This window comes from Notamacropus eugenii, chromosome 2 (assembly GCF_028372415.1).
Source record: "Notamacropus eugenii isolate mMacEug1 chromosome 2, mMacEug1.pri_v2, whole genome shotgun sequence".
NCBI lineage: Eukaryota > Metazoa > Chordata > Mammalia > Diprotodontia > Macropodidae > Notamacropus > Notamacropus eugenii.
Window position 1 is genome coordinate 70,615,053 of NC_092873.1, and position 140,720 is coordinate 70,755,772.

The following is a 140,720-nucleotide window of genomic DNA, read 5'->3' on the forward strand; positions in this document are numbered from 1 at the left end:
GGAGTTCTCTCTCTCCAGAACTCAAGCCTTTCTAGTTGAATTTCCCCATGCCCGACTCAAAGAATCTATATGGGGATCCCTAAAATCCTGGCACAATTTCAAGCCATTAAAACTTTTTAAGTCATATTTTAAGTTAGTAGGTTTAAGCTCTAAAAGCTCAAAACTTCAGAGATTTGGGGACCCCATGCATATAGGCACAGCCAAAGATGGGGAGATGGGGAGTCTCACTGAGTCAGCAGGAATCCTGAAGGAATCCTGAGGAATCCTGAGTCTGGGGTTCTCTTTGGGCCTGGAACCTCCCCTGGAGCCTAAGACACTTACTTGGGGCTCTTTGCCCCCAAGCTGTGGGCCTCAGCTGCCTGTCTGTGTTTAGATTGGGCCCGATGACTTTGGCCTCCCAAGCTGGTGCGGGAGATGCCTCGACTCTGCCTGCCCATGTGGAAGAAGGGGTGCACCCCAGAGATAGGGAAAGATTACTAAGGAGGGGTTTCCTGAAGAGAAGTAATAGGGGTGCTTACTACTGTAACCGATGGTTTTCCCCCAAAGGCATTAGTAGCAGCTGGTGTAGTCATAGGTGGTGGTTTTCCCCCAGGACAGAAATAGCAGCTGATGGTGTAGGCATAGCTGGTGTCTTTTTCTCCAAGGCATTAGTAGCAGCTGGTGATATAGACATAACTGGTGGTTTTCTCCCAAGGCAGCTGGTGGTATAGTCATAACTGGTGGTTTTCCCTCAAGGCATTAATAGCAGCTGGTGGTGTAGGCATAGCTGATGATTTTTCTCCAAGGCATTAGTAGCAGCAAGGGCAGAATGACTTGGGAGGGACAGGGCTGGACTTGGGAAGAACTTGTGCCCAGATGGGAGGCAGAGAGCAGCAGAATGGTTAGGCTTGGGACACAGATGGCCTAAAGCTTTTCTCTGAACAGCCCCCCACCTTGGGAACACTGGCCTTCTCTGGAGCATGGGGCTGAGGGGCCTTGCCTGATGGACACTCAAAGCTGGAGTGACCCAGAGGATCCTTCAGGCTGCCCATGCAGAGGATGTGTGCAGGCTGCAGCGTGTTAGTAGGAAGGCCTGTCAGAACATCACCAGATGTCACTTGGGTGAAAGGGAGAAAACTGGAAAGGTCAGAGTGAGCCCAAGGGACAACAGAGGGCTCCCTCGAGGGAGCTTCATGGCAGGGTTGTGGAGGATGCTCCAGTGTGCTGGATGGACGTGGATGATCACCCTAGGACTGGGCAGATGGGCTGCAATCTGCATGACTGGAGAGAAGATCCACACTGAGAGGACATTGGTACTCCCTGGAGGAGGATTGGGGAATCATTTCCCTGACTTGTTGGCTGTGTAAGGCTTTGGGGTTTCAATGATCCTGACAGCTCATTCCTGCTCTTTCAGGGAGGGGGAAGGCATGGAATTTCCCCTGGGATGAAGGGGACTTAGGGAAATTCCCAAGCCAGAGAGAGGGAATGAAGCCTGTCTTCTGGCCCTGGATCTCTCATTGCATATGCTAAGTATCTTTGCTGCATGCCAGATGGAACGTCTATAGTTTGAGGGGAAATATGGTGGGTGCGGGCTCTGATGGAAGTCTGCTCACACCTCCTAGAGCCCTCATCTTCTGCAGAATAAAGGGTGGATGCCATTGGCCCTGGAGACACAGCTCTGAGACTGTCACTGACACGGTTCCCCTTCCCCAAAGGGGGCCAAGCCAAATCCTCACAGGACTGCCCCAAGACCACCCCTGACAGGAACCACAGCAGAGCCATGGGGCAGGGCTTGTAAAACCACCAAGCACCACCAGGGGGTATCTGGATCCTTGGGCTTCCCTTCTCCACTCTATAAGAGCAAACTCTGTAAGCATAGTAGCCCGTGGTAGTGGAACTGGATGGCTAAAGCCTCTTTCTTTGGGGGAAAAGGCTGTGTCCTGTTTAACCATGGATCAACTCAAGCTCTTGAGTCTCTGAGTTTTGGGATGAAAGCAGTCCAGCCATTGAACTTTTCTTCATCTCAGTTTGCCCAATTTTAAAATGGGGAGAAATCTTTCCTATTAAAAATTACTACACACAGGGCATCTCTGTCATAAACCAAATTTCACATTTCATATTTCTGGGAAAGACTGTCCTTAGCATCAGCGTTCCAGTCAGAGCCTGCACCTCCCTCAGCTCAGTTCTTGTGAATCACTGGAGCGCTCTGTTTGTGGGCGATATTGCAAAGGAAGGCCTGGGGATGTCCAGGAAACACACCTTGCCAAAGGGTGGCCAGTGGCTCAACCAGTCAGTCAATGAACAAACATTGGGAGCTCAGAGAACAACGAGTCTTGAAACTGAGCCTCAAGAAAGCCCTGTCCCGTTTTTGATCCACTCAGGGAGCAGAGGCTCGATTGTTTATCCACCGGTGACCACAGTGGAAGGCAGCGCCCTTTTGTGGATAATAGGCCCGGCAGCTCTCACCCAGAGGCAGGGAGGGAGCACCTTCAGTAGCTAGGGGAAGGAAATGGGTTTTTTTCCCTAACTGAAGTTTCTTCTTTGTAGAATCCAAATTTGGAGCTGGGTGGGACCCTAGAGAGCACCTGGTCCAGTCTTTTCCCTTTACAGAGGAGGAGATTGCGGTCCAGTGGGTCTAAGTGACCTATCTAACTTCCTCCCTCCCCCCCTTCCTTCCCCCCCCCACCCCGTGGCCCCTCTGACTCTGTACCCAGAATTCTTTGGAATCCTGTTCATTTCTTGGCTCCTGATGTCTCCTCTGGAGTTTGCTCTGTTGAATTAGGATGAATGTATTTAGCTCAGGACAAGGAGTCCCTCCAGCCCCCAGCGGCGAAGGGTGGGTTTCAGAGGTGACTTGGGACTCGGCCAAGGTCCCTTGCTGAGAGTGCTCCATCCTGGGGCTGACAGTGAGGAGCAGGGGGAGGCGCGAGCCTGTCCTACGCACTGGTGGGAGCCTCGGGAAGGCACAGGTGTGGGCTCCAAGGGCGCTGCGGGCATAAGCGTCATCCCGATGTGGACGGCACAGCCCAAGGCTGGCGAGCCTCTGCCCCCTTTCCGGGCAGCTATGGAGAGGCGAACTCCCTGTGCTCGGAGCATTCTCGAGGACAGGTGAGGAGGGCCAGTCTCACCTTAGGTGGCCACGCCCACTTCCTGCTACCTGGCTGTTCTTCCCTGGGGTCCCAAGAGCGCCATCTGGGGGCCACAGGAGGCGTCTGCACCCCTCATTATTGGGTCCCCCACTTACTCCATTTTCTGGTTTCACCTAGACCTTCGGGGCTGCAGACTGGGAAGTGTTCCGTATCGGTGAGCGGCTCTTCCTTGCGGTGGCCAACAGTCACAGCTATGACAGCGAAGCCCGGGTGCAGAACAGCTCCTACGCTATCAACTCGGTCATCTATGAACTGAACGTCACTGCCCAGATGTTCGTCAAGTTCCAAGACATTCTCACCTACAGGCAGGTACCCATTAGGCATGTCTGTATGGTGGATACAGGGTCAAGGTCCTAAGCTGTGACCTGGGGGCTGGAAGGAGCAGTTCCAACAGTTACGGGGTATTCGAGGGACAGTCACACTGGGGGAGGGAACCCAGCCCTGCCTCACCAGGATAACCTGGCTGGGAAAAGCCCATGAGATGGCGGGTAGCCATGGGGTAACTTGGGCTAGACCCGTCTCTCCTTGGTCTTTTTTGTTCCATGGCCCTGGAAAGTGGACAAACTGACATTGCCTTTCTGTGACAGAGGACCCCAAACCTGGTGGTGCCGTGCTCCAGAGATCCAGCCAATGAGGCCTTGGTCGTGTTAGGAATGAATCATGTCCGTGACAGTGATGTGGCCACAGGGTGAAAGGCATTGTGGCCTATCTGTCCACTCTTGTGAAATCATTCTGGGGTACTTGGTGGCTCCTGGCTACTAACCTCACCCCAATAGGACACACCATTGGAAACTTCTGTTGGGAGGGATGGATGAGTTAGACAGATATGAATCCCTGGATACCCTCTGTGGGGCTTCAGTTAAGCCAGATCAGGAGTCAAGGTGCAAGAGCCTCTATTCCAGCTGCCCGGGCGCAGTCTGGGGTTTTCTGATCGCGAATGATGCATGCCTTTGGAGATCATGGGGTATTTTTTCATTTGTCAACTGGTAGAACCCACAGAGCCACCCACTCAGTGATTTACATCAGCCACATCCAGGCTCATCCCATACCATTTCATTAATCTGCTTCTGTGGTTGTCCTGGGTATGCATCCCTCGGTGGATGTGTGTCCCGTAGTGGGTCTGCATCCACATCAGCAGTACCTCTGTTTACACACACACACACACACACACACACACACACACACACACACACACACACACACACACACACACACCCCAGCTCTAGGCTATTCGGGACAGATACATAGATGCTCATGTCCCAGCCCAGGTGAGGCTGTCCAAGGCCTCAGTGAACACCTGCCTCAGGTGTTCCTCAGACAGCCTGGCTGACAGCCTGCTGTGGCTAGCCCTTTCCAGAAACTCCCGTTCCCATCACAGGGAACAGGAAATCCAGATGTGCTGGGCCCCAGCCCCAGGTGTGCATCCCTAGCTGACCTGGGGCATGAGCCAGTGGAAATGCCTTGTACTTTGGCACAGGACTCAGCAGTTCCAACAATAGGATTAGAAATTTCCTTAGGAATTAGTTGGCTGTAGATGATGCCCCTGGGGGAAGGGTTGCTCCCAGGGAGAGCCTTCTACACTAACTCTCTCTTATATTCTCTTGGCAGCGCTCTGGACTGGGAGTTTTTCTCTGTGGGAGAAGATCACTTCCTGGTGGTAGCAAATTCCTTCGATGGGGAGTCCTTCTCAGTGAACAGTGTCATATACAGGTATCCCACCCTCCACCCCTTCCCCCTCACACACTGTGGCCCACTGGCCTCACAGTGTCCATCTTGTGACCTATTCCACTACCAGTAGCTCCCAGGCTCTCCCTGACGAGTTCAGAGCACTTGGCAGTCCCAGGGGAGCAGTCAAAGGAGGGGGAGGCCCCTGCCTGGTGCCTTACTCTGAGTTATGAGAGGGATCTCGGGGCCTTTGGGACCCTGCCTCTGCCCAGCACTGACCCAAAGATCCAGACAGTCCTGTGGTTATTGCCATGGTAAGGGTGACAGGAGGGCGGACCCTGATGACCAGCTCTCCAGGGCCACCACCTTCCTCTGCACTTGGGATCAGGGAGGAGACATCCATGGGCAGGGGTCAGGTTCTAGAGGGGAGGTTCGGCTTCTCAGGGCTGACCTGGGGGGTAAAAGCTGGGCTCGGTGGCCAGCAGGAGACAGGGTGGAGGGTCCTCCACACACCTGCCTTCCTTCTCCCCCAGATCTCCCCCAGGGATCTTTGGTCCCTCTGTGGCCACTCACCTTCCCAGAGTACATGAATGGTGCTGTGTACTCAGCTGCTCTATGAGGCAGCTTATGTGGCCAGGTGAGGACAAAGAATCCAAGAAGGGAAATGATTTCAGGCATGATGGAGGGGGCCTGGGCTTGGGGGGGGCCCCGAGCTGGAAGTCAGCACCTTAGACTTCCCCAGCAGGACACCTAACATCCCATGGCTAAGCTCTGGCTCTTCTGAGGGTTGGCACCTCAGTGGCTGACTTGGCAGCTGAGGCTGGAAGGGAACAAACAAGGGAATTATGCATATTGATTGTTATAAATGTTATGGAGTATATTAATATTGGTTATAATAAATGAATAACTCTCTGCTATCATGTGTCAGGCACTGCGAAGCACTTTACAAATATCATTTCCTGTGATCCTCACACAGTCCGGTCAGGCAGGTGCCAGGTGGGAACAGAGATAGAGCTTTTCAATCCAGCTCCATTTCCCTGAGATTTATTAAGGGCCTATCATGGCCAAAGTCCGCTAGATACAGAGACCCAAGGATCTGACCTCTGGGAGCTGACTCTCCCAAGTGGATACATCAGGTGACAGAGAAGGGAAAAGAAATATGTACAAAGTGAATGAGAATTAATTTGGGGGCTGAGACCCCAGTGTCTGGGGGCGGGAAGGAAAGGTCTTGTGAGGGGATGTTGTCTAAGCTGAGCTCACTGCGAGCCAAGGACCCAAGAGGCAAAGGGGAGGTCATTAGGGAAGGCTTGGTGAGTGTTTAGGCAAATGGATCCCAATCTAAGACTCCAGTTTTTAAGGTCAGCATAGGATGGGTGGGAGCTGGAGAAGGATCCTTTGGGCAAGCTTCTTCATGAGGCTGGAGAAAAGGTCGTCAGGTTTGGCAACTGAGAGGTCATTGGTCACTTCAGAGATGTGGCATGTCTGTAAACCAGATTATAAGAAGTTAAGAAATGATTGGGAGATCAGGAGAGAAAATCCTCAGAGGAATGCTGTTTCTCTCACCCCAGGCTATCTGTGCAGAGAAGAAGCCTTCTTGTCCAGCAGCCTGCACTGACCGGGCCCACTGCCCACACGTCCACTGATTTCAGCAGGGTCCTCACTGCTGCCTGGCAATGTTTCCTGGCTTCCCTGGCTGCCTCACTGCTTACCTTTCTCTTCTCCCCTCAAGCCTCTGTGAGCCTTCTCACCAGAAGCTCTCATGGTGGCTGTCACCAAGAAGACAGAGGCCACTTGTCCCAAGCTAATCCTCCTCTCTGAGCCTCTCCCCAAACAGCATTCCCTGTTCCCTGGTGTTTGATCTTTGCTGGGTGCAGCATTGTCCGACTCTTCTCTGTGTGCCCTCCAAGAGCTCAGTCCTTCCATCCTGCTTTTTTCCTTTTCATCTTCAGTCTCACTTATCTGCGGGTTCCTTTCCTGCTGCCAGCAAACGTGCTCAGATCTGTCCCCTCTGTGAAAAACCTCTGCTGGCCCAAGCCATCCCCTTGAGTCCTTGTCCCACATCCTTCCTTCCTTCTGTTGCCAAACTCTGAGGCACAGCCGCACACACAGCCTGCACTTTTTCACCTCCTGATCATATCTTAACTCCTCACAATCTGGCTTCCAGATCTGCCACATCTGCAAGGTGACCGATGACTGCTCAGCTGCCAAGTCTAAAGAATTTTTTTCCATCCTCACCCTTCTTGAGGTCTTTAGCCTTTGACATTGTTAACCACACTCTCCTCTTGGACCCTCTCTCCTCTCTGGGTTTTCATGGCTCTGTCCTCTCTCCTGGTTCCCCTCCTGCCTGTCTGGCCACTCCTTCTCAGTCTCCTTGGATGAATCTTGGATCTCTTTTATGTGTGAGTGTACCACAAGTCTCCATTCTAGAGACCTCTCCAACTTTCCCTCTCTCTGTGTCTCTATCCCGTCACTATCAGGTCTCTGTCTCTCTGTCTCGTGCCTCTCTCTCTTAACACTATCAGGTCTCTGTCTCTCTGTCTCGTGTCTCTCTCTCAACACTATCAGGTCTCTGTCTCATGTCTGTCTCTCTCAACACTATCAGGTCTCTGTCTCTCTGTCTTGTGTCTCTCTCTCTCAACACTATCAGATCTCTGTCTCTTTCTGTCTGTGCTTTTTTCAGTACTATCTGGTTTCTGTCTCTAACTCTGTCTCTTTCTCCCTGACTCTATTTTTCTGTTTCTTTCTGTGTCTCTGTCTCTCTTCCCCTCAAGTCACACTCAGTAATCCTCAGCTCTTCTCCCTCCTTTTCTCTACACTTCCCAGGCACTCAGCCTCTCTCCTCTTCTCCCCATCTCTTCATTTACATGGCCACCATCCTAGTTCAATCCCTCCACCCACCTCAGTCTCTGCAATGGCCCTTCCTGGGGCTGTTGGGTTTCACCCCTCCTCCACCTCTCATCCACCCTCCCCGCAGCTGCCAGACTGACTGCCCAAAGCAAAGGTCTGACCATGCCTGGTCCCTGCCCGAGAAGTTCCCACAGCTCCCTGTTGTTATAGGATACAACTTCCCATCCTTCCCAATGTGGCTCCAATTGATCCTCCCAGATCTTTCCAAACTCACATTCCTCCTCACCCCATGCTCTGTGTTCCAGTCAACCCAGATTCCTTGGAGCTCCTTCTACAGAACATTCCATATCTAGTCTCCATGTCTTTGCCCAGGCTGTGCCCTGTGCCTTGAATGTTTTTGCCTTTTCCTCTCAGAGTTCCTCCTTCCCTGGAAGACTGCTCAGGTTCTCTCTCTTGTAAGGGGCTAGCTTGCCTCCCCTGAAGTCACTCTGTGTCTGTGTGGTGTTGACTAATTCCTGACATAACCTTGAGATCAGGGTCTATTTGTCATCATATCCCCAGGAAGCCTAGAAGGCATTCAAACAGTTGAAATGGAATGGAATGGAATGGAATCCTCCTTTAGGGTGACCTTTGGGCCAGTGGGATCCTCCCTACACTAACAAGCCCCCTGCAAACATAAGCAGCAGTCAAACCCATAAGCATTGATTAAGCACCTACTGCATACCAGGAACTGGGTTAAATACTGGGGGCAGCCCTTGAAGATCTCACAATCAAGTAGGGGAGACAGCCCGGGGTGGGGAACCTGTGGCCTCGAGGTCGCAAGTGGCCCTCTAGGCCCTCGAGTGTGGCCCTCTGACTGAATCCAAACTGCCCTGAACAAATCCCCTTCATAGAAGGATTTGTCCTATAAAACCTAGACTTAATTGAGAGGCTGCACCCAAGGAGCCAGAAGGCCACTCTTGGTGTAGACAAAATATAGACAGGGTAAGTTGGGAATTGCATAGCATTAAGCAGATTCTAAATCTAACTGGTCATCACACCTTGACATGTGTTTGGTATTGATTAAACGCATGTAATGGGCCCACCCCAGCTAGGTATCATAGAGCTTGTTCACTGGGGACTCATGCTCTGTCCTCAAACCCTCAGCAATGTAGACCTGTGGCCTCTGCACCACCCTCAGAAGCAGGAAGCCCACCTTGGTGACTCTGTGGCACTACGAGCTTGGGCAAGTCCCTGGGATGGCAATATGGCCATCCCTGGGTCCCTTCTGCCTCTGATATTTGTGATTCAATCACAGAAGGACTAGACATAGCATGGGGATGAAGAGAGACTAGAAAAAGTGGACAGCATTTGGAGGTCATTTCGTCCAATCCCCTTCTTGACAGAGGAAGAAACTGAGGCCTGGAAAGGGGAAGTGATCCAGGGAGGAAGTGACTGAGCCCAAGCTTGAAGCCAGGTCCTTGACTCGATGAGCCGAGTCCAAGAAAACCTCGCCCTTGACCCCTGGTTCAGCGGCGAGGGCCCACGTGGCAGAGCCTGACTCCCCCTCTCCTCCTGCAGGTGGCAAGGCTATGAAGGCTTCGTGGCAGTTCACCATCTCCCGACCTTTGGCTGCAGGGATTGGGAGGCCTTCAACACAACCACAGGCTCCTACCTCATGTATTCCAGTGCAAAGGAGCCGCTCTCCAGAGTGCTGAAGCTGAAGACAACCTGAGCCCCAGCATACATCCTTGCCTTGGCTGCTGCCACCTCCCCAGAGGCCCTGGAAATAGCAGGGACCTGTGGGGTTCAGCCGAGGATATCCTCACTAGGCTTGCTGCAAGGTGCGTCTGGGACGGCTGCAAGGTGAAGGATCACCTGGGCACAATCTGACCTCTAAAAGACGTCTCTGGGAAGATAATGGGCACATGGGCGGAGCACACCACTCTGGAATTCCCCTCACTAAAGAAGACAGCAGATTCTTTCCAGAGAGCCTCTTCCCTGGTGTGTGGCAGAAAGAAATGGAGCTGGACCACTTCTGTCTAAATCTGTTCATCTCCCCAGTCATGGTCCTTCATTCATTCCTCCATGGGTCTCACCCTCCAAGAGCATCACTCAGAGCTTGGTACATAAGAAGAGGAAGGTTTGCTTCATACTGGAGGTTTGGAGTCAGGTTTCTGGTCATCATGTGTGTGGTAAATGAAGGCACTCATATTAAGGACTTGAGAACCTTCTGAACCCAGATCTCAGTGAAGCCAGAATGCCTCCTTGGTGATTTATGTTAAGTGCCCTTCAGGCAGAAAGTTTTCTTGTTATTCCCAAAGGTGGGGACCATGAAACTGTTCACCTCCTAGAAAACCTGGAGCCCCCAGTGATCTACAGCCTACCTCCCCCTCAGTTGTTTAAGGTAAGGATTCAGCAGGAAGAACTGCCCACCTACAATGGTCAAAGCTCCGTGGGCAATAGAAGGGGCCAACGCCATGTGACTAAGCCACAGAAGGGAGATGGGCAGAGGAGGCATCTGGAGTATGAGCAGCCAGAGGGGGAGGGCAGCCATGAACTCCCCACAACTGCAGTCTTTCCACATCTGACCCCCAGACAATTCAATCCACAGCAGATACAAGAGGAGAGGCAACATGAACGCTGGGGAGAGGACTGGCTTGGAAGCTCCAAGGTTGCAGGCATATAATTGCTGTGTCATGAGCAAGTCACTTAAAACTTTCTGAGATCCCCAAAATTCTCCAACCACAGGAAGTGCAATTTTCACCAGGGAGGGAGTTTCCAAAGCAGGAGTTCCCTTTGCCAGTGAAAGGATCAGTCCAAATGGACACAGGAATAAATCAGGGCCTGCTATCATGTGGGTGCAGAGTGGAATATTGCCTAGACACAGGTAATGAAATGTGACTCCAGGAGAGAGTTCCAGCAGCTGGGAGAATCAGAAAAAACTTGGCATCTACATATGCAGGACTTGCTGGGGATGCTAAGAAGCAGGGATGAAGAGAGGGTGTTCCAGGCCTAGGGAACAAGTTGTGCAAAGGCTTGGAGATGGGAGATGGAATCAAGGTTAGGAAATAACTTGTAATTAAGAGTACTGAAGAAGTCTGAGAAAGAAAGCAAGATCTAGAACTGTCTGCACTTTAGCCTGGATGCAATAGGGAGCCACAAAGCAGAGGAGCAACATGGTCAGATAGAGTCTCAGGAAGGTTCATTGGGTAGGGATGAGGGATGTAGCAGGCTTGCCATCAGCAGCAGCCACAGACAACAGACAAGGGATAGGCTAGCATGCGCACTAACCATGTACAAATGACCTTGGGGAAGGGTGGGAAGTCTGTCTTCTCTTCCCTCTCACCTGGAGATCACAGCCCACATTTGCATCAGGTGTGCCGAGCACTTCTCTCCCAAGAGCCCTGGGAGGCAAGGAGTGAAAGAGGAAGGAGCAGAAGCAGCGATCCACAGAGAAACTAGAGAACAAGAGGCAGTGCGATGCAATGGCCAGGACTATATTGGAAGTCGAAGGACCAGGGTTCAAACACTGCCTCTGCTCCTTCCTGCCCACGTGACCTTGGAAGGGGTGACTCCATCTCTCTGGGCTTCTGTCTTCTCCTCATAAAGTGAGAGTGTTGGCGCAGGAGGTCTCTGGGTTCTCATCTAGGGTGAGTGCCCTGCCACCCTTCCTGGGAAGCCCTCTGTATCTGGGGCCACCCTCAAGTGCTCCCTAGCCATAGAATCCGATCCCTTTATACCTCCTGCCCAGGCTACTACCCATAGGCCTTATCTCTGTTCTGTTACTTCAGAGGCATTTCTTGGAACCTTCTCTGCTTCCCCTACACTTGTGCCTGCTTTCCTCCTCTTCTCTCAGTCTTCTGTCTTCCAGATATTTCTTCATATCATCCTCATTCTTATTAAACCCTTCTGAGCCACCCATGAGTGATGCTCAGTCAATTGATTCAGGGAGGAGCCCTATTGTGTCAGAGGAAAGGTGCTAGGGGTCATGCATCCACAATAAACCCCTCTGGTGCTCTAGTGATAGCTCCCATTGACCCACTACTCTCTGTCCCTCTTCACCACCACCCCTGTCTTCTGCTTTGGCTGTAAGGAAAGTGTTCATGTTGTATAATTCTGCAGTCCTGTCTTACTGCCATGTGTTTTCTATGTAGAAGGACTTATTTATTTCATTGTTCTGTTCTCAGACATATTTATGACCTTTCCAATAGTAAAGCTGTGCTCCAGAAGAGTTTCTCATTGGGTAGACAGTTTCCTCTCCACATATACTGTAAAGTGAACATAGGATCACTCAGCATGGCATGCCCTCATTAGAGAGGCATTGTGTTCTATGACAATGTAAAATTGAAGTAGCTCAAAAGCAATGTGAGATGCACAGATTTAGAGATCCACCCCAATGTTCACATGGACTATTTGTGCTCGACCTGTGATAGAGCATCCTGAGCTCGGATTGAACTGATCAGCCACAATCGAGCACAGTGGCATAGGGATGACCCAGCATCGGGATGTCATTTTGGTCCCCTTTGAGGACAAAGGACAACAACCAACTAAAGTGGGAAGAGAAATCCTTTAATCCACTGAAACCCAGCAGATGTCACTGCAGAGGGCAGTTTGGATGAGAAGCATTTCCACTCGTCTCTTTTCAGCATTCTCCCTGACTCCCCAGGAGCCAGCTCAAGGTGTGACCTTCACTTGAGTTCTTTGCCTCTGCCCTCCCTTTCCTCTCTTCTGTATGGGTTGGAGAAACACTGAGAGTCCCTTGTTCAAAGATACCCATCAGCTGAGAGAGAAAGACAATAGCTCATGAGGGTTTTTAGTCTAGACCAAGGTTCCTGGGTCCATAAGGCATCTTTTCTCTGAAAAGTTAGAAAACTTAAAAATAAAGATTATTAATAAAATGCCTAGAGCTCTGAGCCCCAGACAATCCTTTGATTGTCACGCGAAAAATGAGGTATCCCAGCCCCCTAAATTGTGCAGTCAACTATCTCCAGGCTGCACCAACCCTTAGTACACTCCTCTAAAGGAAAAACAACTCAGGACACAATGAGAATAATCTTTATCTGGAAAATCATCATTAAAAATATAAATAACTTTACACAAAATTTAAAATATCATAGAAATATTTGGTAATAAAACATTCTATCCATTGCATATAGCAATAAAATAGATGGAGAAAATGGAATAAGTAAGTTTACCCTTTTTTTGGAGCAGTTTCTCCAAGCAGGCCTAGTTCAGTCAATCAGTCCATAGGCATTTATTAAGCATTTAATGTGTACCTGGACACTGTGATAAGCACTGGGAATACAAAGAGAGGCAAAGACAGTCCCTGCCTCAAGGAGCTTATAGTCTAATGGGGGAGACAATAAAATAAGCAAGCCACTATGTACAACATTGAAAGAAGGGAAGCATGGAAATTCGGAGGACTTAGAAAAGGTGGGATTTTAGTTGGGACTTGAAAGAATCCTGAGGTAGAAATGAAGAAGGGTAACATTCCAGGTATTCCAGGGGACAGCCAGAGAAAATGCCAGAAGCTGAGGTGGAAGGTCTTATTTATGATCCAGACAGGAGGCCAGAGTCATTGGATTAGTATGTGATGGGGAGTGAGATCTAAGAAGCCTGGAAAGGGAGGGGGAGGGTGATTGAGCTGAGAATGCCAAATGGAGCACTGAGCTCCTGGAGGTAATAGGAGCAACTGAAGTTTATTGAGTAGTGTGATCAGACCTGTGTTTTAGGAAAAAATCACTTTAGTAGATGAGTGGAAGATGGGCTACTGAAAACATATTTGAGGCAGGCAGATCTCCCATTCCGGAAGCTATGACAATGGTCCAGGTACAAGGTTATGAGGTTGTGTCCCAAGGTAGAGACAGGATCAGAGGAGAGAAGGGGGCATGTTGGAGAGAGGTTGCAGAGGTGACATTGACAAGAGATACTACAGAGGTGAAATCAACAAGAGACATTGCACAGGTGAAACTTACCAGAAATGTTGCAGAGATGCAATTGACAGGCTGGTGAGAGATAGTGGTGAGTCTAGGATGACTCCTAGGTTTGGAGTGGGGAGATTTTTGGGGAAAGATAATGAGTTCAGTCACTAGGCATCTAGGTGGTACGTTAGCTAGTGCACTGGACATGGGCTCAGGAGAACTAAGTTCAAATCTAGTCTCAGATACTAACTGTGTGACCCTGGGCAAGTCACTAGATCTCTGAGGAAGCTAGACAGTACAGTGGATAGAACACTAGGTCTGTGCTCAGGAAGACCTGAGTTCCAATTCTCCTTGAGACGGTAGCTATGCAACCACGTACCAGTCACCTAACCTATTTGTTTCATCAGCGTAGAATGGAAGCAATGATAGCATCTACCTCCCAGAATTGTGAGCATCCAATGAAATAATATTTGTAAAGCACTCAGCACAATTCCTGGCACATAGTAGGTGCACGTAAATGCTACTATTGTCACTGTTATCTCTGCTGGATTCTCAACATGAGTTGAGAACCAGGGAAAGAAAGTGGCTCTTGACTACTCCAAGACTCAGAGTCAGACTCCTGGAAAGTGCCCTCCATCTGCTGCTGTAATCACCCCTTGGTCTCTCTAATTCACTCCCTCAAGTCTCTCCAGAGAGGTTTTAAAACTGCCTTGACCATGGGAAAACTCTGTCCTCTAGGACTGATACTCTTCCCAAAGTGGGGGGAAAAACTACCACTCCTAGGGTCTTTAACAACTTAGCAGCCCTCTCAAGGCAGTCAGTTTAAGTCTCGTCCCAATGACTGTTATACAATTAACGAGTCCCTGGCTGTGATCAATAATATCTCCAAAGGTAGTTATTGTCTCCAAAAAGGAGACACCTCTCACACCTGGGAAGGGAAGGAAGCTTTCTCTCCCTCTTCACATAAATGGAGATGTGGGCCAAGGGAAAGGGCTTGATTCGGGATCTTGGGATTTGGGGCAGAATCCTGGCTCTGCCACTTGCAACCTGAGTGACATTGGGCAAGTCAGGCCTCCTTTGTGAGCTTCATTTTCCTCTTTTACAAAATGAGCCAGTTGATTTCACCTCTACATCTCTGGTCCATTTCACCTCTATAACATCTATAACACCTCTGTACCATATCTGGTTGATTTCACCTCTACAACATCTCTGGTCAATTTCATGTCTCTTTAAAAGGCAGTGCACTTACTTCAGCCCAAATCCCCAGTCCTCCTACCCTCTTAGCACAGATTTTGTCTGGTACAGCTAGGGCTAAAGGGACCCTCCAGTCAGTCATAGGGGCCCTGTGTTGACTCCACATCCCGAAGTGCTCTGGTTCTGAGGTGTTTGGCCTCTCCCCTAGAAGACACTACTCTCATGCTGTCCCTCATGAGGTACTTGTTGCTGAGCTCTCTGGTCTTTGCAAGGTCTCAACCAGCCAGCATCCCAGAGATCCCAACACCACAGATTTAGGACCTTGGATACCATCTATTCCACACCATTCACAAGAGATGCTACAGACATGAAATTGACCAGAGATAATCAACCAGATATGGCCCTTTTCTCAGAATCATAGGCATCAAATAAAACACACAGAATTGCAAAGAAAGCCAAATGTGTGAGATACAGTTGTTCAACTAGTTTTAAAAGTGAAGTTCACACACCCTGCCTTGAGGGTTCCATGGGGCCATAAAGGCGAGGGAAGCCAAGGACAAGGACATCTGACCCCTGGACAGAGACTAGCACAGGAGCCTTGGGCCTGGGCCGAATCTGTCCTGCCCAGAAGCAGGGTCTCATCCTTCTCCATAAGGAGGGCATGGGTGCAGCCTTCTCAAGACTACATCATAAAGGAATTCAGGAATTTCCCTACCCTGATGTTCAAGCTGATCTCAGGGATCTTACCACACTGTAAGGCCTTAGAGAGGTGACCAGCTGACTGAGGGACATGCTCTAGTCTGTTGCTGTGATGAAGCTTAGGATCTGAGCAGCTGAGGCTGACCATTTACCAAGGCACAGAGTGTTGGTTATACAATTCTCCCCAATGGGGGATCCTGGGGCCTTCTGCTTTCAGCATGGGTGAATGGAAAAAAGAATTCCCTTGTCAACCCAGGCTGGGACTGCTGCCCCTACATCTTCATTCAGCTTTCCTGCTTTCAGCCCTTCCACCCACCCTCCCACTCACCCCCTTCTGTTGATCCCAGTGACTTAAGGGATACTCAGTCTGGTTCCAAGGCCCAACTTCACACTCCAGTCTGGTTAGCAGACCAGCCCTCAGGTGAACTCTCCTCTAATACTTGGTTCAAGAATTCACTTCTTCCAAGGAGCCTTCCAGAATTAACCCCAGAGGTGTTCAGCAGGCACAGCCACCTCTATCCTAACATCTAAGGGCTCTAGTCTCCTTGCCAGGGCTAGCACACCTGCAAAAGCAGATTGCAAGCTCCCAGTGAACTAGACAGCTGTCTTTACTTCTGCAGTTCCTACCTCACCCAGTTACTAAGCCAGAGAAGGGTCTGACCACACAATGGGAAGCCCCAGCCCTACTCTGAAATTCCTCCCACCTGAGTGTGGGAGGGTGTGGGTCACTACCCAGGGGAGAGTCTCAGCAAAATCAGGAGGGAGGTGAGACTTGGTTGGCCCAAGCCTCCTCTCAGACCCTTCCCCCTTCTGGTCTGTTTTCCCTCACTCACTCTTTGGTGTCCCTGGGTTCCCCAGAGAGGCAGCTGGCCTGATGAAGACCTGATGCTTTAGGATGAATCAGCTGAGTGATTCCTCCCCCAGAATGTGTCTGTGTTTGGAACAAGAATTTCCAGGAGAAGGACCCCAGGGTTGTAGGACCCTCCCTAGGCTGCCTTAGTCTCCTCTGTGAAATTCAAAGATGAGACCAGATGCCTCCCAGGCTCCTTCCAGCTCTGAGACTGCTTCCCGTTAAGAAAGGGCAGAGGGGAGAGAGGGCAGAGAGAGCCACCCTGGGGTTACCTAAGACTGGCCCCTTGGAAACTTGTGCCCTTCTCTGCTGATGACCCTGGCCAACTCCAAATGACAGACTCGCCCTGGCAAGCCCCTTCCCCTCCCTTGGTCTCAGTTTTCCCCTCTGTCAAATGAGTGGGCTTTGATGGGCTCTGAGACAGTCCAAGAGTCTGTGACATCTGAGATCCTCAGCTTCCCCCTTCCTAGAAGAAGGCCCCTGCTAGCTCTAACCTTTTTCCAAGCGCAAGACAATCCCTGCTTCCATCAGCAGGTGGCGCTGAAGAAGCAAGTTTCCTGGGTTCCTTTCGAAGATCCTTGGGGAATGTGGTGAGACTGGTTTAAGCAGCTTCTGGCGCCCAAAGCCTAGGGATTTTACAAAGACATGTCCTCTAGGGTCTTTTTTAAGGACCGTCTCCAAAGAGGCATAGAGGAGGAGTGGCTGGAGACTTGGGGATCGAGTTCTACAGATCTGCTGAATGCAATTCTGCCTGTGAAATTTTCCTAGCTGTGTGAATCCTTATGACATAGTCTCTCTAAGCCTCAGTTTGCTTACCTGAAAAATGGGTGTCATCACAATACCCTTGGGAGGCCCAGTTATGGACCCCTCTTAGAGGGCTCCAGGTGTGTGGTCTTCCCCTCACCATGATAGATAGCTGTCTCTTCATGTCTCAGTCTGAAGCCCCCCTCCCTGGGGCCAGTCTTGTGGCCATGCTTCTTCTCCACAGATGGGCCAAACTCTAGCAAGCCTTTCCCCACCCCCAGTCATGAGAAGTACTGAGGAGGCTGGGTATAGGGGGAAGAAGCTGAGATGGTGAGGATCATGTAATAACAGAGACTTGGCTCCCTTGCAGGGCAGTGTGGTGCAATGGGCAGAGAGATGACCTCAGAGTCTGTCCTGGGTGCAACATTTACCTGACAGATCCTGACTCTGTTACCCTGGGCAAGTCATTTAACCTCTCACCAGGGCTCCAAGGTACAGAGGAAGTGCTCCACTGGCTGGGAGTTTCCTGTATCAATAACATCAGAAGTCTAGCCAAGGCTCAAATCTTTCCATTTCCTTCTTCATGGGCTACCATGCCAAAGAAAGCCTGTCCTTCTCTCCTCCCACCTTCCTGCCAGCCCAGTCCTCCGTGGACCCCAGGGTTCATCCTTCCCACCAAGATTCCATGCTGGGTCCCATCCCAGGGGCCTGCCAATCTCCCTGCAGCAGCCCTTTCTTAGACTTCCAGGGCCCCACCTTCTGAAATGGAACATCTGAAGGAAGCTCAGCTAACCATTTATTAAGCCCCTACTGTATGCCAGGCCCTGGAATACAACAAAAGCCAAATGAAACAGGCCATCCCCTTTACGATCCTGCCTCTTCTCAGTGAAGATGACAGGAAACTAGATTAACCCAACAGATACAGAATAAACCCAAAGGGGTTTGGTGATGGGAGGCCCTTACAGTTGGGGGCATCAGGAAAGACTGTATAGAAATTGGTGCCTGTCCTGAGTGGCTCTGTGAGGCAAAGGTGAGGAGGAAGTGAGCTGGGAGGGAGAGAGAGAGAGGCCAGTTTGGCTGGACCAAAGACTTAGGGGAGGAGAGGGGGAGGGGAGCCTGGAAAGACAGCTAGGGGGCAAATGACAAGGACCTTATTTAAAAGTCAAACAGTTTTTGTTGCTCAGTCATCTTTCAATTGTGCCCACTCTTCCAGACCCCAGTTTGGGGTTTTCTTGACAGACAGTAGAGGGGTCTGCCATTTCCTAAAGGCCCAAGGGAGCAGCTGGAGTTTATTGAGTTGGGGGGTTGAAATTGTCAGACCTGCCTTTTGGGAAACTCTTGGACAGCAGGTGGAGGATGGACAGCGAAGAGGCAGCTGGGAGGGTGTTGGCGTCTCGTGGGTGAGCAAGCAGAAGGGTCTGCACTAGGTTGGTGACTAGCATAGAGATAGTCACAAGATCTAGCCAGTGGCTTGCTGTGTGGCATGAGGGAGATAAAGAAAATGATTGTGCCCTAAAAGGAATAGAGAAGGAAATCAGACAAGGTTCAGAGAAGGTACAGCTATAGGTGTTTAGGGGAGATGGTGTGACCTCTCCTATTGTTCACAGGCTTTCAAGTCCTGGTGACATGAAGGGGTTGTCAAAGGAAGAGCAACAGAGAAAGACTCCAAGGTTTAGGCTCTGTAGATGGCAAGAATGGTATTGCCATTATACAAACATATATACATACATACATACATGCATGCATGCATATATACACTCACACATATGTCCATAGATTTAGGGCTAGACAGGACCTTAGAGACCATTGGGTCCAGCCTCTTCACTTATCAGATGAAAAGACTGAGACCCAAGAAGGGCAAGTGACTTGGTCAAGGTCACATAGTGACCTTGGGTGGGATTTGAACCCACTTCCTCAGGCTCTAGATCCAGCAGTCTTTGAAGTCTTCCATTTCACCCATACTTTCCAGTCAAGGCTCTGTTTTGTTTTGTTTTGTTTTGCTCTACACTGTCCTCCATCCACTCTTGGAAATGAGAAGGTTGGGAAGTGAGTCAGACTTTGGGGAAGAGAGTAGGAAAATAATAAATTGTGACACGTTTAAGGCTCTTGCTGAATAGTGAGGTGAAGCTGTCCAATGAGTTACTGGAAATAAGGCCACAGAACACTAAAGGATGACTAAGAGGGAAACAGATTTGGAAGACTATCAAGTAGGTCCTGCCTAAGGGCAGGACCTGTTCCCAGGACCTAGAACAGTGCTTGGCACACAAAATGTACTCTGTAAAGACTCAAATGAATGAATGAAATGAAATGAATGAATGAAAGAATGAAGTTGTCTGAAGCCATGATTAAAGGCTGAGATTTTCAGGTGTGAGATTTAAGTGCTCTGGAAGGATTCTTTGGTGAGAGGAAGGAGCTTCCATTGACCATCTTAATTTCTCAGACATAGAATCCTGGATTCCTTGGTGTTGTAAGCAGAGTTTTTTCTAGACTCTGTTCTTTTTCCATCAAGCTATCTGGATCCTAGCCATATCCTGTCCTCTTGCCTGGGGCCCCCTCCTTGCCTGAGATTTCAGGGTCAGGGAACCAATGATACCCTTCCCAATGCAGCACCTGGAGCAGCCCTCCTAGCTAGCCTGCCTTGATTTTGCAGTGAAGACGGAGCCAGATGTGCAAAGCCACCTTGACTTTGCCTCTCCTGTAATGGCATGAAGATCACTGTGCTTATGCTCCTTGACACCCTTTCTGGTACCAGAGGCATCTAGGGGGCATAGTGGACAGAAGTCTGGTCCTGAAGTTAAGAAGACCTGAGTTCAAATTCAGCCTTAGACACTATACTAGCAGTATGACCCTGGATAAATCACCTAACCTCTATCTGCCTCCATTTCCTCAACAGTAAAATGAGCCCATATGCCTGGATTCACAGGAATCATTCCAAAGGCTAACCTCACAAAGTCTTCACAATGGGAAATAGGAGGAAGAAGGAAATATCCCTTGGTCAAATGTATTATCTACTAAGTTTGAACTTCTCCCCTGGAACCTTGTGCATTCTAGAGGAGAGCATGTCCTCCGTTTGGGGAATTGTTTTCTAACCACTGTTCTTGTCAGGCCTTCTCAGTAAATGTGCTTTTGTAAACACTAATTTCTATCATCTGGTTAGTTGATATCAGGGTCCTGGGAGTGGCAGTAATGGAAGCCCCAATCCCTGGGGGTCACCCCCAGAACCTTGAGGGACCAGCAGTCATTTCCTTCTTGGAAGCCTAATCTGCACCTGCAGTGTGAGGTGGGGGAATCAACCTAAAGGGACTATTATTCTTTGGGGGGGGCCTTCCCAATGCCTCAAGCTCAGCCATCAGCTGTCACCAGCAGCCTTGATATTGAATGGCCTCCATCTGCTGGCCCTGCTGTTTCAGGCTCTTGTCTGAGGTTGGTGGGCTGCTGATGTGACGGATCTTGACAATGTGGAGAATCACCAGGCCTGATTCTGGGGTGCCAGAGTCTGCCCAGAGGTGGGCAGAGCAGCCCAAATTGCATTTGGAGGTTGGCCAGGCCAGGACTTCCCAAGCCCAGCTTCCTCAAGAGCTCATTCAGCAGAGACTGGCTCTGTCTCCAGCTAGAGCAGCAGCAGGGAGAGACCATCACAGGCCTCTGAGGCCAACAGTGACAGAAGCTGAGACCTGCCCTTCTCTGCAGAGCTGCAGAGACTGGCAGGCCCCAAGTGGCTGGCTTATGGCTGTGATGACTCTGAAGCCTCAGAAAAGCCTCCTGATCCTTTGTCCTGAGGGGCTTCCTCTGTGGCTGAAAGCCCCTTCCTCTGGTCACCAGTGCAGGTGAAGGGAGGGTCCCAGACCCTTGAGAATATGAAAAGGGGTCTCAAACTTGCCTAGTCCAACCCCGTTCTCTAGGGAAGAGGGCACCATCCACCAAACCGCAGCAAGACAATGGAGTATGGGCTCTGGCCTGGCGTGAGGGCGTCATGGGTCATCTGGTCCTAACCCCTCAGGTAGCAGATGAGGAAACTGAGGCTCCAAGAGAAAGTGGCTCAGTCAAGGTCTGACCCCACTCCCCTGGTCCCAGAGCCCATGACTGAGGCCCAGGCTCTTGTGGACTCAGAACCTTGTCAAAGTAAAGGCTCACAAGGGTCATGAACTCAGGAGGAGGGGCAGGGAAGAATCATAGAGGTCATAGGGTCTGATCCAATCCTTTTACAGATGAGGAAACTGTGGCCCAAGGTTATGCAGGCAGTAAACAGCTGAGCCAAGCTCTGACTGAGGACCTCAGATTTCACCCCTGCCTCCCCCAGCCCAGCCTGGGTTTTAGAGACAAATCCACAGATGAGAGTTTTCTCCCACAAGCGTTTGAGAAATGGATTAATCAGATACAACCCTTGGAGTTCCCTGAGGAAAGAATGAACACCTTTTCTCTCTCGTTCTCCAGTCTGGCTCATCATACAGGCCTTGTTTCAGTGGAAGGAAAGGGCCAAGAGAAGGTCCAGGGCCCCAGGGTGGGGTGGACATCTGGGCTAGGCCAAAGATGAGGAAGATCCAGTGAGCACCCCTCAGACACACACACCACACACACACCACACACATATATACATACACATTCAGACCACACACACACACAGACACACACAAATACATATACATACAGACCGTACACATGTATACATACACGTACAGACCACATGCACATGCCTCACACCCCACACATCACACACGCACATATATACATACACATATAGACCACACATATATACACACACATACCACACACACATCACACACCACACACATACACATATAGACTACATACACATACCACCCACCATACCACACACCACAATACATACATACACCACACATACCACACATATACATACCACATTCATGCACATATGCACACACATATACACATACCACATATACACACATGTGTGCACACACACACACACACACACACACACACACACACACCACATGTTTCCCTTCAGCCTGAACAGTGACAGCCTGGAGGAATTGTTGTGATTGCCTGAAGCAGACAATATCCTTCCAAAGGAGATCAGGTCTGAGGAGGTCTGAGGGGCCTCACAGGTGTCTGACCTCCATCTGGGCAGCTGGACTTGACTACCCACAGGGTCAGGCCCCAAGCTCAGAAAAGCCATTGACTTGAATTTGCTTTTTATAGCAAATGGAAGCAGAAAGCCTTTTAGCGGCCACTGGACAGACAAGGAGGAGAGCCCAGGCTACCCTAATCGGTAAAGGCAGGGACAATGAGGATTCTTGTCCTGAAGCCTTCCCATCTAGGCAGGCCTCTGGACAGCCATGTCCCTGTGCAAACACCCCACTGACTCCAAGCTCAATCTCTGCAGAATCTTAGGCTTTGGGAGGCAGGGAGGTGAGACTGAAGTCTCAAGGTTCAGATTCCAGGGCTGCCCCTTCCCACCTGTGTCACCATGGACTGGTTCCTTACTTCTCTGGACATCAGTTTTCTTATTTAATTCAGATCCTGAGTGGAAAGGCAGCCCAGAGGTCATCTGATCCACCCCCTCATTGTAGATATAAGGAAACTGAGCCCCAGAGAGGATAGAATTCATCAAGCACTTATTAAGTCCGAGGCTCCGAGTATAATCACAACACCACGTGATGCTATCCTGGGGGATACAACCTTCCACTGACACCCCACTGGACCTTGGGCAGGCCATCTCCGTCTCTAGGTCTCAGTTTCCTCACCTGTAGAATGAGAGGGTTATATCCACTCACTTCTAAAGTTCTTCCCTCTTTAGCTCTCCAAACCCAGTTTAACCAGGTATGTGCATGTAAAATACTATGAGAGAAAACGAACTAAGTCCTTGGGGGAATCAGCACAGGCTTTCCTCAAGGGGGGGCACTGGAGGAGGAGGGACTGAGTTCTGGCCCTCTGGGGCTCTCTGGGTACGAAGGTGCTGTCCGTGGTGGCAGAGAGCTCGCTGTAGCTGAGGAGTGGCTAGTATATTAGACTGCCTGGAGGGGGAACACGGGAAAGGGGGAGGTCTGAAATGAGTCTGGGAAGGAAGGATGAGGTCAGAGTGGGAAGGGCTTGAAATGTCAAGCTAGGGAGCTTGCATTCGGTCCTCGAGGGAATAGGGTAGCTTCGGGAGGGGAAGATGGTGGCATGACCAAGTCCAATGCCCTTTAGGCAAAGCACTTTGACAGCCTAGGAAAGACTGAGGCAAGGGGATTAACTAGAGGGTTATTGTAATCAATCAGGTAAAAGGTAAAGAGGGTCAGAGCAAAGGGGATGCCGGTGGGACCAGAGGGAGGGTGCTGAATAGGGGATGGGGAGAAAGAACTTAGAAGAGCTTGAAAGAGCTGGGATATGGGCAGCCAGGGGGAGCAGGAGGGAGAAAGACAGAGACAGACAGAGACAGAGAGACAGAGACAGAGACAGAGAGACAGAGAGGACAGAGATAGTGACAGAGGGACAAAGATAAGAGAGAGGCAGAGGGACAGGGATACAGAGGTTGGAGACAGAGATAGAGGAACAGAGACAGAGGGACAGAGACAGAGAGGGACAGAGACAGAGGCAGAGGGATACAGAGAGAGAGGACAGAGGACAGAGATAGAGGGACAGAGGCAGAAGGACAGAAAGAGACAGAGGGATAAAAATAGAGACAGACAGACAGAGGGACAGAGAGGGCTATCCTGTGGAAGGGTAATTAATCTGACCCAGCCTGGTTGCTACTGCTCATGCCTGGCTGCCATTTGCATAGTCCTTAATTAAAGAGAAGGAAAAATAGCTCTTTAGAAAGAGCTTTTATTCTTTTAGAAAAGAAGCTCATGTTGCCCTTCACAGACAAGATCTCTGATCTCACAGACAACATCATCTGGTGGGCCTTCCAATTGGTGTGGGAGATGGGGCATGAGTTATCCCCACCTCTCAGATGAGAACACTGAGGCACAAGGGATAGGTGGTCATGCAGAGTGTTGGCCTGTCCAAGATAGCCACATTGGAGCTACTTCTGCTGACACCCTCATTTCACAGCCAAGGAATCTGAGGGTAGAGGATAGAGCAGAGTCTCCTGACTGCCTGCTGAGTCTTCATTTAGCCTCTCGAGTCAGTATTTGTTCTGCTGCCCCTGTGAGGAGGGTAGCCCCAGCCTCTGCTCACTTCACCCTCCAATTGAACCCCCTTGGCCTTAGTAAGAAAACTGGGCCCTGATCAGAGCCATGCCTTGCTGTGCAATGGGTGGTTCCCCCCATCCCAAGGACCTCTCACTAAAACCTCCACCCTGTTAGCTGAAATAACAAGGGCTCCACTGGTGACTTGTCTGGCCAAATGTTTTCTGCCCTGCCAGGCGGGCCCTCCTCTGCCAGGCTGGGAGCCACTGTTGCCTAGCTACAGATGCCTACAAGCAGCTCAGCATTTCTGCTAGGGCAGGAGATGAGCTGAAGACTGCAGCCCTGATCCCCAGAGGCACTGAGCCCAGCTGTGATTGTCAATGTACCTCCTCTTCCTTGCTTCAACTCCAAACAAGTCCTCCTTTGGCCAGGCTGCAGCAACAAATTGGGTGAGCTCCCTACCCCCAGACTGAAATGACTATCTCCTCAAGGCTGAGCCCACCAGAGCCCTGGGAAGTGGGGCTGTAGGATAGGGTTCCAGAATCTCTTGAAAGGCCTCTTTGGCCCAATATGAACCCCCTGTGCAACATCCCAGTTAGAGGGGCCTCCAGTCTCTGTTTGGAGAACTCCAGTGAACGAAAGCTCATCACCTCCCAGATAGGTCATTCCATTTGGAATTTATTTACTTTATTGCATAAAGTTCTGATTGACATAAGCCTAATTCTGCTCCCTTGCTTCTGGTCTTGCCTACTGGGACCAAAAAGAACAAAGCTAATCTTTTCCTCCAGCAGGACAATTAAAACTATAGAAACTATTTGGGGAAAGAGGCAAAGAAAGAGTCCTACCAAATTCCTTTTATGACACAAATATAGTGCTAATACCTAAACCAGGAAGATCCAAAGCAGAGAATGAAAACTATAGACCAATTTCCCTAATGAATATTGATGCGAATTTTAAAAGTAAAACATTAGCAAGAAGGTTATAGTAATGTATCACAAGGATCATACACTATGACCAGATAGGATTTATACCAGGAATGCAGGGATGGTTCAATATTAGGAAAACTATCAACATAATTGATCATATCAATAACAAAACTAGCAGAAATCATATGATTATCTGAACAGATGCAGAAAAAGCTGTTGACAAAATATAATGCCTATTCCTATGAAAAATACTAGAGAGTATAGGAATAAATGGAGCTTACTTTAAAATCATAAGTAACATTTTTCTAAAACGATCAGCAAGCATTATCTGTAAGGGGCATAAACTAGAAGCCTTCCCAATAATATTAGGGGTGAAGCAAAATGCTCATCATCACCACTATTATTCGATGCTGTGCCAAAAAATGTTACCTTTAGCAATAAGAAAAGAAAAAGAAACTGAAGGAATTAAAATAGACAATGAGGAAACAAACAAAACTATCCCTCTTTGCAGATGATATGATGGTGTACTTAGAGAATCCTTAAGAATCAACTAAAAAACTGGTTGAAATAATTAACAACTTCAACAAGTTTGCAGGATATAAAAGAAACCCACACAAATCATCAGCATTTCTAAAAATTATCAACAAAGCCCAGCAGCAAGAAATAGAGAAATTCTGCTTAAAGTAACTGTAGACAATATAAAATACTTAGGCATCTATGTGCCAAGACAAATCAAGAAATTACATGAACACAACTACAAAACACTTTTCACACAAATAAAGTCAGATCTAAACAACTGGAAAAAATATCAATTGCTCATGGGCAGGTACAGTCAATATAATAAAAATAGCAATTTTACCTAAATTACTCACTCAGTGCCAAACCAATCAAACTACTAAAAATCATTTTATAGAACTAGAAAAAATAATTTAAAAATTCATCTGAAAGAAGAAAAGGTGAAGAATATCAAGGGAATTAATGAAAACAAATGTGAAGAAGGTTGGCCTAGGCATACTAGACCTCAAACTTTATCATAAAGCTGAAATTATCAAGACAATTTGGTACTGGCTAAGAAATAGAGTGATGGATCAGTGAAATAAATTAAGTACACAAGACATTGTTGTAAGTGACCATAGTAATCCAGTGTTTGATAAACCCAAAGTTCCCAGAATTTGGGACAAGAACTTAACTATTTGACAAAAACTGCTGGGAAAACTGGAAAACAGTATGGCAGAAATTATACATAGACCAACTTCTCTCACCCTATACTAAGATAACATCAAAATGAATACACAATTTTAACATAAAGGATGACATCATAAGCAAATTAGGAGAGTAAGGAATAATTTATTTGTCAGTTCTATGGAGGAGGGAAGAATTTACGATCAAACAAGAGACAAAGCATTACAAAATACAAAATGGAAAATTTTGATTATATTAAATTAAAAAGAGTTTGCAAAAACAAAACCAGTACAACCAAGATTAGAAGGAAAGCAGAAAACTGGGAAACAATATTTACAGTATCTCTGATAAAGACTTCATTTCTCAAATATATAGAGAACTGAGTCAAATGTATAAGAATACAAGCCATTCCCCAATTGCTAAATGATCAATGGATAGGAATAAGCAGTTTTCAGATGAAGAAATCAAAGTTATCTATAGTCACATGAAAAAATGCTTTAAATCACTATTTACTAGAGAAATGCAAATTAAAACAACGCTGAGGTACGATCTCATACTTATCATATTGGCTAATATGAAAGAAAAGGAAAGTAATAAATGTCAGAGGGAATGTGGGAAAACAGGGACACGGAATGCACTGTTGGTGGAGTTGTGAATTGATATGACCATTCTGGAAAGCAATATGGAACTATGCCCAAAGGCTATAAAACTGTGCATACCCTTTGATCCCATAATACCATTACTAGGTCTGTATCTCAAAGAAATTTTGAAAAAAATTGTGAAAGAACCTTTTTGTACAAAAATACTTATAGCAGCTCTTTTTGTAATGGCAAAGAATTAGAAAGCAAGGCCATACCCATCAACTGGGGAATGGCTGAACAAGTTGTGGTATAGGATTATAATGAAATATTACTGTGCTATAAGAAATCATGAGCAGGTAGATTTCAGAAAAACCTGGAAAGACTTAAATGAACTGATGCAAAGGGAAATGAGCAGAACCACACAATAACAGCAATACTATATGATGAACAGCTGTGAATAACTTAGCCCTTCTCAGCAATACAGTGATCTAAGGCAATTCCAAAGAATCAAGATGAAAAATGCTGTCCACCTCCAGAGAAAGAATTGATGGAGTCTGAATGCAGATCAGAACAGACTGTTTTCCACTTTCTGTATTTTTGTGTGTTTTTTTCTTTTGGTCTTTGTCTTATTTCACAACACAATCAATATGGTAATATGTTTTGCACGATTGAACTTGTATAACCTATATCAAATTGCTATCTCAGGGAGTGGGGAGGTGAAGGAAGGAGAGAGAAAATTTGGAACTCCAAATATTTTTAAAAAGTGAATGTTAAAAATTGTCTTTACATGTAACTGGGGGAAAATAAAATATTTTTTTAAGTTGCGAATGGACTGACCCGGCTTGCCCATGGGGGTACTCGACCCTGTCTGAATGTCTTCCCCTCTGACTTAGCTGCCAAATGACATCTTCTACATACGTGAACCAAAATAAGTGAAATGAGTATTCCCAGGTAGGCCAGCTACACAACAACCGCAGCTGTGTACATGGACAGAGCAATGACCAAAAAAAACTGGGTGCTGTAAAACTATACTCAGTTAACAATCATTATTCCACGCCCACAGCCTCCACAGCACCACCAGGAGGAGGTACATTCCTATATCTCCTCTCCCAGGTGAGACACTGTGGTTACAAAGACTAAAAGAAATGGTTCCTGCCTTCAGAGAGCTTTCAGTCTCTCAGAGAGGACAGTATGTCCACAGTAAATAAAACACAGTATACCCACTAATGTAATATGTGACCCATCTTCAACCATGCCCAGGAGCAGAGGAAGTATGGCATAGGGACTGACCTGTTGGATCAGTGACCCCACCTTCCACCCTAGACTCTTCCAAGTGTGGTCAAAGATGGTACAAATCTACAAGGACGAAATAAGGGGAGGAGGGAAGGACTCTGGGGCACAGAGTGCTGTGTACACTATCACTTATTGGGTGGGTCAGCTAATTTTTCTGAGGTCCCTTTTTTCCTCTTTTCTTTTTATTTTAAAGGCAGCTCTATAGGTGGGGGAAGGGAGGTTATGTGGGAGGAATGAAAGTGATGTTAAAACCAAAGTGTCCAGTAAAAAACCAAAGTGTCCAGTAAAATGTTTTGGAAACCAGGAGACCGTGTTTCCTGCCCATCTGGACCAGCAGGCAATAGCAGGGGGGAGCTGGAGGAGGTTTCCTGGCCCCTAGGTTTTCTTGAATCATAAGCTGGGACCTCCTCCAGAGGAACAGAGCAGCCTCATGGGTACCCTGCCTCTCCTTCCCAGTCTGCCAACATACTCCTCAAGTTTTTCCTGGCATCCTGTGCTGCCCAAAGATCATCTCCTAGTTACAAAAACTACCAGCCCGATGCTACGAAGAGAAAGGTATGGGACAGGAGGAAGGCAGAGGGTGGGGGAGGAAAGCCCCCCAGTGACCAAAGGGAGAACTAGAGGGATGACCTAAAAGCCAGGGTTGCTCACACCTAGACCCTCCCTCCATGAACCGTAGCTCCTTAGCCCTAGGCGCGAGCCACCAGCCTTCTTATACACTTGACTAGACAAGGATGAGCATGGGAGGAGCCTAGGCCACAGAGAGGTTAATCTAACCCTTCAATGCCCCTAGCTGGGCCCAGGTGGGAAAGGTTCCTAAAGGCTCCTCACCCACTGCCCCAGCCTGACCCAGCTCCCTCTGGACCCTGCTGAGCCCTCCAAAGCATCATCATTACTGGCTCTCACAGCCTCCAGGAAGACTGGGGACTGAGGGGTCTCACAGAGAGAGTTCAGGCTGGGGCAGGCCACAGGGCTGTTCCTCCCTTCTGGTCAGTTTTAGTAAAGTTTCATTTTCCTTACTTAATTAGACAAAATAATGAAAACACAAAAGCCAATGTCTTCTGGACATGCTCCCCTAGCTCTCTGTGGGTATCCCCACACGTGCTAACCTGCTGCTGACTCCCCTTTGTTCCTGTGATGGGAAACTCCACAAACATGGACATATATGTGTACGTAAATGCACTCCAGGGACAAGTTGCAGAACTCTCATCCACCATGAGTAGGTAAATGACTTGCTCAGGGTCACACCATCAGGTAGGACTTAAACCCAGCTATTCCTGACTCCAAAGTCAGTCTGTTGTCTACTCCCCTATGCTGTCTGAGATTCACCATCTCAGAGCCAGACATCTTTGGGATGGTGCTAACATTTCTTGAAAAGGGGTGGTGGTCCCCAAGTTCAAAGAAAGTGTGTTTTCATACACACTGGCCTATGTGCCTGCCTGCCCTCCTGCCTGCCCTCCTGTCTGTCCATCCTCCTACCTACCCATCCTTCTATCTGCCTGCTCTCTACTTGCTGGGCTTGGATTTTATTCTTTGGTTCACACTTTGAAAGGTATAGGTGGTTGGTTATTGGTTTGATTTATTATAACAGAATGGTTGTGTTTCTTTATTCATCCTGAGCATTTTGTACCCACTGAGTCAGCAGATCTTACCCAGATTCATTCATTGGTCTTAGTGTCATCCTAAGTCCATGCAAGGACTTCCATTTCACCCGCCCAACTGGGGAGTTTGAAAGACTGTCATATGGCTGATGGGCATTGTCTCAGGGTCACTCTGGTCCACTCTCCATTCCCTAGTCTGCGTATGGTGAATGGCTGACTCTGGGGGTTTGCTCCCTCCCTCTAGCCCCATAATCCCATCCCCCCATCCCATCAGCTAAGAATGCTCAGGGATAAAGGCTGCTTTTAATAATGGTGCCCTGGAGTCCCATGAAGGAGCCAGGATGGTGGCAGGACAGACAGATACATTAGGCTTTCACATGGTGCACAGCCCCCAGGCCCCCAACACCTTGCCAATCCCTACTCCTCTGATCTCTGTCAGGCAGCAGAGCAGATTCCCAAGGCTGTAGCTCCATCTCAGGTGAGCAGACTGACTTGCAGTGTCCAGGCATGACAGCTTTGCCTTCTTGGCTTTTGGTGAATAAAAACAAGGCACACTCATTGCTGGAGATGCGAATCAGGACCCAGGAGGCACAGAAGAGAGGGACTGCGGGAACAAAAAGATCCTATTTTCCAGGTCGGTAAAATGGGTGGGTTGGACCCGATGGTCTCCCCAGTTGCTTCTGGATCTTTGAGAAGCAGTCACAAAAGGCCCATGTCAGTTTCCTTCCTTCTTAAACTCAATAAGAGCCCTGAGCTGCTGCCCAGGAACAATGAAGCCTGGGAGTCCTCCAAGCCCGCTTCCTCCCTGAGCTCCCTGACCAGTGCTAGTTCCTCCAGGGGCCTCAGGAGCCTTCTTTTTCTTCAGGGATCCTACTCAGACATGGATGGTTAAGGGCTTGTGTGTTTTTGACAAATGCACCCTTAGAGGAAAACCTGTGAAATTAAGAACAGCATGCTGTCGATGTGGCTGTTGTCCCCTCAGCCCACACTCCTGGGAGAGCTCTGCACAGTCAGCAGGGCTGGAACCCTGGGCGCTACAGCTCTAGGGCCGTGCTGGTAGCGCTGCCAACGGCCAGGGTGCCAGGTGACATGTTCTTCAGGTACTCCAGGTGCTTCCTGGCATCTTCCTGGTCTGCCTCACATAGTGTATTATGTAGGTGATGACCATGGCGAACCATCCAAACATGGTAATGAACATGGCGATGTCTGTGGTCTTGTGCCGGGAGCTGCAGAAATTGGCCCCTGAGTCAAGCACTTGCACCAGGGGTTTCCCTACGGCCTCTTCCCGCACAGAGGTCTGGCAGGCCATCTCGTTAACTGACGCAGGTCCAACTTCAGCTCCCACAGGACCTCCTGCAAAGTGCATTCACAATGCCAAGGGTTATGTGACAGGCGGATCTTGGCCTTCAGCCTGCCCAGTGCCTCCTTGGAAGGCTCCGGAGATGATTGTGGGAAAGGTCCAGCAGCCTGAGACCACTTGACAGGCCCTGAAAGGCCGCAGTGTCCAGCTTCTCGATTGTGTTCTGGGATAGGTCTAGTTCCTGCAGGAGGGTCAAGCCTGAGAATGCATGGCTTGGGATCTGGGTGAGCTGGTTGGCATTGAGCTTCAAGAATACGGTGTCCCTGGGTATGTCCCTAGGGATTTCCTTAAGGTTCTTTGAACTGCAGTGGACAGTCATCAGACCACTGCCATCTGAGCACTGACAGTTGGGGGGGACAGGAGGTGCCCAGGGGGAGGTAGAGCAGGAGGAGAAAGAGGCAGAGAGCCCCCCTGGAAGGCACCAGTGCCAAAACCTGAAGCATTCTGATCACTGTGCACAAGGGTTCTTTAGGGTCAGCATGATAACCGTCTCTTCCCAGAGTCAAGCAATCTCTTCTTAGCTTAGCTTCCACCAATCCCAGGCCAGCCAGCCACAGAGATTCTGTAGAAAAAGAAGCCTTACCACCTTCTCTGACGTCCCCAAATGTACCACACCAATTCTAGAGAGACAGAAAAACAGACAGAGAGAGAGAGAGAGAGAGAGAGAGAGAGAGAGAGAGAGAGAGAGAGAGAGAGAGCAGTACCAAGGGGACTTTAGTGACTGTGTATGATAGAACCAGAATCTAATTAGGGGAGTGGAGAGGTGGGGTTTCATGTGCCACTTCATGAACTGGGCTAAATGCCTAAATGCCTCCATCTAAACCTGCCACCCTCTGTTAAAATCTACTTGTTTGGTCACTGCTTAATGTCAAGCCAAGTCAACAAGTATGTAGTAAGTGCCTACTGTATGCCAGCCTTGTGCTAAGCCTTGGGGAGATCTGGAAATTAAACCCAACCCTTAGCTTTCTCTGAGGCAGTGCAGTGGGAAATAGCAATGACCTTGGAGTTGGGGCCTATATTAGAGCCCCAGCTCAGCCTTGTATTATCGTGTGACTTTGCCCAAGTCTCTGGCCCTTTCTTCTTTTGTAAAATGAAGGGGCTGCATTACATGACCTCTTAAAGGCCCTTCTGATTCTAGGTGCAGGGCCCCAGGAATCAGGCTGAATAAAAGTGGGGAACATGATCTTAACTGAATGAAAATCGTTGACTGCCCCCTCCCCACACGGGTCATGACATTAGATCAGAGCTTCCCTATCAGTCAGGAGGCCTCTGCTTCTGAAATCCTGGTCACGTGGGCTAGAGATGGCTTTCACTTTGGGGCCAGTGAGCAATCAGAAGTATCCTCCTCAAGTCTGTGGCTAAGAGGTGGCCTTGAAGCACCCAAGTCACCCAGGGTCACCCCTGCTGGGGACAAGAAGTCACAAGTGCTCCTTTCCCTCAGGAACAGGCAACCTGATTCCCTACATCTAAGAATAAAAAGGGAAGGAACCCTTGTCCTACCCTCCCTGTCAGCTCTGTCCCTGAGTCAGGCATCTGTCAAGGCTGGTGGCAGCATGGCAGGAAAGCATGGACAGAGCCCTCAGGGCTGGACAGACTGAGAGGGCCCAGGGAAGGGCCAGAAGATTCATCATAGGTGTGTGTGTATGTGTGTGTGTGTGTGTATGTGAGTGTGTGTGTATGTGTGTGCATAAGTGTGTGTGTGTGTATGAGTGTGTGTGTATATGAGTGTGTGTGTATATGAGTGTGTGAGAGAGTGTGTGTGTGTATGAGAGAGTGTGTATGTATGTGTATGAGTATGAATTTGTGTTTGTATGTATGTGTGTGCACATCCCTCCCACGAATGTCCCAGAACCATTGCCTGCCTGGGACTCTCACTCACCTATCAAACCAAAGCTTAAGGAAAGCAGTCGAGGGATGACTGACCTGAGGTGGAGGGCTCACTGCCTGCCTTCGGGAGGGCAGCGGCTGCTGGGACAGGCTTTAGGTGGGTCTGGACTTCCCACGACGGAGCAGTCCAGGGAGGAGGCTAGAGCTCAGTCACTGTGGTGGCTGCTCCTTGGGGTGCTCCTGAATGCAGTGGTGGGAGCCTGAGGGAGCTCTGCGCTCTCTCTCTCTCTCTCTCTCTCTCTCTCTCTCTCTCTCTCTCTCTCTCTCTCTCTCTCTCTCTCTCTCTCTCTCTCTCTCTCTCTCTCTCTCCCCGCTCCTCTCTCTCTTTCTCTCTCTCTCTTCCTCCCTCCCCTGCCCCGCCCCTGACTGGGCTCAGCGGTTCCCATCTCCTCCACTCCAGCCTCCCTCTCCCTCCTGACCAGGACCCGCCCTGGTTGTCATTGGATTGATTCCTCCATCCTTCATCCTTCCTTTCTCTAACTCCCTCCCTCATTCCCACCCCCATCCTTCCTGGGGCGGGTTCCCATCTCACCTACCCAGTGCCTAGCCGCCTGGGGGACAAGGACTCAGATGGACCCCAGCTCTGGGGCTCATTCCACCCATCGTGGGTCTCTCCCTTTCCCTGATCGAGGCAAAGGTGCTCTGTCTCTCTGTCTCTCTGTCCTCTCTGTCTCTCTGTCTCTCTGTCTCTCTCTCTCTCTCTCTCTCTCTTTCTCCCTTTCTGTTTCTCTCCCTCTTCCCCTCCCTCAATTTCGATTTCCCTTCTCTCACACCAAGAGTACTTCTGGAGCCCCTCCTCACATCCACAATGGGAAATCATCAATATCATGGTAGGGGAGCACTGGGGCCCCCTCAGAATTTTGGGCTATCTGTCTGACTGTCTCCTGCCCTGATTTAGTGCTCCAGGATGGGGAGTGACCCAAAGGGTGCTAGACACTAGCCACAGCACGTCTGAGGCAGTTACATATATGTCCTCCTCACAGCCATAGCTCGCTCTACTAACATGCTAACACAGAGACTCCTGGAAAGGTTGAGGGGCTTCCAGCCCTCACCCCATCCCCACCCTGCTGAGGTGCTCTGGCATCTTTTGAGGGGTGGGGAAGGAGGCTCTGCTCCCACTGCTGCGGCTCCACCTTCCTTAGCCCCCATCACAGTAGGTCAGGGTGATTGTCCCTAGCTTCCTTTGAAAATCCAGGATACTGTCACCTTCATTTTCATTTCCTTTTGATTTTGTATCCAAGGCCCAGGGTTCAGTGGGTGCTTGCTTCATGAATATTCATTTAGGAGTGGATGGAAGGGGGAGGGGAGGCAGGAATAGGGAGGAAATTATCCCAGCATTAACCTTGGAAAGACCTCCACCCTTCTTTTCATTCATCCATGAGCCCCCTCCCATCTCATAGAGCTTGGAAGCACCTAAAAGCACAGGTCAGACTCTCAGGACTCCCCAGACATGTGCTGCATTTCCCCAAGCAAAGCATTCATGGGATGAGCGGGTCTGCCCTCAATCATGATCTTCTCAAGGTTCACTCTGGTGCATCTGCCCTTCATCTAGTCAGAATCTCAGATTTCCTTCCCATAGGAGGCTGATTAGATTCTCTGCCTCCCTCCCTTCCTCCCCAGCCCCAAGCCTGATGAGCTCAGCCACAGTCATCCCCACCTGGCCCTGCCTGGGACCCAGAAAAGAGTACTGTGTCTTGTCAGACCACATGAGCCTTTTCCATCAAGATCCAGTGCAGTGAATTGTCACCCAGCATTAGCAATAAGTTTTTTCGACACGCCCAGCTCCCTGGCTTCCTCGAGGAGTCTCTGAGGGCTCTGATGGGGCAGGGCCTGGAAGCTGCTGGTTTATTCTGTGTTCATCGTTGGACTCCAGGATAGATCATGTACAAGGGGCTCTGCCCAAGATCCAGCATTGGGAGCTCCCAAACTCTGCTCCTCTGGGGCTGATGCCCTGGGGTAGCCCTCACCTCCAAAAGGCTTTCTCCTCCTTCGGTGCACACCCTAAATGTCTCCCTCCTGGCCATTTACAGGATTGTGTCCAGAGTAGGACTGGGACTTTCCAGCTCACTCTCCATTTTCCATCTGCAAACCTTCCCACCTCCCTCAGCCTCCTCTCCCTTCTGAAGGAGGGAAGAGGGCAGGATGGCAGGATCTCCACTTTCCACCTACACAGAACAAGATACCTCTGGACCAGGCATGCCCTGGTACCCCCCTCCCAGGCTCTTCTTGGGTGTTGTCTCCCCCTAGTCTATAGACTCCTTGAGAGCAGGACTGTTTTCCTTCTTATTTATATCCCCAAGGTTTAGCACAGTAGGTGCTTGGCACCTAGTAGGTGTTTAATAAATGTTTATGGAATTGAAATTGAGTTCAACTTAGGTGCTCCCAGAACACAAAGGAAAAGAGAATAAAGTGGGGGAATGGAGGCATTTAAAAATACCTGCCTATCTTTTACCAATTCCAAGTCACTGGCCTAGGGGCCACCCAAGTCACCCTATTGCTTGACTGGACAATATTTTTCTATTTGTATAACATTGTATGACAAGTCCTGTCAGTCACCCAGTCAGTCGATAAACATTTAATAAACACCTAGTAGGTGCCAGGCACTGGAATCAGGACCATGGGAATCAGGACCATGGGCCAGGTGACTGTAAATTACCCAGAAACCCATCTCTCACTGTCATTTCTCTGACTTGTTGTCTAGGAGGACATATCAACCTTGATAAGTCATTTATGGGTTCAGCCCCCACTGGCCATGTTCATTCCTTTCAGATTCTGTCTTGTTTCAGTCACTCAACTTAGTGGCCATGACTTTACAACAGTTTAATTAGATCATCCCATTTTGATACCTCAGCTCAACAGAAAAAGACAGGAAGCAAGTGAATGTAAAGCTCCTTGTGGGCAGGAAGTGTGTCTTAAATGTGTTTCATAGCCCAAGTGTAGAGCCCACAGAGACCAAGATGTAAGAGGAAGAGGTGACAGTGACTAGACTTCAAGGCTCCCAAAGCCCTTTCCAAACTCTTGTTCTCCCTATGCTCAGGGAGGGAAGTGGCTGGTCCAAGGTCATGCAGGCATGATTCCACTTCCTGACTGAGCTCTAGTCACTATTTCATTTTAATCTCTTTTTATTGTGATTAACAATCACTAATGAACACAAGCATTTCAAGATATAAAGATCAAAAAGAAGACTGTGTAAAACCCATCAACTTCAGATCTGCTGTTGGGTTTCTTTCCAGTACTTATAAAATCTAACAAAGCAGTAATGAAATCACCCTTTGGGTTGATGCTCCTTGGTTAGTCTCCCCTTTTGAGCTTCCTTTTGTGTAGTTTCAAAACATCTTATTCTTTCCTCTGGCTGCTTCTCATTACCAGCCCTTGCCGCTAACCCTCTCCCTGTCCTCCTCCATCACAGGGAAGTAGAGTGAAACAAATTCATACATGAGACAGCATCTCATCCTGTGTCTTGAGTCTGCAGCTGCTCACTAGGGAGGAGGGAGACACAGTGACTTCATATGAGGTTCCTGAAGCCAGGAGTGGCCAGGGCAGAAAGCAGATTCTAGGAAGCCTTTCAATCTTCTTTTCCTTTTCAGTGTTATGAATGGTTGACTGCCTGGCACCCAGGATGCGCCCAATGAGTAATGCCTGATTGATTGACTGATTGGTTCTAATATTCTTCTTAACATCAGTTTATACAAGCCTGCCCACCTGCCCTTTTCCCATGGTTGCCTCTATCCTCTACCATTGTCAGTCTGGTTAGGGTGCCCTGCTCCGGGTGTCCCTCTCTAGTCACTTAATGGGATGTGTGAGGCATGATAACTCACTCTCTCAGTCTCTGTCTCTTTCTCCCTCCTCACTTCCCTCACTCCCCCCTTCCCTCTTCCTTCTCTTTATCTTTCTCTCCCTCCTTTTATCTTTCTCTCTCTCCCCCCCCGCTCTCTCTCACACACACACACACACATACACACACATGCTTAGATCCACCTAAAACAATAGGACTCAGGAGAGGATGTAGTGATGAGTCACTGACTGAAGGAGCAGCTTTTCTGTAGCTAATTTGATCTAACCTCTTTAATGCAGAAGAGAGAGGAGGGGAGGGAGGGAGAGAGAGCAAGAGCTCTGACTGCTGTCTCCTAGTGCCAGCCTGGTTAGTGTGCCCCTGCTCTAGTCACCTAACTGGGTGTGGGAGGCATGGAGACTCACTGTCTATCTTTGTCTCTGTCTCTCTGATCTCTCTCTCTCTTTCTGTCTGCCTCTCTGTCTCCCTCCTCTCTGTCTCTCTTTGTTCCTCTCTGTGTCTCTGTTTCTATCTCTGTTGGTCTCTGTCTCTATCTATCTCTCTGTCTCTCTCTGTCTCTCTTTCTCTCTGTCTCTCTCTCTCTCTCTCTCTCTCTCTCTCTTCTCTCTCTCTCTGTCTCTAATAGGTCTCAGGAGAGGATGTAGTGATGAGTCACTAATTGAAGGAGAAGTTTGTAGCTAATTGGATCTAACCGCTTTAATATAGAACACACACACACACACACACACACACACACACACACACCTCTGACCACTATCTCTTACTGACATCTTGGCTAGGGCACCTGTCCCTAGTGAGTCAGTAAATCCACAAGCATTTGTCAATTGCCTACTCTGAGTCAGGTCCTGTTTGAGGCACTGGGGATTCAAAGAGTAAATAAAATATATTCTCTCCTTAAAGGAAGTTCACACTCAAATGGGGGAAGAGGGGGAGATGTCATTTGGCCCAGCCTGGAGCAGAGTGAATCGCTGGACTATGGCCGGATCTCTCTGTTCAGCCCCTCATGTTTCAGGTGAGAAATCAAAGGCCCAGGGAGGCTGCGTGACTTGCCTGGAGTCACACAGCTCTGGGTATGGCACCCTTGCTACTATTGCTTCCCATGGCTTCACCATTGACAGGCTGTCACTTTTCCAACTCCAGCCATAGCCATGAAAGGAAAGCACAGGATGAGGCTTGGGGAGAAGCTTATGGGGCAATGGCCACCAGGTGATAGCAGGAGGGAAAGAAAATGAGGGGAAGTCAGCCGGGGAGAAAAGCAAGGGTCAGGGGGCAGAGGCAAGACAGGTTCCGAGAGTCTCGCAGAATCTACCCTGGGAATGACCTGTTGAGAACTTAGCCCTGGGAGGTCCCATGTCCTGTTCAGGCGCAACTCAATCTGTTATTTTGTTGCCCAAGTGGAGATGACTTGACAGCCAAGTCAGGGTCCTCAAATCTCATCCCTTCCAGCTCCAAGGACTCCTGGGTGCCAGTGTCTATGCCTGGCTTCCATCAAGAAATCATAACCTCCTCAAGACCAGCAGCCACACTGTCCCCTTCTGTATTCCCCACCTCATCCCCAGAACCCAGTCCTGCATTGGGCATCCAATGGCTGCTCAGTCAACAAGCACTTGTTAAACTCTTAGTGCATATGTTCTGGCCAATAGACCAAAACACGGACTGACAATCCAACACACAAATTGAGCAACCGGTTGATTGACCCACATACTGACCAATGGACAGATCAGGTAACCAACAGACTGAATGACCAGCCGACCAGGGAACTGACTGAGACAAAGAGCTGTTAGGGTTCAAGCCTCCTTCCTTTCCAGGATCTACAACCCAACCAGTAAGGTTTTATGCCATGCCCTGGGCTGGGCACTAGGGATGCCAACACAGTAACAAAGCAGTCTCTGCTCCCAAGGAGCTTACAGTCCAACTGCTAAAGATGGTGTACATACAAAATATAGCCCAGCTGGGTGGAGGGTGACTTCGGGGGAGTGACCAGAGTGTGCCCCTGCTGGAAGTGGGAAGTTGGCCATTAACCTTAGCTAAGACACTCTGCTGGTGCTGGCCATGGTTCTGAAGTGGTCAGCACATCTCTGCTTGGCCTGAAAATACAGGCAGGGGCCATGTTAGGCCAAGCCCTCCAGCCTTGCTGATAAATCTGTTTATTTGGAGCCCACAGGGAGGCAATGAAGATGATAGAAGAGCAAGCCACACAAATCCAAGCCATGTCTGAGCTGCAAATCTACAGCTGAGCACATGAAAGACTCTTGGCGATGAAAGTGAGTGAAGGGAGCTGGCCTTGGCCTAGACTGAGGAGGCCAAAGGTCTGGCAGCCACCGAGGCATGGATCTTTCACTTTCCTGGGAGGATGGGTCCCCTGGGCATGGGAACCCATCCCATGTGACCTCCTGAACACTGTTTATTCCCCAGACAGAGGGGTCTAACTCTCCCCAGGGGAAAGAAGGGCCCATGGTCCCCTAGACCCTCCAGGAACCCTTCATTGCCCAGAGCCCCTCACTGGGGCACCATGCCCGGCTGCCTTTGTGCTACCCAGCTCCATCCACCTGTCCTCAGTCTTCCTCCAAGAGGAGCTGCCTCAGGATTCTTCAAAAATCTGTCTGTTGCTACAGTGTGGGTGGCCAGGCACATGTAGCTTATTTGACCTGTCCTTCCTGCCAGACACACTTGAAGTGCAATCAGTTCAGTCATTTTCAGTCATGTCCAACTCTGTGACTTCATTTGGGGCTTTATTGACAAAGATAATGGAGGAGTTTTCCATTTCCTTCTATAGCTCATTTTACAGATAAGGAAACTGAGACAAACACGGTGAAGTGACTTGCCCAGGGTCATATAGCTCCTAAGTGTCTGAGGCCAGATTTAAACTCAGGAAGATGAGCCTTCCTGACTCCAAGTCTGGTTCTCTATTCTCTGTATCACCTTGCCACCCCTTTAAAGTGCAATACAGGGCTTTAATACTTTAACTGAAATAATGAATCTCTAATAGTAAAAATTTGAGGCACTGAAATTTTACAAGCACCTAATTTGTTGAATTAAGATTAGAAGTTTGGTCCTGAGAAAGAAGTGTGGATTCTGAATGCAGATCAAAGCATACTATTTGCTCTTTTGTTTGGTTTTGTTTGGTTTTTTCTTTCTTATGGTTCCTCTCATTCATTCAAATTCTTCTATATAATATGACTAATGTGAAAATATGTTTAATAAGAATGTATATGTAGAGCCTATATCAGATTGCATGCCATTTTGGGGTTGGGAGGTGGAGAAAATATAAAACTTATGGAAGTGAATGCAGAAAATGAAAAATAAATTAATTAAAAATTAAATTAAAAAAAGGAGATTTGGAGGAAGGGGCAGAGAAGCTTGGGATCACAAAGGGAGCCCTAGGATGGTTAGGGAAATCAAGACAGGAAATATAGATTCAAATCTGGAAAGGGTGTGACTGGAGCCTTGGAGTGGAGCCCCTCCACCAACCCCGGCACTAACAAAGGTGCCCATGATGCCCCAGGATTCTGTGAAAGGGGGAGGGGGAGGACAGGCCAGAGGTCCTGATCTGTGGCTTGAACTGGGGTCACTATTTCTATCAATTTATACATTCATTCATTCTACATCTTTATGACCGTGTGTTAATACACCTGGTTTCCTTAATGAGCCCTTTCTGTGTATTTTATTTTGTGCACTCAAAAACATGATTCTTAGAAAGGTTCCATAGGCATCATCAGAGGAACAAAAAGGGTTAAAAACCCCTGATCTGGATTGACCAGAGGATGCCTGGTGTAGAGGGCAGGCCTTGGACTTGGTGTCAGGAAGACCAAAGTTCAAATCTCTCCTCATACGCACGCTATGTGACCCACAGCAGGTCACCTCATCTCTCTGGGCCTCAGTTTTCTCCTATGTAAAAGGATGGCCTCCAAGGTCCCTTCCAGCTACAGATCTATGACCCTATGTTCACAGATGTCTTCAAGGTCCCTTCCAACCCTGGCTTTCTAATAATGGTAGACAATTAGCAATAACAACAAGGATCTAAGTCATGGCACTTCAGGACACTAATGATGGGGGCCAGATCAGAAAGCAGGCCTGAAGCAAAGGGATGAACTCAGTAAACTGATACAGTTCCCAGAGACAAGTCAATGGCAATTTTGGTGACTGGTCAGAAGGACCCGTGTCCCTCATGGTGGGGAGAGTTTCCATGACCCTTTGCCCTGCTCCTTTGGACCCCCAAATCTGCTGAAATTCAGCATGTTCATCTTCTAGGATTGTTTCACAACTTAGGGCCATCTGACTCTAGTTGGAGAGGGCTCTGAGACGTCCTTAGACAGAGTCTTTGGTGATCTGGGCTGGGGAAGGCAGAGTACTGTCCCTTGTGGAAGACAAACTGAGATGGAGCCCCTGTGGATTTGTGCTCACAGTCAGAGCCAATGAAATGTAAAGCTATTTACAAAACATTATGCCATCTTTCTCCATGTTTTCCTTTACAGAAGCCAATTCATTCTCTATCTCCAAATATTCATGAATATCAAACTTGCATTCTAAAAAGCAGTCTTCACTTTCCATGCTCACAGGACCCAGCTCAGACTTGGGCGAGATATCCGCATTACTAACAAAGGGCTGTCTCTCATTGGTTGGAAGCCTTCCAGGAATGGGGAGCCCCTCACTTCCCAGGGCAACCCACTCCCCTTTTGGCCAGCTCTCATGTTTGCTCATTTCCCTACATCCTCCACCACAGAGCCGTCCCATGACTAACCCAGCAAAGTTCGGCGGGTGCTTCTTGAAAGGAGACTGGCCACCAGTTGGGAACTGTTTTAACTGCATCAACATGTGGCAACTGTATTCAGACACCAAGGGACTGAAATCTGAATTTGTGTGTGAAATCCCTGCTCTTTCAAAACATGAAAGTCAGGATTCTCTTGTCATGTAGGAGTCTCATCACATCTCTCAAGCTGTGAACACCTCCAAATTCTATCATGTGCTTCTAGTTTCCTCCCCTTACCCCCAGCCTGGTGGGATCCTTAGCTTGGGTTCCAAGTTCAGTCAATAGTAACCAACCAATTGATTGGTCAAGGTGTCCATGGATACTCTTCCAACTGATGCTCTTGCAACAGGGACTCAAAGCTCTTCACCATTCTCATCTCCTCTGGTCATCCCATAGATGGTCAATTTCCTTCCTGAAGTGGGGAACCCAGCACCGAACACAACACTGTCAGTGTTGTCAATCTGCTGCAGCAGGATGGATTAGGTCAGGGCTGCCCCCTCCCTAGTCCTGGACACTCTTCTCCTAAAGAAGTTCAAGCACCATATCATACAATCAGCTTGTAGCACTGAGTTGGGGGTCCCCAGATTTAGATGAGCTGTTCTATAGCCATACTGCCCCCATCTTATCTGGTAAAGTGAATTTTTGACTCTTTTTAAAACTTTGTGTTTATTCCTCTTAGAATCACCTTATTATATTTGGCCCAATGCTCTAGACCACACAGCCTTCTTGGACCCTGACTGTTATTCAATTTATTAGCTGCTTTTTTTCCTGGCTTTGCATCCTCTACTGAGCCAATCACATGCCTTCCCTACCTCCTAAGTCACTGATAAAGATGCTATGAGCTCATTTTCCTCAACAATCAAAGGGACACATCCCCCCACCTAGTGCCCCTTCCTACATGCATGGGCATGTTCTGGGTCGCTTAGCAGTTGTTTCATCCTGTGATAACAAAATCCCTCCTCTGAGGTCTCTTTCCAGTGGGAAGGCTATCCCTGGAAGGTGCTGGAGGACCCTTTGGGCATGCATTTGTCACCAGACTGGAATACTACATGTCTGCCAGCTAAAGATAGTCCCAGATAACCAGAGGGCTCTTCATCAGACTGATCTGGCCCCAGTGCCCCATTGGATCTCATCTATGCCAAGTCAGAACAAGGTAGCAGAGATGAGACCTGTACTGAACTCAAGTGCTGGCCTCAAAGTACTCCAGAACCAGGTAAGAGTCCAGGACATCTCGGTTCTTCTCTTAGCACCAAAAATCCTTCCAGCCTCTATTTATGCAGCCCTGACTGTCCCTGATCCCCCAATACCAGTGGAATGCCCATACTGATGCTCTGGTTATGGTCTTCCCACTCAATACCTATAGCCTGACTATGAGACTCTGCCTGTTGGGGTCCACCAAGGAAGAGAGGGACCATGCCAGGTCAGAGGGGGCTATGACAGGCCAGGAAGAATGTGGGTCACAGGATGCACAATGGGGAATGTCCCATGAATGATGCTGGATCATGGGGATGGTGGCAGGAATGAGCTGAGAGTCAGGAATTCCCTGATTTAAACCTAGTCAGGTTCTGGAAGTGGTGGGGAGAAAGAATGTAAGACCAGACATGGGGTCTTGGGGAGAAAGAGGCTCCAGAGAAAAGCTTCAGGAAGTGTTGCACATGGCCCCAGGGATCAGAATACCACAAGGTTGGCCCTTCTGAGTTTCATCAGGCAGGTATGTAGGTTGGTGCTGTGGGATAAAACTTGGGGATTGGGAGGAAGGGTCTTGGGAGTGGCTCAACCTGAGGGACAATGAGCTGCAGCCCTGTGGCCCCTGGCTCTCCTACCTTCTGCCACCTCTGGGAAACCAAGGCTAGAGAAGTTCAAGGACATCCTTGCCCTCAACTCAAGCCCATGTTTATCCTGATCAGCATCTCCATGTCAACCCACACAGAACAGGGCAGCAGAGTGTGAGGAGGAGCCAGTGAGCAGCTTTAATGTCACGTCTGTTACCAGGTCCCCCATCCTCAGAGTCACTTGGCCATGGCAGGTCTCATGAGAAGACACAAAGAAATGCTGAGGAGGCTTCGTTAGAGCCCTCAGGATCTGGCCTCTCTCATGGGGATCAGAGCCCCTGCTGGTCCCATGAAGCCCTGGGACACTCTTACTTATGACAGTTTGGCACCTGCTACGGATAGGGAATGTCCCCAGACCACAGTCCTGAGACTTCCCTGCGAGGGGGTGCCTGGGGGTGTTAGATCTATGCTAAGTCCCAGTTACAGACAGAGGCTCTGGGGGCAATCTCATGAGAACATGGAGCCTAGCAGTAGTTGGAGGGCCCTGGGCAAAGGCAGGGAAGATGCTATGGAAAATAACAGAAGGGTGGCATGGGCTGGAAACCAGTGGGTCTCTCAGGTTAGCCTCTTCTGGGGACTGGAGATGGTGAAGAAAGGGAATGGGCCTCTCCTGAGGACACCAGCTTATCCTCTGCAGAGAAGACAAGTCCCTGGCCCTCCCTGTCCTTCACCCCAGATCTGTATCTTAGGACTGCTCCCCTTCCCCAAACCCCAGCACTACCATCAATGCCTTCTGGACAATCCAATTGCCAGTCTGGATTGCAAGGAGACAGGGTGTGACATGGAGGAGATCAAGGTGAGCACTCTAAGGTGGATTCTGACACTTCTGCTGGCATCTGGCCCAGGTTGGCAGCCTGCACCCACCAGCAGTCTCAGTCCCACCTCTAGGAGAATAACGGTGAATCCATGGGGGCTGAGAAACAGAGTAAACATCTTTCTCATTGTAGTAGATGTGGAGATCATTGAACCAGATGACTCATTTCTGGTCAACAAAGACCAGTCCTTTGCTGCTCTCTAGTGCCAGGACACATGGAGTGTTTCACTGGCCTTAGTAATAGGCACCAAATAGGGCAGAAGCTTTCTGAAGGATCTCCTTGTGATTTGCATAGAGGGGGATCCGCTTGTCGACCACCTGCCATCTGATGGAGACCTCTGGGTCACAGACTTGGAGATGCTGGAAAGAAAATGAGGCAGCTACTCATCACCTGAATCTTTTGCCTCAGCGTCCCAGCCCACCCCAGTCAACTTTCGCTGTACAGTTTTGTCCATGGGATGTTACCTGCCTTTTCCTGACCCACTTGAAGCTAGCTGCTCCACCTGCCATGGTGCTAGACATTACACTTCCCTGTCCTGCATCAGAAATTCCCAGAGAGAGCAAGCTCCTTCACTCAGCAGGCCTTCCTTGGTGTACTCACTTAGGATGCTCTGTCTCCTCTCAATGTCTTTGCAGTGCACACTCCCCATGCCTGGAAGGCCTGTGCCTTCTCTCATCATATCTGACTTGCTTCAGGACCCAGCTCAGTACAGCCTCTACCTGCACCCTTTCCTAGCTGCCTGCTCCCCTCCTCCTATCACCTTGTATATACTTTGGTATATAACTGCATGGTACACGTCTCCTCTCCTCAATCCCTGCGGGTGGGCACTGTTCCTTTTTATCTTTGGCATTCCTAGTGCCCAACAAGAGCCTGTCACATAGTAGGCACTTCAATGGTTGCTGATTGGTTGAGTAGTTTGTCAAAACAAGATTTGTTAAAGAAAGAAGTCCCCTTTGCCATTCCCTGACCTTTTAGAGGATGAATCATCACTGGCAGCTCAAAGAAATGCTAGCAGCACAAGCCAAGAATTGATCCATTGGTCCACCCAGATATCCTCCTCCTCATCAAGCCTCTGCCTGTGATCTTTGTCTGCAGCTCATCATCTATCCCCTTTCTTGGCCAAGCCGTCCATTGGACACATCTGCCACCCACTGCTTCAATATCCTCCTCCTGCCAGTCGTATTTTGTAGGGCCATCACATGAGGCCCATGTATTCACAAGAGGGTGTCCACCACCCTTCCATCACATGCCAGTCATGGATCTCATTCCATCAAGTCTCAATGAGACCTGTGAGGTCAAACTGATGACTGTCAAGACAGCAATGTATTTGCTTTTCTTGGTGCCCATGCTGGGAGTAGTGGTGTGTGGGCACCCAAACCCTCCCTCTTCTTAAGCGTCACCTGCCATAAATTATCAATCATTTCCATCTCTTAATTCTGCCATTTATTCTTTAGGGGACCTTGGGCAAGTCATCTCACTGCCCTGAGCCTCAGTTTTCTCATCTGTAGAATGAAAATAATAATCCTAGAACTACCTGAAGGGAGTGAGGAAAGAGACTGTTCCACCATTAGGCTGGACTCAGATCATGCTGCTCTTGCTGGGAGAAGCAAAGACTCCAAGTACTTCAACAATGAGACTAGCAATTTCATCGGTCAGATCACACCCTTGTGACATTTTCACAAACCTTTGGGGGAGTGAGGAAGGCATCAAAAGGCACTTACAGAATTCAGTCGCTTCAATTCCAAGTCATTCTGGTCCTTGAAGTGAACACTGATGGCAATGGTTTCTATCCAGGCATTATCTGTGTTCCTTGGGTCATCAACATAACCTTTATAGACCTGGAGAGGCAGAGCAGGGGAAGGAAACCAACTCAGTCTTGGAGAAGCATCCACTGGGTGTTAGGTAGTATGAGAGAAATGGGGCTTCTTCCTACCTCTGCTTGCACCTGGTGGCCCAGGGCCACCACATGCCTTGTTATCTCCTCATTGGTTTCCCTACCTGTACTTCCCTCTTCTCTAATCCATGTTCCATAGATGGATAAAATTAACCCTCCTCTTGCCCCACTAAAAGCCTGGGGCTCCCATATGTCGATGGCTCCCCACTGTCTTCTGAATAAAGCCCCAGTTCCTTATCCTGCTCATCATGCCTCTCCCCAACCTGCCACTTTCCCTCTACTCTGAGTCCAGCCAGGCTGGCCTTCCTGCTTCCTACCAGGCTTTTCCTCATCTCTCAGGATGGCATTTCTCCAGTAGCCTCTACTCCCTCCCAGCCAGCCCTGTCTGTCCTCCAAAGGAACCTTCCCAGAACACCACCTCCCACCCACTGAGGCAGTGGTGCACAAGGCCACCCTACCTCAGCACCTTGCTTCAGCAGTGTCTCAAAGTACTGCCAGAATTCCTGACTCAGGATCCTCTTCAGTTTTCGGGGCAGCATCTCACCAGGTTCCAGGGATCCCTGAAGAGAATCAGAAAATTACATGCAGCTGGCCAGTCTCAGTCTATGAGTAAGAGGGTTTTCAGATGAGAAAATGCCCTTCTCCCAGCACCCCCTTCTTACAGATGAACAACCCAGAGTCAGAGAAGCAAGGGACTTTGCCTGTGGTCACATAGTTGGTAAATGTCAGAGCTAAGCCTGGAGCCCAGGATTCTGCTGGACCTTTTCTTCTTGAATCCAGGACTATAGAACTAGAGTTGGCAGGATCCTTGGAGACTATTGTGTCAAATTCTTTCCTAAGACTTGATTCCCTTTGGCAACATTCTTAGAATGTGGTCACCCTCACTACAGGGAGATGGTCCAAGGCAGCCTAGTCCCCTCTACAGCAGCTCCAACAGGCCAAGTCACAAATTTAGAGTCAGACTTAAAATTTAGAACCTCATATCAAAGGCACCTCAGAAGTTTCTACCTGTCCAAGAATTCCCACAACAACATATTTGCAAGGAGTATGGGGTTCAAGACCTGGAGAGGGAGAGCAGCAGCTTGACAAATGACCGCCCAGATCCCAGCAACCAAGAGCCTATCACCTCCCAGGGCAGCCACTTAATTCAGTCAAAGAAGCTTTGTCTTTTGAAGCAGCCCTGCAGCAGGAGCAGAGACCTTGGAGTGGTCATTAGCCAGAAATGAGGCTTTACAAGTAAGAAATAGCAGAAGGGCTCAGAACAAGATCTATGGAAAAGTTGTGAGTAAAATATTGTGTCGCACAGTGGAAAGAGCATGAGATTTGGAGATGAGCGGACCTGCAACTTACTACCAGTATGACCTTGGGCAAGTCTATTCACCTTTGTGGCCTCAGTAAAATAAAGGGGTTGGGCTAGATGACCTCCAAGGTCCTTCCAACTCTTGAGCTGTACTACCATAATGCCAAGGCAAGGAACAGAGACTAATGAAATCCTAGAGAGGAAAATGGGCTGGGATAATCAGGTCCTGGGAGTCCTGAGGTGCCAGGAAGGATAAAAAGTAGGAGGTGGGGGGCATGAGCCTATAGAAGAGGGCAGAAGATCGGGGGCTATAGTCAGAGAGAAAGACTAAAGTTCTCACTCTTCAAAGCAGTCTGTTTCTTAGAGGTGGGTGGTCCAAAGGGTAGCCATGTCATTGTGGGACTGAAGGAGAATACAGGAAGCCATTTGAATTTGGGGATTAGGAGGTCAGGTTATTATAAGGGACCATCAAAATAAATTTTGTTATCTCCAAGTCCAATGGCAAGAAGAGGGGTAAAGGCGCCTGTGAGCTAGGTCCTGTGTCCATCAAAAATGCCAGAAAAATGGCCCAGAAGCTGACAGGTGGCAGCCATGAAGATGAGGAGGGAATAAGATAAGACCCACCTGCTCTGAACGATGGGTACATGCCCTGCATCCACTCTCCCCTCCTGTAAAGTTCCAGAGCAAAGGGAAGTGCTTTATTCCCCACCCCCCATCAAAGTTCTATTTTGGCTCCTCACCATGACTTGGGAAGACCCAGGATTTTCAATGACAGCCCAGTGGAGGCTATAATGATGGAAGGGCTTTGAGATTGGTTCCAGTGTTTGTTGGTTGAGGACCAGGAAGGATCATGCCCTGGTTGGCCACAGGGATGCGGACATTCAAGCCACAGCTGCTCACAAAGGTGGCCTACCTGAGGTGTGCAAGCATTGTCCTCTGCCCTTGTGGAGACACCATGCTCTGCACCAGTGAAGTCAATGATCCTTGAAGAAATCATTCTGCCACTACCACTAATGAACTATTTATCCCTCGCCTTTTAGCACAGATCCTTGTGCAGAGTGAGTGCTTAACAATATGCGTTGAATGAATAAATGAATGAAAAATTGAAGGCAGGAAGGGGCATTCATTGACACCAACCAACTGGCCAATGGCCACATACCCCGGGCAAAGCCCAGTGTTCTGACAAGGCATGCTTGACGACCAAGATTTCCAGCATCTTCTTTATGCTTTTTCTACAAATGGCACCATCTTGATTCCGCCGCCAGCTGTAAGAGAGGAGAGACACCTGCCCTGGATCATCCCAATATCTTCATTTACCCCCCAGTCACCAAACCTGGAAAGAATTCAGGAAGTTTACCAAAGGGGCCCCTCCATTTTCTTCAGACTTCCTTTAAGGTACAAAATGAAAGAAGCTAGTAATGGGGTTCCCAGTACCATAGAAAGGATGCTGGCCACCATAAAGCTACTCACCGTGTGATAACAGGATGTAGGGCGTGGTTTGGTCCAAAGCAGCAGAGGCTCCCCCTGCCTCGTAATCCTGTGCGCCCCATGGGGTTCCTGGCACAGGGAGGAAGTGTGGTAAGCATAGGACTTTTCCAGAACAGTCCCCAAGGTAGACCCACAGCTAATGGAATGCTACCTTCTTGTGAAGGGGTTTTGGCTTGAAACAATGGAAGCTGCCACTACCAACCTTCTGCTCTGTGAACACCTCTTTTGGAGAAACCCTGGACCAGTTCAGTGGGGGGAAGACACATCACACGTGGTCTGTGGCTCTTAGATGTGGCAACACAGCCAGAGGCTGGAGGACCAGGTTCAAGTCACCTTAGGAAAATCCCTAACCCCTCACTGCTCTAGGCAGCTTTTCAAGACTATTGGCTGCAGAAAACATGCCAATCTGCTTTGCTGGAGGGAGTACCCTCACATGAAAGTTGCCTGCTCAAATGAAACCAGAGCTGTTATCTTTCCATAAGGTAGCATCACCCACTGGATAGTGAGGACCTCAGGGAGACTGGGGAGTGGAGTCAGGGCTGTGGTTCTGCCCTGACCCAGAGAGGAGCAGGGTGTTAGAGTGCAAGAAATCCAAGCTGACTCACAGGGAGAGCCCATCCTGCACCATGTAAGGGCCATGGAAACTCTGCCTGTTGATCAGCCCATCCATGGTGTTGTAATTGATCCTAGACAGAGATTCCAGAGAACTGAAAGAGAGAAGAGGCAGGCCCAGGGCTCTTGAGGTGGGGTTCCCTGCAGAGATGACCAGGAGGGAAAGCCCCTCTTCACAAGGTGGCTTTAGTTCCCATAACGTGGGAGGACTCCAAGCTGGCATGACAGAGCCAGAAGGGACCACCCCTCACTTCAGACACCCTGAACAAGTCAGGGCAGTAGACCCAGAATCCCAGGGCTGGCCCAACCCTCTGGATGACCTACCTCCTCCCTGACAGCCCCCCCCCCCACCTCTCTATGTCCATCTCTGTGCTCCCTCCCCACCCAGAGGTCTGGCACCCTGCAGAGGACAGGAGGTTCTTCGCCAGCTGACTCACTTTCCCACAGGGTCTGATGTGGCTTTCTCCTTCCTCTCTGCTGTGTAAAAGGGAGGATCATAGATATGGAATTCCTGCTGTGAAGAAACCATCTTTCAACCAATGCTCTCACCAGGCCTAAAGGCTGGCATCTTGTCTGGGGAGCAGGTGATGACTCAGGTCATTTACCCGCATCTCCCTTGGATGGCTGGCACTGAGGGGCCTCTCCCCTCCCTGCTCCGAGACCTTACCTCCCAGGGGACCTTCTCATTGGGCACCGGGAAGCGCATGACGGTGGAGTTGGGGTACAGGAGATGGCGGGCATTCACGTGGTATAAGTCCTCTGTGTCTTCCTGCTTGTCCCCTGGGTCATATTCCTTCCCTTCCGGCACCTTCCTGGACACTGGTGGGGTGGCACCCAGGCAGACATCTCAGGAGCCCCCCCAGGATTCTAGAGGCTCCATCCCCTCAGGTTAGGTCCTCCCACCATTCCTGACGCCCCCTACATGCACATGCACATGCGTGTATACACACACAGACACACACATACATGCATGCACACGGACTCTCAGAACACGTCTTCACCCACACTCCTGGAGCTTTCCTTCCTTCTAAGGGGACACACTCTTCCTCCCATCACCTCACCCTAACTCTGAGCCCCCAGGACTCACAAACTGTCCCCCATCTTCCAGAACCTCCATCCCATCCCTGCCTTTCCTGGCATTTAGCCAGCATTTAAGGTCTATAAAATGCTGTACAAATATTATGTCATTTGACTCTTACGACAACCCTGGGAGGCAGGTGCTATTATTATGCCCATTTTACAAATCAGGAAACTGAGGTCAGGTTTCATTTTCATTATCTTTTACCTAGTAAGTGTGAAACTGGGCTGGCTCCCAGGAGGCTGGACCAGAGCTCCTCCCTATCTCCTCCCTCCGCCCACACCTGAGTGTGGAAGACTTTCTGGACTGTGTTCTCATTAGATTGTCAGTGAAGACTCAAGTATGAACCACTGGTGAGTCCTCTCCTGGAGCCCGAGCTGGGCATGACCAACCAGTCCCTAGGAATCTGACTGGGGGAGGGTGCTAGTTTGACCCGCTAGGTGGGTTTTCCTTTCTTGATGCCCACATTATATTTAAACAGCAGGAAAAATAACCAGCAGCAGCCATCCCTGCCAAAACTCTGGGAGCCAGGGCTGGGGAGGCAGTATAATACAGGGTGAGAGAACTGACTCTGAGTCAGGGATCAGAGTTCAAATTCTGTCCCCAGTGACCACTACCAATGTGCCCTTGGGCACGTTGCTCACAAGACTTACCCAAGACAGGCATGTCCTCCTCGGAGCCAAAACCATTTTCCCTCAGTGCCCGGATGATCCAGGTCAGGGCCTTGGTTGACTGGAACATCTGACCAAGACATGCTAATCAGCCTGGGTGAGGGCCCTTCTCTGCACCTCCTCCCAGGCACCAGCAAGTCCCATTAGGATGGTCTGAGCCTTGGGGAAAGCACTGAGCACTTGATTAAGGCAACATTAGCTCAACTATCCCTGAGACCTGCAGCCCAGGCATGAGGGCCTGGGGCCACCTCTCAGGTGAGCTCCAAATGAAGGTTCCACAGATCCATAGAATGGGCACCTCACCAGACCTTTGGAGCTCCTCAAGAAACATGACTTGGGAGACAGCTTCCTGGGCCTGGAAGCAGCCAGGACATAGCCCTCAGCACCACTTCTGCCCCCAAACCCAGAGAAGAACACAAGGCCAACAGGCCTCCAGGACATTTGGGGGCCCTGAGGAACAAGTCAGGAGGGCCACCTCCAAATCCAACCAAGGGCACCAATTGTGTCACTGAGAAATCATACTCGGGGTATGGCCCACGGTCTCTCCAGTAGTGCTTATGTGTGCCTTAAAGTGGAGGAATGGGTGGGACCAGAGAGGGCATGACAGTTGTACCCATCATGCCAGCCTCAAAAATGAAGGAGGCCTTTCCCAAGCTGACTCTGCACCTGATTCATTCATTCTATGCTCCAGCCACTGGACCTTGATCTTATCTGTACACAGTCTCCCACCCAACCTCCTCTATGCCATCTCCTCTGCCTCTGGAGACCCCTCCCACCTGGCACCTTCCAAATTCTCTCACTGATCCTGCCTCCCTCCAGCCCCATCATCGCAGCTCAGGGGTCTGACTTATTTCTGGTGTGCTTCCTTCTCTAAGTAGAGACCCCTGAGGGCAAGGCCTTGTTTCTGTTTTCACAGTTGGCCCCAACTCCTATCCAGCCTAAGCCTCAGAGAACCAGGAGCCCACATGGTTTAGTGCAGCACCTGGCACACAGCAGGTGCTTAATGCACTCTTATTGAGTCAAACATTCCAGGTCTGAGCTATGGATGAAGCTGCCTGTTCTCCTCCTCCTCCACTGCAGAACCTGTTCCCTTTTGGATCTCTGTCTCTCTAACTCTAGTGGTTGGCATACAAAAGTTATTTACTGAGCACTTGTTTAATTGAACAAGTTCAAATCAGGTGCATGCACACACCACACACACACACACACACGCATGCACACACTTTGTCTCTCTCTGTCTCTTTTTCTCTCGTGCTCTGTGCTTCCCCTTCTGATTGAGGGTAGAGGGCAGGTCTCTTGATTTTCCTCCACCTAGGAAGGCCATAACACCTGCAGAAGGAGGAGCTCAGGTTCCCTTCTCAGTGATCACAGGTGGGTACTAGCCCCTTCTCAAGAAAACAGAATGTGCCAGTGAAGATCCTGAGGAAGGCCAGGGTGGCTGTTGCTCAGAGGGACTCTCCAGCCCTAGGGGGAGCATCCACTTCCCTAACCCTGACAGCACAATACTTCACTGCCAGGGAGTGGGCAGGGTGCAGCTCCAGAGGAGATGGGGGAGGGGACAAGTCCCTTCCTTGGGTCCTGTTGCTCAGGGACCTTCCAAGCCCACCTCTGATCCCCGCCTCCACTCCAAACCAGAATGCCTCGTTTTTGTGCCCACAGGATCTCACAGCTGAACCAGTGTTGCAGAAAAGGTTGAGGTGGGCGCCCCTGCCTCGGAGGGTCCTGGCTCACCTGCTCCTCTAGGTACCCCAGCCGCTGCTCCACAGAGCCCAGCCTTTTCAGGTGATCCAGGTCCAGCAGGTCCATCATGATGTCAATCCTGGCACAGAGCACACACCCCCTCACTCAGAGATGTAGCATAGGTGGCACTGGAGTCTTCAGATGGTCAGACAGGACCTTCCCACATCCATGGGACCCACTTCCCCCCCAGGGCCCTCCATGACCTCCCCTCCCTCCCCAGAGCCCCCACAGTGGCCTTGCCTCCCTTGCCCTCCTGGTCCTTGCTCCCCCGTCTCATTTCTTGAGTCTTTCAGTCTCCAGTAACCCCAGAACCTCCCAAGCTGCTCTGTCCTCCCCTCCCCTAAAACATATTCCTGGGAATGGCTAAACCAATGAGGACGAAGAAGGGAGTGCCAGTCTGAAGGGGCCATATTTGGCCCCAGATAAGAGAACCAGGAAGGCGCCTCCCCAACCTTCTTTGCAGAGGTGGGGACCACGGGGGTCAAATATAGCGACACTTAGTTTCAATGAACCTTTTCCCCCTTTGTTTCTGTTCTACTCTAAGGGACGGCTCTCTAGGAGGGAGTGGGGAGAGGGGATGTGTTACCCCCTCAAGTCTTCGTTTCCTGAACACAAAGCCAAGCTCCAGCCCCGCCCTTGCTCTCTCATCTCAACCCTAAGCCACCTGCCTGTTTCTCAAGTATCCCCAGAGGGCCCTGATTTTCTGTGCTATTGGATCCTGATGATTCTCAGCCCTTCTGCCCACTCCCTGGCTGTTCCTGCTCAGGGGCTGGCACCCTTGTGACCCTCAGTCTGCTAATCTGTCTGCCTGGCACCCCTGCTCAGGACTTAGTACCCTAATGAGCCTCAAACTGCCAACCTGCCTGCCTGGTGTTACTCAGGACCCAGTACTCTGTGACTCTCAGTCAGGTTGTCCACCCCCTGGCACCTCTGCTCAGGACCTGGCACCTGGTGATCCTTAGCCAGACCCCCTCCCCCCCGCTCAGAACCCAATCTCACTTGTTGCCCATGTCCTCAATCTTCTGGTCCGTCCTTTGTTTGAGCTGGTACTGCTGGCTCTGCAGGTAATTCTCCTTTAGGTAGATCTCCCAGGAGAGCAGAGTGGCCTCCTCATTCTTCTCCAGCTTCTTCTCTGTTGAGAGGGGGCAAAGAAGGAGAAAGCAGCATTTCCAAAAGTCTGGGATATGTCCATACACCCCATGGCAGCCCCACCAGGGTCTGGCTGGTGGGTCATGTGATCCAGTAACCATGAGGGACCAGGCACAGAGAGAGTCAGACACTCTCAGCTCCTATCTGAGAAGCATCCAGGACCCTGGAGCAGTCCTATCAGCTGCCTGCCCTTGGGTCTCCTCCACAGCTCCAGGGTCCAGACAAGAGGATAGGGCAAGAGGCCACAAGGGAGCCAGGCTTGGTTCAATGCAGGCCCAAGAGGCCTCCTGTGGGCCTGGCGCTTTGCTCAGTCTGGGAACATGGATGCAAAGGACCCAGGCCCTGCTCTCAAGGAGAGGGGAATTGATGAGAACACAGCCTGCAGATAAAGAGGTGTCATTGGTGAGGCAGGAGAGCTCAGAGGCCTGGAAAGCTAGAATTTGCAAAGACATGGGGGTAGGAGAGGGAATCCTGGAGGACTTGGCCCAAAACTGAAAAGCCCCGTGACCCAAACTGCCAACCACACATGCTCAGTCTGTTCCAGCCAAGGGTCCTCCCCTCAGCTCCTCCCTTGCTGGCTCCCCAGAGCCCAGATGCTTTCACTGCCCACTGCAGTGCCTGACTTCAGGAAATCTCAGCCTGAGCTTGCCTCACCCAGCTAGCACACTCCCCGTGTCCTCAGGGGGCAGGACCTGGGTTCCAGTTGGCTGCTGCAGGGGTGACCCAAACCTCTGGGCAGGAGAGGGAGAAGGAAGGAGGCAGCTTTGACGGGAGATGACAGAGGGTGGACAGAGGAGAGCTCCACCCAGGTCCTTATTTAAGGAGGGGATCAGTGCAACCATCTCTTCTCCCTCCCCCAGCTTGCCCCCTCCCCAGGCTCTCCCTGCTTTTCACCTTCTTTTAAGACTGGGAGCTCCATGAGGAAAAGCAGGACCTGGCTTTTCCCTTTCTTTGTATCCCAAGTGCTGGGCATATATAAGACCTAATAAAGGCTTGTTATCTGACAGGACTGTATTTCCTCTAGAATACCATGACGGAACATCACTAACCCGAACACTCTCAACCTCCAATATGTCCCCAGCCCAGTCCACCCTCCAGTCAGTACCCACATGATTTCCTTCCTTTTAGGTTGGACCACATCACTCTCCCACTCCATTAACTACTGTGGCTCTCTATTACTTCCAGGTTCAAATACGGTCTGCCCTTGATCTTGATCCTCTCTCTCTCTCTCTCTCTCTCTCTCTCTCTCTCTCTCTCTCTCTCACACACACACACACACACACACACACACACACACACACACACACACACACACACACACACACACACAGCCTGCTCGCCATCACTCACACACATTACATTGGCTGGAATGCTCCCCTGCTCCCCTCCTCAGACTCTCTGCCTGTCTTGGAGGCTCAGCTCAGTGCTACCTCCCCCACCTCCCTCTGACCTCTCCCTCCTCAGGAGTGACCTTGCTTTTGTGCTTGTTTTCTGCAGCCAGAGCTGCTGAAAGAAAGACTTTAATTCTGGAGGAGGCTCCCAGCCTGGGAGGGTGAGGAGAGGGAAGAGGCAGGGAGGGGGCCCTGCCCAGAGAGGCCATCAGGAGGTGACTCCTGGGCCCAAGGCCAAGGCTGCTCCCCCTTCTGTCTGCCTGACTGCCCAGTGCAGGCAGGTGCAGGGGAGAGGAGGAGGCAGCAGAGCCCTCCCGAACAGCCTTTGTCCCCTCCTGGCAGAGGGCGGCCTGGCCCAGAGCATGGACGAGGGCCAGCGTGCCAGGCACCCTGTGGTAAGTGTGTGGGTGTGGGCACAGGAGGACCTCGTGCTGGCTGAGTCCTCGAGAGAGCCTGCCTGCGCTTACTCAGCTGCTTGTGCCTCTTGGCTGGCTTGCCCAGGATAACTCTTTTGACGAACAGCTGCAGATGGTTGAATAGGATGAAGGGCGGGGGCGCGGGGGGCCGCCCGTGGTACTCCTCGATCAGGTCATGCCGCTGGAACTTCCAGATCTGATCTGTGTGCTCCTGGACTTGCTGGAAGGTGTAGCTGGGGCGGGGGAGGGGAGGCAGCCCGTGACCCACGGCCCGCAATCCCTTCTCGCCTCCTTATTCCACCGCCTCGGGCCCCATCAGGCCCGGATGCGAGAGTCACCCAAGTGAGCTCTCCATTCCTGAAACAGGCTCCGAGAGGGGCATGACCCGGCCATGAGCCCCGACTCCCAGCCCAGCACCCTTTGTTTTAGCCCCCAGACCCACCCGCGCTGCTCCCCATTCACCACCTCCGACCCACGGGGTGTGGACAGAGGCGGGCCGGGCCCCTGAGGACGGGGCTCACTTGAACATGGCGATGAGGAGGTTGAGGAGCAGGATATTGGTGAACAGTAGATAGAGGCAGAGCAGGATAACCGTCAGCCACTCGGGGAACACCGGCTTGTTGCTAACCTCGCTGCTCTCAGGACACTTGGGCTTGTAGGGGTCTGTGCCATTGGGGCTGCACTGTTCCGGATTGAAGTTCACCCCTGCGGACAGAGCCGGGGGGAGTCAGCAGTCAGAGCCAAAGCCAAATGTCCTCACCCGCCTTCGAGCCAGGAAGCTCTGAGTTCAAGTGCCCATTCACCTCCTTGGGTCCTCTAAAGTTGAGGCAGAACTGCACTCTGAGAGGGAGCTTCCACACTGGGAGCTCCCCACAGGCCCAGAGGCAAGGGGGAAGAAAAGGCAGAGAGACAAGAGGTGAGGCCAGCAGCTCTTAGCCAGGACTTGGCTGAAGGGGATGTTTTCTTTTCTATCTTGGTAACTGCTGTTTGTTCAGTGACCCTCTGTGCTTTATCTTATGGTGTAAAACTGAGATTCTCAGGGGGGTCCCCTCATGGGCTTCAGGGGCTGACAGAGAGAGGAGTCACCTGAGAAAAGGCAAAGAGTGCCTCCCTGATCTACAAACACCTAGGATGCAACAGAAACCTAAATCCCAATATCTCCCCCTCCAAAGTCACCTCCCTGGGCAGGGCAGAGAAGCTGAAGTGGGGGATAACACTGTGGACTTCATTTACTAAGCACCTACTGTGTGTAGAGTTGTGCTAAGAGTTTTGCAAATAGTACCTCCTCTGATTCTCAGAACCACCCTAGAAGGTAGGTTCTGTAGTTATTCCCATTTTACAGATGAGGAAACTGAGGCAAACAGACATTAGGTAAGTGACTCCCAGGGTCCCACAGCTAGTAACTGAAGCAGGATTTGAACTCAGGCTTTCCTAAAGACTCAGCACTGGGCACCATGGCACCCTCTAGCTTCATTTGGCACAGAATTGCAAACAAGGGGAGCATCTCAATCTGGTACCATCGATGTAGGTCGGGATCTGCCCAAAGATGGTTAGGTAGGAATGGTAAACCACCCCTCGGAAGATCCAGTCCACCCGACTCTCATTGTGGATCAGAATGGCCTGCTTTGCGACCCCAAAGGACACAACCCAAACAGCCAGGAGAAAGAGGAAGAAGAAGACGTCCTTCATCTGCAACAACAGGGGTAGAGCTGCCAACGGACATGATGTGGGCTTCCCCGCCCCACCCATGGATTCATCCCACAACTTCTTATCACCTCCAGAGCCCCAGGCCCAGCGCCCACACCAGCCTGGCCCAGGCCACCCCAAGACTATGTGGCGCTGCCCTGCCTGAGCATGCAGGCAGGCCCAGGGTCCCCCAGGTTCAGGGGACAGAGTTTCTGCCCAAATTCTTCAGGAATGTCCCCTCCCCCAGAGCCACTGTCTGAGTCCAGGCATGAGCTGCAGTGAGGGAACACCAGATTGGATTTTGTGACTGAGTTTCAGGTCTCCCATGGCTTTGCTGTGTGACCTCAAGCAAGTCTCCCCCTATCTCACTCTAATATGAGGAGCAGCTGCCTCCCAATCCTCTGCTTCCTTAATGAGCCTGCCATGGGCCAGGCCACGCAGGCTGATTTGGGGGTAGGTGCCTAGCCAAGGGGGCCCTCTAGCCCCGTACTCCCTGCATATGCTGCCACGCTCCTCCCTGCCCCGGGCTCACATGTAGGTACTCACCATTCTCTTCACAATTATGATCTTGGGTCCCAGAGTTTTGCTAACTGTGAAAATGTGCATCAGTCTTAAGCAGAACATAATGAAGTCCAGAGACAATATGATCCGTCCTGGGTACAAGGTCGCTGGGATCAACCTGGTCAGCACAGGGGAGAGTTGGAAATGAGGGGACCTGGGATTTCCCACAGGCCAGAAAAAGACATTGTGAAGGAGAGAAACTTAGCAGCTTTTTGTCCGCCAAGGGGGTCCCCCGAGGCCAAAGCAAGCTATGGCGACAAAGGTCAGAGCATTCTGGGCCACCCCAGACCACCTGGAGAGCCCAGACCGACGTCCACCCTCTATCCCCCAAAGCCCATGTTTGGTCACAGAGCAGAACCTGCTCCAGAAGACCAGGGAGGATGTGTGGTGTGGAGAGAAAGAATATGAATGGGAAAAGAGGGGGAAAAGATGAGCGTGAGGGTGACTGAGAGATCAATAACTGGAATCACAGTTTTACATTGTGCTTTAAAGAGAGTGCAGCAGATTCCCTGGCCTCCTGGACTTCCAGGTCACAGGGCCAAGGGTTTAGGGATAGCCCTGAGTGTTGGTTTCAGATCCGAGCACCCCGGCCCAGCTCCTGTGAGTTCCAGCCTCCCCCCGACACACACACACACACAAGTGGGACAAATCCACAGCTATAAATGTCATTATTCTCAATAAGGAATTTAACACAGCTCATTGTTACCCTGGCTAGCAGGGAAGTTGGCCAATGAGGACTCTGCATTTCTGGGCTTTCATCTCCAGCAAAGGTGCTAATGATCCGAGAGATGAGAAAGGTCTTCTGTTGAGAGACCACAGAAACCAAAGGATGGACAGCCCAGAGTCCATGGCTAATGGGGAAGCAACGAACAGATACTTGGGCAAGAGCTCACCATTTAACCAAAAGCAGTCTGGCAGAAATTAGGTCTGGGACATACCAAATGACAAATCACACCATAGAAACACGATAGATAGGGAATTGATTCAAATTTATAAGAATAAAAGTAATTTCCCAATTGATAAAGATCATGGCAGTTTTTAAAAGAAGAAACACAAAATATAATATAATTGATACTGTAATTTAAAATACTCCAAAACATTAATAATTAGAGAAATGCAAATTAAGACAATTCTAAGTTTCTACCTCACAATAATTCAAAGAAAAATGACAAAAGCTGAAGAGGCCATGAGGAAGTAGGCATATGCATGCCCTGTTGGTAGCATTATGAATTGGTCTACACTGGGGAGAACAGTTTGGGACTAGAGCCCCAGAGTTACTCAGCTGTGATAGCACTGGACTCTGCCCCAAAGAGATCAGAGATAGAGGAAAGTCACCCATGTATCTACTGGAGAATGGCTGAAGGTGCATGTGATAGAACACTATTGTGCCATAAAAAGTCATTAAAGGGATAGTTTTAGAGAAACCTGGGATGATTTGTATGAACTGATGCAAAGTGTTTTAAGTAAAACACAAAGAAGATTTTCTATAATATCAACAGGACAGACTCAAGAACTCTGATTAATGCAATGACCCACAACATTTCCAGAGGGCAGATGGCAAAGCATCCTTCCCGCCCCCGGAGTGAAGTGGGGAACTCAAGATACAGGAGGAGACACACATTTTTGGATATAGGAAATGGAGAGAATTTTTTTTGTTTGACTGTACATTATTGTTAAAAAAAAATTTTTTTTTTTGGTGTTTTGTTTTTCAAATAGTGGCAGGTAATAGGGAAAAAAGTAGATGTTTGTTCATTGAAGAAATAAAATAAAAATTAAAAAAAAAACAAATCAACACTTGGACAAAAACAAACCAATAACATGGGACTCAGACCAATGCAAAAACTAACCAGCCCTCCAGGAGGACTGGTAGGTGATGCCATAGTTCATAGAGTGCCAGGCCTGGAGAGAGGAAAACTCATCTTCCTGAGTTCAAATCCAGCCTCAGACATTTACTAGCTGTGTGGCCCTGGACAGGCCACTTAACTCTGTTTGCCTCAGTTTTCTCATCTGTAAAATGAGCTGAAGAAGGAAAGGGCAAATCTCTACCAGTATCTTTGCCAAGAAAACCCCAGATGGGGTCATAGAGAGTTGGACACGACTGAAATGCAACAACTTCAGAGGATGACAGCGAAACATGCCAACCATCCACCTTCTGAAAGAGAGATGAGGGGGCTCAAGGGGCAGAATGAAATATACATTTTTGGACTCAGCCAGTGTGAGAATTTGTTTAACTTGACTGTACATATTTATTACAAGGTTTTAGTTTTAGTTTTAATTTGAGTGAGGATCGGGAAGTGGGAGGGAAATGAAAAAGAGAACAGGTGGAAAGACAGAAGAAATCACAGACAGTCAGGACAGCTTTGAGAGTTACAGGTTGAAGTCATTATACACTTAAAGGGGAAAAGCAAGCTATGCAGAAGGGAGAGAGACCTTCAGTTTGCTGTGCAATCCGTCACTGACCTAGTTTGAATGCACAACGTTCATTTTGTTTGACACTTATTAAGTAGAGAACAAAGATTTAAAAACAAATGAACTCTCAGCTTTTTCGTTCCTGGGTAGAGGAAGGGATGCATGGTGGGAGAGGGCATTAATGGTGAGGGGGAGGTGATAATACTAGGCCACTTGCCTGCATGTGAGCCCAGCTATGAAGATGAGGATGGCACCAACATCCAGCTTGTTCCAGAAGTCATTGAAGTACAAAGAGGCCATCTTCAGAAGTCCAAAGCCATCCGGGTCATAGAAAAGCTTGGAGAGAAACACAGCATGGGCAAAGAGCTAAAAGTCACCCTTGGCCCTGGGCGCTTCCACCCGGGAACAGGGTCTGGAGAAAAGGGAGGGCAGCCTCAGGCAAGTGCCCAGGGCTTGAGCACTCTTGTGCATCAGGTGATTCTGGCCACAATCATGCCTGGGGCTCTCAGCATAGGTCCTGTGGTACCCAGGAGTAGATATGGTACAACCATCTGAGGGCAAATTTAGGGTGACCAGCTTTGACTCAGCTGGAGCAGACCTTCACCAGGGCACCCATGGAGGCCTATGATCAGCCATCATCACTAAATAAGAACCATCAAGAGTGCCCTCAATTCTTCAGCAGAACTGGTCAGAGGTAGTACCAATCATGGTAGGGGACACAGAGGAGGGGCAACAGAAGGTCAAAACTAAATGTGGAATGGTCTCTGTGTGACTGTTGAGCAGGGGCCCAGTTCTTACTAAAGGAATATACACATCTAGTGTCCAATCTAACTTACTCCTTGGAGGGCATTCCTGAACAAACAGTAGTCTTTCTCCATCCTCTTTGGCTTTTCAAAGCCAACAAACTCATAGCTTAACCATTGATGCATCGGCAAAAACTGTATCTTCCTGTATTTCTTGATTCTATTTGATATGTATTTTGTTCCCCTGAAATCTTTAATTCAGGAGAAAGTCCTTTTTCACTCTGCCTCAGATGTTGGACTCCCAAATTCTTACTGCTCATGGGCAAGCCATCACCCTTTTGAGTCTGAGTTTCATGTAATGGGGCAGAGAGAAGAGGAAAATTACCTTGGAGCTTCTGGCTTTAATAATCTATAAAGTTATGGTCTGATGACAGTGGGATACTGGTCCACTTCCCAGCACTTCTTCTTGGGTCTGATAAGGTGTTCAACAGGGAACTAGAAATCCAGGGCTCCATGAAGGGTAAGGGTAAGGATGCCTCCAGAAAGTAAAAACTGACCAACAGAAGATTTGTATGGAAGACAGGGGCAGCTACTTTACAGAAACCAGATGAAGCTCAGGGTGTCAGGGCAAAGCATAAAAGCCATGGCCATCTTTGGGGAGGACTGGGACCCAGGACCCAATTTTAGGGACTGAAAGCAGGGGGCTTGTGTTCAATACCTGCCGTGTCTCCTCACACACCAGTGAGAAAAGCCAGAAGTAGATGACATACTCTCTCCAAGATGGCGTGGGCTGGAAATCAATCATGAGCACATAGGCAAAGAGCCAGAGGAAGGTGAAGTAGGAGAGGATATTGAGGTGGAAGATGACCACAGGCGCAGTGAAGAAGGCACGGAACCGGGCCAGGCAGCTCACTGGCTGCAGCCTCTTCTCCCTAAAGAGGAAAGCAAAGCGAAGTGTGAGGCAACAATGCAGCCTCTCTGAGGAGCAGCTGCCTGTCAGGAAGCTATGATGGACCCAACAGATTCTGCTCCCCAGGAGCTCACCCTCTCCCTTTGGAAAGCCCAATCCAGCCTCAGACAGCAGAAGTGAGTCACCCCAACTACCACTGGAGCAGGGCTGCCCCAGCCAAAGGGGCAAGAGAGCCTTTGTTAGAGTTGGTGTTCTTAGTCTGATCTAGGTAGGATTGGAGGACCTCAGAGGTCCCTGCCAACTCAGAGGTTATTCAGTCTTCCTAAATGACAGGAACAATGGATCTCAACTGATCTGGGTCTGAATCCTGCCTTTTTGGCTTTGGGCAACTTGCATTATCTATCTGGCCTCCATTTCCTTATCTCTGAAATACAGAGCATGGGAATACAACATCATGGGGTCACATGACCAACAAGTTGCAAGACTCAATATTTCCTCTAGTACCTATTAAGTCTCAAAAAGAAAAAAAAGGTAATGCCAAACCCCAAGAGGCATTAGTTCTCAGAGATACAGAAATTACAGCTGTTGGTAAAGTAACAGCCTCAGGAACTCATACTGGACAACATCCCACTCCCTCTGGTGCCATTGCTCTAGATCTAGAAGTACACACATATCAACCCACCAGCTTGTGCTCAGGGACCCACTCAGGAATCTTTCTGCTGCTACAGATTGTGCTGGCACACACTAGCCCTGCCCTTACTCCATAATTCTGTTGAAACAAACAGTGGACCTCAACTCTGTCCAGCTACAGGTAGAAGAGATATGGGAGGGCAGGACTATATTCTGCCTGAGGTAGTTCCTAAGTTAATGAATCCCAAAGTGGCAGAAACTATGCATAGGATACCATCTTAACCTTCCCGAACCCTTCTAATGTAGCAACCACTCACCCAGCCCAGACAGAGAACTAAAGAATGGAATTAAAACAAGGAGCCAGCATGTAGGACTTCACCAGGCTTAATGAAGCTAGTCTAGTCCCCCTAGAAGTCACTTGGGGCAGGCAGGGACTGAGGTTGATGAAAAGTGGGTTCTGCAACATGGCAGGAGGCCACACAGCTTTGAAGTCCAGTTCCAAGGGTAGACTCACCCTCAAAAGGGAATATGAGAAGAATATAAGAGGAAAAGGCTAAAACCACCAAAGATTTTAAGAGGAAGAAAACCCGGTCAAAAACCTAGAGCACATGTACATAAATCAACATGGAAGATAAAATCAGAAGGGAAGATGAACATTAAGACAACTAAAAGATTTCAAATGTCTCAATAAATATTGTGAGAAAGGAAATTGATTCTTCAATTGATGAAACACAGAACCCTATGGATTCCCAAAAAGCCATTAGACCTTAACAGGATGTTCCAAAATAGTTCAAGAGACAACTCTATAGCCTTTTGAATCAATCAACCATAGCCCTAGCCTTGAGAGAAGAAATGAACCTTAGGTAAGAACAAATGGTCTGCACAACAGCAATAATTAGGAGAATAGAAAAACTTGTGGCGAGTGCCTCCAAAGAAGCAAAATAGAGAACAAGAGGAATAAAATATATTAAAGTGAAGGGTAATCTGAAAAAAGAGGAGCAAAAAGCAGTAACATTAAAAGAAAACAAGGTCTCTCTATGCCCACAAAACACACTGATCTCAAAGATGAGATGTATGGAGATGACATCACAGCCCTAGTCCTCTTAGAACATAAGTCAAAGCACCTCAATACCGTAGTGCAAGAAACAATGTAACAAAGCAACCCAGAACTTGAGAATATGGAAAAAAGCACCAATGGAAACCTCAAGGGAAAAGAGTTCTGTTCTAAACTCCAAGACACATGGTGGTTAAATTGTAACAACAGAAATGTAAAGAAGGTAAATCAAAATGCTGTGGGTAGACCAGCCAGTCTCTAAGATCCCTATGATCTCTGCTCTACTGAATTGGGAGTTAGAAGTCTAGAATTCCAACCTGGGCTCTGTCATCTATGTCGTCTATGAGATGGTGACCATTCAGGCTCCCCAGGTTTTCGTTTCCACATATGTAAAAGGAGGGAGTTGAACCAGAGAACCCCACGAGACTCCCAACTCCAACATTTTGTGGTCATAAGTTTCCTAACCACAGAAAAGAGGTGAATATTCTGGTTTCTTGGCTGCTTTCACAATGAGCATGAGCCTATGGAGGCTAAGAAAATTAAGTGCAGACCATTCCCTGTGTGTACTGTGATGATTGTGGTGCCAGTGAGCTTTGAAAAGAGTCTTGGTAAAGATCACAGCTGGTACTGTTGGCATCCTGGCGCACCTTGTAACAAGCTATTACCTCTGTCCAGGTGACTACAAATGCCCACTCCAAATTACTTGGCTCTGTCTGGTGCCTCCTGAGCTCAACAGGCACAGCCTACTTCCTGTGCTTTCTTCAGCATCCCACTTCTATCTCTAACCCAGGGCATGTAAATGAAGGTGATTTGGGAGAAAGTTTGATCTCACTATTGAGAAAAGTTTCTGTTAAAGAAGAGTAGTTTCTCCCCCAGATGCAGATGGCATATGTTTTTCAGACCAGGTCTCCCTCTCTCACCCAGGATGGAAGCACAGTAGCCATTCATGGCCTGATCCCACTGTTGAGAGGGTAGAAACTCTGACCTGCTTTCTTTTCCCACCTAGGCTCAGCCCTCAAGTTGATGAGAAGAGATTAGAGGACCAACAATGTGTGTTTTTTTACCACACCTTAATCATAATTACCTCCTACAAAGGTAAAAAAAAGGTGTAAAAAAAGGCTGCCACAATAAAGAGGCCCAGGGTGCCCAGAAACAAACTACCCTCATCAGCAAGAATGTGCCCACTTCCCAAGCACAGAGAGAGATGCATCTGAGGGCAATACTTATTTAGAATACAAACTCATTTGTAAAACAGCAGATGATGGTGGGACATGTAGAGCAGTATCACCTCCTAAAACAATAAAAAACAATAGAGGCAAAGGTAAGTGTATGGGGAGCTCCATATGAGACCCAACTCTGCCAAGTCATTTCAGGAACATTCTCAGACAAGAATGACAGGACAATAAGTGGATGGAAAATGGAGCAGACCATACAGCATTTCTATAATGAGACATCTCAATATCCATTGATGGAGAAACCATTTCATTCCAGCCCTAAATTTTGGTCTATGATGTGCTGAATGAGGGAGTAGAAAAGGCACAAAAGAAAATGAAGTGGGGGAAAATGACTGGATGAGACCAAGCACACACTAAGAACATCTGTGTGGGAAGACACTGCAACCCTAAGTATTTCTCCAATACATCTCAAAGAGGAAAATATATCAAAGAATGGAAAAAAATCCATAGATTATATTGTTACCTAAGAAAGGTAGTTAAACGAATGTGGATAACTATCACCTCTTATCTTCCTCATCTTTGTGATGTTGGGGCACACTTGTAGTGAGCACTTTGTATTAATGACAATATGAGAAGGGAACAGAGATGACCACACTTTTACGGTGACATAATTGACTAAAGAGTACAGAGAAGCTAAGATGTCCCTGTGCTTATTGTTTGTCAATTGTTGTAAAAAGCATCTGGCTCAGAAGAGCAAGATGATGCCTTCACCTCCCTCTCCTAACAAAAGATGGCAGGAGATCACTCGATAAGGGCAACCACGAGATGATTCTATTTGATGCCTCTCTGATTATGTGCAGCAAGTGAGGCACCAAAAAGCAAGATGTTGCTGTGCATCTGCGCACCAGTAGTACAGTTTTACAGATGCTTACAGAGGGGTTGATCTTAATGACATTTAAGATCCCTTTGAATCCTGGGAAACCCAATTTCCATGAGTTGGTGGTTTTTGTTTCTTTTACACATCTTCATGTCCTCTACTTCTTCCCAGAAGCATCCACGCAGTGTATGGCCGACCTTGAGTTCTCAAAGGTATTACCAGCTAAGCACAAGTTCTGGAAGTGCCCTCATGGGTGGGCAAGGTATGTTGTCTGAGGGACAGTCAAGCAAAGAGCCTCTTCACCTGATTGGCCACAAGATAAATCCAGTTTCCAGCCACACTACCTCTCTAAGACCCCCACCCCAACTCACCAGTGATGACCCTGTTGATCTGCGCTGGAAGAGGCACTGCCCTCCCTGGTGAGACCACAGCTACTTGGAGGGCAGCAGTGCTGGTATCCATGCCAGGCAGTGGGGCAGACACCAGAGTGGGGGGAGAGATATATGGTGAGCTCTGGTTTCAGGCAGGTGGGGTAGCAAAAGAACTGGACACCAGGGGATCCGAGTCTCAGGTCTGTCCGTCTGTTCTCTATGCCTCAGCTCCTTCTCTGTGCAATGAGGTCACTGGCCCAGATGACTGCTAAGTTCCCTTCTAGCTCAACTGTTCTAACCCAATGTAACTAGGTGGAACCAGACCAGGTTTTGGAGGGACAGCTACCAAAAGTCAGGTGGGAGGCACTGAGGTGTCTGTCAAGATGGCCTGTTATCCAACTTCTTTAAAGTCCTGGCTCCTTATAAAAGGGAACAAACCCACCAGAGTGCAGAAAGCCTAGGCTGGCACCTGAAGGAGATGATGCCTGTGTAGAGAAGAGGGAATGCCAGCATGCACAGGATCACTCGCCAGAGGCCGTTGTCCACACACAGCTGCCCCCACCAGACTTTGGTCAGAAAGGCCTGGGGAGAGAAAAGGAGAGAGGAGTGGCATTGGGCAGAGCAGGAGAGGCCTCTCTGGGGCCAGGTGTGCATACACACACCTACGCATGCAAAAGCACAACACATGAGACGACTAAACCACCAAGGTGGTGGATAGTCAACACTGACAGCTGCTTTAAGTCTGACAGAGCTCCCCATGTCTCTTCCTCCTTCCCTGGGAAAGAGAGAAATTTCATAGAGCAAAGACATGTTTGTGAGCCTTGGCAATATCATGAGCACCAGGTCAGGCACAGGGATGGGGGGAGATTGGGGGATAGGCAGAATTCCTCCCAAAGAGACAGGACCCAGCTCAGCCGCCAGGAAGTTCTCAGTCAGGCACAGCAAAGTCTACCAAGCCAGGGCTCCTGAGGACAGGCAACTTAGACCTCCCTCTCTCAGGAAAAGGGCCTGAATCTCTTGGTATCAGGTCACTCCCTTACTGGAGGCCCCATTTAGCCTGGTACTGGGTTGGATCACAGAACTTGAACCTTCTGTGAATATCTTGTATAATCATAGAAGCAGTCCCTGGAGGGACCTTGGGGCAGAAAAGCATCTAGGGATTTGGCAGTGAAAGGACTTTAATGCTGTCAAGTCAGAGGGTCAGAAGGATTTAGAGTTGGGGAAAGGGTCCCAGCTCATCCCATCCAACCTTTTCATTTGCCAGAAAGTGGGGGCATGCCTTGTTCAAGGTAAGTGACACTGAAGATACCAACCCTCCCTAAGCCCTGAGGGCCCAGCTCAGATCCCTATCCCCTCTGAACCATCCACCTCCTCTGCTACTGAGATGATCACTGACCTTCTGCCATCCTGCCTCCAAACATGCACTCCTTCAAGTTAGCTCCCTGCTCCCTCAGCACCTGCCTTGAGGCACATCCCACAAAGCTGTGGTTTGCTGATGCTGTCTCCTCCTAAACTGTGAGGAGTGCATGGAGTGGTGTGCACAACTGGTATGTGATGCCCTGCAGCCCAGACCCAGAGCTAAGGGATGGCAGCCTCTGCCCTTACTTGCTGCACAGTCTTGGGCAGGATACTGCTCTCTGAATTCAGAACAAAGAAGTGGCTGATGCCCTGGTGGACAGACATCCATGGTCAGTCAGGAAACAGAACTGTCCAGTTCTCTGGAGGAAAACCCTCCCCCTACACACATGCACACACACATGCAAGCACACTTACTTCCTCCAGGATAGCTAACCTGGATGCCCCCATGGGACACGAACTTCATGTCTTTGGCCTCCAGAGCCAGCTGTAGACAGGTTGTCTTCCCCCAAGCCTCAGACACTCGGATAAGGAGCTTCTGGGCTCTCTCCTCATCCTTCCGATAGCACTCAGTAAAGACCCCTAAAAGGTCCAAGGATGGGAAGCACATGTCAGCTACTGCCCTGAGCTCTATCTCCTCCTGCCACATACCTGCCAGGCAGGCATAGGCAGCCATGCTAGGATTGGAGGAGGAGTGACCCAGGAGAGGGGTCGATCCCTGAAAAATCTCCCATCAGCCGAGAAGCAAACTCACCGATGGCTCTGTGCTCGTATTCCTCAGCCAAGGTGAGCATTTCCTCAGAGCTGTCTGTATCGTCCTCCTCCTTGGACAGCTCCTTCAGGATTTTACTGCAGGCCAAGGCTGCCGCAATGCAGTCCTGGCTCTAGAGACATCAGGGGAGAGGTCTGGGTAGCCAAGCCCACCATGAGGCCAGCTCCAGGCAGACCCCAGCACTTTGGAATATATCCCAGCTATTTTTCATGGTGCCCTCCCATGAGGCTGCTGCAGGGAGGACCCTTCTGGGAGATGACAATTCTATGGAAAGACCCCTCTGCAGGAGGGACCCTTTCTGGGGGAATGAGCCCTCTGTAGGGAGAATCTCTATGAGAGATGATTACTCTCTGGACAAACCCATGGAGGAGGAACCCTCTGCAGGGAGGAAGGGCATCTAGGTGCTACCAGCTAAGCAAACCCACAAGAACTAGACCCTGTTCTTAGAGGCACAATCAGAGATCTAATATGGGGGCTGAGGTATGACTCCTGGACCAGAAGTGACTGAGATCCATTGCTGTCCCTTACCAGCTCAGCCCATATTCCTGCTAAGGGAAAGTGGGCTTCAAGCTCCCCTCCTGACCTACCCCAACTTGACCTTCATTAGGGAACAGTGTGGCCAGTATTTACTCAGCATTTGCAAATCACTTGATGCCATCTTCCCTGCCAAGTGAATAGGCATCATGTAACTTCAAGGGCCTAAAGACATGATCACAGTGGAGAGATGGGTGGGCCCAGCACTCTAGCCAGATCTGATGTGATGGTCAGCCATTGATCTACTGCTCCTCTTTGCACCTAAAAGCCCCTATTGGGGGTTGGAACTGCCTGGCATGGGCACCAGAACTGCTCTGTGTGTGGGAGGTAGGAGGCAGGCTGTACCCCATTGCAATCCCTACCATTGGTAGTAGAGTCACTTACTGAGAGGGAGAAGTGAAGACTTGCTTAGAAGGATAAGCAGGAGACTGGCCTCATTTCCCTTTTATTCTTGCTTCCCTCTCCAATGTGAGAACCAAGGTCCCCACTCCCAATCCCTGCACCTCCAGAAAGTCCACACCTTCTCAGCACCGCTATGCTTCCCTCTTACTCATCAACCCACCAGATAGGAAGGTCTGTACACCTTGGCACAGGCCCCTTTGAAGACTGCCCACTCCTATCTACATTCTTGGTCCATCCACAAATAATCTTACACTGCTGACAAGGGGAGTCCCATGCCCTGCCTTCCCAGGGCTCCCCAGGACCTCATCTGTCTGCCTCTGTGCAGTCACTGACCTTGGATAATGCTGAGGACCTGCAGACATCCCCCTAAAAACAAGGAATATCTTATAGAAATCCACTCTCTGCCAGGTACCTGGGCCCAGATGATCTCTGCCAGTTCTTTGCGGTTCTGGACAATGGCCCAAATGAGGAGGTCTCGGACAGGGTCCATGGTGAAAGTGACGCGGCCTGGAGAACGCTTGTAGAGGGACCGGAGGCTCACTCCCTGTACCTAGTGAGCACATGACAATTAGAATTCCACCACAGGAGACCAGCTCTGAGCAGAGAAAGGAATCGAGAGATCAACGCATCACTGAGATGATGGGAGTCAAAAGGAGGGGGGAGAAGGGTCTGCCCAAGGTCACTCCCTATTATATGGAAGACAGATTCCACTTGGGAAACACATCCTTCTATAACTGACTTTCAATCACTTGAAGTCAGATCTTAATAATAAGATCTGCCCTTAGAAAGTTTTCTAGGTCACCTACATTACAATGAGATATAGGGAAGTGAACTTATGTCTTTCTCAACTTTTGGGTCAGACTCCTCAGAGAAACTGAAAAGGGAAGGGAAGGAATTTTGGACTGGACCAGCCTGGGGACTCCAACTGACCAAGCAATATCTGGGTGACTAGTCATAGGAAGTATTTTCAAGGGGATTCCTTTGGGAATAGACTGATCCAGACACCTGTTTAAGCTCCATCTGATTATGAAAGACTGTAATTTCAGGATTCTAAAATTTTAAATAAATGAGCCTTTTTCTGGAGAATGATTTCCTCTGAATCTACTGTAGGATTCTCTGTTCTTGGAAGAGTAGCCATGTCCCAAGTCAAATGGACTCTGGAGTTCCTGAAATGTAGGGCAAAGACTGGCAGAAGTGGACTGGCCAAGGGGAATTCTCTTTCCATTGTCTATAAATCGGTCTATTCATTTGGCTTGCAAGATCTGAGAACCACAGAAAGTCATAGTGGGAAGGGATCTCAGGAACCATCAATCCAACCCATGCACCTAAGCATTTATCCAAGTCCTTGTTGCCATCCACCTGGAAATGGAAACTCTTTCTGGGCAGAGATTAGTTTGTTCATTTTGCTTGTATCCCAAGGACTAGCACAGGGCCTTGCTGAGAGCAGATACTTAACAAATACTTGTTGATTGATTGACTGAAGGACTGAAAGTAGCCCCCACTCTAACAAACCCTTAAAAGGCTGGCCAAACTGAAGACCTCTGAGGAAGAGGAGTTCATCACCTTCTGAGGCAACAGCTCGTCTTTCCTGCACTTCAGCCTTTGGTAGCTATTCCAACTCCTGATGGCCCATATTGAGTTTGCTTTACCATTCACTCAAATTGCCAGATCCTTTTCAGAACCATTGTGGTGTAGCCAAGTCATGCCTTCTTCTCCTTGTAACTCTAAAGTTTTTGCGCCCAAGGGCAGACTGCATTTATTCCTACTGAACGAGATCTCATTAAATTCAGCCCATTGCTCCAGCTTGTCAAATTCCTTTTGGATCCTGACTCAGTCATGCAATTGTTAGCTATCCCTCACTATTTTGGAGTCAAGCCTTATCCAAGGCATTGAAAAAATGCTACACAGCACAGGAATGAAAAGATAAGCAAAGGCAGCATGGTAACTTGGGCAGACCTAGGGAACCACCCATATGGGGAATGAACATGAAGGTCAGGTAGGAATAAGAAGGTGAGGAAGGACAGTGTGGTACCTAGGGAATATGGGAAATGAACACAGAGGTCAAGTGGGAGTGAAAGGTAAGAAAAGGCAGCACCGTACATTGAGTTTGATGTGTGGCACTGCCAGGGACAGCCGGGGCCGTTCACTGTGCTTGGGCTTGGGATACAACGGTTGTGTGAAGTCTCCAAGCAGCTCCCTGAGCACCTGGGACACGTGGTGCATCTGGATCTTGGGCAGAGACGAGTAGGCAGAGCGCTCCATCTCCTCCATAAGCACCTTCTGCAGCTTGCTGTGGAACAGGCTGGAGGGTGCCAAGTTCTCATAGAGGTAAATCAGCGTGTCCCAGGTGACAAATTCCTTCAGGCGGACCCCGTTCTCCAGAAAGAGTTTCACAAACTCTGGCTTGTTGGTGATGAGGGCGGCAGCCATCATCGGGTGCAGATCTGAGGGCTGGGCCAGGAGCAAATCAAGGTCAGGCACAGAAACAACCAGAGCATAAGGGTTTGACCAGAGCTAAACTAAGATCATTTCCTATTCACCCATTTGGAGTCATCCCAATGAACAATTCAATTGGATGAACTTTTGGCAGTTTCTAGGGGTTCCTTGTGGGTTTCCCAAAGATTTCTATTTCTCCCCTGTGGCTGTTATAAGCATGAGCTGATACCTACTTCAGAGAGCACAGTTAACATACTCCATAGACATGTCTGTGCCCAGATTCAGTGTTTGAAGGGAATACCTTGAAAGCACCCTGACCCCAACTCTAATATAAGAGTAAGACCCTCTTTAACGCTAGAAAATGCCATGACCCCTCTTTTACTGACAACAGGCCATCTGTATGCCTGATGGACAACATGTGTGACAATGGACCCTAGGTTGCCTCAGAGTGGTGGCTTTTCATTTAGCACACCACCACTCCACACGTTTGCTAAACATCTACTACTGAGTCAGGCTGGAGCAGCTGGCCGTGAGTAAAGGTTTGGCATACCTATGGATTCCTGTCATAATTCTGAGGCCTCACAGGGCCCACAAGCCACAGGCTTTTTCTGGGGTTCTGACTGTCTAGGACTGTGTACAAAGCACCCAGCAGTGTCTACCATCAGAGTCCTGCAAAAGCCAAGGGCTTGATTGCCAGTGAAATGACCAGGCAACTTAATATAATCAGCACATTGTGGACCCTGCATCATTGCCACCATGCCTTGAGGGACCCACCTTCCACTGGCGCTCATCTGTGAAAATCTCACTTCGAGCAATGTCCACCCGGTTCCAAGCTACGGCCAACTTCAGCTGGTGGTCCCAGTTTTCGTGGCCCACATGGTCATGGTTCCTTGAGGCTGAAGGTGGAAGGGAGCAGAGAAGAGAAGGCTTCAACCAGGGCTCAGAACATCCCTGACCTCCTCACCTGCCCCAGCAGAACCCAGGGGTCCAGCAGCCTCTGTCCCTGAAGTCAATCCCATCATTGGCTCTGGAGAATATGGTTTATTTGCCTCTCCCTCCCTCTTTTATTTTTGCTCTTAAGCAGAGAGGGCGAGTTCATGCAGAAGGAATGGTAAATCTGAGCAGCAGCCCCTCTCTCCCATTAGGATGTAAGCTCCTTGTGGGAAGGGATGGTCCTGCTTTTTGTCTTTGTATCTTCAGTGCCTAATGTAGTACCTGGTACATAGTGAGCATTCAACACTTTTCTGTTCCCTTATTCATCTATCCATCCATCCATCATCCATTTATCCATCCTTCCATCCATCCATTCCTCCATCCATCCCTCCACCCATCCATTCATCCATCCACCCCCCCACTTATCCACCCTTCCATCCCACCATCCATCCATCCATCCATCCATCCATCCATCCATCCATCCATCCATCCATCCATTCACATGAGCCAGGAACAAAGCAGGCACCAGCAGTCAGCACCCCCCAGTCACCCACTCAGGCTTTGCTCACCCTCCATGGGAACCTCCCTGCCCAGATGCTCACCTTTTAGCAGTGCCTGGAGGATGGCCACGTCCACATCCTGCTGGCCATTTTTGCCTTCACGGTAGATGGTCAGCAGCTGTCTCTTCCGTACGATGTCTTGGATCTACAACAAATTACCCAGGAATGGATGAACCATACCAGCAAGAGTAGACCTCATACTTATCTAATCAGGTGTCATTTCCTGCACTCAGGGGAAGGTCTGTGACTGATTTCTCCCCACCACCAGTATGTGGGCTTGAGGGGACCCCACACACACTGCCAGGCCCTGAGTCCATTTGCCATAAAGTCACTTCGAGCCTTGGGCCTCACTCTTTCTATGTTGAAACAAGCAGCCAGTCCTGCAGGTAGGGCCCCCAGCTCCCAGGCCCCATTATTTTGCTGGCCAAGAACAAGTCCAACTTTGGGACAGTGGGACCCTCAAAAGCAAGTGGTGGCCACAACTACAGATCACAGCCCCTCCCTGAATGGACAGAAGATTCCAGGAGGTTCCATGGCCCCAAATCATTCATGTCTCTAAAATGGTCCTCTATTACAGCCCACTGAACATCCCAGCAGTATTTTCCTTTTTTCTTTTTAGATTTAAATTTTATTTTCAAATGAAGATCTGCCTTCTCTCCTTCCCTCACCACATACCATATCTGTACATACATTCTGTTCATACAAGCATGTGTGTGCACACACATGATACACTCATGTACACACAGCAGACATACAGACACACTTCACCTGTGTGCACATACCACATATACAGCATACAGTCCACACATACACGTACTCCCCTGTGACTACCTCCATCAGCTGGCATCTACTTGAGAAATGCGAATTTTCATTTTCCTATTAACTTGCTCCCATGATGCTTAAGACAATCGTGTTGATGCAGGGGTCCCCCAGGACACATCTGTCCCCTTCCCTCTATGGGCACCTTGCAGCCTTCCTTGGTTGGCATCCTGTGTCCACCCAGTCTCCTAGTCATCAAGGCCACCTCCTAAAACCTTAGTCCTCCTGAGTCCCATGACTTCAAGTCAAAGAGAAGCCTACTGTTTCTCAATGTAATAAACAGAATGGGCTGCCCTGCAAGGTAGTGAGCTCCCTGTCACTGGACGTGTTCACTTGGAAGACTACTGGTCAAGGATGTCACTGGGTGGAAGGTTGGGTCAGCCAGCCAGATGACTAAAGACACATTCAGTGACCATCACCTAGAAGAGGAAGAAAGGAACCCTCCATGTCCCAGGGTCTACATGGTCAGAATGAGTAGGGGATATATGACTGTCTTGGATATCTTCTGTCCTGATGAGTTGGCTGCCCAGTTTCTCTCTGGCTGTGGCAATCCAACCCAGCTGGGACCCAGGAAAGGCTCAGAGGGTATAATCTCCTCAAGAGCAGGCACTGTCTTTCTGCTGTCTGTGTACACCCAGCACTGAGTGTGGCCTGGCACACAGTAGGTGCCTCATGAAGTCTTGCTTGTGGGATGCTAAAGCAGCATCTCAGTGCCAGGGTATAAACTGACCTGGGCCTGGTGCCCCTCTGGAGGCCCTCCTGACCCTGCCTTCCAGGTCTGTTCTGTGCCCACCTGGCATCTCCTGACAAGCATGCCCTCTGGCACAGTGCCCCAGCATGGCCTGGGCATGGTCTGACTTCATGCTGCCCTTCTCTCACTCCCACACCAGTCTCACCTTCTTGGTCCACTCCACAATCTTGCTCTCGGTAAACGTCTCAAAAGTCTCGTGGAAAAGCAAGCTCAGTTTCTTCTGGATCAAGGAGATGGTAATTTCCGAGATGGGCAGGTTTGCCACTTGAGCAATGACATCTGCCACACGGCCCGAGCCCTCCACGATCACACAGGGTGTGCCATTGGTCATGGCATTGAAGATGGTCTGGAGCACATATGAGAGGGCTATTTGAGAGGATTTGGGGAAGCCTGGGATGGGGTGGGTGACCAGCATCCCAGAAAGGGTTCCCTGGTGGAAACTTTACAAGTCTTGAATCCCCTACAAGAAACTAATAGGGACAGGGCCTGGACCATTGATCTCATCAGTTTCAGGGACCCCCAGGTGAGGAAACTCCTCTACTGATGAGACTGGCACCCTTCTCTGCAACTTTCCAACTCTTAGTGAGTTGTCAGGAACACCCCAAAGTTAAGTGACTTGTCCAGAGTCCCACAGAGTTGAACCAGATATTCCTGGCTCCATAGCCAGCTCTCTCCCCACATTACCACTCTGCTGCCTGATAGCACTTTCCCAGCTATCTGACTCAAGAGTGATTTTCTTCTCCCCTCATGTTTCTTTCTCTTCCTTCCTTAGGAAACTCTCCTCTGCCCCTGTGGTCCCTGGTCTATACTTACATCCAGCGTGCCAGGCCCTCCCTCCAGGACCACACAGACAATTGGAATTTTGATGGCCACCCCTGTGGACAAACACAGGTTAGGTCAGATGAAAGCTCAGACCTAGGGAGAGCCCCATTGAGAAACAAATATATTTCTTTCTAATCATGATGTCACCTCCAGTTTGGGGCCTGTTATAGGCAGCATGGGCAGCTCAAAAAGATGGACAAGAAGAGGTAATGAGGGGAGGTCACCCTGTCCATTCCTATCTACTATTTCAAAAGCTTCCTTTTTAGGTGGTGACACACTAGTGGGGGCTCTTCTCACAGACTGGGAAGATACACAAATACACACCCACACAACTCTCTCTCTCCTTCCAGACACCTCCCCTTTACTCCCTGCACCTGTTACCTCCTTTCTCTTTTGTCTGCTCTGAGATGAATTTCTCCAGCTTGGTCCTCAGGAGAATCTCCACACCATATCTGCCATGGGTCCCATCATCCACGAGGATGAAGTGGGAGTGATTGTTGTCCAGGCAGGAAAGATTTCCTTGGCTCTCCTCATCCAAGATATACTCAGCTGGGAAGCCTCCCTGGGGACATCCAAGAGAACACTCGGGGTCCTGGGGTCCTAGGATCATTGACCTAGGGCTAGAAGGGACCTCAGAGGCCATGTAGTCTAAATGTGGCCCAGAGAGGAAGACTATTTTGCCAAATTTGTCAGCTAGAGAACCAAACATGAAACCCAATGCCATGTCACCATTGGAGCGCTGGCCTGGGTAAGTCAGAAAACACCAAGCCAGGGTGGCTACCACTCATGAGGCCTTTCCTGGCCTCTGCTTCCAGTCCCAAGCCAAATGCCAACCTATTAATTGGACTTAGTTTCTGCCTTTCCTTAGATTTGTATGTTATTCCCTGGATAGAATAGAAGCTCCCTGAGGGCAGGGTCTGGTTCATTTTTGCCTTTGTATCCCTGGTACCCAGCACAGTGCCTGGTACACAGAAGGTGCTCACTAAATGCTTGTTGATTAACTGACCATTGGCTTATAATAACGATGATGATAATATAATAAAAATAATAACAATTTATATAGCACCTACTGTGTGCCAGGCACTATGCTAAGTGCTTTACAATTATTACCTCACTTGATCCTTGAGAAAGATTATGTTGTTATGCCCACTTTACATGTGAGGAAACTGAGGTCTACAGGAGTGACTTGCCCAGGATCACACAGCTAGAAGTTCTGGGACCACATTTAAGCTCTGGTCTTTCTAACTCCAGGCCCGGTGCTCCAGGCTCATAGTGGCACCATCTAGCTGCCTACCTAGCCGCACTCATCCCCATTTGAAGTTCATGAAAATAAGACACTTTCAGTGACCTAACAGTGACTAACAGACAGGTGAGCATAAGCATTTAATACATGCTTGTTCACTGGTTGATAGATTGACTGAAGTCAAGCCCTAACCCTCACTACAGTGCATTCTTGGAATATATCCCATAAACTTTGCAAGTCTCCCCCTCTCTCCCTCCCTTCTCTTCTCCCTTTCTCTCTCCCCTCACCTCCCTCTTCTCTCTGCCTCTTCCCCTCCCTCCTGCAGGGATGCAGGCTCTTCTGCTCTGGTCCTCCATAGCATGGGTCCAAAGGTCCAACTCACCGTGGGATAGATCAAACTCTCGCGGTTGTGAACAGTACCCCAGGTGGCGATTCCAATGGTGATGACTTCCCCTTCCTTGTAGCTGCTGCTCAGACTAAAGTCTCGTACAGCCTCCCCCACCTGCTTCATCACCCCTGTATGTGAGCCACCAGTTATGATCCAGGCCCCTGGGAAGAAAGGGTACAGATGGGCAAGGATCTCAAAGCACCCACAGGGCCCTACCTTGCCTTCCAGAGAAGAACACTGAACCCATGGGGCCACTGTAGTGTCACCACATGTCTCCTTGGAAATTTCAGGCCTCATTCCAAATGGAAGCACAGGCTCCTTCTGATGTCAACCCTCAGTCCCATATCCTGCTACTTTTCAGGTCATGGGAGATTGGGAAGATATCTCAAACTGGATGTCCAGTAGACATCTCAAACTCATCATGTCCAAAATAGAACTTATCTTTTCCTTTAAACTGCTCCCTAACCCCCCAACACACATACATTCCCAATTACTGCAGAAGGCCATACCCTCCTCCCAGTTTATCAGGCTCCCAACCTTAGAGTCATCCTAGATTCCTCACTATCTCTCATCACCCAGATCCAATATGGTGCCAGGGCCTGTTGATTTCACCTCTACAGCATCTCTTGTAATGTCACCTCTACACCATCTCTCCAACACTCTCCCTTCTCCCCTCTGATTCTGCCCCCACCATGGTGCAGGCCCTCATACCCTCAGGCCTGGACTATGACTATAGCTGCTTCAAGGTCTGCCTGCTTTAAGGCCTTCTCCATTCTACTCCTTCCTCACTCAGTCACTTACGTGATTTTCCTAAAGTGTAGGTTCAATCATGTCATTCCCTACTCAGTAAGCACCAGTACCTTCTAATCACCCCCAGAAGCAAACACAAAATTATCTGTTTGGTATTCAAAGCCCTTCATCACCCAGCGCCCTTCTCTCTTTCCAGTTTTCTTACACTTTAGTCCCTAATACAAACTCTTCAATCCTGTGACTACAGCCTCCTGGGTGTACCACTAACAAGACCTTCTATCTCTCTGCTCTGGGCATTTGCTCTGGCCATCATCCCCCATATCTGGAATGGTCTCCCTCCTCAGCCCTGATCACTGATCTCCCTGGCTTCCTTTATGTCCCAACTAAAATCCCACCTTCTACAGGAAGCCTTCCCCAATTCCTCTTAATTCTAAGGAAAAAATCATCATCATCATCCCAAAATGTGTTTCTCAATTCCCTTCATTTTTAACCCTGCCAGGACTTTTTTTTTAACTGCCAGGGTCAACTTTCCAGGGACAACCAGACAGTGTACTTCTGATAGTCTTTCTGATCTAGAGCCATCCTCCTGGCCTCTCATGAGACCATATACTTGGCACCAGGAGGACCTTTGAGAGTGTCAAATCCAAGCCCCTCATTTTACAGAGGAGGAAACTGAAGCCCAGAGAAGTAAAGTGACTTGCCCAGGGTCACACAGCCAATAAATGTCTCAGTCAGGATTCAAACTCAGGTCTCTCTGACTCCCAAGTCCAGAACTCTGTATCTGTGGTGCCCCCTACCTGTAATCTGGCAGTAGCCATATACTATCCCAAGAAAATGCACATTTACAACACTGGTAGAACATCCGTGCACAGTCAGACTTGCTCAATGCCAAGAAGGTTCACCTCACAACTGAAAAAAGGCCCCAAAGAATTAGATCAACATAATGACCAACTCCAATTCCAGAGGACTCATGAAGAAACAGGTTGCCCATCTGAGGCAGAGATGATGACTTCAGAGGTCAAACTCTGCTTGGGTGGATGAATATAGGTACATGAATGGAGGGATGGAGGGGTGGATAGATATATGGGTACATGAATGGATGTGTGGGTGCATGAATAGGTAGATAGGTGGATGGGTGGACAGTTGGGTAGACAAATGCATGAGGGTGATAGAGAGGTAGTGGGTGGGTGGAATGCCCTGATCTGCCCCCTGCCTACCAGCCCACGTACCTGTTGTCTGTGCCACTTTGACTAAGCCCCTTCTGAAGATGCTCTTCAGTCTGACTTTCATGTTGAAGTTTTTTGCTCCTCCAGTGACAGAGATCAGAAGGTTGGGAACGTCGAGGCCCCAGTGCTGTGTCATGAGGTGGTAGATCACACCAGGTGGAGTGTCCTGAGACACACGTACATACTGCAGAAGGATCAAAACACACAGAACCGAGAAGGAAATAAAGGTTCTGCAGACCCTGCATTGATCTGTTTCTGTCAGAAAAGGCCAACAGTTTTTGTCACAAGGGATGGTAAAGAAACAAGGGAAGGAGGCACCAGGTGAGCTGGCTTTTCAGACTCTGGTTCCCTATTACCTCCAGATCAAATATAAACTCCATTGTTTGGCTTTCAAAGCCCTTCCCAGCCTGACTCCCACCTTTGTTTCCACTGTCCTCCTCTCCAAGCACTTTATATTCCGCCTAATTGGCTTATTTGCCATTTCTCACTCACAACCTCCATCTCCTGTCTCTGCATCTTTGTATTGGTTGTCCCACCTACCTGGAATGCCTTTCCTTCTTACTGCTACTTCTCAGAATCTTGAGATTTATTCAAATGTCACCTTCTCTACAGAGATTTTCCTGGCCCCTGTAGCTGTTAGTGACCTTTCCACACCTTTCTAATAATTTGTCTGGCATCATTTTTGCATGCATCCATCTTGTTTTCCTCCCAGCCAGATTGAAAATTCTTTGAGCATAAGATAATTTCCTCAGGGGATTTCCCTTTTGTCTGTGCATCTCTGGCACTCAGGACTGTACCTAGTTCATGGCAGGGGCTTACTAAATGCCTTTTCTTTGATTAATTACTATCCTCTGCACCTGTAAGGGAGCTAGGCCAGTTTAACCTCCCTTTAACATTCCTTCCTTCCTTCAGTTCATGGGGAAGAACAACTCCCTGGAATTCCAAAGGGGTCCCAAAGAAGGGTAAGAGGCCCCCTTAGGGAGCCCATTTCCCTCTCCTGGAGGGATTTCTGAGAACTGGGCCCTGGGCCAGAGTATGGGCTATCCCTTCTCCCACAGCTGAAAGATGCCAACCCACTTCAACGAGATTATAAGAGCTTTAAGGGCAGAAACCAAATCTTTTCAGCTCAATTCAGTCAATATTTATTAATCACCTACTGTGTGCAAGACCCTAGGATACAAACATAATGGTCTTTGTCCATCACCGGGTCCTTTACCAGCACAGGGTCTAGCCCATGATATGTCTTCAGGCAGCCTGGGCTAACCTGAGCTGATGACACCAGGAGGAAGGGATGTTTAGCTGCCATGAAGCAGCCTGGGCTAACCTGAGCTGACGACACCAGGAGGAAGGGATGTTTAGCTGCCATGAAGGGAAACCCAAAGTCTCTTCCCATTTTCTTCCCCCGTGGGGAATGGGGGAAGAAAATCAATGCCCTGGCATGGAGACGCAGATGGATCTGGAGTCAGGAAGACCTGAATTGGAATTCTGCCTACTAGCTTTGTTACCCTAGACAAGTTACTTTGACCTCTGTCTACTTCTATTTCCTCATCTGTAAAATGGGGATAATAATAACATCTCCCTCCCAGGACTGTTGTAAGGATCAAATGAGATAATAATTGTAAAACACTCAGCACAGTGCCTGAAATGTAGTAGGTGCCTAATAAATGCACATTCCCTCCCTCTTCCCTTTGGGCTTCAATGGCCTAGCTTACCTAACAGGAGCATCCAGACATCACCATGATAGAATCTGTGAACCAGGAGTCCCCCAAGAACAACAAAGTCTCGGAGAACCAACCTTTCCCACCTTCTGTCCCAAGCCTGTGAAGACAATGTCCCCAAAGGCATCTGTGGGCATCTCCTGGACGTGTCTCTTCCGGTCCCATTCTTTGCCCTGGAACACTTGGGGTTTGGTGGCCTCCTCTAGGTGCTGCTCCCTTGTGTAGCCACACTCACACACCACCTTCCTGAAAGGGCACACCCTCTATTAGTCACAGCCCACCCATGAGCACCTCTGAAGTACCAACTATATGGCCAGTGCAAGAGCTACACAGAGTGAGGGGCCCAGACAGTCTCTGTTCCCAAAGGTCCATGGAGGGGGAGCAGGAGGGATACAGGATGAGGATGCTCACAAATAATCATGATTCTTTCAGCAGGAATGGTGCAGAGGAAGAGGCTCTAGAGCTGAGCCCCAGAGGGGGCAAAGAATCTCACTGCAGAGTTTAGTCCATGCCTTACCAAAAGCACAGGTAAGCCTGCTGTTATACTGTCCTCAACAATTCAGCCTCTGCTTGAATACTTCCAGTGATGGGGAAACCATCACCTTCAAAGGCAGCCAATTTCATTACTAGACAAGTGGATTTAGAAAGTTTTTCTTTAAATGATAAATGTTGGAGAAAATGTGGGAAAATTGGAACACTAATGCATTGTTGGTGGAGTTGTACAGTGATCCAACCATTCTGGAGAGCAACTTGGAACTATACTCAAGGGACTTTAAACTGTATACCTTTTGACCCAGCAATACCACTACTGGGTCTGTATCTCAAAGAGATCATAAAAAAGGGAAAAAGACATACATGTACAAAAATATTTATAGCAGCTCTTTTTGTCATGGCAAAAAAATGGAAATTGAGGGGATGCCCATCCATTGGAGAATGGCTGAACAAGTTGTGGTATATGAATGTAATGAAATACTATTATGCTATAAGAAATGAGCAAGCAGATTTCAGAAAAACCTGGAAAGACTTATATGAACTGATGCTGTGTGAAATGAGCAGAACCAGGAGAACATTGTATATGGTAACAGCCACAGTGTGTGAGGACCAGCTTTGCTAGATTTAACTTCTCAGCAACACAATGATTCAAGACAATTCCAAAAGACTCATGATGGAAAATGCTAACCACATCCAGAGAAAACACTATGGAGTCTGAATGCAGATCAAATAAAACTATTTTCTCTTTTTCTTTTCTTTCTCATGGTTTTCCCCTTCTGTTCTGATTCTTCTTTCACAACATGACTAACGTGGAAATATGTTTAACATGATTGTATATACATGGCTTATATCAGATTGCTCTCCATCTTGGGGAGAGGGGAGGGAAGAGAGAGTAGGAGAAAAAATTGGAACTCAAAATCTTATAAAAGTGAATATCGAAAGCTATGTTTATATGTAATTGGAAAAAATAAAACACTATTAAGTGGGGAAAAAATATTTAAGTTCTTGCTTGTATTTGGCCAGAATCAACTCTCCTGCACCTTGCATTCCTTGGTACTAGGTCAATGACAAGTCTGCCTCACTGACAACTGATAGTTATAGACAATTTCCAAGCCTTGCCTTTCCTGAGTCTTCCTCAGGCTGGACACCTCCACCTGGTCCTGTTTCTGCTCTTGGGAGAGTCATCACTGTCCTCACTGCCTTCTTTGCCAGCCCCAGCTTACCAGTGTGTCCCTGAATGTGTGGTGTCCAAAGCTCAACATAATGCTCCTGATGGGTTGTGGTAGAAGCAATATTCTAAGCCCTGCCCTCACAAAGATCCTTGAGACTGGGTTGGCTCAGGCTGTGGACATTGCTTCTTCACCACTAGAGCACAAAGCTGCCCTAGGAGCTCCAGGTGCCTCTCCAAGGCTTGACCATGGACCATAATGGACAATGCCACCAGGAGAGCATCACCTCAGATGTCCTCAGTACCTACACCTGCTGAATCTCCTTCTGCTATGGTCAAGTCATTGATGTCTGCCTCTTCACAAACTGCTTCCCAGCAAAATGGAGAAGGGAGACAGGAAGAGATCTGGGGATGAGACCCACCCAAAGCATCTTTCCTACCCAGAGTCTGACGTCTTAGAACTTTCGACAAAATACACACACTCCTTCTTCTTAATGTTCTCTGGAATCCATGAGCTGAGGTTCTCCTGGGAGGAAGAAAAGCAAAGGGGTCACTGTGGGGCATGAGAGAGCATTCGACATCTCCATCACACACAATGTGGGATGATGGTGGGCAGAGTCCTCCCTCCTGGCCAGGTCACCATCCCAGAGGAACCAAAGGAGGCCCAGAGCCTTGAGCCTCATATCCATGGGCTTCCAGAGCCCTGAGACCAGCTGAGTCCATTCTCCCCACAAGCCCTCAGAGAAAGCCCCAAAAGAAAGTCTCTTTGGGCCAGGCCAAGGGAATCTCCCATTTCTACTGCCCCTAAGACCAATAAAGTAACTCTGGGGAGGCAGGGCATGAAAGCATCATTATCCCCATTTTACAGATGTGACAACTGAGACTTACAGACTGAGTGACTTGCCTCAGGTCCCACAGTTGGCAATGTTTGATGGAGGATTCAAACCCAGGACTTATGCCTCCAAGTCCCATGCTCCAGTCACCTCACCATGCTACCCCTCAAGCACTGTCCTCCTGTACAACTCTGGCTGCTGGGGATGCCTGTTGACTGCTGGCCCCAGCCAGGAGTCACTCATACCAGGGGAGAAGCAATGCATGCTTCTCTGGCCTTTGGCCAGTCACTGCCCCATAGGGAGGACAGGACAGGGCAAGAGGAGGGGATCAGAGGAGCAGGGCAGTCTAATGAAATCACCAATAACTATGTGAATCAGTGAGTGAATGAAGAGATGAATGAGATGAGCAGAAGGCTGCCTGAGGTCAGGATAGATACGAGAGAGATAAAGAAATGGCCCAAAAGTTCAGGGGATACTTTGGGGAGTGGAGAAGGGAAGATGACAGAAAAGGGTCGCACCTTCTCATTGCTACCAAAAGCATACTGGGGCCTCTTGTTTTTGGAGCGGCCACTGTTGCTTCTCCTGAGGTTAGGGACCATTTCGAGTTTCAAGATCTTCTTGGGAGGGATGATGTAGCCTTCCTCCTCCTCGTCGTCCTCCTCCTCCTCAGAATTGGTCTTCTTCAGTCGGGAGGGCTCCATCCTGGCTCCTCGGGCTCAGCACTGGATCTGCTCCCCTTCTGAGAGCAGGCATCTCCCCCACTCACGCTGCTGGGAATCTTGGGAACACTGTTTGGGGAACAGTGACACAGATCAGAGTGGCCAGGCAAGAATAAAGTATCAGTGAGAAGGAGGCATCTAGCTCAGAACCCTGTCCAAGTCAGGAAGCCCTGAGCTCAGGTTCTTCCAGCAAAGCCTGCTGACTAGGTGTCCATCATTTGGGGAATGACTAAGCAAGCTGTGATATATTATTGTAATGGAATGTTATTGTGCTATAAAAATTTCAAGCAGGATGATTTCAGAAAACCTGGAAAGACTTCTATGAGCTGATGCAGAGTGAAGTGAGCAGAACCTGGAGAACATTGTACACAGTAACAGCAACACTGTTTGATGAAGAATTGTGAATGACTTAGCTCTTCTCAGCAATACAACGATCCAAGACAATCCCAAAGGACATTGATGACACAGACTATCCACCTCCAGAGGAAGAACTGATATTGACTGAATACAGGCGGAAGCAGGTTATTTTTCACTTTCTTTTTTCATCTTTTATTTGAATCCTCTTCTACAAAATGATTAATATGGAAATGTTTTACTTAATTGCACATGTATATCCTATATCTGATTGCTTACTGTCTCAAGGAGGGAGGAGACATAGAATTTGGAACTCAAAACTTGAAATAAAAATGTCCAAAAAATTTTGTCCCTATTGGACTCCAACTGATTGAACCCAGTCCAATGTTCTAGGCTGTGACTCTCATCTATCATACTCGTCTCCACCTCTTATGCTTTTATCCAAGTCACTGATGGATATTCATATAGTACTAGGCCCAGGACAGCTGAATCCCTGGGGCCTGCACCATTCTACTGGAGACCTTCAAACCATTCATGGCTGCTCTTTGAGTCTAAGCTGCTATAACTAAATCTAATTGTGCTAATGTGCAGCCCACATAGCACCACCTTTTCTACTGGGACAAACTTTACCAAAAAAATCTTTGTAGACTAAGTGCCCCTAGCATTCCTCGGACTGACTAGTTTATAAATCCCTCCCAAGGAACTGTTGATTTGGGAGCTGGGCTGGCCCTTGTTGATCATCACTTACCAACCCGCTGCTTGCCAGCTGTCTCTGTTACAATCAGCTCTGACGTTTTCCTAAGAATCAAAATCAAGCTCATTGGTCCATAGTTCTCTTCCCCTCTTTGAAGACCATGACAGTATTTTTGCCTTATCCAGTCCTGAAGTATCAGACAATGCTGATGGGGGCTCAGCAATCACATCTGCCCATTCTGTCAGGACCCAGCATGTGGTTCCTCTGGACTTCCTTTCCCATGCCTGGGATGCCCTCCCTGCTCACCCCTACCTCACATGCTCAGCAAAGAGGCTATCTCCCACGGGACCCCTAACTCCTGACCGCACCCTGAACTGTTCATGTTCTCTCCTCCCTGATGTCATATAGACTGTATTTACTCAGACTGGGCAAATGTTGTTTCCTGCCTTCCCATAGTAGGTACTTCATAACTGTTCTGCTGAAGTAAGGTGTTGCTCATCATCTATCCCAGGACTCCTTTTAGGAGGGAGAGGCCCCGGAGGCAGGATTCTGGGTGAATAGGTACAAGCCACCACCATGACCAGATGTGGTATAGAGACTAAGCTAGCAGTTTAATCTACATGACTTTTTTTCTCTGTCGATGTCAAGCAAGGATCAGCCCCCCCCCCACTCCCCAGCACAGAAAGCAGAGGCTGATAGGCTTCTGCTCTGCCTGCTCACCATCCACCTGCTGCCCGCCTGCCGCCCCGGGCTCACAGAGGTTTTTAACCGCCAAGCCACAAACGCTAAGTGGTAAGTGGAATCATTTTCTGTCTTTTACAAATGGAAGAGATGGAGGCAGAAGGCCCCACTGGGGGCTTTCCAGTCCTTGCCCATTTCATTCCAGCAGACCAGGCCAGGCTTCTCAGCAGGGGTAGACAGAGTCCTCATAAGGCCACCCTGATCCTGCCCTCAGGGAGCTCACTTTCTATACAAGAGAAGACACATAGAAACCATAGCTAGTGTACAAGCACAGGCTATGAGGGCCTAGAGGTGGGCTGTGTGAAGGAGTCTACAGAGCACTCAAGGAGAGCCTCCAAAAGAAGGGGACATCTGGGGTATACCTCACAGGGGAAGGAGGAGGACACTTGGGCAAAGGACAACAATCTGAGGGAAAGTGAGAAGGGTGGAAAGGCTCAAGGGGTGTTGGAGGGCTGGGGGCTATGAGTTTGGAGGATTGGGATGCCAGGATAGACAGTGGAAAAGAGTGAAGTCACTGTAACAGCACTGGTGGGCCATAGGTCCTGGGGTGAGAGAGGAGAGACAGACAGGAACCAAGGAGAGCAATGCACTCCTTCCTTCCTCCTCTGGGACCTGAATGATGGACCTTTCAGGACAGACTCCAACACTGGGAGGCCCCAGCCCAGCACTCTGAGGCTCATGAACTGAAAAGTTCCCAAAGCTGAATATCCCCAGCAACTTATCCTAGAGATGATCAGGACCCACTGAGGGAGTTTGAGCAGAAGAGTGATGTGGTCAGATCTGACCGCAGTGTGGAGGACAGATCAGAAAGTAGAAAAACCAGCGAGGCTCCCGCAGCTGTCCAGGAGAGAGGGATGAGAGGGTAGTGGCCAAGAGACAGTGGGGAACTAGATTCAATAAGTCTTGGCAGTTGGTTAGATGCTAAGGTTGAGAGAAAAGAGAGTAATGATAATTAATATAATATAATAGCTAGATTTAGATAGCATTGTAGGGTTTGCAACTGTACAGATGTGATCTCATTTTATCCTCAAAACCCTGAGGAGTTGGTGATATTTTGATGCTCAGAAACCTGAGGCTGGAGGAAGTTAATTGACTTACAGTCTCACAGCTAAATGTCTGAGGCTGAACTGTATTATAAAGTGGTGATTATCAAAACAATCTGGTACTGGCTAAGGAACAGAGTGGTGGATCAGTGGAATAGATTAAGTACAAATTACATTATAGTAAATGACCATAATAATCTAGTATATGATAAACCCAAAGATCTAAGCTTTTTGGAACAAAACTGCTAGAAATACTGGAAAACTAGAAACTAGATATAGACTGTCACATACCATATATCAAGATAAGGTCAAAATGGGCACATGACTTACACAAAAAGGATGATACCATAAGCAAATTAAGAGAGCGTGAAATGGATTATCTGTTAGGTTTATGGAGAAGAGAAGGATTTAGGATCAAAGAAGATATAGAGAGCACTACAAAATATAAAATAGACAATCTTGATTATATAAAATTTATGTTTTGCACAAACAAAACCAATGCAACCAAAATTATAAGGAAAGCAGAAAGCTGAAGAAAACTTTTGCAACAAATATATCTGACAAAGGCCTCATTTCTCAAATCTATAGAGAACTGAATCAAATTTGTTAAAATTTAATTTATTAAAAAAAGTCATTCCCCAATGATAAATGGTCAAAGGATATGAACATGCAGTTTTCAGAAAAAGAAAGCAAAGTTATCTATAGTCATATAAAAAAATGCTCTAAATCACTGTGTATGTATATGCATCCTTCATTGCCAAAGAAGACCATGTCATAAGAGAAATAATGACATGACTTGCACTTGACTTTTTTTTTTGAGTGAGGGAGGGCTGTGCAGGTCACCAGCCTCACTTTTTCTCCAGAGCCATCTGAATCCAGTGACCAGATATTCATCAGGATGACTAAAGATGACCCAGGATGAGGCAATTGGGGTTAAGTGATTTGCTCAAGGTCACACAGCTAGTGAGTGTCAAGTATCTGAGGTGAGATTTGAACTCAGGTCCTCCTGACTCCTGCACTGGTGCTCTATCTATTGATCAGAGAAATGCAGATCAAAACAACCCTGAGGTACCACCTCACACCTGTTAGAGTGGCCAATATGGCAAAAAAGGGAAATGTTGGATGTTGAAGGGGATGTGGGAAACTGGGATACTAATGCACTCTTGGTGGAGTTGTGAACTGATTCAACCATTCTGAAGAGCAATTTGGAACTATGCTCAAAGGACTATAAAATTGTTCATACCCTTTGATCTAGTAGTACCACTGCTAGGTCAATATCCCAAAGACATCCAAAAAAGGGGAAAGGATCTATTTGTACAAAAATATTCATAGTAATTCTTTTGTGGTGGCTAAAAATTGGAAATCAAAGGCTTACCCATCAATTGGGAATGGCTAAACAAGCTGTAGTATATGATCATAATATTCCATTATAATGCTTTAGGAATTTACAAGCAGGATGATTTTAGAAAAATCTGTGAATTGATGCATAGTGAAGTAAACAAAATCAGGAGAATGTGGTACATAGTAACTGCACTATTGTCAATATTGTTTAATGAAGAACTTTGAATGACTTAGCTATTCTCAGCAACACAATGATCCAAGACAATCCCAAAGGACTAATGATGAAGCATACTACCCACCTCGAGAGAAAGAACTGATAGTGATTGAGCACACTCTGAAGGATGCTATTTTTCACTTTCTTTCATTTTTTCTTCTATTTGAGTCTTCTTATACGAAATGACTAATATGGGAATTTTTTACATAATTACACATGTATATCCTATATTTGATTGTTTACTATCTCAGGGAGGGGGGATGGGAGGGAGGGAGGGAGGGATAGAATTTGGAATTCCAAACTTTAAATAAAAATGTTTAAAAATTAAAAGAAAATATGACAGTGATTGTTAAACATTAAAAAATAAAAAATAAAAAAAATTAAAAGAAAATACTTGCCTGGGGCTGGATTTGAACTCAGATATTCCTGGTTCCAAGTCCAGTGCCATCTATCCAAACCTGGTGACTGGGATGATGGGGGAACCCTTAAGAGAAAAGGCCTGGGTTTGGCAGGCAGGGACAAGGATGAGTTCCTGCTCTGGCCATGCTGAGAGTGAGTTGTCTCTGGGATACGCACCTGGGACCATCCCATCCAGGACTGGAGCTCAGGGGAGGGACTAGGGCTGGCTACCTAGATATGGGCATCATCTAAATAGAAATGATGACTCAATCTATGGGGCTGATGATGTCACCAACTATTACAGAGAGGAAAGAAGACAGGGCTCAAGACAGAGCCTTGGAGGCTGCCCACAATCATAAGAGGTGGGACCTGGATGGAGATCCAGCAAAGGAGACTGAGAAGGAGTATTTGGAGAGCCAGGAGAGTGCAGCCACAACATGATCTAGGGGGAGACGCTGTTGGCACGTCAGAGAGGAGAATGGAGGCTGGAGATGTGTTTGTGATTCACAGACTGTATGTGACCTGAGAGAGGAGTCTCAGTGAAGAGGAGGGAAGGACAGAGGGTTAGTGAGCAGGGGACAAGTGGAAGTGGAGAGGCCAAACAGAGGAGATTTTCTGGAAAACCAGCAATGAAGAGACAGTGGTGATAGCTTCAGAAGGAGGGTCTAGGGAAGGTTATTTGAGGACAAGGGAGGCCTGAAGAGAGAGCCTGGGACAGCCAGGAAAAGAGCCCCCTGAGACCAGGATGAGCTCAGAGACAGGCATAAGAAGGGTGGGCAGACTAGAGCTCTGCCTCAGAGCACCTTGCCAAAAAGTGGAGGACAGCAAAAGAGCACCTGCAGACAAAACCCAATAACAACGGGTCTCCCACACTCTATCAGCCTGTCAGTGACTTGATTTGCTTCTCTCCCCTGATGCAGATTGCAACCCACTTGGGTCTATCCACCCTGTCTGATGTTGTCTGTGTCCTCTCATGAGACCACCAAAGAGTGTGGACCCAGTGTGCCCAGAGCTTTCTCTAACTTCTCTTGACATACCCAGAATGCCCAGGGAGTATACTACACAGGCTGTCTGTCCACAGGCTCTCCTTCCCTCTTGGATACCATGACCAGCCCTTCCTCTTCTCTGATCACACATTTATTTGATGGCATCTTTCATGATTCTTTACATGTAATGAGATGCTACCTGCTTACAACTTCCCTGTGCCATTTCAATGACCCTCAACCTCAATTCACAGGCATCCAATACAGCTCAGAGAAGAGAGTTACTATAGCAATGTATGTTTGTTATGAGGTGGAGCTGAAAAGGGTTACTAAAAGACCTTGGCAAGTAGCCAAGCAGCTCCCTATCCTCCTACTGTTGAGTCCTGAGTCTGACTCATGGTCCATTGGCATAGATAACCCTGATTCTGAGTGGTTGAGAAACAGACAGATAGACAGATAGATAGATGGACAAAAGAATAGACAGAGGATAGGTAGATGGACAGAAAGATGGATGAATAGATAGACAGAAGGATCGATAGAAAGGCAGAAAGATCAATAGATAGAAAGATAAATGGATAGATAGATGGCAGACAGATGATTAATAGATAAAGCGATAGATAAAAGGATAAGTAGATAATAGAAAGATGTATAGAGAGATCAACAGAAGGGTGAATAGACAGAAAGATAAACCAAGAAGTAAACAGAAAGATGGATGGATAGATAGATGGACAGAAGGATGGAGAGACAGAAAGATAGAAAGATGATAAACAGAAAGATGAATGGATAGATGGACAGGAGGATAAATGGATAAATAGACAGAAGGATCAATAGGTAGACAGAAAGACAGAAATATCAATAAATAGATAAAGAGAGAGAGAGAAAGATGGCAGACAGATGATCAATAGATAAAGGTAGATAGATAAAGAGATAGAAAGATGTATAGAGAGATGAACAGAAGGGTGGATAGATAAAAAGATAAATGGATAGACAAACAGAAAGATGGATTGATTGATAGAAGGATGGATAGATGGGTAGAAAGAAAGATGGGCAGAAACAGGTACACAGATACATGATAGATAGATGGAAGGACAGAGAAAGATAGACAGGAATTGTTTCATTCTTTGTACGCGGTTCCCCAGCACCTAGCAGAGTGCCTGGCTCAAAACACCCACTTAATACTTTTTGGTTGACCGATCGATTGATGGGCTCTATAAATTGTCCATGCACCTACAGATTCTATTCTGGACAACACATTCTTCATCCACTTGGTTTTTCCTGGATGGATGGTAGAAACATGGTAGCTATGGGCAGCACCAGTGGTGAATATAAATTCACTTGTCAAATCTTACAGAGAAAGACAGTGGAACATTACATCACCTCATGAAACAAGGAGAAGCCATGGAGGGAAAACCAACTTAAAAACAGCTTGCTGAGAATGCCAATTAAGCAAAATCTGGCCAAGGGCATTTAAGGATGAAACTAGAAAATAGCAAACAGCTGGATAATGGAAAGATATGCCAAGTTTTTTATAGCCTGTTATCTTCTTCATAAAAGGTAGTGAGCGCACAACCCTCTCTGGGCTCTAACATGCCAGCGACTCAGGTAATTTTCAAGAGGTACAAATGGCTCTGAAGGAAACAGGGAAGGGGAGAGCAGATGGACCAGATCAGATGTAGAGAGATGAGATCCATGCTAAGGACAGCATGATGGTGACAGTACTCAGGACTCTACTCCCAGGGTGGCTGAAGAAGTGGGAAAGAACCGGAACTTTATTACTAGCCCAAAAAGGGACCAAGAGGGTGACCCCTACTACTCCGTGGGCCTCCTTTCTCTTCTGGCTTTTTAAAGTTGGCCAAGATTCATTAGTTTAAAGAGGGAGCTGGCCAACAGGCTTCCCTCCCTGGACCCCTTCCTCAGCTGGCCTTCTATTGGCAGTAGCAGCTGTGGAGGGTCTCAGGGTCTCCCTCCCAGAAGAGGCAGGTCCTGGCCCTCTCCCTTCTTGGGGCTTTAGGTCTTATGGTCTCTCCCTGAACTCTCTCCTTCTACCATCCCAATGGAACTGTCAAGAAATTAGTGTGAGGATGTCTCCCAAGGACCAGCCTTCTTTCTTTAGTGCTCTGGGAAAGGCTGGGGACAGGCAATAACAGGGAAGGGGAGGGACAGCTCCTCAGTTAAAGAGGCAGAAATGCCCACATGGAAAATGAACACCAGGATTTGGAGTTGTCCGTCACAAAGCCCCAGCCTCTCCCATGGCCCTTCAGGCAGGATTGGGATGGAAAACATGTCTTCCTCAACACCCTTAAGACTCTCCAGGTTTGCCAGCAGGCAATCCTCAAGATCCATTTGAACTCCCAGGCAGGTAGTCTGACCCTGGGATGGAAGCAGGCCTTGACCAGCATGTGTGAGGAAAGAGTGAGTCCTAAGGTTCTTTAAGCCAGGTAAAGACACTTGAGGAGATGGGTAGTGAAAGCCATTTTGGACCCCCCACAAAGCTGGCGCACTGGGCCAGCTATGCCCATCAATTGTTTCTCTTCCCCTCCCCCCTGGGTTTCTGGACACTCTCCTGCCCAGAGCTCAGAGGACTGTCCCATCCCAAGTGGGAAGGGAAAGGATCATCTGCAAAGCCAAGACTTCCCCAGAAATCTGGGCCAAGGAGCTGACACACCTTTATTTTTAACCTCCCTGATTGGAGTGAAGATCTATCTGTCAAAAGAGACTGTTTGCCAGCACCAAGGAGTCTGGACTAGGAGTTAGAAGACCTGGGATCCAGACATGGCTCCATCCCTTACTAGTCCCTGTGTGACTCAGTTTCCCCATGTGTAAAATGGGGGGATAGGACTAGGAGGCCCTGAGATCCCTGTTGGCTCTAAAATGGATTCTGTAAATCCCTTCCTCTCTTCTGTAAAGTGGGACAACGCTGTCTGTCCCCCCCCCCAATTGTTGTGAGGATAAGGGAGTTAAAGGTTTTGGGGGTAGGGTTGAGGTCAGGAAGAAGGTGCTTTCTCTCACAGGTCTTTCTCCATGTCTGGGGTAGCTGTCTCCCTCAAGAAGGGCTGTGTCTGTAAGCAGGAGCCAGCCTGAGTTCAAGCCCCACCTCTGGCACAGGCTGACTGGGCCTTTGGACAAGACACTTGGAGCCCCAAATTCCTCACGTCTTCCCTCAGCCCTGACCTCCGACTCCTCCTGCTTCTTCAAACTTGCTCTCATCCTCCTGCTTCCTACAGTTTCTGACTCCTGCCTGCCCCCAGCAGCCAAAGTCCCAAGTGACCGTTGTCTGCTTCCCTAAGGCCGGCCAGGTCCATCTGTCTCCCCTCGACTTATAGATTCATTCTTTCATTCAACAATCAATTAGTAAGTGGCTACTCCCTGACTTGCTTTCTTTTTCTTCTCTTCCCCAAGACTGGCATCTTTTGTCTCCCTTCATAGGGACACCAGCCCGCCAGACTGTACACACATCTGTCCATGGACCTCATTCCATTAAAAATTAAACAAATCACATTGGAGGGTAGACCAGACTCAGCGGCCATGTCAGCGTGGTGAAGACTGCTGTAAGCCAGCACTCTGAACCTGCCAAGACCCCCAAGGAATGGGCCAACATCCCTGGGCAAGGAGTGCCCAGTATTGTGGAAACAAGGCTCAGGTCCGGGATTGGGGTAGTGGGTAGCCCCAGAAAAGGGACCCCAGCTCCAAGGAGACACACCCAGGCACAGCAGCAGTTGTGGCTCTCAGGCTGGACTGCTGCTGCTGAGGATTGGGACTCAGCTTGACATCCCCCCCCCTCCATAGGCCAAGTCACCAGAACTCCTTCCCAAGTCCCATACTATCCCAAACCACAGTCAATCAGCTCCTAACATGACTCTCCTGGGAGGGATGAGATAAGAATGTGTAAGACAGAGACAAATTGTCAGTGGGAGTTACAATTCCATGTGTGATGCACAGCCCTACCAGTCAGGCATCTGGAGCTGCCCCTATGAGGGCATGGAAGGGCACAGGGGGAGGGGCACTCAGGCACCACCACCTCAAGACTCAAATTCTCCTGTGGCACCAGTGTCAACTAATGGTTATGTAATGAGAGCCTGAAAAGAAAAAGAAAATAAATCCCAGCCCTGTCCAACAACTTCGCAGGCTCAGCCATAGTCAGAGGCTGAGAGGGAGCCAGAGAACCTGGTCCCACCCTGCTGAGCTCCCCACCCCCACCCCACACTTCTGCAAGGTGGGAGGTACTCTGGCCCTGTCCCCCATCCAAGGTGGGCACTTGGGCCCTCAGTGGCAGGCTGGCCAAATGCCCCTACACACACATACACACACAGAGAGACACACAGACACACACACCCCCCACAGCTGGGCAGCTGGAGCTGTCCATGGTACCTGGCCTCCTGAAGCAGGGGCTTCCCACCCTGCCTTTCCAGGGCTCCAGGCAAGGTGCAGGGACAAATACTCAGCCTCCCCCTCAAAGCCAGTTGGGTTATTCCTGGAGCTCGGGTTGCTGCGGACAGAAGCATCTGCCAAAGTATCTGAGAGCTGACTGCGGCTCAGAGGAGAAGAGCAGGGGGAGGGGGGAAGGAGGGAAAGAGAGGATGGAGGGGGGAGGACAAGAGGACAGGAGGAGGAGCACAGCTTCTGGTAACTGCTCCAATCAGACTGCAGAGCCCAAGGGGCTGGAGAAAGAGTGAGCTGGGGAGAGAAGGCAGAGTCCTCCCAGTGCGGAGCTGAGCTCTGGTGCAGTGAACACAAGCAGCCTGCCTGCATACGCATGCCTTTGCCTCTGTCTCTCTCTGTCTCTGTCTCTGTCTGTCCTTGTCTTTCTCTCCCTCTCTCCCTCTCTCTCTCTCCTCTCTCTCTCTCTCTCTCTCTCTCTCTCTCTCTCTCTCTCTCTCTCTGTCTTCCTCTCTGTTTCTCTCTCTTCCTTTCTCTCTGTCTTTGTCTTTCTTCCTGTCTCTCTCTGTCCCTTGTCTCTCTCTCTCTCCTCTCTCTCTCTCTCTCTCTCTCTGTCTTCCTCTCTCTCTCTCTCTCTCTCTCTCTCTCTCTCTCTCTCTCTCTCTCTCTCTCTCTGTCTTCCTCTCTCTCTCTCTCTCTCTCTCTCTCTCTCTCTCTCTCTCTCTCTCTCTCTCTCTCTCTCTCTCCATCTCTCTCTGTGTGTCTCTCTCCTCCCCACAAAGAACAGTACCACACAGGAGGTAACCTGTGCCAAAGAAGGCATTCCTCTTTCCATCTCCCTGAAGCCTTCTGTTCCCAGGCTAGCCCCCCTGAGTACTTGTCCCCTTCCTCTCCTCCCCCAGGATCTTTCAGGACCTTCCTCTATCAAAGACCAAGTCCAAACAAAAACGCTGATATCTATAGTGTCCGTTCCAATGAGGGAGAGAGAGAGAGAGAGAGAGAGAGAGAGAGAGAGAGAGAGAGGAGAGCTGGCCCCAGGGCAGGATGTGGAGGGGTTGGACTAGATCAGAGGTTCAATGTTTGTGCAGGAGTGGGTCATGGAGGTCATCTCATACACCTCCTCTACTTGGAAGATCTGGAAACTGAGGTTCAGATTGACCAAGAGTGCTGAGATGATCCCCAGAATCCCTCAGAGGGACTTTCAAAGTCCCTCTTAAAGTCCCTTAGAGGGACTTTAGGACTCTGTCCTAAGAACAGATATTCAGAGATGATCCCCACTAAATGAGTGAGAGGGGCTGGCAGGCTCTGGTGGTCTGAGAGCAGAGCACAACAGATCCCCCTGGGTTGTTAATCCTAAATGCTTATACTGTGATTTGCCAGCCCTTGTGTTTTTGGACACATTCAGAAAGAGGGAAGCCAAAATGTCCTGGTACAGACTTTAGCAATGTCCCAGAGCACGGTGGGGGTGGCACCAGAGTGCCCACAACACCAGAGAAGCAGGGAAGCAGGGCAGGGGGCAAGGGCCTAATTAACCCCAGTGTTCCACATACCACTTGGGAAAGAACTGAAGGAAAGCAAACCAAAAGCTGCATTAAAGCAGATGATGAGTTGACAAAAATAGGAGGAGACGAGCAGGGAAAAGAGGGAGAGGAGAAGGGAAAGGAGGAGGAACGGGGAGGTGCAGGGCAAAGAAACCTGGGTTCAAATCCTGACTCAGCACTTCATCAGCTCCATGACTTCTGGGAGCCTCAATCTCCTCCTTGATAAAATGGGCATAATGATAAACTGCCTCCCTTGTGAAGGAGAGATGGCTAAGAGAGTGATGCTATACCAAATTTCAAAGCTGCCAAGGTCATGGTCATCTCCAAGAGGCAAAACCCCGAGGCCTGTAGTCAGTGGCATCAGGCCTCTGAACCCCAATAATGCTGGATCTCTACCACCCCAAGCACCAGGCTCCTACCCCCAGTTCTGGCTACACAACCAGTCAAAAAGCTCTTCCTCATATAAAATGGGCCGAAGTCCACTTCTTATGTATAGAGGGGGCGAAGCTGAGATGTTCCTAGAGGAAAAACAGACCCTAGAGGCCCCCAGTACAAAGTGTCAGGGAGACCCCTAACTGTCTGGTCCAGGAGAGGCAGGGGCAATTTCAACTTGAAAACCACCAAGGGAAGGTTCGGGGAGGGTTCAGGGTGGAGAGCAGACTTTCTTTCACAGGAACTGGTGGGACATAGAAGCAGGATGCTCTGCAGGAACAACTGAGCACAAGGTCAGTTTGGGGAGCCCAGCTCAGCAATGTCAGCCAGAGAACACGAGCAAAGGCGTCTAGGAGGAAGCAAGATTTGGCTCACTGCAGGCTCCTGCCTGGTAAGATACCATACAGGAAGCAGACTGTCATCAGGGTACTCTCACATTCACCACAGATCTAGCAGGTGCATAGTAGGACCTATAGTAATGCCCCTTCTTTCCCTTCTCCTTATGCTTAGCAGGCTAGAAACAGAATGTCTGCACTTGCCCTAAGTTGGGGAGCAGCAGAGCCTTCCCAGAAGCAGGCTCCCCAGACCCTTCAAAGAGAGAGATTGCATCAACTTCCCCAACCTGTTACATAGGATCCCAGATCTAGAACTAGGGGGGACTTCAGAGGCCATCGATCCCAACCTCCACAATTTACACAGGAGAAACTGAGGCTCAGAAAGGGGGCATGACTTGATCAAGGTCCCAGAAATAATAATTGTCAGGACTTGAACCTGGGTCCTCTGACTCCAGAGCCAGGGCTCTTTTGCTGCCATCCAATAAGGGCAGTGGAGAATATTGGGCAGGACAGCCCTTCTAGGCTAGTTCCTCCCAGCTCTGGACCTAGGAACTTCATGAGGCAGTCCCGGAACCTCAGCCTTTCTCGGAGAACTGGGAGGTCCCCTCGCCCTGGCCAGAGATGTGCTATGGGGGGAACCGCCCTTACAATTCTGGAACAAGAGCATCCCTTAGCAATGGAAAAGGCCAAGGGCAATGAAAGTGCTTGTCTTCCATGGGGGCTGGCACAGTCAAACCTGGGCAGGGACAGCTCCTGCTAAAGTGTGATCTATGGTCCATCTGTCCATCTCTGCCCTTCCTTGCTGACAGCATGCCCATATGAGGCACTGTGGAGGTGCCAAAGAACAGCCTTCCAGCTTCTGCCTGTCAGTGGCTGCCTACAGCAGGAGATTCAGTCCCTTCCCCCACCAGTTGGGGGTCCATATTGGAATGAAACGAGGCATCACAGGTTATTCAGAGTTAATAGAAGGAGGTTTAATTCTCAGACAGAGATATCAGCACCTAGCTTGGGTAGACAAGCCCACCTCTCCCTGTTCCTCCACAAGGAACTGTCTATTCAGCATGGCAGGGTGTGTTCATTTCCCTGGGACTCTACATGGGTGGCCTCTTTAAGGTGCTTAAGTGACTGTCATGACGTTGGGAAGCTGTGACCACAGTGATCACTTAGGATCAGGGACAATGAGGTTGCCTTTTCGGGAAAGAACTAGCCTTATCTCCACCTGGGGAGGGAAGGGGACCACACTCTTCAAACCTGTGAATCATAAGGTGGGTTTGAGGTAGGGATATGTCCAGCTCCTTCCAAGCTGACTCAGCTCCCCAGGACATCTCTACTAGGCCATAGAAACCACTAGACCCTGATGCCCATCCCACCCCAGAACTATTCTCAAAATCCCAAGTATGCCTGCCCCGCCCCCGCCCACCCTCCCAGGTCTCCCCTTCCCCTTGGCCACTTCCTCCAAGACCCTCCCATTTAAGGAGGAAATTCAGGACAAGGATGCCTTATTTCTCCTGGCTGTACTGCGCATGCATGTCCATGGGACTTTGTCTCCCATGATCCATCCCTAGTTTCTTTATTAGAATGCACAGTTCCTGAAGGCAGGCACTGTCTTTCTGATTCTATCTGCATTCCCAGCACTTAGTACAGCCACTGGCACATAGTAAGGGTATAGCAAGTGATTGTTGGTTATTTCATCTTTAGGAAGAATTCTTTGGAGTCAGAACAAAGAGCGATGGGCAGATGTGAAGAGGTCGTTTTAGGCTTGATGTTTAAAAGCTTCCTGAAGTGGTGGAAAAGGCAGTGGTGAGCTGTTAGTGCCCAGAGGATGCCTACTTGTCAGGTGTGTCCTAGTGGAGATTCTTACACAGATCCAGATTAGACTGGAGGGTTTTGGAGGTCCCTCCACCTCACCAAATACCGTAAAGAGCCTCCGACTGCACCTCTGCAGCCAGACTTCTCCCTCCTCACCAAAGCACAAGGTGGGGGCCCTTTCCTGGCGAAGGATCCTGACCCTGAACTGCCCCTAAAGTTCCCCCAGACTTCCTCAGGTCATTTAGCTGGCCAGTCAGCTACAGCAGGTTCCCCACTTCCTTCCCCAGGACTATTTTGGATGCCCTGGGAACCATCTGTACCCATGAGGTCATAATCCAGGGGAGGCAAATGCATACTTCATAGTCACAAACAAGAATCCCAAAGGGGGCAGTTCACCAGCACAGGCCAGGCCTGTGGCACTGGCAATGGGCAACTGGGGAGGGCACTGTCCATGTCTCGATTCCACAGGGAAGGCACATATTTCAGAAGCTGATCTCTGAAAGCGAACACCTGAGCCCTAGAGCCTCTTGGAGAAGGTTGAGAAAGTCGAGGAGAAGAGAGTGTTCCTTCAGCCCGTGCTCAGCTCCCACAGCCCAAAACCAAATGTCGTCTCTCTCCATTAGTGGAAGGTACACGTGGACCACAGAACACAGACTTGTCCCAAGGTGGTGCTTAAAAGTTCAAAGAAAAGAAAATCAGGCCAGAATGGCTCCTTTACAAGCTTCAGAAACACCAAAGAGGCCATTACACTGAGGTCAGGAAGACCTTGGTCAGCACAGACCAAGGCCGGCTCAAGAAAAATGATTAGAATCAGCAAGGCAGAGCCTGCGCCTTCTGGTCATGAATAATAAACAGGAGCAAAGAGGCTGTGAGGGTCCTGCAGAGAAAAGCAGGAAGGGGGAGGAGGGCAAGAAGCAGGAACGGGGTCAGCCCAAGGCCAGAAAGCATGGGAAGAGGTCTCAGCCAGGCAGCCAAACTTTCTTCTCTCATTGACTCTCTTCTCAGAAATCTCTGCTCCTTCACACTCATTTCCAGGAATGTATTTTTATGAACCCTCAACAGTGGGCTCCTAAAAGGTCTCCATAGCTGTATGGAGCCTTTCCAGTGTCCTCTGGGTCAAAGAAGGAGCTAGGGGCCCTAAAATAGAGAGCAAGACCTTGACAGTCTTGTAACCACCTCCTTCCAGCTGCTCCTCCTCCTCCTAATAGCAGGAGAGAGCAACAGGCTGCTGCCAGGAAAAGCACTGGGCACAGAACCAGGCCATCTTTGCCTGCCCTCAAGGAGTGCAGAATTGAGCAGGAGGGAGGCAAGGCTGCAGGTGCCCATCTCAGGAAGTGGCATACAGATTGGTGTTTCCACTGTCATGTCATCCTTAGAACTGACTCCAACACACCCAGCTTCACAAGAGGACCCCCTTAGAAGCCAAACTCCAATTTCTATTTGACTGGCTAATACAATGCTTTCTGCTGACCACCCCTCTCTCCATGAGACTGTTCCTGAGCTACACAAGCTGGCCTCACTCTGTCCCACACAGAGAAGACAAGCCAACACTGGTGCATGACCAAGTGAGATGCAGACCAAGGTCACCATGTACTGTCTTTCCTGCCAGGGTGGCACTTCCTCCTCACCTCCCTCTCTTAGAATCCAATTTCTTCCAAGACTTGACTCAAAGACCACTTTGCCCAAATCCTTCTTGATTCCCCCAGCCACTAGTGTCTTTCCCTCCAAAAGCTACGTTTTCTTTGTAGTTCCTATATCCCTAGGGATGTCTTCCCCATAGATTGTCAGCTCCCTGACTTTTGGACAAAAGACTCTCAGTGGACTTGGTGACTGGTTCCTGGCTGTCCTTTGTTCTCCAAGAGGTCTGTGGCACCAGGGAGGTGTTGCCATGACACATGATTTAATTGGATTTAAGTGAAAGAAGCTATGCAAAGTCACCAACCTCACTCTCTCCTCCAGAGACCTCTGGGTCCAGTGGCCAGAAATGGATCAGAAGCACCAGAAACAGCCCAGGATTCAGTGGAGACCTTGGCCTTTTCAAGCTAGGATCTTTAACAGGTCTTAGTTTGACTGAGGCAAGTGCCACTTCAGTGATTAGACTTAACAAGAAATGAGGCAGAGAATGGCCTCTTTAAAACCAAAACCAAAACCAACAACAAAACAGACCTGGGAGGGGAAGACCCTCAGGGTTCCCGGCCCAAACTGGTGACTAGTAAATTTGTAAAGAGACTCCCTCTCAATGCCAGGCCTCTTGGTGGTCTCACTTTGGGTAACAAAGTTTAGTCTGTTTGCTCACTATGACAACCATTGGAAGCCCTGCCATCCAGGATCACAGCCTTGGAGTCACCCTCACCTCCCACATACCAAGTCTGTTGGTTCTACCATCCACCCCCTCACTATCTAGGCCCTCATCACCTCTCATCTAGAGCATTCCAACAGACTTAACTACAAATTCACATTATCTATGGTGTATCTATTTTTATATGTTTTAATAAACATTTTACAATTACAATTACATCTGCATCTGCCCTAATCCATTCTCCTTGTCTGCCAAAGTGAGATTTCTAAAGCTCAGGTCAGAATACACACTTAGAGTGGTATTGAATTAAGTCCATCAGTCACTCCCCCATACATACTCAGAATTCAAATTAAGGGTTAATCCCCTAACCAGGATGCCTTTATCAAGTGGGAATATCTCCAGTGAATCAATCCATCAATCAGAGGCATTTGGAAAGGTGCCACAGTTAGTAGGTTTGGCTTGGGGAAGGAGATTCCTGGCAAGTCCTAATGATCATCTCTCCTGGGATCATGGGGGTGGGGGCAGGGCAGCCGGGGAAGAAGAGTTGAAGTTTTTGCTTTGGCCCCCTATGCCCAATGTCCTGGAATGGTCTCCCTCCTCTCCGACTCAGAAAGGTCCAACTTCCTTCAGGACTCAGGGAATCTTTCCAGACCCCTCTCTCCCAAACTACTTGGGTTTATTTCCCATTTCTTCTGCATAGGAATTCACGGCCGTCTCTTCGGTTAGGTAGGGAGCTGTTCATTTCTGTCCTTACATCACCAGTGCTTGGCCTGTAACACTGGGCACATAATGAGTGTGCATTGGCTGACTGACCCTGGTCCAGCCACAGTGTCCCAGTAGTTAGGGGCACAGGGTGCCAGGAGCCTCCTCATCCTTGAGAGTTGGGAGAGGGAAGGAAGAGTACACACACTTACAGGGTGCCTACTATGTGCCTGGCACTTTGCAAGAATCACCTCATTTGATAGGTCACAGTGACCTATCTAAGCTGCTTCTGAAGAGAAAAGAGACTACCTTGCCTGGATCCTGATTGTGGCTGGTGTTTCCTGAATGTTATCACACATTGGGGCAGCTAGGTGGTGCATGGGAGATAGAGCACTAGGCTGGAGTCAGGAAGACCTGAGTTCAAATCCAGCCTCAGACACTTACTGGCTAGGTGACCCTGAGCAAGTCACATCAGCATTTGCCTCAGTTTCCTCATCTGTAAAATGAGCTGGAGAAGGAAATGGCAAACCACTCCAGGATCTGCCAAGAAAACCCAAATGGGATCACAGAAAGTCTGACCCAAACTCAACAACAACAAAAATTGTGCATTGGTTAATTTCCCAGTTTAACTTTCACTAGCCTGGGGATCCAAGGGTCTGTGAACACTGCACCTCAAAGGGTAATAGTTCCTAATGGCTAGCATTTAGATAGAGTTCTAAAGTTTGCAAAGTAAACTCTATTTGATTTTGGCCACAGCCCTGGGGAGTATAATTATCCCTGTGTTACAGATGAGGAAACTGAGGCACAGAAAGTTAGAAGTGTGGAACTCAAACCTAGGTCTTCTTGACACCAGGTCCAGGGCTCACCCAAAGACAAGGAGTTATAAAAAATATGCCCAAAGCAATGGAAAGTAGAAAAGTGGTTGGTTAGTCCATCTACATGCACTCATTATATGGTTACTGTGTGCCAGGCTCTGGGCTAGGCACTATGGATATCAAGAAAAACTAACCATTCCTTCCCTTAGAGGACAGCAGTTAGGGAAGGGGGCACCCAACATGAGTTCTATAACTGCCTGGCATCTATCCATTCCTACCTGAGTTGTTTCCACCAATCCAGCTCCCTGAGGGGCAGGGCTGTTTTCAGACAGAAGTCTTAGGATCTGGCTGCTGGGGCTCCTTTGGCCTCAGTTTCCTTATCTGTTAAAAGGAGTTGGACTGGAGGATCTCCGAGGTCCGGTCCTGGGGCTTAACCCAGCGCAATGTCCACAGTCAGGGCAGATGGATCAATATTAACACTCATCATTACTGATGGAGGGGTTGGCACCCTGGCTTTTGACCTTACTCCCTGTCTGTGTTACCTAGCATATGCCACTTGACCACCCTGAGCCTGTTTCTCCCTCAGTAAAGGGGGTTGATCTAATGCTCATGGTTCGTGAGCCCGCAGGGGTAGGGCTATCTTGCACGGACTGACCACCCTCGGGGATACTTCCTTCTGCTCACTTCTCCCCACCTCCCCTCTTTCAGGCAGGGGGCTGCTGTTCTGCCCAGCACATCCCTCCAATTGGGTGGGGAGGTTTCAAATTAGGGAGGGCATGGCTGTGGGCCCCAAGAACTTGACCCTGATTTAGGACTCAGAACCAGGGCTACCACCGGACCACCTTCCTGGGCCGCTGTGCTAGACACACTGGACACGAGACGACACAGCCTGGGAGGCAAATACAATGTGCACGTGGCGGCCGGGGGCGAGACCTGGGCCGTTCTGCGCATGTGCCGAGCGGTTCTGGGAGGAGACAAGAGAGGCGGAGAACAGCGCGGACTGGTGGGTGGAGCTCGTGAGTGACACGTGACCCACGGCGCGCCAATCCAGGCCAGCCTCTAGACCCCGCCCCTTGGAAACGTGCCTCCGCCCAAGGATGGCGCAGTCTGGCTCCGCGGCTCCGCCCGTGGCTCTGTAGCTTGTTCGCTAGCTCTCTCGCTGGGCTGGTCGCGGACCGGCCATGAAGCTGACCCGGAAAATGGTGCTGTCCCGGGCCAAGGCCTCGGAGCTGGAGAGCGTGAGGAAACTAAACTGCTGGTGAGGGGCGGGCCGGAACGAGAGTACAAAGCATAAGTCCTCCCCTCCGCCCCCCCACCGCCTCCCTCTGAGGGAGTGGGCAGAACTGCGCATGTGCTGTTCCATGCGGGGGGCGAACTGCGTGTGCGCTCTGACGTGACGGGGGGAGGGGGGAGGAGTGGGCGGGCCTCTGGGTGGGGCCCGCTGGAGTAGGAATACCCCGCCCCCAGCCCAGACCTGGGTCTCAGGGATGCTTTGATGTCCCAACCCCCAGCATCAAGGACCTGGGTTCAAGTGCTGCCTTAGACATGTCCCAGCAGTGGGACCCTGGGCAAGTCACTGGCACCCGGCTGCCTCAGTTTCCTCATCTGTAAATTGGGGATAATAATGATGGTGGCTGTACCTGCCTGATCCTTGTAGAGTCCTTTGCACAGGCCCTGGTGCGACTCTCATCGTTATGGACTGTGGAGTCCACTCATGGTTCCAAATTCTGCCCAATAGGGGCCAAGCCTGGCACTGACCACACCAGGGTCCATTGGGGGCCGAGCCCAACGCTGACCATGCCATGTCCGTTGGGGGCTGATCCTGGTACTGACCAGGACAGAGCCTGGTCCTGAACCCCCAGCAGCCACCAGCCTTCTGGGCTGCCTCATCACACTGGGATGGGAGCACTCAGGCCCCCAGACCCAGTTACTTGCATCATCCAGAGGGGCAGAAATGCCCATGAGGCATTTGGGGGAACCCAGGAAGGGAGGAGGAGGGCTTGGAGCACCCCACCTTCTTTGTTTACTGGGTGTCCCCCAAACCTCCCACATCACCCTTCAGCTTCCAGTCTTCCTTCCCCATCACCCCCTGGCTTCCTCCTCTCTAGAGAGGCTCCTCATACCTTGGAGGCTCCCTCCAAGGCTATTGGGTCAGCCTGTCTTGGGCCACATTTCTTGATCATGTTTTGGGGGAATTTAAAGTGGGATTTTTTTGCCTGATTTTGAGAAACTCAGTGTTTGTCTTTCTGTTTTCAGGGGCAGCCACCTTACCGATGTAAGTGGGGCCCTTTCCTAGGAAGGGTATGGAGCTTTTTCTCTGGGGTGGGTAGGCACATCTTTCATCTTCGCCTCCTTTCACAGGAGGCCCCCCAATCCCAAGGAGTCAGTGACATCATCGTCCAGCTGAGGAAGGGCCCTGTCTGCCCGCTCCCCTTCTGCTCCTGGCCTTAATGCTCTGGAGTCTCCTTTGTTTACACTAGAGAGCTTTCTGCCTGCAGTGGGGCCCTGGGGTCCAGCTGGCTGCCCCAGCTTCCCCAGGGGGTCTCCCTCCTTCCCAGCCAAGCTCAAGTAGAGAGGGCAAGACAGTGACTGTGAGGCCCCACTCAGCTGAGAGACATGTCTGGCTGGTCCCCTCCCCTTGAGTCAGGAAAAAAAAGGGAAGCGCTCCCTTGGGAGGGGGGCTCCTCTTCATTGACAGTATTCTTGGTGCTCCCAGATTTCCATCTGTCGAAGCTTGCCCAGCATCGAAGTGATCACACTCAGGTAGGTGCTGAAGCATTCCCTGCTGTGGTCCAAGCCTGGAAACCCTCTCTTGGGAGCATCCACTGGGCCTGGGCTCCCAGATCCCTTTGGCATCAGGTTTGGGGATTCAGGTTTGTGCTCGATCACGCAGTCCCAGTGACCTGGCAGCTATCGGAGGCCCTGGTCACCTGGACCACTCACATGCATAAGGACTGAGATACTCCTCCTCACCATCTTCCTGTTACTATCCCAGCCCCACCCTCCTCCCCCCCAGGCCTAGGCCTTATAGGCCTCTCACCTGACCCCCAACCCTCTCCCTCCTCCCCTCTCTAAGGCATCTTGAACCTTGCCCTACTAGTGCCTGCAGGATCAAAGGTCATCCTTCTCCTCTTGTTTGATTGAGCCTGAGCGAGAGGCAGGGGCCTCTTGGAATTTGGCCTAGGTGGGGAGGGGTCTGGGGTCACCCAGGAGGGTCCCTGAGCCTCCCCACTCAGCCCAGAGATACAGAAGGTCCTCCTGGAGGGTCCATCAGTTTTTTTTAGCAGGTGGGCTTGGGGGGTGGGGGCGGGAGGAAGCAGAGATTGGTGTTCCTTCCTAAACCCAGCTTTAAATGAAATAACCCACCCTGGTGTTAATCCTTAGGCCTATGGGTGTGACCCATGTGGCCTCAGGCTCCATAGAGGTCAGTCTGCACTGACTAGGCCCTGGCTGCTGTAGCTCTGTGAGACCAGGGTGCCATCCAGCTTCTGGCCTGAGTGACCTGAGGGGAAGGGAGGAAAAGGGATTCCTGGGGAGTAGGAAGAAGTAGGCAGCCCTGGTGGTCCTGGAGGAAAGCACTGGGTGGGTCCTTCTGGGCTGAACCTTCGAGGGCTTCCCAGTGACCCCCTTCCTTGGCATAGTGTCAACAACATCTCTAGCCTGGAGCCTGTGAGCCGCTGCCTGCACCTGAGCGAGCTCTACCTGCGCAAGAACAACATCTCCAGCCTGGGCCAGCTCTTCTACCTGAAGGACCTTCCACGCCTGAAAGTCCTGTGGCTGGCGGAAAACCCCTGCTGCAGCCCTGACCCGAGGCATTACCGAATGACTGTGCTCCGCAACCTGCCTGGCCTACAGAAGCTGGACAACCAGAGTACGTGGAGGTGGCCCTCCACTCAGACCTGGGCTCAGAGTGTGCTGGGACTACACGGGAGGGACCCCCCCTCATTTCTTACTCTCCATGACCCCATTTGAGGTTTTCTTGGCAAAGATGTGGGAACAGTTGGTCATTTTCTTCTCTAACCCATTTTCCAGACAAGGAAACTGAGGTGTACTGGGTAACTTTCCCAGGGTCATATAGCTAGGAAATATATGAGGTTGAACTTAAACTCAGGTCTTCCTGGCTCCAGGCCAGACACTATCCACCTAGCTGCCCTGAGAAGGGAAGGGGCTTGCTCAGGGTTACCCAGCACTTTGTCTGCACCCAGTCTCAGGGTGAGTCATCTGGCAGCAGGAACTGTACCTTCCACCCTGGAGACCTTCCACTGGCAGATGACAGCCCTGCTGTGACCTGGGCCACATCACTGGGCCTCAGTTTCCTCATCTGGAAAATGGGGATAGGGGCACTGAGTGACCTTTGGGGTCCCTTCCAACTCTGGTTTAAGATCCTAGGATTAGCACCTCCCACTCCTCACCCTCTACCATCTGAGTCATGAATCTCATCAAGCTCCTTGGGAGAATCAGAGGGTTCGCACAAACCCTGGTTATACCTGGAAAGGAGAAAATGAATCTCGAAGCCTCCTGTGGTTTGGGGGATGGGGCCGGGACTCCCCTCGATTTGTGTGCTTAGGGACCTCTCAGGTTCTTAGGGCCTTGAAGAGCTCAGAGTACACCAGGATACAGGTACAGGGTACACAAGTCCGCACCACTGCTCCAACAGCATCAGGGAAGAAGGATTGGGGCTGGGGGCCCCAGGGCTGCAGCCATGCCTCTGTCTCCTGGTCATCTTGCCCTTGGGTCACCATCAGCCACATATGGACCCTGAGAAAATATTAGACTAAGCCCAATGTACCTGGGGCCAGCTCAGGACCCTCCAGGGACATGATGACAGGGCCTGTCCAAAGAACATTGTGCTAGCATTGGGATGACCAGGCTGGGCCCTGATCCCTCCTTGGTTACCAAGGCAAACGGGAGTAGGGTATACCTGAGTATGGCTTTAATTTAAATGTTGTCTGTGCCTGAGAGAGGACAACTCTGGTGATATCACTTCTCTGCTCTCCCCACAGCCGTCACAGAAGAAGAGCTATCTCAGGCCTTGATTGAAGGTGAGGAGATCACGGCTGCTCCAGCTAGGCAGGCCTCTGAGAATGGTCATCCTGAGCTTTCCTCTGAGCTGAGCACCATTGACTCAACTGTGGACACGGAGGGTGACCTGCTCAGTGATGGCATGGAGGAGACCAAGTGAGCCTCCCCCTTGGGAGTGGGGGGGACGCCAGAAGAGGGCTGGCCTGGGCTCCCATGGAGTATGTGTGTATGCATGGAGAGCATGTGGGGCCCCCAGGCACTGCAAGACTCTGGATCGTCCACCCAAAGGGACTGGAGTCTTGTGTGCCAGGCACATTATTCAAGGTGGGGGACAGAGGAGCCTGTGATGCCACTGGCATGGGACTTTCCCAGGCAAGGAAACTCCCACCGCCTGGATACGTCAACTCCTGATCCACATGCTCGAGCCCCAAAAACAGCAGAGACTTGGCCAGCTTTACATAGAGCCAGGCCTTCTGGCCTCCCCTCCTCTTGGTGCCCCTTTCTCCAGACACACTCAGCTGCAAGGGCAGAAATGCCAGCCAGTGTTTTTTAGAGTGGGGAGGAAGGGATGGGGAAGAGCAGGGCCCAGGGAGCAGAAAAGGCATACCAGCAGGGGCCACAGCCAGAGCAGAGCCTGGAGGCAGGAGGGAAAGGCTGCAAGGGCGGAGCCCCCACTTTTCTCTTTTCTCTCTTTGACCAGCAAAATCCGGGAGCAGCTTGGCATGAGGCCCCTGCCCAGGGACCGGTTTTCCTCCTTTTCCCCAAGAGCATCAAGTGGCCGAAAGAAGAGAGTGAGTGTGCCTGGGAGCACTCTCCCATGTACCCAGTGCGAGGACCGGCCTATGGGAGCCCCGGGGCTCCCCACTTATCCGGAGGCTGGACTTCTGGCAGCGCCCCCGGAAGTGAGTGAGAAAGTATCTGGTTTGCCAAGGCTATCAGGCCTGACACCCAGTCTAGGGTGAGGCCATGCTCTGCCCCCACTCTTCCTGAAAGAGGGAGGCAGGCAGTGGGCAGTGAGGGAGAGGGAAACCAGGGTCAGGGGTCAGGCAGGGGAAGGAGCATTATAGAGAGATCTCCAAAGGGTTGCTTCGCAAAGGGGTTAATGTGGGACAATTGTCCTGATAACAAGAGACAGCAGCTGAAGATGGGTAAACAAGGTGTGCCTCATGACCTCTTACCATGTGCTGCCAATCTTGGAGGTTCCAAGGGTCTTCTTGAGTTGTCTGTCTTGGAGAGTGTCTGTCTCGGGGCCAAGGCCCGGCTTCCCAGCCCTCTGGCTGCCAGTCAGCTGAGACTCCCACCATGCTCAGAGCTACCTTCTGAGAGGCTGGACAAGGGCCATCTGGAGGTCAACAGAGGGTAATAAGAGGCTTATCATGCTGGCCGGGGTCAGTTACCTCTTCCAGCCACTCCCAGGTCCAGTCACCCGAGTTCTCTGGCCAAGTCTCTTTACCCACTACTAACTGCAGATCTGGGGGTGCCTCCATGGGTGCAGAACACCACCCTTTCTGGGCGGGTGGGGAGTTGTCCCTGCAGGGCTTTGGTGTGCCTGTTGACTCCTGTTACAGGAAGTCCTGTGATACAAGTGTCCTGAGCTGGGATGAGGCAGGCTGGGCGTGCTAAGCCCTCCCCATGCTGACCACCAGTTCGCCCCTTGTTTGTCTAGCTTGGGAGCTAACGTCAGGACATGTAACTTCAGGATCAATAAAAAGTGGGTCAGGAGTAGTCATTGGCAGTATTCTTGTCTGTGGTGGCAAGAAGGGAGATGGAGGAAGGCAACCCATCGTCCCATCCTGTGAGTGTCTTCTTCCTACAGGACGGTGGGCTTTGAGGGGCCTGAGCTCAGAATTAGAGAGGAGGGAATGATGTTTTGGGTTCCCCTTCCTGTTTCCACAGAACAACATCTTGAATGCTGTCTTGCTGCTTCTGAAGGAACTGGACGCTAAAGGACTGGACATTGTCCAGCAGACAGTTGGCCGTCGACTTCAGGCCCTTCGGAAATCAGAGGTACCTGAGGAACGCTAGGGCCCTGGCCCACAGTGTCCACCTGAAGGTTGTTCACTACAGCCCCCCCACCCCAGCCAAGCTGAGAGAAGCCAGGGCAATGCTTTTGGACAGATCTGTGCTGGGAAGCCTTTGGCCTTTAGTCAGTCCATGTAATCTGTCATGTGGCTGCTCCCCACTCAGGTAGGCGGTGCCGCAAGGGGACAGGTGACAGCGTACAGAGAGAAGAGGCTCAAGTCTATCCAAGGTTATGTTTCCAGGCTCACTCTAGTGTGTGAATATTTGGGATCTGCATCAATGTATTGACCAGGCTTTGTAAAAAGCTCTCACTTTTACATCCTCGTTTTCCCATTGGATAGCATCTGGTGATGGCAGCCTCAAAGGCCATTTTACCTTATGAAGTGTTTTTTCCAAAGTTCAGTCTTCCAAGTAGACATTTTCTAGGTGACAGGAATTGTTTCAAGAGTGTCGTTGCATTCAACATGGCTTTGCCCATCCTGTTGGCCTGGAGAGACCCACAGAAAGGCCCCTTCTGAGCCAGCCTTCCAGGGAGAATTCTGGTCATGAGGTTTCAGCTGAGCCCCTGTCCAGGCACTAGAGGAAGAGTTCAGTGTTTTCCTCTCTCCTCTTCAATCATGTGCACCATCTCATCTAGCTGGCCTGACCTAAAAAACAGCAGCACCCTCACCCATGGGCCTCCAGGATCTGTTGCCTACATGGCCTACAGACCTACAGGTCACGAGAAGGGAAGAGGGGCCTGGGTGCTCAGCACCAAAGACATGTCTCTTTGCCAGAAGGTGTGAAGCTCTCAGAGGACTGCTGTCCATCTTGATGGAAAGTCTGTCCTCCAGATGAAGGGCCCCCAGCCTGAGAGTCTGACAGGGCTTGCTGCCCAATTACTGGGGACCTTGGATTGGATGGCATATGGGGTCCTTGTGGCTGACCCCTGTTAAGGGCAGTCCTTTCAGATTGCTTAGTCGTGACCCTGAATTTAATGGGTGTGGTCTTTCACAGTGGACCACAGAAAAGCCACAACAGCACTGGTGGTACATGGCCATCTGTGGGGATGACCAGCCTTAGGACTGTCTGGGAAAGGGCCACTTTGGGGGGGTAGTAGTGGGGAAGCCTTACTGCTTGTCCTTTCCTTAGGCTTCCTCTCACCATGATCTGGATCTTAGTCAAATAAACCATTTTTCAAAATAACAGATGGGTAGTTGTCATCTGACTCTTTTTTTGGCTAAGAGTACTTCCTACTGGACTTCCCTGAACTCAGGCCAGCCCCTCCCCACACAAGCCATCCACTTGCCCCTCATTCATCCCTCAGGCCAGGGACATTCATGTGACCCTGGGATTAAGTCTGAGAACGGAAGGAAGAAAACTCTCAGAAAATCAGCAGCAGGAGGTGTGAATGAAACAACTGACTGTATTTGACCTTGCCACCTTCTTGATACCTCGCCAGAAGACAAGGGCCATCCTTGGGAAGGGTGACCAGTTGACCACAGTGCTCCAATGACCTAGAAATGCACCTTTATTGGACCCACAGTAGTGAACCCAGGCCCATGCTGGTCATTGGCCAGGACAACATGTAGACCTCTTCCAGTAACTTGGATAGAGCTAGAAAAGGAACCGGCCTATGGTGATTTCTTAGATCCCAAACTGTTTCCCTAAATGCAAAAGTCAGCGCAATGGCCCCGGGCTCTGCCTTTGACCCTCCCAGTTGCATGTTTTTATCAGCAGTTTCAATAAAGGTGTGGAGCTAGATGTTTTTACAGTGGAGGTTCTCAGACTTTGTGGTCTCAGGTTCTGTTATACTCTTCAAAGTTATTCAAGATCCCAAAGAGCTTTTCTTTGTCTGGGCTTTTTCTATTGATATTTATCATGTTAGGAATTAACATCAGCAAATTTTTTAAATATGTTAAAATGTAAATAAATCAATTACATGTTAAAACTATTCCCCCCAAAATAATGAGATATTGTTTCACATACTTATAAATCTTGCTAATGTCTGACTTTACCAAAGAGAGTCTCATTTTTTTGTGCATTCAATCTACTCAAGATCTTATTTTGGCTGAATGATATGAAGAGAAGCCATCCTCACCCAGATATGTGGTTAGAAAACAGAGAAGTAGATCTGTCAGATTGTGGCCTCCTAGGTTGAGTCACTGTGCCTGGCATCATCCCATGTTGTGTTAAAATTCATTGGTATTTCACTTTGAAAGGATGCTTTACTCATACATCATAATTTGGTAATTTCATGCCTTGTTCGTTTGGAAAATGTGGGCCCACTAAGTTGCATGGATCTTCCAAATGTTGACACGTTATACAATGGCAAGCAAAGAAAGAAAAAATCACTTTTGTTCCTATCAACACAGAATCAGAAAAACCTTTCATGATTGGGACTATCAGGTTCACAGTGGCAGATACAGGTTTTCCAAAATTCTAATTTTCATTTGGAAGCTTGAATTTTATTACTGATAACAAATATGGTCAGTTGTTTTCACTGAAGTAACAGAATCAACTGTTTCATTTTTTTAGAAGATATCTGCAAACACCAAAACTGAAAAAACAGTTGGTCACTCTTCCAAGTCCGAATCGTGTTTCATGAAAAAGGCAGCCAGCCTAGCTAATCAAAAAAGGGCTTTTTCTTTGTTAGGTAGCAGCAGAGTTTTACCCACATTTCCCATTTCATCCCAGAAACAGTGAAAAGACACACTTAGTAGGATTCATCACTTCCACTGCCTAGTCAAGGATGTTCTTTGGTAAAACTGGAATTTGGGATTTTCTTGGGAGAGACTGGCAGGAAGGCAGTTCTGACAGCTTTATAACCCAGGAGACTCATGCATGTCTTTTGGCATTCTGGATATTTCGACTCTGCTTCTGTTCATTGGGCAAGTCTGGAGATGCATCCATCTGTAAGGACAAAGCACTATTCTGTAAATGAGATGCCCAGTCTTCATGTTTGCAGCTCAGTTGTTCATTCCCAGGTCACATAGCCCCTGAGAGAATGGGGACACAAAGGGAAAATGAGGTCTTAATCTGATGAAATAGTTTTGACCTCAAGGATCTTCTGAAGAGGTTCTCCCAGAGGTCCCTGGGCCACACTTAGAGGTCACTGCCTGAAAACGTTGTGGTTGACAAGTGGAAGCTAGACATTTGTAGGGCCTGGAATAAATGGGAGGCAACAAGATGCCATAGAAATAATCCACTTGAGTCAGAAAATCAATTTCACAAGCACAGAGCAGGGCTTGGTAGTCGTCACTAAAGATCTGGAGGGCTTTAGTGAACAACAAGCTCTCTAGGAATCTACAGTGTGATACAGTGGCCAGAGAAACGGCCAGTGGGATTTTAGGCTTCACTAAGAGAGGCAGATGGCTGGGAGCTGTCCTCTGCGCAGACCCCGTCTGGTGCATGGTGCTCTGTTCTGCACTCCCTCCAGGTATTAGGAAGGTCAGAGACAAAAATAAAAACCTCATATTCATAGAACATTTCAGGATCTGCTAAATGTTCTGACAGCTCTGGGAGCTGGGAAGGAGTTAAAGTACTATTTCTTTCCCTCCTTCCCTTCCTCCTTTTTTCCCTCCCTCTCTCTTGTCTCCTCTTTTTTCTGCTCCCTGTCTCTCTGACTCTCTCCTGTCTGTCTTTGTATCTGTCTTTGTCTCCATCTCTTTCTCTGTGTCTCACTCTCTTCCCCCTTCTCTTTCCGCTCTCTATCTCTCCCCCTCTCTGTCTCCCCTCTTTTTTTCCTCTTTCTGTCTCTCCCCCACCCTCTCTGTCTGTCTCTATGTCTGTCTCTCTCTCCCATCTCTCTCTCCTCTCTGTCTCTCCCATCTCTCTCTTTTTGTCTGTGTCCATCTGTCTCTTTCTCTGTCTCCCATCTCTCATCTTTCTCCTCTCTTCTCTTCCCCTCTTTCTGTCTCTCTTTGTCTCTGTATCTCTGTGTCTCCCTCTGTCTCTGCACCTTTGTGTCTCTGCGTCTCTATCTTTTCTCTCCTCTCTGTCTCTCTCCCTACCTCTCTGTCTTTTTGTCTCTGTCTTCCATCTCAATTCTCTCCTTTCTTTGTCTCCCTCCCTCTCTCTCTTCCTGTGTGTGTGAGAGAGAGGGAGAGAGAGAGTATATGTGTGCCCCTCTCCAGCATAGATGAGGAATCAGACCCTAAGACGCAGCTCTTTGCTTGTGGTCACTCGGTTGTAAGTGTTGAAGGCAGCCCACGTCTCCTCCCACCTCCCACAGGCTCTCTCTTGCCCTCAGAAGAAGCCTGCCAGCCCACCTCCAGTCTCAGTACTGTAGCACCACTGCAGGATGCTCAGTGATCTCCTATTGACTGCTTGGTTGAAAGGCCTTGAGATTCCCAGTGGATTATGGCCAGTACCCCTCCCCTTTTGGCCACCTCATTGGAGTGGGAACTCCTTGAGGGTAGAAGCTGTTTTATCCTGGGTGTATCCCTAGAGTTTAACCATGCCTGGCATGTATAAGATGCTCAATAAATGAGAGCTAAACAGAATTGAATTGAATCAGGCCACAGGACAACTATGTCCGAGTGTGTGAGGGGCTGTCCAGTACAGTTTTGTGGTTGGCCCCAGAGGGCAGATATGGGACCGGCCCTCATGGGTGTCCTCCAGGGGGAGGTTTCTCTCTAAGCAGAGCTCCGAGGACCCCTGAGGACACAGTGGGAACTCTTGGGGAGGGTTGTGAGGTCCCTGAGGCCAGCTTAGAACTCTTAGGTAATCTCGAGGCATTCTAGGGAAGCCACCCACTCTGGTTGGGTCTTCACCAGAAATATGGACGTTTCCCTACAAGTGACCATCTTGCATGTTGGAGAAGAAAGCCAAGTCCTTGGGGAGAAGACAAGTTCTCTGAAGTGGTGATCAATGGGAAAATGACCTTCGACCTGAAGTTGAGGAACCCAGGGGCATTGGTGTCCAGCTGGTGACTACATTTCTCTACTTCTGCCCCACCCTGAGCAGGATCCCTCTGGGTAGAGTCATCACCTCAGCCTGCCGGCTGGGAAAGGGGTCCACTTCAACCTGTATTAGATATTGAGCTCCAACTGTATGCAAAACAGCAGGAGGCAAAAAGTGGGGAGAATTCTCTGGCCAATTGGCCCCCTGGACCAGAAATCTATTCTAAAAGAACAGAGATGTAGGGAGAGCGCTGTCCCTTTGGAGAAGGTGATTCCTGAAAGGGTACCCCACCCCACCCCCACCTCCTGCACCATCCTAAGGTGGGAATTCTTGGGGGCTCTGAGAAGGGAACAGGCTGCCTGGCTGTAGGAGGGGACCTTCAGGGACCTCCAGCTCAGAGGAGGAAACTGAGGCTTGAGAAATGGAGTCAAACAGCCAATAGTGGATCTTGGCAATATTTTCCAGTGTTAAGAGCATGTGTGGGGGGACCAGATGTTTTAATGCTCTATGCAATAGTGCTGTGTGTGACATCATCAGGTAGTCAAAGAAACTGAACATTGCGTCATTTTGGCGGACTCCAGGACCAGGGCCTGCATCTGTTGCCTCTAAGATAAAAGACAAAGTCTTTGCCTGCCATGTTTTGTTGTTTAGTCATTTTTCAGTCATATTTGACTCTTTGTGACCCCATTTGGGGTTTTCTTGGAAAAGATACTGGAGTGGTTTGCCATTTCCTACTCCAGCTCATTTTACAAATGAGAAAACTGAGGCAAACAGGGTGAAGTGACTTGCCCAGTCACCTAGTTGACTGAGCCTGAATTTGAACTCATGAAGATGAGTCTTCCTGACTCCAGGCCTGGTGCTCTAACCACTGAGGCACCTGACATTTAAGGCCTCTCTCTTCTGGCTCTCTCCTCTTTCCAGGGTTGTTTCCCACCCCTTCCACATTCTAGGCAAACTGACAGGCAGACTGTTCTCCCACATCGACTGCAATGGCCTCCCTCCTCCTCCTGACCCCTGGCTCCCTTTCTGCTCTGTCTGCTGCTGCTGCCCCTGGACCTCCATAATGTGGACATTCTTCCCCTCAACCCTGACCCTAACCCTAAACTACCTGATACTATTTGCAGAGAGCTTCCCCTTGCAGAACATAAGCTCTGAGGGCAGGGAAATAGTCTTGTGTGGCACAGCCTGGTGCCAGCCAGAGAACACTGCCCAGAGAAGGGGCCTATGTTCAACCCAACAAACTGTTTCCATGGGACATGCCAGGCCTGGGCCTCCTGGGAGACAGCAAGGGGAAGCAGGTCCTAACACCCTCCCAGGCATGCCAGAAGAGCCCATCAGAGGTCCTTGGGGGATGAGAGGGCCTGGGGGGAAAGTCCAGGGGGTGTAACAGGGAGAAAGGGGAATAAGGCTGACAAGGGAATGGAAGCCAAATGGTGCCACAGTGTGGGGGACTCAGTCAAACCTTTCTCTACCTCAGGAAGACTGTTTAGACCATACACAGGGAGAGAAGTCAAGTAGGAGACCTCTAATAGACCAGGTCACATGGAAGAACAAGTGTGGGTAAGCCTGACAAATCTGGATTACAGTTGGAAACAACCTTTTTACAAATGAGAAGACTGAGGCCTAATGCTTGGAAAGGATTTGCCCGGAGTCACACAGCTATTGTGGGGCACCCTTTCAGGTGGATCACACTGCCTCACTTCCAACCCCCACTCCCAGGCTCTGCTGCTAATTCCTGGTGGGACAGAGGAAAGTCATTTCCCCTCTTGATGCCTCAGTTTATCCTTTTGTAATTTCAGGAAAACTACTCCTGAATTAGGATGAGCAAAACAGTGTACAGCATCTGCTGCACAGAAATGGTGAGTGGACTTGGCTCAGTTACCCCCTTATTAAATGCTATGCAAGGGACTAGTTAATTGATACTAGAATGAGAGCCACAGGTCAGCCATAAATACTTTTATTGAGTTTGGAAAGAGTCAAGCTGAGCAGGCCTCAGGCTGGCTCCTAAGGGTTGTCCACCGCCCGCCGGAAGGAGCCCAGGACTGCAGTGCCAGCACCCCATTCACTGTGCCGCCGGTACTCGCCAGGCCGCAGGAAGTACTGCCGGCCCTGGTAGTTAGGCTGCTCATAGAGGACCCAATACCCATCCAAGACATTACAAGACAGGACATCCTTCTGGTGGAAGTGGTCACGGACAGAGGGACAGTCCTCGGTAAACTCCATCATCTGCCCTGCACAGTTCTCCCTCTCATAGATCCGCATGCGGTAAGAGCCTTCATGCTGCAAGGGAAGAAAGTGGGAGCCCTGAGCTGGGGGCCACAGTGAAGGCCTGGGATCAAATCCCCTCCTTCTGTAAGGACCACCCAGAACGTGTAGGATGCCCACAGACCTGGACCAGGCTGGGCAGTCACTGACAGAGCACCTTTCTGGAGATGGCAGCCATCCCCCTTCCTCCCCAGACTCTGCCCCAAGAGAGCTGAGGGGCCCTGGGGAACTCACCCTGGGCACCAGACGGCAGGAGCGGATGGAGTCACTTGTGCCCATCCACTGGCGGTAGTCCGAGTACTCTCCACGCTTCAGGAAGTACTGGCAGCCTTTATAGCTGGGCTGCTCATACAGGACCCAGGAGCCACTCTCTACACGCACTGAGTTACAGCGGCTAAAGTAGGCCTGCAGGTCGGCACAGTCACCACTACATTCATAGCAGCGACCCTGGAAATGGCGGTCCTCGTAAAAGGTGATCTAGGGAAAGAGAGCAAGGTCAGGGCCCATGCTAGGCACTGCCTCCATTTCTCACCCTGTCCCCCTGACCCTAGACCCTGGAGCCACAGGCCTGGGCCAGAGCAACTGGAAGGAGCCTTTCAACTCTCCTGGTCCAAGGCCTTCATTTTATACCAAGGGAATATACCTGAGAGACTTAAGTGACAACCAGGACATTTCTCCTATTTTCTCTATGAGTCTCTGCAGCCTAAACATGATCTAGTGCTTGGCATCTGAGGCTTGGGCTGGGCCATGAAAGGACAGGCATGGGCTGTTTTCCTGACCATCCCACTAGACTTGGGTAACTCAACTAGCCCCTGAACCTCAACTGGGAGGCTGGAGCAAAGCTCAACCTCTCCCTCCTCTCCTTCATCACAGCTGCCTGGGATGACACTGGTTACCTTGCCCTAGACAGCTGTGTCCCCCCAGGCTTCCCCTCTGCCCTCTGCCTTGGCCACACTGGTTACCTTGCCCTAGGCAGCTGGGTCCCCTCCCCTCTCCCATCTGCCCAGGCTACATTAGTTACCTTGCCCATATTGCAGGAGTTGTTGGGTCAAAAGCAGGTGGCCCCAACTGCCCCAGCCACCCCTCTTTATAGCACTACCCCACCCCCAACTCTCTAGGTCAGCACCCTTTCAATGGGGGATTTACAACAGCCCGAGTCAGCAGTCAATAGCCTACACCCCTCCAGGGCTTTGCTGAGCCTGGCACTTCCTTTGTGTGGGGAGGGTTGGGACCCCTCACTGGAATGATTTTCTACACTGAGCATTTTACTTTGGGGAAATCAAAGCCTTTTCATTGCTGGATGACTGAGTTGAAATGACCTGGAATAGTGACTCTCAGAATCCAGCCAAGCTCCCTGCTCCCCCAGTTCCCTATTTCCCCCACCCTGTGAGACTCTCTGACCCCAACCCATATGACCTGAGAACAAGGCCCCCTCAGAGGCCTCCCTCCTGCTCAGGTGCCCCTAGAAAGTCTTTGGTCCACACATCAGAGGCAGACAAAGGGAGGGGATGCCTACCAGCCTGCCCTTGGCCATCATGGTGTCCTCATATGGCCTTATCACCTACTCCAGGCTATATCTCAGACATTCTGCCAGCCCTGGAGCCTCCACCTTCCTCCACCATTGTCCACTTTCCCTGCCCCCAGAGCATTCCTCAGGCCCGCACCAACGTGTGACTTTCTTTACCATCTTCTTGGCAGCTTCCTACCCTCCTACCTCTCCCGCATCCTCAAAAACCTCTCACTTGAGCCTCCCCTCTCTTACAATGTTCCTCCTACATCTACCTCCTCTGCCCCTTGTAGCCAAACCCCAAGAGGCTTTTTAGTGATATCTCAATTTCAGGCTGCTTAATGGGAGTTTCCACTTCCTCTCTCTCACTCTCTTCCTATATCCTTCCCTTCTAGCCTCTGACCTCAGCATTCCACCAAAAGTAAGTAGTGATGTCTTAGTGACCTCTTCTCAATCCTCTTTCTCTTTGGCATCTCTGCAGCCTTGGACACTGGGGGCACTCACTTCCCTCTAGGTTTGGGGGACACTCCACTCTCCTGGTTCTCCTCCTCCCTCTCTGCTTCTTCTCTGCCTCCTTTGCTGGATCCTCCTCTAGGTCACAACCTGTAACCACAGGTGACCCTCAGAGTTACATTTTGAGCTCGTTTTTTTTCTCCCTCCAGACTGCTTCCTTTGGGGATCTCATCAACTCTCATGGATTTAATGACCATCTCTATTCAGATGGTTCCCAAATCTACCTTTCCTGTGTCACCTCTCCAACTGCCTTTTAGACATCTTGAACTGGATGTCCAGCAGACATCTTTAACTCAGCATGTCCAAAAGAGAGCTCATCTCTCCCTAAACCCTCCCCCTTGCATCTCCCACCTTTCCTATCACTATACGGGGCACCTCCTCCTCCCAGATCCCCAGACTCATGACCTAGGAGTCATCCTGAACACCTCTCAATCCCCATATTCAATATAGTGCCAAGGCCTGTGGATTTCACCTCTGCACCATCTGTCAGTTTTACCTTTGAACATCTCTTCTTTTAATATCTCTTGTCGATTTCACCTTTGAACATCTCTTCTTTTAATATCTCTTGTCGATTTCACCTTTGAACATCTCTTCTTTTAATATGTCTTGTCGATTTCACCTTTGAACATCTCCTAGATTTCACCTTTCAACATCTTTTGTCAATTCCACGTTTGAACATCTTGATTTCACCCCTGCAGCATTTCTCTACTGTATCCCCTTCTCTCCTGTCACTGCCCCCACCTGGTGCAGACCCTCATCACTTCACCCCTGGACTATTGCAGTAACTGCTGGGGCAGGGAGGTTGCTTGCCTCAAGTCTCCACTCCATTCAGTCACCAAAGTGATTTTTCTAAAGCCCAAGTCCAATCATGTCACCTCCTTACTCAAGAAACTCCAGGGGCTCCCTACTGCTTCCAGCATCAAATAGAAAATGCTGTTTTGTATTCAAAGCCCTTCATAATCTAGCCTCCTCCTCCCTTTCCAGTCTTATGTCTTACTTCCTGACATGTACTCATCAGTCTAGTGCTTTTGGCCTCCTGACTTTGTCCATCTCTTGGCTCTGGACATTTTCTCTGGCATTCCTTAGGTCTGGATAGCTCTCCCTCTTTCATTCTTACTGATCTCCCCAGCTTCCTTTAAGTCCCAGCTGAAATCCCATCTCCTATAGGAAGCCTTCCCCAATTTCCTGTTTATCCTGTATAGGGCTTGCTTTGTACATATTTATATGTTGCCCCCTCTATCAGTGTGAGCTCCAAGGGCAGGAGCATTTTGCTTCTTTTTGTATCCCAAGCACTTAGCACAGTGCCGAATGCATAGTAGGTATTTCATGTTTATGGATTGGAGAATTGATGAACTTGATGCAGACATGGTATGTGGCATGGCAGAGGGCAGAATGGAGAGGGTGGTGTCAAGGGGTCTACTTGGGCTGGATCCAAGCAAACAAGGGTTACCCACAAGTGGAAGTGGGCTCCCCATTACCAGAAGTATTCAAGCAGTGGCCAGATAAATAGGCTTTCTGTTCAGTTAGCACTGAGATTCTGGGACCCCCACAGCTCCCTCCCCAAGTAGCTCCTCCTCCACTGATCTCCTCACCCCCTCACAGAAGGACAGGTTGCCATCTGCTCCACCCATCATTCCTTCTCTGTGTGACCATCCCCCTTCGGCCCCAGTCCTGCTTCCCCTTCCCCCCTCCCACAGAAGACTAGCCAGGAGTACAGTGGGTAAATGTGAACAAGGGATATTAAGTCAGGGCAGGGGCCTGGTAGAGGTAGATTTGCCAAGACAGATAGACTGATGGGAGGAAGGCAACTGGACAACCCTGGGGTTTTAAACCTAGGCTCCAAAGGAAAAGGGATATAGGATGGGGAAGGCAGGTTTGATGACTGACAGCATAATTCACTCTAGAACCTGCTGGTAGCCACCATGCCACTCAGCCAGCTGTCTGAGATATGTGTGGCCTCAGAATGGGTTGAGATGCCTGCTCAGCTGCTGCCCAAGGACCCTCAGCCTCTGGAGGGGGAGCAGCAGGCAGGTCTGCCCTTCCAGCTCAGTGGTGCCTGCCTCTGGGGTCTTTCCTGACCTCCAACCCCTTGGCTCAGCCAGAATAGCGTCCGCTCCTCTGGTTTGATTTGGCCCAACAGCCTCAGCCACACCATTGCTTGTTCAGTCAGTAGGTTTTTAATCTAACACAGACATAGCAAGATCACAGTAGGAATGTTTGCACAGCTTGAGTTCCTGGCCTGGGTGGCCGGCTTGCTGCTGAGGTGGCAGAGCCCCATGCCTGCCTCAACTCCAGGAGGTGCTAGTGTGTCTGAGTGCCTGGGAGAGGGTAGGGTAGTCCTCCCTCACGCTGGCATGAACAGCAGGCCTGGGAAGAAGCAGTGTGGATAAAGGCTGGGCCTTTCATTGACTGAGTGACCAGGGGAATGTCATTTTCTTCTCCATCCTAGCAGGTCTGGGTACCTAACACCCGACGATTAAATGATTCCTTCACATCCCTCAGTTTCCCTACCTGTCAAACAAGGTGCTCAGCCTTCAGGGTTTCTAAGGTCCCTACCAGTTTCAATGAAAGGTCACTTCCCCACTCCAAGCCTCATTTTTCCCAACTACATGATGAGGCATTTGGCTAGAAGGTCCCTTCTGAGTCTATGCTACCCAAACAACACAGAGTGCCTGGTTTTGGTCTGGTATATTTTCTTCCAATACTACCATGCCATTGGTTGGGGACAGTGGACGGTGAGAGCCCTCTCCCTTTCATGTAGCAAGGAAGTGACATCCTCAAGGGGTTGGTGTCTACACACTAGGCTGCCTCCAGGCAGTACATCCACAGTTGAGCTAGTGAGGAAGGCCACAGGGAGGGGCTGGCACCATGGCTCAGAAGCCCTTCTCGATGCTCAGGGTGCGCCGGGTGACATGCTCCATCTTCCCAGAGACATACTCGGTCAGGCTGATCTGGTAGTTGGCCAGCATCTTGAGCATGAGCCTCAGGTCCAACCACCACTGGTCTTGGGGCATGCGGTGCCTGCGGCAGGCAGAGAAAAGAGGCGGCAGGCTCAGTGCCCCGACAGTCCCTGGACACCTTTCCCCTTTCTTTCTCTCACTCCTCTCCCCGCCCCCCCTCCCCCGCCCCTTTCCCACTCTCCCCTTCTCTCCCCCAGCTAAAGGCCCTTTGGGGGCCTTGGAGCTCCGCAGATGGGAGGCTATCAGCAGCTGCCCGCCATCAGCAGCCACCCACTGGCTTCTTCACTTCTCACTGACCCCCCTCCTGCTGCCAGCCCCCATTGAAGGCAGTGAGGGTGAGATAAGAGTCCCCGCTCTCATTATGATAAAAGGACACATTTGTGTGGCTGATGAATGCTGCCTGGAGGGTACTCAGGCTGAGGAGGCCAGTGTGGCAGTGCCAGGGGCCGGGGGCTGGGGCTGTGACCACAGCTGTGAGGGGTGGGTGGTACTGGGACAGGGCCCTTACTGACCAACCACACCAAGTCCCCTGGGCCACCCTGGGGTCAGGAGCAGGGCACTGGGGCTGGGGGCAAAGCTAGGACTGGGGCCAAGCTACCTGGGCTTTGGGGCCAGAAGGGTTTTCTCCTGGGACAGGCACAAAGCACAGATTTGCTAACGCTCTGAGCTAATCATCGAGCTAGACTCACTCAAAATCCGTGACCTTCTTGAGTTCTGTGACTGGGCTGAACGCTACCACTTTCTTCCTCAAGCCAATCACACAGGCTGAGTCTGCAGAGTTGGCAAAAACCCGCCCTGCAAGGAGAAGAACAGAATGAGAGGCAGGAGGGGAAAGTGGGGAAAGAGGGAAGGGGAGGTGGACAGACGGGGAAAGAGGGAGAGTAAGAAAGAAGGTGGGACAGAGGAGAGAGCAGAGGGAGGAGGGAGAGAAAGGGCAAATTCATTAGTCATGTCCTGGCTGTGTGGGGGCAGGGGCCTCCTGTTCCCCTGAGGGGGGGCTGCCCATATTTATAGCCCCCTCCTCTCCAAGGCTTTCAGGAGGCTGGGGTGGGGGTCCTGGCACGCACCCTTCCGATAGGCGTCTCGCAACTTGTCCGACATCCAGAGCATGGCCTTCACCCCAAGCTTGGTGCCATAGTTTCGGTCAAAGGGGGTTGGGGCTCCTCCCTGCAGGCAGAGTCAGCCAAGGCATGGTTAGGGAAGCAGAGTGGGGCAGAGCCTCAGGCACCCACCCAGAGGCTGGACCATCCAGCGGGCAAGGGGCTTGGGGCCATGGAATCAAAGGACCCCAAAAGCCTGGGTTCTAATCCCAGATGACTTCCAAGGCCCCTTCCCACTCTGGTATGCTGTGATGTTGGCTGTGTGACCTTGGGTAAATCACTTAACCTCGGAACCTCAGCTATCTTGAATTCACTCATCCACATCAAAGTTCTGGCTAATCCCCCAGAATCCTTGATGGTGGCTCGGGTTTGGGCCCCACTGTCCCTCCCTCTAGCCACCCCCCCAAAGAATCCTCCTTCCAAGCTGGCTCCATCCTTCCCTCAGAGGCCACAGGTCCACCCTGCAGTCTTTATAAAGAAGGAAACTGAGGCCCAGAGAGAAAAGAAGATGACCTCAGGAAAGCCATGGACCTCAGCTACATCCTGTCCCTGAGTCCCGCAAAGGATGGCTGCCATGCTCACCTGCTGCAGGTGTCCCAGGACATTGGTCCTGCAGTCAAAGATACCCTTGCCCTCTGAGGAATACAAGTTATACAGAAACTCTGTGGTGTAGTGCTCATGGGACTTCTCATTCCTGGGAAAAAATGTGAACAATTCACTGACTGACCTTCTCTTCCTCAGGAACATTCAGGGGCTCAATACTTCCTTCAGATGCCCCCTCCTCCACAATCTGACCCCTTCCCTGCTAAACTGGCTTGACGTGCCATCTCCCCCCTCCATGCCTTTGCCCTGGCTGTTCCCTGTGTCTAGAATGCTCTTCTTCATGAGTGGGTTGGGGTCTCCCCCTGGTGGTGGCTACTACACTATCTGCTAACATCCTGTCTGTGCCTGGCTCCCCCAAGGCCCCCATCTGGCTGGTCTGGAGGCCCCTGATTAGGCAGATTCCTAAAAGAGAGGAGGGACTTACCGAAGCACCAGACCCCGCTGGATGTCTGTCTTCATCTTGTCTGTCAGATGTTCAACGTTGGCCTGAAGGAAACAAGAGGAAGCCGTGCCCTGGGAGGTAACCCTGCCGGAAAGCAACCTGGGCCCATCTGGGGCCTATCATCCCCAGACACCCCGCCCCTTCCTTGGGAGCTGCAGCCTATCCCTCTGCCCCTCTGGGTCTCAGTTTCCACATCTATAAATAGCTGTTGTTTCTCTCTTTACTCCTTCACCAGGCTGGAGGATGGCAGCTCACAGCTGGTGTGGGCACTAGCGACTTCAGGAGGTGCAGGGCTGTCCGGTTGGGCCTCCCTTCTGGACTACCCACTCTCCCCAGGACACATAGCCCACCCTGGGGCTCCTTCAGGGAGCTCCTGGCAGGGCCACAGCCCTGCCCTCCAAGAGCCTCCATTCTAATGGGCCACAAGATCAGGGCCTAGGAAATGAGGTCAACAGGCCCCAAAGCTCTGCTCTGTGGACCTTCCTGGCCATTGGTTGGTTGGTCAGCTTGACCGTGGCCTCATCAAGTGCCCCAAGAGGAGGCCAGAATCGAGGTGGAGGACCTGAGTTCAAATGCTGTGTGATGCTTGGCAGCCCTACCCCCTCTCTGGTATTTCTCCCCAGGCCACAGAATGAGGGAGCTCTGGGAGGGCCCCAGTTCCCTCCTTCTGGGATCCTGTGACTTCCCTTTCTTATCCTCCCTGGTGTGCTTTCCGCCAACGACTGCCACCCCACCTTCAAGTCGTGGATGGTAAAGGGGTCCTCAAACACATAGGCAGCATCAGCTCCAACTGCGATGCCTGTCACCGTGGCCAGGTACCCACAGTAGCCCCCCATCGTCTCCACGATGAACACCCGCCGCTTGGTGCCAGAAGCTGACTGTTTGATGCGGTCACAGCTCTGTGGAGGTGATAGGAAGTGGATGGGACTCCCTCGCTCCCTCCCCACCGTTCTCAGGGACAGTGAAGTTTCCAACCCACACTGGAGAGGCTGACTATACCTACACAAACCCACCCATCTCTGCAGCAAAATGACAGCTGAAAATGCACCCAAGGGCAGGAGGAAGCCAAGAGCCCCAAGTTAGAGAGGTAACATCACTTTGCCCCACCAACCAGGGCCCTGTCTGGCCCATATGTGAGAATGGGTTAGCCTGAGGCACTCCCTCACACTCCTCAAATTGGCTGACATGACAGAAAAGGAAAATGACAAATGTTAGAAGAGATGTGGGTAAAATAAATAGGTACACTGATACGTTGTTGATGGAGCTGAGACCAACCATTCTGGAGAATAACGTGTGGAACTCTGCCCACCTGAGGGGCAATAAAATTGCATATCCTCTGACCCAGTGATACTGCTACAAGGTCTGTACCCCAAAGAGATCAAGGAGAGGAAAAGGATTTACATATATCAAAATACTGAGAGCAGCTCTTTTTGTGGGAGCAAAGACTTGGAATTAGAGGAGATGCCCACCAGCTGAGGAGGTGAATTAACACCCAGGACTGTTGTGGAGACTGGGGTAGGCAGGTAGACATGGGGACTCCTTGTGGACTCTGCTTTTCTAGGATGTCGGGGGAGCATCTGATGGCTGTTGGGGACCCTCACGCTGAAGGTGCCTTTCCCCTCCTTGGCCTGGGCTGTTCTCCTCTCAAACTGCTTTTAACCATGTTGGGATGAGCCTCCCCCAGGGATATTAGAATGTCTTTAGTAAAAGAGCCACTTATTTGATCCCTGGGCCTCCGAGGAACCCCCTGATCTAGGACCACTTCAGCATCAGGAGTTTAAAAGATGTTACCATAAGGACTAGAAAACTAGGTCCCCACTTTTGCGGTCCTGCAAAAGCCCCTCAGGCCAAGAGAGGGGAGGGTCACACCCCTTCAGGACAGGGCATGAGCTAGGCACCACCTGGCTACACAGGCAGGAAGGCTGGAGGTCCAGAGGGCCAGAGACAGAAAGAGAGGAGGGGGCTGGGTGCCTGGGGCAAGGAGAGAAGAGGCAGGACCCCCAGCAGGCACCCTCCTCTAAGCCCTGCCCTTACCTCCATGGCAGCATTGACGGCTGTGTCTGAGCCCAGGCTGAAGTCAGTGCCAGGGACGTTGTTGCTGATGGTGGCAGGTATGACACACATGACGAAGCAAAGCTCCTCGTACTGACCTCGAGCCTCCACTAGCTGCAGCACGCCCTCGTAGGCCTGGCAGAGAAAAGGGAGATCACCTGGGCATGGACCAGTGACTTCCCCAATCCAGAGCCTCTGTGGTTTCCAGGGCCCTGCCCCCCATCCTAGGATGTCCCCAGGTCTCCCTCTCTCTGCCTCCTCCTCTGTAAGGGCAAGAAGGGCCCTGCCCTGGGTGTTGCCCACTTTCGGGGCCCTGCTCTGCCCACCCCAGATCTCTGAGAGCAGGGACTGCCCAGCTTCTCTGCATGTATCCCCAGAGCTGGGCCCAGTGCTAAGTAGAGCAAATACATAATCTGAGCTCTGCTCATTCACTCACTCAGTCACACAGTCCTGGTTCAGGGGCCTGGCCTGTCCACACCTGGGCCAGCAGGGGCCAGGGATAGTTAGACAACAACCACAAGTTCAGAAAAACAACTAAGTCTGAAAGACTGGGGTAACTGCCTCAACAAGGAGGTCCTCACTGTGGAGGCCCAAGGGCACAGCATAAGGCAAGGCATGTGACCCGCCCCCCATTCCCAGGGGTGGACAATGGGCACAGAGCTGGTCTTTGGCTGTAGGGGTATGGGATGAGGGTCTGAGGTTTTCCAGTAAGAGAATGTGGGAGGGGGAGAAATGCTGGAAAAAAACCATAGCCCCCCCAAAATAAATGTTGCCTCCCCCACCATGATATTCTGCATTTATATTGGCCTCTTCTGGCCTTTCGGTGCCTGGGGGAGAAAGGCCAGGGGAAGTAGAACCCAGCCTAGAGGCTAGTATCAAGCCTAACGGTTTCCCTCAGGCCTAGGGCAGATCATGCGAAGGCCTCTGCTCCCAGTGCCCTTTGGGAGTGATCAGGATGGCCCTCAGCATTTGTTCACTGGGGCCTGAGGATGCCGGCACCTGCCCCTGCCCCTGGTTCTCTGGCCCTGCCAAGGTCTCCTGCTGATTCAGAGAGGACACACCTTTCCAGAGGCCTGCTGCTGGCACAGCCACTCCCTGGGGCCCCACAGGGGATCTCACCTCAAAGCCACCAATGACGAGCAGGGCCTGGATGTTGTAAGTCCTCACATTTTCCACAATCTTCTCCAGGCAAGTCTTGGGCAGAGTTCTATAACCAGAGACCAGTCGCCCACAGGCTGTTGGATGGGGTCTGTCACTGCCTGGGCACCTGGCTGCCCCCCAACCTTGACATCTCCCTATAAAGCACTGTCCCCAAGGTCAGAAAGCTCAATGGGACCACTACTCCTTCCCCTCACTATGTAGCAGTTTACTGACACTGCCCTGACCATGGAGAAGAGCCAAGCTTAGACCCCTGGTCTAGGTCTCTTCTCCCATAGAGCCAATGGGTGGAATTTCCACTTAATATGGAAGGAAATCCTCCTGACACTTAGAGTGGACCTTAAGGGGCTTGAGTTGACTGTGGGATGGTGAGCTCTCTGCCCGCACAGGTGCCATGTATAAGCTGGATGACCATTTGCTAGCCTCTGAGGCCCCTCCTGGGTGCTGGGACACAGGCTGCCCAAGTGCTGACCTCTTAGTCCCGAGCATGGATCCTCCTCGCCCCAACCAGCCAGCAACATCATGCCAGCCCACCTCGCGCACCTACAGGGAGTAGGGAGAGAGTCACCAAATGTGGGGAGACAGCTCCGAGGAGTGGAGGCTAGGGCTGGGCCAGGAACACCTGGGGCTGTCTCTGGGGGAAGGAGGCTGCCACAGGTGACCACAGCCTAGCCCTGCCCTGCCCTCCCAGCTGGCCTCCTCCACGCAGACATACCTGCCCCTTGGCCAAGCCTTCAAAGCCATCATGAATGACATAGACCTTGTGCCCCTGAGATATGCCGGTTCGTACTGCGGACCTCACGGCAGCATTCATGCCGGCAGCTGGAGCTCCCACATTCAAAATGGCGACAGAGAAGTTACTCTGAGAGAGGAGAAGAGGAGCAGAAGCCTGAGAGCCAGGCCCAGTTCCCCCCACCCCTACACCTCTGGGCCAAGGCTGCTCCATGTCTGCTGCTGCCCAAGGGAGGTCACACTTGGTGAGGCTACCAGGGGACCTGTATGGTCTGGGGCACGTAGGGTTGACCAGGGAGTTGGGATTTACCTGGACAAGAACCTCTGGCAAATGCTAAGATGTTAAATTAGATCAGGTGCCATCAGCATGGGTGGAAGGACTCTGTACACCCATAGTTCCCTAACACTAGTGACATATAAAACCTGGGCCCAACTCTGATGCCCTCTGTCTCCCTCATCCTTGACTTAATTTCCACCTAAATAGGAACATTCTCAAATGGCTTTGGATCAGAACCCCTGTGGGTGGAAAGACACTGTGTACTGCAGCCCTGTGGAGTCAGACCCAAAGATCCCCTGGAAGGCACCTCAGGGGCCACCGAGTCCCACCTGGAAGACAACAGAATCGCTTCTGCTCAGAGGCCTCAAGGGAGGAGCTAAGCCACCTCCAACCCCAGAGGCAGCCCCTTCCACAAGAGGCGACTCCCTCAACTCTAAATGGGCCCCATCCTCCCCCCACGGGCTCCTGGGACCAAACAAACAAGTCTTGTTCCTTCCCCACAAGGCAGCCCTTGGGACACATAGACAGTCAGCCTCACCCCCGGGGCTCTTAGGGCCTGACCTATTCCTTGGAGCTCTGCCCCCCAGGCATCACACCCTAACCCCCCAGGGCCTGCCTGTGCTAGCTGTGTCAACCATACCATGCCAGCTGCCTGCCTCTGGATGCTGCCTCTGTGGCACCCAGCACAGAGCTATGGCCTCCGGAGCAGGGTTTGCAGGGCAGAAGATGCCAGTCTGACTCAGGTGGCCTCCCCTTCCCTTGCTGGGGAAGCTATGTTTTTGTGGCCACATTTATTCTCTGAGATGGCAGCCTCCTTGTCAGCCTCAGTCCAGTCAACATGCCTTTAGACTCAGGTCACTGCCTCCTGAGCTGTCCCATCCAACCAGACTAAATCCATCTAAGTATATTCTGGTCCAGTCTAATCCACAAGAAGGAGGTGGGCTAGGGAATCCTTCACTGAAACCCCCTGCCACTCCCCCACTCGTCCCAGCACTCTGTAGTGTGTCTGGGAGTTAAGGTGCAGTCACAGCTGGGTGACAGCTGGGGTGGAGCCCATGTCCACACGTGCCAAGAAAGGTGCCTCAGAGGCAGCTGGGGGGAGCCCTGAGGACCAAGGTAGGCACCTGCCTGGCACCAAGGCATTGCTGGCCCCACCCCCCAGATCACATTGGTCCCAGAGACTCCTCTCAGGCATGGGGCCTCAGCCATATCCCTTTGCCCCCATCTGCTAAAACTTTGGCTTCCTTGTCCGTAAAGCAAGGCCCCTTCCCAGCCCACAGACCTCATGAGAGCCTCACCTTCTCCTGAGATTGCTTCTGGTGGGCCAGCAGCTTGTAAATATTCCAGTTGTTTTCAAAACTCCTACAAAGGAAAAAGCCGGACAAGAAGCTCAGGGTTAGATGCCCAGGTCTGGCCTCAGGTCACCAAGCAGACCCCTGTGTATAAACAAAGGCACTGGTTCCTGGGGGATGGCATAGGGAGAACAGAGGATGGTAGGGGAGCAATCGTGGACCTGGCCTGGAGTCCTAGCCCCTCTCCTCGTGAGAAAGAGACTGGGTTGGGGGTGGGGAAGAGAGAAAGCAAGAAAGAGATTGGGGAGGTGTTAAGAGACAGGAGAGATAGACAATGGTGGAAGGGAAGACAGAGATGCAGAGGAGGGGGAGGGGGAGAGGGAGGGAGAGGGAGAGGGAGAGAGAGGAAGAGAGAGACAGAGACAGCGAGAGAGAGACAGAGAGAGAGACAGTGAGAGAGAGAGACAGGAAGGAGAGCTGGGAAACTCTGGGCAAGTCACTGTCCTAATCCAGTTTCAGTTTTCCCATCCACAAAGTGGATTGGGGATACTCTCACCACCTTACTCAGGCTGGGGCAAGAATTTACTACACCCATTTCACAGATGGGAAGGACACCTTAGGCACAGAGCAGGGATGAGAAACAGGCTGTAACTTTCAGCCATAGGCTGTCTGCAGTCAGAACTCGCTCAGACTCTGAGCTGCCTCCCCTCCCTAGACTCTATTTGGGCCACTAAGTCTTGGGCAGGGTCGGGGGGAAGGGCAGAGGAGACCCAGGAAAGAGGGACGGCTGATATGTGTGATCATCTTCCAATAGAGCATCTCAGCTCCACAGAAAACTGGACTTCAAAGTAGCTAACGAGATGCCCAAAGCTCAGGGCAGTGTTGTCCAGTGGTGAGGCCTCGGCCCTGGAGTCAGGACTTACTGGTATGACTTGGGGCTAGTCACTTCCTCTCCCTTTCCCCCTATGTAAAATGTGGGGCTTAAATGTGGTGCCTCTGGAACAACTTCTGGCAGATGAGGTTAGCCAATACTCAGAGTGCAGCCCTGCCCAGACTCCTTCAGCCCACACCACCCGGACCCACATCACTTGGGCCTGTATCATCCAGGTCCATGCCCACGAGCTCATCTTGCTTCTCACCTCCCCCGCAGCTGGATGGCTTCATCAAACCTTTGCTCATCCATGGCCTTCTGCACATCCTTTGTCTTTAAAGAGAGAGCACAGGAGGGGGATGGGGCACCCACGGCCCACCCAAACACACCCCTGCCCCCCTTTACCTGTCTCCCATCTCTAGGGGAAGTGAGGGAGGGGAAAAGGCCCAAGAATCACACACAAGCTCTTTCTTGAGGAAAGAAATGGAATTCAAGAGAGGGAACCAAAGCATCACCCCCTACCCTGCACTGGAACAAGACCTATGCCACACCTCAGCTCGTCAGTTTCCCGTCTGGCTGCCAGGCCAGTTAGCGACCTTGTGGAGGGCCCTGCCTCACCATCTCCAGCACCCTGGGCCATAGACACTCACCACCTGGACACACTCCATCAGTGGCAGTCGCACAGACTGGTTCCCGGAGAGGCTCACCACACAAGCTGGGGTATCCGGTGTGGCTTCCAGCAAGGCCATCACAGCCTCCATGCCCATCTTGCTGCTCTGTTGAAGACAAAGTGGCCAGAGTAACACTGATGCCAAAATGCCTTCCCCTCCCCCAGCACAATTTCTGTCCTCCCCCCACACTCATCCAGATAATATGTAAAAATGTGCTAAGCATGGACATGCTTGTGGGAATGTGCCACATCAGACCCTGGACAGCAAACTCAGAGAAAGGCTGCTCCTTCCCTCCCAGGAGGGTCGGGCCTCTCCCAAGCACCACTGCATCTGGAAGCCCTCTCTGTTAGAGCTCTATCTGGATGCCAGGCCAAGTGGGAAGACCATCACGTCTACCAGTGGGAGGTGGGACTGGTTTTTTCTAAGCCCAGGCCAAGGCCAAACAAGCCCAGGGCCACTAACGCTACCGTGAAGAGCCCAAACAGGGCCAGAAGGATTGGTGTGGACACAAATTCAGGGATAGCACTGACCACTGGGCCTCCAGGCCTTAGGCTCCCACAGTGATGGGCCTGCGGGGAATTCTCTGCCAGCTTCCCAGCTTCTGTGACCAAATGCCTGGTGCTTCTGCTCCCACTTCTGCCCACACTGCCTGCTTTCTCTCTACTCCTCATAAGCCTCTGGCTCCCTCCTATACTGTTCTGCTGGTGAAGTGGTCTCAGACTTCACAATCACCCACAGAACACAGACTCTCTGCCAGACTTGGCTTCATGTGCTCCATTCATTCTTAAAGGATCTTTACCGTCACTAACCACCCAATGCATACGCTGCTCGGGATACCCCCTTATGCCCCCAACCCTAAAAGCAATAACCAATGCTCACTCCTTCTACCCTGCGGAAGATGGGTGGAAATCTCTCTCAAGGAGGGGACCCCTCCACGGGCCCCTTGGCCACTCAGCCCCTTCCTAGAAGCAACCTAGAAGCCACACAGCCACCTAGCATGTAACTAGAGGCCAGAGAAACACAGACACCCAGCAGGGAGAATGCCTAAGAAACCAGCTGGGCAACTGCCCTTTCCTTTCCTTCCTGGGGCTTCGAACTTCCACTACCAGACGTTGAGCTCCTCCTGTGCCTGTGGAATGCTCCACCCTGTGGCCAGAAACTGCCTGGGAAAGGCGAAAAGTTGCTTCCTCCACTCCGAGGCCCAGCATGTGCCTCCCACAGGACCAGAATGGGGGCAAGGCCAAAGTCTGCCAACCCCCAGCAGTGGGGATGAAGCAGCTTCTCGTGTTTCCAGTCAGGATGACCATACATATCAAGGGGCAAACACTGTAATGCTGCGCCCATGGAGCAGAGGCATTCATGGACAGTGTAAGCAAGTGTGCCTGATGGGACATGGGCTCTCACACACTCTCTGTCTCTGTCTCTGTCACACACACACACACACACACACACACACACACACACACACACACACACTTGTGGGCAGGAAAACTTACCAAGACACGGTCAAATGCTGAAGGCGTCCCTCCCCGCTGCACGTGGCCAAGAACAGTCACTCTAGTGTCAAACCCCAGACGCTGAACCACCAGCTAGTGAGAAGAAGAGACTTGACATCAGGCCTATGGCTGTCACTCTGAGGTCCCACGTGAGTCTCAAGGGAGACCCTGGAGGAAGCCTTGGTGCCCAGGTCTGTGCCTCCTGGCAGTGGAAGCCTAGGGTGGGAGGCACAAGAAAGGGCAGGAAGTCATGGTGCTCCAAAGTGGGACTAGGGGCACCCTGGTCAGTGGGTAAATATCTCTGAACACCAGGGGCTCCAAAACAGATGAATTTCCAGCAAGTGGGCAGCTGTGCTCTCATTCCTGGTATTTTTAGGCTGGAGTTAAACCCTTCTGGGTTGAAAAATACATAGACTTTATGACACAGGCCTTAGAGGAGATACTCACATCCTTCACATAAGTGGAGGTGATGGGTTTCCCATGGCGGTCGATGGCACCTTCTGCAAGGATGATAATGTTCAGTCTAGATCCTCTGCTCCGAGTCTGGAAGGTAATGAACACCCTTACTCACTTGTGCCCATGCTCTCTTTGAAGGCCCTAGCCTGGAATGAGGGTGGATGGGCCCCTTTCACAGATGCAGAAGTTGAGGCTCAGAGGGAAAGGGACTTTTCCAAGGTCACACAGACCCAGGCCTGTGACTTTTTGGCCATGTGACTGGGCAAGTCTCTTCCCTGAGACTACAAACCTGTCTCCCCTTCCTTCGTAACATGAGTAGGCCAGATAGGACGCCTTCTGAGGCTCCCAACCCAGACAATAGAGGGAGACTCTTCCTCTGTAGGTATAGGACTGGATGGCCCAACAATGTCCTGAGTCCAGGCCTAGCTGAGAACCCCAGGATGTCAATGGTCAGGCCTGGACCTGGCCTTGGCAGAGACCAGTCAACTTGTATCCCAGTGAGAACCCATCACGCCCCTTCCAACAGAAGAGGCCAATGGAAGCTGTGAGTCTGTCAGGCAGGCTCACTACCTGTCAGGCAGGCTCACTGTCAGAGGCTGCTCTCTGGATACTGGACCCCCAGAAAAGACAGTCAGGAAAACAGGGATGAAAGAACACCAGGGGCACACACACCACACAGCATAGCAGCCCAGAGAAGTGAGAAGGGAAGCTGCCGAGGAGCCCCTCTGGGCCCAGGATGGAGCACCTGCCTGCCCTGCCCCTATGCACATGGGTTGTGGAGCCAAGAACTGGGTTGGGAGGGGAGTTTGGTCCAATGCAGACTACCCCTCTCTGGGTTTCAGGCCAACAACTCCCACTATTTACTACCTTAGTCTGAGGGGGCTCAGGAGTTCATCATAAAACTCTGTGTGGTGGGATTTGAACCCAGGCCTGCTTGGCTCCAAGCCCACCACTCTGCCTACTAGGAAAATGCCCACTGAATGTCACTCAAGGCCTGCTATGGGTAGCAGGGTCTGCAAAGGTGTGATGGACATGTGTCCATCTCTGCCTCCATCTCAAAGCAGCTGGGCAATGAAGGGGATGCCAGGTGGTCCCCAGAGGGGGAGGCAGAGGTGGCACTCACCTCCCCGAGTCTCTCACACATGAAGTTCTCCCATCCGTCCTCAGGGGGGGATTCAGGGATAAAAAGCCAGTCGGCACCTGACGCCAAGGCCGACACCAAGGCCAAATACCTGGGAAGTCAGGGTAGGAGGTGAGGGCTGACAGGCGCTGCTCCCAGGGGACAGGAGGCAGCAGGGGATAAGGCTGCCACCCACCCCTGGGAACTCTCATCTGACACCACCACTCTTGCTAGCACCATGGTCCCAAGAGCCTGCTGCTGGGAGTCTGGCCCTTTGGATCCCTACCCCAAAGCTCTAGTTTTCCCAGATCTGGTAAGATTCTGCAGCCTTCTCTCCTCGCTCTAGGGTGTAAGTGGGAGGTGGGTTGGCTGTGGAGGCAGAGAGCCCAGGTCCAAATCTTTAACGCTCCTCTGCCCCATTTTCCTCCTCTTTACAATGAGGGGATTGACCTGGACCCTCTACCCTCCACCTCTTAGTTCTGGGATTCCCAGAACCTCAGGCTCGACCTTCCCTCCTATCAAGCTTAGAGTCAACTCTGAGAAGATCAATTTCCTGATTCCCTGTGTCCCCCGCCAATCCCTGCTCAGCACTGTCAGTGTGCATGTGCTCATGTACATGTGCACACACATACACACAAGCATGCACATGCATGCGCACACACACATGCACATTCCCATCTCATGGACATCAAGCATCTCTCAGGTGCATCTAGCTTCAGCTGCATCTAGCTTCAGCTGCATGGTGTGATCCTCATGGGAAGGAGCCTGGGCACAGCTCCCCCAGGCTGGTCCTTGGACCTCCCTTCCTCCTTCCATCCCACCCACGACAAGGATAAGCTCCTCCTTACCCACAATGCCTGCCCATCACCTCCAGCACAAATGTCCTCTGGTGACTACAAGACAAGGAGAAGAAAGATGAGACGTCACTGCCCCCCCCATCCCATCTCAGCTGGTCTGCACCGCCCCACTACAGGCTCAGATGTTGCCTCTTGGCTGAGGCTGGTGCCAGATGGGCTGATGAGGGAAGCAGGTGTCCACTGACACCCCCAAGGTCTCATGACCAATCAAAGGTAGTTCCAGGTATTGAGAAGGGATCCTGGGGAGAACCAATTGAGGTCATCTTGCTCCTGATGGGCTGATTCTGTGTCTGTTCTCTTCCTGGCACTTTCCCTCTCATTACAAAAGAAAACTCACAGGCCTCTGACCAGCCCAGGAACTTGCCCACTCCTCTTCCCCCTGCCTAAGGCCACAGTAAGAGCTTAATCAATGTGGTTAGATACTGTTTTCTTTGGCATGGTCTAAACAACTCTGCCAAAGGCCTCTGGAATGGCTTCTGGACCCTCTGTGACCCTTCTTTTACCTGCCATGTGGGTATTGGAGTTGACCCAGACTCTGGACTGTAGGGATTGAGAGAGGCTCATCACCATGTCACCTGGGGCACAGTGACACCTACGGTGTTTCTTTTCTACTGATGTGGTGAGCCCACCTGGCAAGGGGCCTGGCAAGAACATGGGGCGTGGCATGCAATGACAAAAGGGATTGTGGCCAAGAAGCCTGCCCTGGAGGGCTGGCACCAGCAGATGAGAGTGCCCGGAATGGAGAGGAAAACAAAGGGCTGAGCCAAGCAAGGCGCTGACCGAGGTGCTGATCCGGCCCTCATGGAGCCTCAGAGACAAAAACACACAAGGAAAGACCACAGGACCCAGGTTCAAATTCCAGCTCAGTTGTCCTGTGTCATATGGCTGAACAAGTCACTTCATAGCCCAGGGCCTGATTCATTTGTGCCTTCCAGTAACACCCTAGGCAAGTCCCAGGGGGCAGTGAGGATACCCCTCCCAGGGCATCATGATGACCTGAAAGCCATCTCCCATGATGGCTCAGGGCCCACACTGGCTTAGCATCCACACTGGCTCAGTGCCCACACTGGTCAACCAAGCCAGGCATGGGGGAAAGAGGTGGGTGCAAGGCAGGCCAGAGCTCTTTGGGGGTGGGGCAGCAGCTACCTCACCTCTGGGCAGTGGTGGTGATGGCATCGATCACCTCCATGATGCGATGCAGGGCCGAGTCGGTGCCAATGGTCATGTCTGTCCCACAGAAGTCATTGTCGATAGAGCCCACCAGCCCAACGATGTTCAGGTGTGAGTAAGTCTGGGCCACATCTTCAGAGATCTTGCCTGAAGCAGGAAAGAAAAAAGCCAGATAAGCTTGAGAGGACACACAGTGGGTTGCAGCCTTCAGCCAGGCAGGACGAGCATCCACAACTGACCATCCTCTGGTGCCCAGCCTCCCTAGCCCCAAAGACCTCCCCTCCAGTTAGCTCTGCTCAGATCCCAACCCAGCCAATCAGCTCTCCTCCCAGAGAAGACCAAGGATGAGTGAAAACCCCCAAGACAGCAGTGGGCTGGACTGGGCTGGCAGGATCTTCTCCCACTAAAGAGACTTTCCTCTTTAGACTGTGTGTCTTCTCCTGTGTCCCCAGCGACAGAGAGTCCTGTACCCAGAAGACACCTGAGAAATGCTTGTTGACTGAATCAGACGGATCTAAATTCAAACCCTGTTCTGCTGGCCAGGCAGACCTGGGGTCTGTCCTGATTCAGACCAACATGGGCCATGTGACCTTGGATCCTGGAGGTTGGACCCCAGCAGGCATTGTTCACAAGGTCACACAGCAAGTCACAGCAAAGTTGGGATTCAAATTTAGGTCCTCTGCATTCAACAGCCTGGGCTCCTTCTGTCCAGAGGCCGCCTGCACCCCCTCCTTACCCCACCCCAAGTCCCTAGGGGACCCCCATTTCCCTCAGATCCTCCCAAACTACCAGCATCAGTCACTCTCCATCTCTGAGCCTCAGTTTCACTCAAAAATGGGTCTGATCATTGTGTCTGTGCCCCTCACAGGGCTGCTGGCTAAAGCTCTCACAAGGTAAGTGAATGGTGGATTTCTTCAGCCTGATAAGGGGTGAGAGGGACCCAAAGCAGCCCCATGAGCACCCTCAGGGAAGGGCCTGCCTGGTCCCTGGGCTTGGAGCCAGGAAGGTCTGGCTTCTACCATCAGTCCTGCTGGGTGCCATGCCTGGACTAGCCCCTCCTCTCTCAGGGTCCCAGGCAGCTGGTTAAGACAACAAGCAAGGGGAAATTGAGGGGGAGGCAGATGAGCCCTGGATTTTAAAAATATAAAGCATTTACTGGGCACCAGCTGTGTGAGAGACTATGGAAGGGCTGGGGAGACAGGACAAACATCCTACAGGTCCCAGAGGCTGGGCCCACCTAGGGGGACGTGCATGCATAGAACCTTTGTGGAGGTGAGAGCCTTGGGCTAGACTTTAGACAGGCCAGCTGGGCACACACTCTGACCAACAGGGACCTGCCTGCCCTAATCCTAGCCCCCCCACCCCCAGGATCCAGGATCCAGCCCCTCTGACCTTCCTGCACCAGCTGCTGCAGGAGACCTCCCCACTCTGTCCGGAAGATGTTGGCCCCGGTCAGGCTCCCGTCCCCACCAATGACACACAGATTGGTGATGCCATGCTGGACCAGGTTGTAGGCAGCGGCCAGGCGGCCCTCCCTAGTGGTAAATGCTTTGCAGCGGGCGCTGCCGATGATGGTGCCCCCCTGAGGAGCAAGACAAGTGAGAGGAAGCAAAAGCATCACCAACACAGACTCAAACAAACAAGTCAGGCTCTCTGCCAGTTAGCCTGCCCACTGTGGGATCCATACTGAGAACAGGGCACCCCTCACCCAGCAGGCTCCCCCACCCACACTCCCAAGGCCCGAGCTAATTCACAATCAGAATGAGGCTAGGATCAAGCAAGGGACCTGGCACACCAAGCTGCCCACTGGCAGCTCCCACCTTTGGCCTGACCCGTGACTGGCCTGCCAACACTTGCTCCCACCATCTCCTGTTTACACTGAGCCCTCAGACCCATCCTCTCCCTCTCCTGGCCAGTGCAGACATACTTGACCCAGGGTTCTGCCCTCCCCCTGCCACTGTCCACCCTCCGTCCCGGCCCAGTCCATTCCCTGAGGTCGGCCCTTGGCACCTCCTAGAAAGAGGACATCAGGAGCTGTGAGCTTGGCTACCTCCCACGGTCCTGCACTGCCCTACACTCGGAAAGCTGTCCACCTGGCCAGTGGAGGAGGAGACTGTCCAGGAAAAGTGCATGCTTAGGACTCAAAACCCAGCAGGACCCTCTACTAAGAAGAGGAAAGGCCAGGAGGAAGCAGAGGCCAGTGGGAACTGAGTGGCTCAGGCAGCTCCCCTGCATGGACAGACAGGGATGAGAAGACAGAGAAGGGCTGCCTACACCATGATGGCCAGGAGCCTGCCTGACTGCTGAGGGGCCAGGGGTGAAGGCAAACCAGGCTAACACCTGGAGGTAGGACCACTGAGTGCATGCCACCTTGTCCAGGAGGTCTCCCTAGACTGGGGAAGGCTGAGGGGTGGGAGCAGCACTCAAGGCTGGAGGGAGAGGGAACAAGCCCTGTGGCCTCCCACGTTTAGCAGGTCTCAGTTCCCTCTGGCCACTTAGCAGCTGGGCAGCTACGTCACCTCATCAGGCCTTCCTTTATTGGGGTGAGATGCTCCAGGCAGCCCCCCCAAAAAAAGTCAGGGGCTAGACAGTGCCCTCTTGGAATTGCCTGTAGCCCCCAGACTGGGTTAGGGACCTCAGAGTCACAGTGGGAGATGGGGGGGGAAGGATCCTGCCCCAGTGTCACTAAGGCCAGAAACCTACCTCTGCCTCCCTAATCTGGCCAGCCCAAGGACCCTGGGGGAAGCACAAGCAATGGTGGGGGCTAGGCCCGTGCCGGGCATGGCCACAGAGCCAGCCACAGGTTGAATCACAGTGGCGAGTCTCCTCCTAGCAGAGGATCCTCGGAGAGAAGGGCCCTGCATGACCCTCCCCCCGGGCCTCCCTTACCATCTGGATAATGTTGGAGACACTCAGCCAGGTGGCCTGCCGGATGTTCTCACCTCCTTCCACCAAGCCTTCATAGCCCTACAATCAGGAGGGGAGAGAAGCAGGCAGAGGTGAGGGGATAGGAGAGGGGAGCTAGGGGGAAGGGAGCTGAGGGCAGCCCAGGAAGGACCAGCTCAGCAAACCCACAAACAGCCTTCTGAAGGCCTACCATCCTCAGGAAGTTGACCACGTGCTCTGGGCCAGGGAAATCAGGAGGTTTTTATGGAGCTTCAGGGCCCCACCAGGCCCCAGCCCTCACAGATGGCCACACCAAGAGCCCAGAAGCCTGGTTCAAGGGCCAGGCGTAAATCAGGAGCCTTGAGCCCACCCGGGATCAAACACACATCAGGGAGGTCGAGTTGCCAGAGCAGACAATCCTTCTTCCCTCCACTCACAGCCTGACCTTCTTGGTCACCCAGATCCACTGGGTTCAAGATGTTCAATCTTGCCTGCAGGTGTGAGGGAGGGGGAGGGGGAGCTGCACAATTTACCTTATTATACCCCTTAACAATTTAATTTGATCTCTGGACAATGGATGTGAGGACGCTGCCCTCAAAGAGATTAGTCTGACCTTACAGACTGTCTCCACCTGGGGCCCTGGCCTAAGAGCTGAGCCTGCCAGGTCTGCCCCACCCCCAATGGAAGCCCTCTGAGGGCAGGGACTGGTTCCTTCTCTATGTATTCCCAGCCTCAAGCACAGGGCCTGGGCAGGCCAGAGGGACCTGCCCACTCCTGCTTGATGGGTCCAGCTGGCAGGGATGAGGGAGAAAGAGAAGCAGGGGATGAGGGCCCTTCCCCTCCCATCTGCACTCAGACACACCCACACGTGGTCTGCGATTACAAGTAGGCCACATGGGCACAGGGTGTCAGGGGCAGACCCAGGCTCACAGAGCCTCAGAGGCCTCATGCCTAACCCAGGAGTCCTATGACAACCTATAGGTGTGTTTGTATGTTGACATACATGTTCTTACACATGGCAAATCCCAGCTAGGAAGATCTCAGCAATCATCTCCAAAGAGCTCTTTTTATAGGTGGGGGCACTGAGGTGCAGAGAGGGGCAGGCCTCCCCAAGGCCACCCAACCAGTGGGGCTCTAGAGTCCTGGGGACACTCTCTTACACAACAGGCCTCTTCCCTTCCCAGCCTGGCCCACCTGGCACTCAGCCTGGGTGACCCCTGTCTGCACGAGACAGACCACTAGCCTCCCTGCAGACTCCTCCTGGTTCGAGGTGTCTGGGCAACCCACCTGCTCCCCTCACCCTGGCCATACACCCACAGACATGAAGGTCACCCCAGATGTCAGTCCTGGGGCAGGTACCACGAGTGTCCAGTGTGGCAGCTTCTGGCCCAGGGGACAGTTCCCTCCCTTCCCCAAGGGGCCCAGCTCTGGTAAGCAAAGCCCCTTCTAGCTGTTCCCAGACATCCTGGGACTCTGGGGTGATGGACTGGGTTCTTAGCAGGTGACAAATAGACCTTCCTGAAGACAGTGTCTCTCCTTTTAAAGTTACTTCCCCAGATCCCCTGAGAGAATGACAGGGTCACCTATTCTGGGGAAGGGGGAATCTCCCTGGTTCCTGAGTGACCTCCACCAAGTTCCTCACAGAGGGCTGGGCTGGCTAAGTCTCATCAGACAGTCGAAGGAGAGAGGCAACCTCAGGCACATCCCTCCCTCCCTGCACCCCATCTTCCCAGAAGAGATTCCCAAGGCTGGAAGCTGGGACAATGTGATGGCTGGTGGAGGGGGGTTGTCCAAGCTCAGCCCTAGGCTCCCAGGCCTTCCCTCCTGAGGACAGAAAGGAAGAGGGAAGGCCCCAGGGCAGCAGTCAAGGTCTCCCACTTTCACACCCCTGCCTGCCAGACTGAAGGGGGAAAGTCTGCTCTAAAATGCACCAGCAAGGCTCTACTTACCTCATAGATAAGAAAGACTTTGGCCCCAACATAGATGCCCATGCGGGTCACAGCCCGGACCGCTGCATTCATGCCTACAAAAAAACACCTCAGTCAGCTGGGGCATGGGCCA

At 50.4% G+C, this 140,720-nt stretch overlaps 6 protein-coding genes across 7 annotated transcripts in view; 2 read left to right on the plus strand and 4 right to left on the minus strand.

Annotated features, from left to right (window-relative positions):
- The window catches only part of TSPEAR (thrombospondin type laminin G domain and EAR repeats), a 41,887-nt gene extending 27,963 nt beyond the window's left edge, over positions 1-13,924 (plus strand). The window contains exons 10-12 of the mRNA XM_072637990.1: positions 3,246-3,433; positions 4,737-4,838; positions 9,201-13,924. Of these exons, the coding sequence (XP_072494091.1) occupies positions 3,246-3,433; positions 4,737-4,838; positions 9,201-9,354 (444 nt within the window). The 3' untranslated portion in view covers positions 9,355-13,924. The remainder of the gene's footprint in view (positions 1-3,245; positions 3,434-4,736; positions 4,839-9,200) is intronic.
- Positions 13,925-30,005: 16,081 nt separating this feature from the next.
- Positions 30,006-31,575, minus strand: LRRC3 (leucine rich repeat containing 3). Its single transcript, XM_072638351.1, is given in 5 exon segments — positions 30,006-30,845; positions 30,848-31,039; positions 31,042-31,137; positions 31,140-31,416; positions 31,418-31,575. Coding segments are annotated over 5 exon segments (762 nt in total). The 5' UTR covers positions 31,514-31,575; the 3' UTR covers positions 30,006-30,744.
- Positions 31,576-43,445: 11,870 nt separating this feature from the next.
- TRPM2 (transient receptor potential cation channel subfamily M member 2) lies at positions 43,446-84,286 on the minus strand. The gene is made up of 32 exons (XM_072640866.1): positions 84,024-84,286; positions 83,113-83,198; positions 81,090-81,258; positions 79,298-79,478; positions 77,313-77,479; positions 76,069-76,249; positions 75,679-75,740; positions 75,011-75,211; positions 73,338-73,440; positions 72,577-72,698; positions 71,467-71,817; positions 69,779-69,916; positions 68,413-68,542; positions 68,095-68,240; positions 66,772-66,884; positions 62,004-62,217; positions 60,760-60,878; positions 58,119-58,251; positions 57,404-57,575; positions 56,408-56,591; positions 55,938-56,119; positions 53,930-54,062; positions 52,922-53,009; positions 51,173-51,260; positions 50,109-50,260; positions 49,879-49,955; positions 49,435-49,536; positions 48,812-48,898; positions 48,501-48,606; positions 46,500-46,601; positions 45,869-45,985; positions 43,446-44,506 (listed from the first exon to the last, which is right to left on the minus strand). The coding sequence occupies exons 1-32, from the start codon at positions 84,204-84,206 to the stop codon at positions 44,381-44,383; spliced, it is 4,515 nt and encodes a 1,504-aa protein (XP_072496967.1). The 5' UTR covers positions 84,207-84,286; the 3' UTR covers positions 43,446-44,380.
- Positions 84,287-103,328: 19,042 nt separating this feature from the next.
- CFAP410 (cilia and flagella associated protein 410) lies at positions 103,329-110,534 on the plus strand. Its single transcript, XM_072640867.1, has 7 exons — positions 103,329-103,561; positions 104,560-104,578; positions 105,020-105,066; positions 105,945-106,174; positions 107,307-107,481; positions 108,026-108,227; positions 109,222-110,534. Exons 1-7 carry the CDS (start codon positions 103,485-103,487, stop codon positions 109,348-109,350), a joined length of 879 nt encoding a protein of 292 aa, XP_072496968.1. The 5' UTR covers positions 103,329-103,484; the 3' UTR covers positions 109,351-110,534.
- A 5,672-nt stretch (positions 110,535-116,206) lies between these two features.
- Positions 116,207-117,442, minus strand: LOC140523520 (gamma-crystallin B). The gene is made up of 2 exons (XM_072638352.1): positions 116,731-117,442; positions 116,207-116,511 (listed from the first exon to the last, which is right to left on the minus strand). Exons 1-2 carry the CDS (start codon positions 116,773-116,775, stop codon positions 116,236-116,238), a joined length of 321 nt encoding a protein of 106 aa, XP_072494453.1. The 5' UTR covers positions 116,776-117,442; the 3' UTR covers positions 116,207-116,235.
- Positions 117,443-120,674: 3,232 nt separating this feature from the next.
- The window catches only part of PFKL (phosphofructokinase, liver type), a 23,505-nt gene continuing 3,459 nt past the window's right edge, over positions 120,675-140,720 (minus strand). For both annotated transcript variants that reach the window (XM_072640868.1, XM_072640869.1), the window contains exons 2-22: positions 140,609-140,682; positions 138,663-138,740; positions 137,166-137,355; positions 135,755-135,920; positions 134,595-134,639; positions 133,750-133,858; positions 132,618-132,713; positions 132,171-132,263; positions 130,654-130,779; positions 130,272-130,336; positions 129,139-129,202; positions 127,547-127,693; positions 127,304-127,374; positions 126,793-126,880; positions 125,656-125,808; positions 124,356-124,520; positions 123,604-123,665; positions 123,159-123,270; positions 122,544-122,643; positions 122,166-122,271; positions 120,675-121,537 (exon numbers count right to left, since the gene is read on the minus strand). In XM_072640868.1, the coding sequence (XP_072496969.1) occupies positions 121,390-121,537; positions 122,166-122,271; positions 122,544-122,643; positions 123,159-123,270; positions 123,604-123,665; positions 124,356-124,520; positions 125,656-125,808; positions 126,793-126,880; positions 127,304-127,374; positions 127,547-127,693; positions 129,139-129,202; positions 130,272-130,336; positions 130,654-130,779; positions 132,171-132,263; positions 132,618-132,713; positions 133,750-133,858; positions 134,595-134,639; positions 135,755-135,920; positions 137,166-137,355; positions 138,663-138,740; positions 140,609-140,682 (2,258 nt within the window). In that variant the 3' untranslated portion in view covers positions 120,675-121,389. The remainder of the gene's footprint in view (positions 121,538-122,165; positions 122,272-122,543; positions 122,644-123,158; positions 123,271-123,603; positions 123,666-124,355; positions 124,521-125,655; positions 125,809-126,792; positions 126,881-127,303; positions 127,375-127,546; positions 127,694-129,138; positions 129,203-130,271; positions 130,337-130,653; positions 130,780-132,170; positions 132,264-132,617; positions 132,714-133,749; positions 133,859-134,594; positions 134,640-135,754; positions 135,921-137,165; positions 137,356-138,662; positions 138,741-140,608; positions 140,683-140,720) is intronic.

Bases quoted from the DNA above. Each gene is read 5' to 3' on its own strand.
- TRPM2 (XM_072640866.1), bottom strand. From the start codon at position 84,206: ATGGAGCCCTCCCGACTGAAGAAGACCAATTCTGAGGAGGAGGAGGAC. The intron at 77,480-79,297 runs GTACGTGGGCTG...CTTTCTTCCCAG, and splicing joins CAAAGTGGCACAGACAACAG to GGGCCTGGATCATAACTGGT. The intron at 58,252-60,759 runs GCAAGTGGCCTA...TGTGCTGACCAG, and splicing joins ATAGCTGGGCTCACATGCAG to GTTGATCCCAGCGACCTTGT.
- CFAP410 (XM_072640867.1), top strand. From the start codon at position 103,485: ATGAAGCTGACCCGGAAAATGGTGCTGTCCCGGGCCAAGGCCTCGGAG. The intron at 105,067-105,944 runs GTAGGTGCTGAA...TCCTTGGCATAG, and splicing joins ATCGAAGTGATCACACTCAG to TGTCAACAACATCTCTAGCC. The intron at 108,228-109,221 runs GTGAGTGAGAAA...CTGTTTCCACAG, and splicing joins TTCTGGCAGCGCCCCCGGAA to AACAACATCTTGAATGCTGT.
- LOC140523520 (XM_072638352.1), bottom strand. From the start codon at position 116,775: ATGGGCACAAGTGACTCCATCCGCTCCTGCCGTCTGGTGCCCAGG. The intron at 116,512-116,730 runs GTGAGTTCCCCA...CTTCCCTTGCAG, and splicing joins CCTGCCGTCTGGTGCCCAGG to CATGAAGGCTCTTACCGCAT.